The 144,179-nt window shown below is 42.4% G+C and overlaps 1 protein-coding gene across 5 annotated transcripts; it reads right to left on the bottom strand.

The window, feature by feature from the left end:
* Positions 1–60,873: 60,873 nt before the first annotated feature.
* On the bottom strand, positions 60,874–124,618 carry LOC132406344 (zinc finger protein 653-like). Of its 5 annotated transcripts, XM_059991891.1 has the most exons (9): positions 124,302–124,410; positions 119,753–119,865; positions 119,091–119,140; positions 111,590–112,498; positions 107,221–107,305; positions 94,432–94,543; positions 87,454–87,568; positions 77,081–77,180; positions 60,874–63,845 (listed from the first exon to the last, which is right to left on the bottom strand). In XM_059991891.1, the coding sequence occupies exons 2-9, from the start codon at positions 119,836–119,838 to the stop codon at positions 63,668–63,670; spliced, it is 1,635 nt and encodes a 544-aa protein (XP_059847874.1). In that variant the 5' UTR covers positions 119,839–119,865; positions 124,302–124,410; the 3' UTR covers positions 60,874–63,667. The 5 variants fall into 5 exon arrangements, with proteins under 5 accessions (XP_059847874.1, XP_059847871.1, XP_059847872.1 ...); XM_059991888.1 differs by lacking the exon at positions 119,753–119,865 and having other exon boundaries at positions 124,302–124,618; XM_059991889.1 differs by lacking the exon at positions 119,753–119,865 and having other exon boundaries at positions 124,341–124,618.
* Positions 124,619–144,179: the final 19,561 nt, after the last annotated feature.

Raw genomic sequence — 144,179 nt, 5'->3', positions numbered from 1 at the left:
TTTTACGCAGAGAGCATTAAGTGTGTGGAATAGGCTGCTGGTGATGGTGGTGGAGGCGGATACGATAGGGTCATCTACGAGACTCCTGGACAGGTACATAGAGCTCAGAAAAATAGAGGGCTATGGGTAACCCTAGGTAATTTCTAAGATAGGGACATGTTCGGCACAGCTTTGTGGGATGAAGGGTCTGTATTGTGCTGTAGGTTTTCCATGTTTCTAACTTAGACAGACTAGGAGACTGGGCAAAGAAATGACAGATAGGTGACGGTGTCAGGAAATGTCTGGGCATGCACTTTGGTGGAAGAAATGGAACAGTGGACTATTTTCTAAATGAAGAGAAAATACAAAAAAAAACTGAGCTGCGAAGTGACTTGGTAATCTTTGTGCAGGATTGCTTGAAGATTAATTTGCAGGTTGAGTCTGTGGTGAGGAAGGCAAATGCAATGTTAGCTTTCATTTCAAGAGAACTAGAATATAAACCAGGATGTGCTGAAACAGAAGAGGGTTCAAAGGAGGTTCACAAAATGATTCCAGGATTGAATGGTTTCATATGAAGAGCGTTTGATGGCTCTGGGCCTGTATTGACTAGAATTCATAAGAATAAGGATGACCATAGAACATAGAACATGGAAAACCGACAACACAATACAGGCCCTTCGGCCCACAATGCTGGCCCACAAAAACATGTACTTACTTTAGAAATTACCTGGGGTTACCCATAGCCCTCTATTTTTCTAAGCTCCCTGTACCTATCCAGAAGCTTCTTAAAAGACCCTATTTTATCCGCTTCCACAACAGTTGCTGGCAGCCCATTCCATGCACTCACCACCTCTGTGTAAAAAAAAAACTTACCCCTGACATTCCCTCTATACTTCCAAGCACCTTAAAGCTGTGCTCTCTTCTGTTAGCTACTTCAGTCCTGGAGAAAAAGCCTCTGACTATCCACACGATCAATACTTCTCATCATCTTATATACCTCTATCAGGTCACCTCTCATCCTCCATTGCTCCAAGAAGAAAAGGCCAAGTTTGCTCAACCTATTCTCATAAGGTATGCTCCCCAATCCAGACAACATTTTTGTAAATCTCCTCTGCACTTCTTCTATAGTTTCCACATCCTTCCTAGAGTGAGGTGACCAGAACTGAGCACAGTCCTCCAAGTGGAGTCTGTCCAGGGTTCTATACAGCTGTAAGATTACCTTTTGGCTCTTGAACACAATCCCATGGTTGATGAAGGCCAATAGACCTTATGCCCTCTTAAATACACACTCAACCTATGCAGCGGCTTTGAGTTTCCTCTGGACACAGACTCCAAGATCCTTCTGATCCTCCACACTGCCAAGAGTCTTACATTAATACTATATTCTGCCATCTTATTTGACTTACCAAAATGATTCAACACACACTTACCTGGGTTGAACTCCATCTGCCACTTTTCATCCCAGTTTTGTATCCTAACGATGGCCCACTGTAACCTCTGACAGCCTTGCATGGGGCATCTTATCAAGCCTTGCTGAAATCCATATACACTATATCTACTGCTCTACCTTCATCAACGTGTTTAGTCACATCCTCAAAAAATTCAATCAGGCTCATAAGACTTTTGACAAAACCATGCTGACTATTCCTAATCATATTATGCCTCTCCAAATGATCATAAATCCTGCCTCTCATTGTCTTCTCCATGAACTTACCAACCACTGAATAAAAACTTGCTGGTCTATAATTCCCCGGGCTATCTCTACTCCCTTGCATGAATAAGGGAACATCATCTGCAACCGTCCAATTCTCCAGAATCTCCCCCATCCCCATTCATGATGCAAGGATCATTAACAGTGGCTCAGAAATCTCCTCTCTCACCTCCCACAGTAGCCTGGCGTACATCTCATCCAATCCTGGTGACATATCTAACTTGATGCGTTCCAAAAGCTGAAGCACATCTTCTTTCTTAATGTCTGTATGCTCAAGCTTTTCAGTATGCTGTAAGTCATCCCTACGGCCGCCAAGGTCCATTTCCGTACTGAATACTGAGGCAAGGTACTCATTAAATACCTCCGCTATCTCCTCCAGTTCCATACACACTTTTCCACTGTCACACTTTATTGGTCCTATTCTCTCAGGTCGTATCCTCTTGCTCTTCACATACTTGCAGAATGCCTTAGGGTTTTCCTTAATCCAGCTCACCAAGGCCTTCTCATGGCCCCTTCTGGCGCTCTTAATTTCATTCTTAAGCTTCTTCCTGCTAGCCTTATAATCTTCTAGATTTTTATCATTACCTAGTTTTTTGAACCTTAAGTAAGCTTTTCTTTTCTTCTTCACTAGACATTATACTCCTTGGTTCCTGTACCCTACCATCCTTTCCCTGTCTTATTGGAACATACTTATGCAAAATACCACACAAATATCCCCTGAACATTTGCCACATCTCTGCCATATATTTCCCTGACAGCATCTGTCCCCCAATTTATACTTCCAAGTTCCTACCTGATAGCTTCATATTTCCCCTTACGCCAATTAAATGCTTTTCTAACTTATCTGTTCCTATTCCCTCTCCAATTCTGTGGTAAAGGAGATAGAATTGTGATCAGTATCTCCAAAATGCTCTCCCACTGAGAGACTTGACATCGGACCAGGTTCATTTCCCAATACCAGATCAAGTACAGCCTCTCCTCTTGTAGGCTGATCTACATGTTGGGCAGGAAACCTTCCTGAACACACCTAACAAACTCCACCCCATCTAAACCCCTCACTCTAGGGAGATGCCAATCAATATTTGGTAAATTAAAATCTCCCAGCACAACAACCCTGTTATTATTGCATCTTTCCAGAATCTGTCTCCCTATCTGCTCCTCAATGTCCCTGTTACTGTTGGGTGGTCTATAAAAAAACATCCAGTAGAGTTATTGACTCCTTGCTGTTCCTAACTTCCACCCACTCAGACTCAGTATACAATCCCTCCATGACTTCCTCCTTTTCTGCAGCTATTTCTGATCAACAGTGCCATGCCCTCACCTCTTTTGCCTGCTTCCCTGTCCTTTCTGAAACATCTAAAGCCCGGCACTCTAATTAATTCCTTCCCCTGAGCCATCCAAGTCTCTGTAATGGCCACAACATCATAGCTCCAAATACTGATCCACGCTCTAAGCTCATCCGCTTTGTTCATGATACTCCTCGCATTAAAATAGACACATCTCAAACCATCAGACAGAGCATAACATGCCTATCCTCCCTCTCACAGTCTACAAGCTTTCTCAATTTGTAAGTTAATCACCCCTTCCTCTGTCTCTTCAGTTCACTTCCCAACCCTCGGCATTTCTAGTTTAACTTCCGTCCAATAGCCTTAGCCAACCTCCCTGCCAGGACATTGGTCCCCGTCGAATTTAAGTGTAATCCGCCCTTTTTATACAGCTCACTCCTGCCCCAAAAAAGGTACCAATGATCCAGAAAACTTAATTCCTGTCCCCTCCTCAAATCTCTCCACCACACATTTATCCTCCACCTCACTCTATTCCTATACTCGCTGTCACGTGACACAGACAGTAATCCTGAGATTACTACCTTTGAGGTCCTGCTTCTCAACTTCCTTCCTAACTCCCTGTAGTCTGTTTTCAAAATCTCCTCCCTTTTCCTACCTATGTCATTGGTACCAATATGTATCACGACCTAGGACTTTCCCACCTCAGGATTCCATGGACACAATCAGAAACATCCCGAACCCTGACACATGGGAAGCAAACTGGCTTCCGCATTTCTTTCCTGCTTCCACAGAATCGCCTGTCTGACCCGCTAACTATAGAGTTCCCTGTCACTGCTTCCATCTTCTTCCTTTCCCTACTCTTCTGAGCCACAGGGCCAGACTCTGTGTCAGAGGCTTTTGCTTCCCCCAGGTAGGCCGTCCCCCACCAACAGTACTGATGCACCGTCAATAACTCACACTGAGACGTAAGGCGAGATATCGGCTTTTATTGACTGGAAGAAGGAACCAGGAGTGAGTGTCTATCATACAATGTCTTGGAGACTGAGGCCGAGCGTCTGGCCTCAGATCTCCTTTATACAGGGGCCTGTGGGAGGAGCCACAGGAGCAGTCAGCAGGGGGCGTGTCCCGACAGGCACATAGTTCACCACAAGTACTCATACAGATTAAAACCTATACAGTGATGAGTGGGTGTGGCAAGGATGTCTCCTGTGGTGAGATGTCTAAAATCAGAGCACACAACTTCAGAATAAAGGGGTGTCCTTTTAGAATGGAAATGAGGAGGAATTTCTTTACCCAGAGTGTAGTGGATCTGTGGAATTCTTTGCCACGGGCAGCTGTGGAGGCCAAGTCTTTATGCATATTTAAGGTAGAGATTAATAGATTCTTGGTTGGCCTAGCATGAAGGGGTTGGGGGTGAAGGCAGAAGACTGGGGTTGAGAGGAAAAACAGATTGGTAATGATGAAATAGCAGGGCAGACTCTATAGGTCAAAAGGCCTAATTCTGCTTCTATACCTTATTGACTTAATATGAACATTAGATGCCCATGGGCAAGAGGCAGGGGCTGTGGTGGCAGAACTGGGGAGAGGTGAGCTGTTACAGCAAATATGTCCAGGGGCATAATTTATACATCACAGGTCAGAGAGTTTGATTATAATCTATGCTGAACAGGTTACACCACTGGATGCTTGCACTATCTCTGTCCACACTTCCCCCTTTCCTCTGCCCCCCCCCCCAACTACTTGTGGCCTTCTCCCCCCAGCATCAAGATGAAGGCCAAACAGTGAATCTCACTGTGTCAGAGTCCACCCGTCCAGGAGCACAAACCTTTGCTTTTGATCTGCCACCTTCAATGCATCGTTAAGGCAGTTTGGAACAAAAATGAAATATAAAAGATTTGCAAAGCTTCAAGACAACAAAAAGAGCTTTACAGCTCGTTTTGATATGTAGTCACTGTTATAATAAAAAATGCAGTAACCAATTTGTCACAGTTAGCTCCCTCGAACAACAGCAGTGATATTGACCAGATATTACTTGGCTTCTAGCCAAACTTGTTCTGGTGTTGTTACAACACTGACATCTACTCAACATAGCAAAAAATTCCAGTGCACTAAATGCAAGGCAAATCCAAGCCAGCTAGATACTAAATTATCAGCCAACTCATCAATGATGGAAAATGTCAATATTGCTATACACTAATGGTATGGAAACACCAATGCCCAACAATGGAAACACCTACAAAAAGTAGTGGATACAGCCCAGTCCATCACAGAGAAAGCCCTCCCCAACATTGAGCACATCTACAAGGCTCACTGCCATCATGAGTACCAGCCTCTGTAGTATTAAAGACGCCTTCAAGGAGTGGTGCCTTAGGAAGGCAGCATCCATCATTAAGGACCACCCAGAACATGCCCTCTTCTCATTGCTACCATCAGGAATGAGGTACAGGAGTCTGAAGGCACACAATCAGTGACTCAGGAACAGCTTCTTCCCCTCTGCCATCCAATATCTAAATGGACATTGAATTCATGAACACTGCCTCAATGCTTTTTAAATTTTTTGTTTATGCACTACTTATTTTAAATTAACTATGTTTTATATATATATATATATATATTTATATTACTGCAATTCAGTTTGTTGGCTATGTTTATCATGCATTGCACTGTCCTGCTGCCACAAAGTTAACAAGTTTCACAGCATATGCCAATGATATTAAACTGATACTAATTCTGATCTTTACCCTACCATAAGGTCACAAGTGGTGATCATCACTGATGATTACAGTGTTCTACTTTGCTCAGCTTCATTGGGGGTATCATGAGATTCAGCTATTGAGGGGTCTCCTGTGTTGTCCCGATCAGTGAGGAGCTCCTCTGTGGTCTCGATGAATAAGGTCCCAGCCAATGAGAGATCTCCTGTGTGATCCCAATTGCTGAAAAAGCGCCTGTACGGTTCCAGTCAACAAGGGAGCTTCTGTATGGACTCAATGACTGAGAGAGTTGCTGTGTGGTTCCGATCAGTAAGTTTGAGTTTCTCAATGTTATCCTGAATGTGCTTTTTCTATATTGTGCAGTCATGGGCTAGGGATTGCCAGGGGTCGATGGGAATGTTGCATACTATCACTGAGACTTTCAACCCTTCCTTGAACCTGTTTTGAGTGTATGTTTTAAGAAGTCTGGGTTTGGATGTGCAAGCAACAACTCCGGAGGCAGTTGTTGTTCACAATACTGAGGACATTGATGAAGGACACAACACGTATGTCATTTTGTTTCTTCTGCTCTGGTTTTCAAACCTGCTCCCCTCTCCACTCAAGATCAACCAGCAGCTAAAGGGTTAACAAATTATTTTTTAAAAAATTCAAGATGAGGAGGAAAATAATGTTCAGAAATGAATGTAAACAGTTTGTCAGTCTTAAAGAATTTTAATATTGTGAAAATATTGTGGAAAAGACAGGCACTTTGTATCATTGCATAATTAATGGCACAAGCAAAACAGAGTTCCATTACATTAGGGCATTTCAGAGAAAAGCAATTTACAGATAGTATCACAGCACTGACAGTTAATCCTGGTTTGCTCAGCCGGCACTGGCCTGTGGAGCCTGAGATAAGAAGCTCTGGAACAGAAACAAACAGCTGGCTAACGGAACACAGCTAAAATACAAGCCACTCCAGAGAGTTAGGGTCGATCCTTGAGAAGATGATGGGTCAGGTACACATCTTGGTTCATGCAGAATGCAAGAGGTTTGAGCTTCCTGCCAATATATTGTGACAAATAGTTGTTTCTCTCCTTCACCAGCCCATCCTGGTACATACACGAAGCTGCTTCTCAGTGTTGCCTCCCCCTATACCTTGACACCTCGTGTTTCCACTGGCTGAATCAGACAACTCCTTTGGAGAACATCATACTCAACCTGAGTGATCACAATGCTACACTATCAAATTCAGACAAGATAGACGTCAGCTTTATTCGTTACAGGTACATCCAAACGTAACAGTCATTTGGGTGAGCGACCACAATCGAGAATGGGCTAGAGGCAGCCTGCAAGTGTCGTCATGCTTCCAGCACCAGCATAGCATGCACACAACTTAGTAACTTTAACCCTAACTTAGGAATGTGGGAGGAAACCAGAGCATGTGGAGGAGGTCCCATATGGTCAAAAACAGAATGTACAATCTCCTTACAGTCAGCAGAAGGAATTGAACCCAGGTTGCTGGCACTGTAACCTATAACGCATTAACTACATTACTGTGTCAATAACTTAGATGATGTGAAATGAATTGAAGTAAAATGCAAAGGGATTAAATTGCTATAAATTACAAAAATAAATGGTCAAGAAAAGGTTCATGTTCATGGGTTCATGGACTGTTCAGAGATCTGATGGCAGAGTGGAAGCATCTGTTCCTGAGTTGCTGAGTGTGGGTCTTTAAGATCCTGTACCTCCTCCCCAGTGGTAGAAATGAGGATTGGGCATGTCCCAGATGATGAGGGTCTTTGGTAAATGGTAGGATACAGAGGGGTGAAGGTCAGTAGAGTGACCTTGGAGAGCTTCTCCAGGGAACCCTGATGGCAACAGAACAGATAGATAAAAGTTTCATTTCATTTCTATTTAGAGGTTGTAACAGGCCCTTCCAGCCCAATGAGCACACGCTGCCCAATTACACCCATGTGGTTAATTAACCTATTAACCGGTACATTTGCGAATTGCTTAACCTGCTAATAAAGTAAAGCTGGAACGTTACCCTTGCGCTTGCATCGACATGCCGGACCCAGGGCAGGTCACCCGATCTGTTAGCATCCAGCAATTTAAAGCTGTTGACTCTTATCTCTACTAATTTCAAAGTTTCATAGATGTAAAAGATTCGTTCATTTGTCATGTGTACATCAAAACATACAGTGAAATGCATTGTTTACGTTAACAACCAACAACCCGTGGGTGTGCTGAAAGCAGTCTGCAAATGTCACCCCGCATTTAGGTGCCAACATAGCGTGCCCACAATCACAATCCTCAACAGACACAAAACACAACAAGCAGCAAAACAGCAACCACAAAATAGAAGTCCCGTTCCTCCATTCTCTTTGGATTGCATTAACAAAGGAATTTCCATAAATTCAAGTTTATTGTCATACAGCTAGGCACATGTATACAGAGAAATGAAACAACATTCCTCTGGGAAGGTGTACAGCACATTTCATACATCATATACAGCATATAAAATAATATTAGCATGATAATAATAATAAATAATAAAAATAATAAGTATTCTATAGATGCACAAGTTGATGTAATAAACATTTACGACATAACTAAATATACGTACAACAGTATACTGCTACTGACAGTCATAGTTAATGTGTACTGGGTGGTAATAGGATGTTACAGAAGTCCACAGCCTGGGGAAAGAAGCTGTTACCCAGCCAAACAGTCCTTGTTCAGTACCTTCTGTCTGGTGGTAGGAGTTCAAAGAGACTGTGGAAGGATAGGAGGGTTCCTTGACAATGCTGGGGGCTCTGTGAATGCAGGGCTTCTGGTGTATGTCCTGGATGGTGAGGGGGGTGGGGAGGTGATTCAGTCCATGAAGAGCAATCACTTTTTTGTAGGAAGCAAGGCAGACAGTTCTCAGGCTCCCACCATCTACAGCCAGGTAAAAGACAGGAACAATATGGTTTAGTTAATGATGGGAGTGTGGGGGAAGCTCAGTTTCAATGCAATTGGATATTTGACTGCTAATCTTCACAGTAATTGTTGCTGGTAGCTACATTAGAACCTCATGTGAAACACTGGTAAAATGCAACAGAAAAGGCCTTGACATGTCCCCTCAGTACCTACAGAATTCTCCAATCTGTTTGTAGCACTGTGTGAGACGGAGAAAACTCTCCATGTTAAAAAAAATCATTGCTTTCCCTGAGCAGTTAGGTAAAACTCATTTACTATGCTGGTCTCACTCCTGCAAAGGTTACACTACCTGTTTAATTCTGTAAGTGTCTTCATGCAGGGTCCAACGTGGATTGCATAGCAAAGGCGCAGAAGCTCAAATTACATTGCACCAAGGAATGCCGAACAAGGAGACAGCAGAGAGCTGTTTCCACAGAACCCAGTCACTGCAGCGTTACTACAGATTGTCACAGGCTTTGTGGTGGTATGCTTTAGGAGGAACACTCCAAAAAGGAAGAAAGGAATGGTTACATCAGGACCATAAGATCATATCATAATACATAGGAGCAGAATTAGGCCATTCAGCCCATCGAGTCTGTTCTGCCATTCCATCATGGCTGATTTATTATCCCTCCCAACCCCATTCCCCTGCCTTCTCCTCATAACATTGACACCCTTACAAATCAAGCACCAATCAATCTCCACTCTAAATATACTCAATTAATTATGTTTGTATATTTTGGGAGCAGTGCACATCATCAACATTTATTTCCCTACCCCTTTATACAGGCAGCAACTGAGGGGGAGGGGGTGGGGGAAGCTGGGAGGTGATAGGTGGAAGAGGTAAAGGGCTGAAGAAGAAGGAATCTGATAGGAGAGGAGAATGGACCATGGGAGAAAGGGAAGAACTGCCCTGGACACAGCTCAGCACATCATGAAAACCAGATCACCTCCATGGATTCTGTCTACCCCTGTCACAGCCTCAGAAAAGTAAAGAAGCATCATGGGTCAGACAGACAATTCTGTGGACGCAGGAAAGAAACACAGATGGTAGTTTGCCTCCCAGGTGCCAGGGTCTGGGATGTTTCTGATCACATCCACGATACCTTGAAGTGGGAGTGTGAACAGCCAGAGGTCATGGTACATATTGGTAGGAAAAGGGAGGAGGTCTTGAAAACAGACTACAGGGAGTTAGGAAAGAAGCTGAGAAGCAGCACCTCAAAGGTAGTATTCTTGGGATTACTGACTATGCCACTTGACAGTGAATATAGGAATAGAGTGAAGTGGAGGATAAATGCATGGCTGAGGGATTGGAGCAGGGGGCAGGGATTCAGATTTCCAGATCAGTTGGACCTCTTTTGGGGCAGGCATGACCTGTACAAAAAGGATGGATTGCACTTGAATCCGTCGAGGACCAATATCCTGGCAGGGAGGTTTACTAAGGCTATTGGGCGGAATTTAAACTAGAATTGTTGGGGGGTGGGAACCAAACTGACGGAGGAAGGGGCTGTTGGCTCACAGATAGAGAAAGCTTGTAGACAGTCTGAGAGGGAGGATAGGTAGGTGATAGAGAAGGAATACTCTCAGACCAATGGTTTGAGATCTGTCTATTTTAATGCAAGGAGTATTATGAACAAGCTCAGAGCATGGATCAGTACTTAGAACTATAATATTCTGGCTATTATAGAGACTTGGATTACTCAGGTGCAGGAATGGTAACTTAGAGTGCCAGACTTCAGATGTTTCAGAAAGGATAGGGAAGGAGGCAAAAGAGGTGGGGGTGGCACTGCTGATCAGAGATAGTGTCACGGCTGCAGAAAAGGAGGAAGTCATGGAGGGATTGTCTACTGAGTCTCTGTGGGTGGAAGTTAGAAACAGGAAGGGGTTAATAACTCTACTGGTGTTTTTTATACACCACCCAAGAGTAACAGGAACATCGAGGAGCAGATAAGGAAAGATTCTGGAAAGGTGTAATAATAAAAGGGTTGTCATGGTGGGAGATTTTAATTTCCCAAATACTGATTGGCATCTCCCTAGAGCAAAGGGTTTAGACGGGGTGGAGTTGGTTAGGTGTGTTCAGGAAGGTTTCCTGATACAATACATCGATAAGCCTACAAAAGGAGAGGTTATACTTGATCTAGTATTGGAAAATGAACTTGGTCAGGTGTCAGGTCTCTCGGTGGGAGAGCATTTTGTAGATACTGATCACAATTCTATCTCCTTTACCTCAGTATTGGAGAGGGAATAGGAACAGACAAGTTAGAAAAGCATTTAATTGGCGTAAGGGGAAATATGAAGCTATCAGGCAGGAACTTTTGAAGCATAAATTGGAAACATGTTCTCAGGGAAATGTACAGAAGAATTGTGGCAAATGTTCAGGGGATATTTGCATGGCATTCTGCATAAGTACGTTCCATGAGACAGGGAAAGTATGGTGTACAAAGGCTGTTGATAATCTAGTCAAGAAGAAAAGAAAAGCATAATTGAAAGATTCAAAAATTAGGTAATGATAGAGATCTAGATTATAAGGCAAACTGGAAGGAGTTTAAGAATGAAATTAGGAGAGCCTGAAGGGGCCATGAGAAGACCTTGCCGAGCAGGATTAAGGAAAACCTCAAAGCATTCTACAAGTATGTGAAGAGCAAGAGGATAAGACGTGAGAGAATAGGACCAATGACAGTGGAAAAGTGTGTATGGAACTGGAGGGGATTGTAGAGATACTTAATGAATATTTTGTTTCAGTATTCACTACAGAAAAGGATCTTGGTGATTGTAGGGATGACTTGCAGTGGACTGAAAAGCTTGAGCATATTGTTACATACTCGTGACATGACAGTGGTACCCTTGTCACGTGACTGGGGTTGAAGCTATACTGGACTTGGTAATGGTCTTGTGATGGTGGAGTGATGTCATTTTCCCACCAGTAGAGATCATGTGACAGGTTTTTTTTACGGGTTATAAAAGGAAGACCCCACCCTGTGAGGAGGGGCAGTTTGTGGCTGGATTTGCCGTGTTGACTTCATGCCGCTGCATGATTTAATGTGATGACGCAGTTTAGTTGAAAGATGAAGTTTTAGCTAATGCCTAAAGTTTAAAAGGTCATTGCCAGCAGTTTCTTTACAATACTGCTAGTTGAGAACCAGTGGAGAATGAAGATCGGAGTTCGGGAGTTAAAGATCAAAGAGAATCGATTTTCGACAGTGAAACGGGTTCGACCTTGTTCAAACCATATTCGGAAGGAATTTGTTGACTGTTCTCGTGTTAATCTCTGTGGGATAGCAGAAGATTGAGGACAGTGTGATAAAGGTCAGTGCCTTTAAGCCGTTTCACTTCGTTTCGTAAATTCTTCGTGGGAAAAGTTTGACGTCGGGGATCGAAGCAAAACGACGTGAAAGAGAATTTAAATCATCTTATAAAGTCTCTCCTTTTAAATGGACCGTGAGCATTTTGAACTAGTGGCAATCCTACTTACAGCGATGTTGCAAAACAGTTCTTTTAAGAACTGTTTGAGCTGCATCGCTTTAAAAACTGTTTAAACTGCCGCACAGCAGCTGATTTCCAGTTATGTTAGTGTTTGTTTACTTTTGGGGGGTTTGTTTTCAGTGTTTAATAAATGTGTTGTTTGTTATAAAAACCCTTGCCTAACTCATATTTATTGTTGCCTGAATACGTAACAATATAGATATTAAGAAAGAGGATATTCTGGAGTTTTTGGAAAGCATCAAACTGGATAAGTCACTGGGACTGGACAAGATATACCCCAGGCTACTGTAGGAGGCAAGGGAGGGATTGCTGAGCATCAGGCAATGATCTTTGCATCATCGATGGGAACAGGAGAGGTTCCGGAGGATTGGTGGGCTGTAGATGTTGTATCCTTATTCAAGAAAGGGAGTAGAGATAGCCCAAGAAATTATAGACCAGTGAATCTTACTTTAGTGGTGGTTAAGTTGATGGAAAAGATACTGAGAGGTAGGATTTTATAAACATTTGGAGAGACATAATATGATTCGGAACAGTCAGCATGGATTTGTCAAAGGCAGGCTGTGCCTTACAAGACAGATTGAATTTTTTGAGGATGTGGCTAAACACATTGATGAAGGAAGAGCAGTAGATGTAGTGTATAAGGATTTCATCAAGGCATTTGATAAGGTAACCCATGCAAGGCTTACTGAGAAAGTAAGGAGGCATGGGATCCAAGAGGACCTTGCTTTGTGGATCTAGAACTGGCTTGTCCACAGAAGGCAAAGAGTAGTTATACACAGGTCATATTCTGCATGGAGGTTGATGATCTGTGGTGTGCCTCAGGGATCTGATCTGGGACCCCTTCTCTTTGTGATGTTTATAAATGACCTGGATGAGGAAGTGGAGGGATAGGTTAGTAAATTTGCTGATGACACAAAGGTTGGGGGTGGTATGGATAGTGTGGAGGGCTGTCAGAGGTTGCAGTGGGACATCAATAGGATGCAAAACTGGACTGAGAAGTGGCAGATGGAGTTCAACCCAGATAAATGTGATTCATTCTGGTAAGTCAAGTATGATGATAGAATATAGTATTAATGGTAGGGCTCTTGGCAATGTGGAGGATCAGAAGGATCTTGGGGTCCAAGTCCATAGAACACTCAAAGCTGCTGCACAGGTTGACTGTCTGGTTAAGAAGGCTTACAGTGCATTAGCCTTTATCAACTGTATGGTAGAGTTTAAGAACTGAGAGGAAATGTTACAGCTATATAGAACTCTGGTCAGACCCCACTTGGAGTACTGTGCTTAGTTCTGGTCACCTCACTACAGGAAGGATGTGGAAGCTATGGAAAGGGTGCAGAGGACATTTACAAGGATGTTGCCTGGATTGAGGAGCATGCCTTATGAGAATAGGTTGAGTGAACTCGGCCTTTTCTCCTCAGAGTGGCGGAGGATGAGAGATGACCTGATAGAGGTGTACAAGATAATGAGAGACATTGCTGTGTGGATAGGCAGAGGCTTTTTCCCAGGGCTGAAATGGCTAACCTAAGGGGGCACACTTTTAAGGTGCTTGGAAGTAGATACAAAGGGGATGTCAAGGGTAAGTTCTTTATACTCAGAGTGGTGAGTGTGTGGAATGAGCTGCCACCGGCAGTTGTGGAGGCGAATACGATAGGGTCTTTTGCGAGATTGCTGGATAGGTACATGGAGCTCAGAAAAACAGAGGGCTATGGGTAACACAAGGTAATTTCTAAGGTAAGGACATGTTTGGCACACCATTGTGGGCCAATGGGCCTATATTGTACTCTAGGTTTTCCTATGTTTCTAATAATTCATTCCCCTCTACAGATGCTTCTTGACCTTTCTGAGGTCCTGCAGCAGTTTGACTTTTTTTTGACACTTATTCTGCCGTTGTCTTTGAAGATTCTTTCTGTTTCAACAAGATCTCACCTCAGTCTCTCCCATCAGGCAGAAGCTACAAAAGCCTAAAAGCATGTACTCCAGGCTCAAGAGCAGTTTCTACCAGCTGCTATAGAACTACTGAACGGTTCCAAGTACGGTAAGGTGGATTCTCAACCTCATAATCTACCTTGTTATGACTTTGCATCTTATTGTTTACCTGTACTTTCTCTGTAACTGTAACATGTTTTCTGCATTGTTATTGATTTACCTTGTACCACCTCAATGCACTGGGTAATGAAAGGATCTGTATGAAAGGTCATAACAAGGTAGATTGATCTATATGAACAATATCCAAGTCAAGTTGCAAGCATCCATCATCAAGGACCCCCACCATCCAGGACATGTTCTCTTCTTGCAACTATCAGTCAGAAGCCTTGGGCCCCACACCACCAGTTCAGATACAGTTATTATACATAAACCATTAGATTCCTGAACTGTGTGGATAAATTAACTCACCTCAACCCTAAACCAATTCTGCGACCTACAGACTCACTCTCAAGGACTTTTTACAATTCATGTTCTCAGTATTAACTTTATTTGCATAAATTGTCTACTTTTACATGCTGGTTGTTCCTCAGTCCTCGTTTATGTTTACACAAAATTTTATTGTATTTCTTGTTTCCCACAAATGTCTGCATTAAAATGACTGTGAAGGTAGTATGTAGTAATGTACATGTACTTTAGTAATAATTTTGACCTTGACTTTGAACTTTGAAGTGTTTCATTGCACCTAGTTACATTTGACAATAATAAACCAATTTACAAATTTAGCAAGCCTGGCGCACCATTCAATATGATCATGGCTGATCTATGTCATAGTCATATAGTCATAGAACATAAAAGGACAGAAACAGGCCCTTTGGCCTATTTAGTCCATGTTATTCTTATTCTGCCTAGTCCCACTGACCTGCAATTCAACCATAGCCCTCCATACCTCTCCGATATATGTACTTATCCAACTCTGGCCTCATGCTGACCTCACCTCCAGTATAAGCTCCCCAAAACCCTCAATCATGCAAACTTTTAAATATATATCACTCTCCTCTCTGAGAATCACCAGACGTCGAACCTCCACAACCCTCTGGGCTAGCGAATGCCAGAGATTTACCATCCTCTGCAAGAAGAAATCCCTACACAGCTCACACATGCGGACCTCGGTAGTCCCTACACAAGGTTTTTCACAAAGCAGGAATGGGGCATAATTTTAAGGTGATTGGAGGAATGTATAGGGGGGATGTCAGAGGTAAGTCTTTTTTCACGGAATTCAAGCTGGTGGGTTCAAGGAATTTGCTGCCAAGGAGGCAGATACATTAGGGACATTCAAGAAACTCTTAGATAGGCACATGGATTATAGAAAAATGGAGGGCTATGTGAGAGGGAATTGTTAGATTGATATTAGAGTAGGTTATAAGGTTGATGTCTTGGCCAAAGGGCCTGTATTGTGCTGTGATATTTTATTTTCTATTGAGGGATTAAAGACAATCAAGAAGCAGAACAGAACAGGAGATAAAACCTGGGGAAAGTTAGCCAGGATTATATTGAATAGTGAGGTAGGCCTAAGGAGGGAGTTGGCCGACTCCTGCTCCCTTGGTGTATTCTAAAGTCTTGGTCAGTCCAACACATCAATGCACACAGCAGCTTGAACCTGTGCAGTGACATCCAACAAGGTGCAAGCCATGACCATCAATGTACACTGCTAATGACAGGACCCTTACCGACGAGCATGAGGGTCTTGGCATCCATAGTGACTACACACATTAGTACGCTGGTAAAGAAAGCTGGGAGCTACTTGCCTTTATTAGTCAAAACATTGAGTTTATTTTTCAGCTTCATAAAACTCTAGTTAGACTGCATCTGCAGGACTGCATTCAGTTCTGATCGCACCAGTGGTGGAAGGATGTGGAGGCTTTGAAGAGGGTGCAGAAGAGGTTCTTCAGGATGCTGCCTCGATTAGAGAGCATGGGTTATAAGTAGGTTCGAGAAAGTTGGGTTTGCTTCCTTGAGTGCTGGAGGCTTAGGCTGAGGGGAGATCTGATACAGGTTGATGAAAGTATAAGAAATATACATAGAGTAGAGAACTGGTTTCTTTCTCCCCATGTGTGAAGCGAGTTGCCAGTATAAGTGGTAGATATGGGTTCAATTGTAACATTGAACTGAAGTTTTGATAATAACAGGGATGAGAGATTTGGAGAGCTGTGGTGTGGGTGCTAGACAGATAATCAGGCCAGCATGGACTAGAAGGGCTGAAGGATCTGTTTCTGTGCTTTGGTGATCTTATAACACTATGACACAACTGGGCTTTGGAAAATATACCTTGCACAATTGTTTGTGCTGAGGTAACAAAAGGCAGAGTGTGGAGACTGAACAGTGGGAGGAAAGAGCTGATTAGATGAATGCGTCATGGATATGTCCAGTTGGAGTGCACAGATCTGCAGCCAAGTGGCCCAATTTCCTGAGTGCCACATCCAAACTTTTCCCAAGTTCCCTCTTGCTCAGCTTCAGCAGTACAAACAGAAAGCCCCAAGGTCCCTGAAGCCCGTGACTCCTACGTCCCTATGGGTTCAGGGTCTCTGTTACAAAATGAAAAGGCACATCACCACTTTCCCAGAATACCGATGTGAGTGCACATTAGCTAATTTATGTTCTGCCACTGTTCTCCCCGAGATGGATTTTTTCACAGGGAAAGGTGTAATATGTGATGCTTCAAGAGCATTAGGGAGGCAAAGGCTCATGATTCCAAGTGGAAGTGATGAAAGAAGCTTGAGTATAACAGCCCCAAGAGATTACCTGGCTACCAGAGACTTCACCTGTACTCTTGCCGTGAGGCTAGAATGAGAAAAGCCTTATCCCTAGAGATTATTTATTTTCTAGACTGTCCTCTCTCAAAGAGTCAGAATTGTACTGGAGGATGTTTCTGTAGTTGTCAGTATTCCTAAATGGCCACATTGTGGTCTGATACAGCCGGTTAAATGTGCAGGAACTTAGGAAACTGCGGAGAGTAATAAACTCAGCCTGACCTATCACGGGCACATCCCTCTCCACCATCAGTAGTACCTACAGGAGGCACTGCATGAATTCAGCCCACCATGTCTTCTCTACCATTCTATCATAGATGATTTATTATCTCATTCAAACATATTCACTTACTTTCTCCCCAAAACCTTTTACTAATCAAGAAACTATCAACCTCCACTTTAAGTATATCCAATAACTTGGACTCCACAGCAATCTGTGGCAATGAATTCCACAGATTAACCACACTCTGACTAAAGAAATTCCTCTTCATCTCTATTTTAAGGGGACATTCTTGTATTCTGAGGTTATGCCTTCTGGTCCTAGACTCTCCCACTATTGTAAACATCCTCTCCATGTCCACTCTATCTGGGCCTTTCAAAATTTGGTAGGTTTCAATGAGATCCCCTCTCATTCATCTAAACTCCAGTGAGTACAGGCCCAGAGCCATCAAACTCTCCTCATATGTTAACCCTTTCATTCCTGGGCTCCTCTGAACCCTCTCCAATGCGAGCACATCCTTACTTCAATAAGAGGTCCAAAATGGCTCACAATATTCCAAGTGCAGCCTGACCAATCCCTTATAAAGATACATCCTTGCCTTTTATATTCCAGTCCTCCAGAATGAGTGCCAACATTGCATTTGCCTTTCATACTATCGACTTAATAAAACTTCCAGTTTGTTTACATCAGTGACCTAATCTGCTAGTTAGCCTTTAGGGAATCTTGCACAAGGACTCCCAAGTCCCTTTGCACTTGAATTTCCTGTCTGTTTAGAAAATAGTTTATGCCTTTATTCTCAAAATGAATCTCAAGATATTATATAGTTCCAGGTATGTACTTTGATAATAAATTTACTTTGACCACCCTGGAGTTCCAATTACCCTTTTGCCCTTATTGGGAGCAACAACAGCACAAAATCTCTCATTCCTACTCTCCATTCATTGGAGGACAGTAGGCTATGCTAGCAACATTCCCTAGAGTGCAGGAGAATGAGAGGAGATTTGATAGAGGTATATAAAATTATGAAGGCTACATATCAGGTAAACGCAAGTAGGCTTTTCCATTGCTATTGGGTAAAGCGAGAACTAAAGATCATGGGTAAAGATGGGTTCAAGTTGAGAGGTGTACTGCTTAAGGAGAACATGAGGGGGATCTTCACTTGAGGGTAGTGCAAGTGTGGAACGAGTGGATGGCTGAAGTGATGGATGTGGGTTTGATTTCAACATTTTTGAGAAATTTGGATAGATACATCAATGAGAGGGGTATGGAGGGCTATGGTCTGGATGCAGGTCATTGGGATGAGGCAGATTAACAGTTTGGCACAGACTAAATGGGTTGAAGGGCCTTTTTCTATGCTGTACTGTTCTATGTGACTCCATAACTCTAAGTGGCCCTGTGCTATTAATTTATCAAGCAGATTACACACCGAAAGTAAAGCTCATCAGAGTAAAATGACTGCAACTTCATCTTCAGTTTGCCCACCTCTCCCTTGCCACAGCTGTCTTTAGACACCCATAATGCAAGGTAATCACAAAATCTACAGGGACTCCTTAAATCTGCTTCATAACCGTCCAGCAAAGAAATTTGACTGGCACCAAAGCTTTGGTTAAATTTTGCTCAGTGAAATCTAAGGCAGCATAACACATTCTGATTTATCTGTCTGAGAGAAGGAGAGGGCTATGCTCCCTTCTCGCTACTACCATTGGGCAGAAAGTACACAGACCTTAGGTCCCACACCACCAGGTGCAGGAATATTTACTACCCTGACCGGTGTGGGTATCTTCATTCACCTCAATGCTGAACTGATTCCATAACCTACACACTCACTTTCAGGGACTCTGCAACACATGTTATTGTTTTTTTTAACTATTTGCACAATTTTCCGTCATTTGTACATTAGCTGTTTGATAAAGCTAATAAGAGAAAGTTGGGTATGAAATAATTTCACCGGAAACTTTGAACCAGTGAGAACTCGTGCCTACATGTGTGACATCCTTGTTGACGTCAACTCATAATAAAGAAAGTTTGCTGTGTAGATAAGCCCTGGACTGTGTATGAAATTTTCCATCTACACTGTATAACACCCTCCACCCCAGAATCATCTCTCGGTTTAATTCATCTGCCAGTATAATTAATCAACTCTGTCACTGCCTGACAAATGGAAAAGGGAGAAGAATTCTGAGTCACACATTTCACTCTGGCTCCACTCCCACAGTCGTCACGAATGTGTTTTCGTTGTGCTCTGCCAATCATTTTCTGCATGGAATTAACAACTTGCCTTAGTCACTTGGTTTTATTCAACCCCCACACAGCCCAGGGACTGCTCCCTCATAATGTACACTCTTCTTCAGTTTCTTTCTGTCAATCTCAAGCATCAAAAAAAGAACCATTATCCATATATTAGCAATCGACAGTCACCATTCAGTAATCAAAAGATTCTCTTACGCAGAAGTTGAAAATATAATTACTGGGGTAAAATAAACCCTGCACCATAAGTTCCCAGTATGACACCTTTTTATCTTTCACCTGAGCAGTGAGCATTAATCAGCTTTTGATCTATTTATTAAAAAGTTTTGAACTTATTGAGTTGTACAGCATGGAAACAGGCCCTTTGGCCCATCAACACATGACTGAGCTGCAGGAAATCAGCCGGTCAGGCAGCATCTATGAAGGAAAATGGGCAATTGATGCTTCAGGTTGAGACCCTTCATCAGTTCTCAACTCAAAGTGTTCCTCCAGCTCCTCTGTGTGCTGACCCAAATTTCCAGCAACTATAGTCTCTTCTGTCTCTCAGGTCCATCCAAACAATCTGCACTGACCATCAAACACCCACTTATACTAACAGAACTTAGAATGTACAACAGTATAACCCAGTATAGGCTCTTTGATCCACAATATTGTGCCAAGCTTATAACCTACTCTAAAATCAATCTAACTCTTCCCTTCCAAATAGTCCTCCATTTTTCTGCAACCATGCACCTATCTAAGATTTTTGTCATTGTCCCTGATGTATCTGCTTCTGTGGCTGGGCATTCCTTGTGCCCATCACTCAAATTATACCCCCTTGTATTAGCCATTTCCACCTTGGGAAAATGTCTCTGGCTATCCACTCGATCTACACCTCTTATCATCTTGTACACCTCCATCAAGTCACCTCTCATCCTCCTTCACTCCAAAGAGGAAAAGCCCAAGCTTGCTTAACCTATCTTCACTCAGTCAGCATCATGGTGATTATCCATTCATTTGGTTCTTTTCTTGTCTACCAGATCTTGTTGGTCATCTGTTACTCAATGACATTGTTGAAGAGTCGTGGACAATGAGCTCCATCTTTTTCATCTCCACAACACATGCAAAATCAAAGTTCAAAGTAAAATTTATTATCAGAGTGCATACATCACCACATACAACCCTGAGATACTTTTTCCTGCGGGCATACTCAACAAATTTATAGTATAGTAACAGTAAACAGGATTAATGAAAGAAAACAAACATAGAAAACAACAAACTGCAAATGGAAATATAAATAAATAGCAATAAATAATGAGAGGATGAAATCACAAGATAGAGTCCTTAAAGTGAGATCATTGGCTGTGGGTACATCTCAGTAGATGTGTAGTTATCCTCTTTTGACCTTGATGGTTGAGGGGTAGTAACTGATCTCGACCCTGTTGGTGTGAGTCCTGAGGCACCAGTACCTTCTATCTGATGGCAACTGTGAGAAAAGAGTATCACCTGGGTGGTGAGGATCCTTAACAATGGATATTGCTTTCCTAAGACAGCATTTCAGGTAAATGTGCTCAATGGTTGGGAAGGCTTTACCCGTGATGTAGAATTCATTGCCTTTTGTAGGATTTTTCAATCAAAGGCATTGGTGTTTCCATACCAGGCCATGATGCAGCCAGTCAATACACTTTCCACCACACATTTACAGAAGTTTGACAAGGTTTGAAATGACATGTTGAATATCTGCACACCTCAAAGGAAGAAGAGGCACTGTCATACTTTCTTTGCAATGACATTTATATGATGGGTCCAGGACAGGTCCTCTAAGATAGTGACACGCTGGAATTTAAAGTTATTAACCCTATCCACCTCTGATTCTCCAATAAGTACTGGCTCATGGACCTCAGGTTTCCCTCTCCTAAAGTCTGCAATCAGTTCCTTGGTCTTGCTGGCATTGAGTGAGATGTTGTTGTTATGACACCACTCAGCCACATTTTCAAACTCTCTCCAGTATGTTTTGGTACGACCCATAACAGTGTTATCATTAGAAAGTTTGTATATGGCATTGGAGCAGTACTTAACCACGAGTCATCGGTGTAGAGCAGGGGGCTAAGCACACAGCCCTGTGGTACACTTGTGCTGATGGAGATTCCGGAAGTGTTTTTGCCAATCTGAACAGACTGAGGTCTGCGAGTCAGGAAATGCAGGATCCATTTGCACTAGGGTGTATTGAGGCCCATGTCAAGGTGATGGTATTACCCTGAGCTGTAGTCCATAAAGAGCACCCTGATGAATGCACCTTTGCTGTGCAGATATTCCAGTGAGTAACTCCAGCATCTGCAGGAAATCTTGTGTTTAGTCTCTACGCCTCCACTATCTCTCAGCTGCCTGTGGTTCCTGCCACAAATTCCACATATCTTCCTGGTACAGTGCACCCCTACATAAAGCACATCAAACAATGGAAATTCATTACAATGGAAATCACTACCAAAATTATGAAATAAGATATTGGCCCAAAGGTCTTCTACTGTGCTGTACTGTTCTTTGTTGTGCTCTGTGTTCAAAAATTCCATCCTCTCACCTTAACCCTATGCCCTTTTGTTTTTGATACCTTTAACATAGGAAAAGGACTCTAGTCTAACTAGAGTCAAAGCAATTTTATTATCAAAGTACACAGACAACACCATATGCTACCTTTAGGTTCATTTTCTCGCAGGCAATTTCTGTCACAGGGGGACAGGAGGCTGGACCCAAGTGCAGGACACAGGAACTGAAGTACTAGGGGCAGGATAGGAACAACTAAATGATAGACAAGATGTGGTGACCATGGGGTGCGTGAGGGACATGACGTTCAAGGTGATTCTGGAGTTCCAGGAGATTCTTAGTGTTCAGGCAAGGAGGAGGATCCCAGCGTTCACTGTGCAGGCCACATAACTCCTAGGCAGGGCCTGGACTGCCCAGGCAGGAACACAGGGGCCTGAGCAGGTCACGGGGCACCTGGGTAGGTTGCAGGGCACAACCCATCAGCAGCAAGGGATGGAAAGGGACAGAGTTCCCCACCAGGCAACAGCAGTCCAGCCAGGCTTGCCCAACAGAGGCAAGGGATAGGAAGGGAACTAGGTCCAGGGTGACTGCCAGACTTACTCAAAGAATTCATCTTTAACAAGGAGAACTTGTCAAACCAGAGGAACAGAATAGGCAGGACAACACCCCAACTCCACTCAATCCCAGAGCCCCCTATATACACCGCCAGCCGATGGGCATCAGGTGTGTCTCCTTGAGCCCCAACAAGCCACGATGATCCACAGGTGTGACTAATTGGGCTCAATGGCAAAAAGAGGGACGGCTACAAGACCAGGAGTCCTGAGTCCGCGGACCGGATCAAGACCTGGAATGCAGGCTCCAGATCGGACCATAATAATTACAGGAAATTAAAGAAATACAATAGAATTTTGAAAAACTATACATAAGCAAAGACTGACGAACAACCAATGTGCAAAAGAAGGAAACTATGCAAGTAAATAAATAAACAAACAAACAAATAAATAAATAGCATGGAGAATATCCATTGTAGTGTCCTTGAAAGTGAGTCCATAGGTTGTGGAATCAATTCAGTGTTCAGGTGAGTGAGGTTATCCACGTTGGTCCTGATGGTTGTAGAGTCCTGTCGAAGGGTCTCGGCCCAAAACATCGACTATTTTTTTTCCATAGATATTGCCTGGTCTGCTGAGTTCCTCCAGCATTTTGTGTGTGTTGCTTGGATTTCCACCATCTGTAGATTTTCTCTTGGTTGTAGGGTAATAACTAATCTTGAACCTGGTGGTGTGGGAGCTAAGGCTACCTCTTATAATCATACAATTGTATAATTCATTGTGTCTTCATGGTCTGCTGCTATAGCCCATCTACTTCAAGGTTCAATGTGTTGTGCATTCAGAGATGCTCTTCTACACATCACTGTTGTAACATGTGGTTATTTGAGTTAATGTCACCTTGAACTCATCTAGTCATTCTCTTCTGACCGCTGTCTTTAACAAGGTGTTTTCATCTACACAACTGCTGTTCACTAGATGTTTTTTGATTTTTGCACCATTCTCTAAATTCTAGAGATTGCTACGCATGAAAATCCAAGGAAATCGGCAGTTTCTGAGATACTCAAACCACCCTGCCTGAGACAAACAATCATTCTATGGTCAAAGTCACTTGGGCACACACATTTCTTCCCTACTCTGATGTTGGGTCTGCACAACAAATGACCATGTCTGCATGCTTTTATGCACTGTGGCTTCCACATGATTTGCATTGACAAGCGGATGTACAGGTGTAACTAATAATGTGGCACGTCTGTTAACCTGGTTTGAGTTGCCATTTCAAAACAGGTTGAATCACAGCCAAATCTCTGGATTATCAACATGCGATAATCGGCTGGATCTAGAAAAAAATAATCCACTAGAATAGAATAATCAGATATTAATATAATACATTATAAAAAAAAAGCTTTACAATAAAGGGAATGATTTAAGAAGATTAATTTGCCCTGGCAGCAGGAAGCTGGATGGGTCTTGTTGTGTTGTTGCAGAGCAAGTATGATTAAACATTTTTACTGGGCTATGTTAACCATGCTAAATGCAGGGCAACTTACAGTGCATGAGTAACTAACTGGGCCCGCTGAGACAAAAATGTGTGCACTTGAAAACCCGCGCAAAAAGAGAGGGGCTGCGGGAGGCCCAATTGATTCACCATGCAATCAATCAGCCGCGTGTGCACTTGCCACAATGCTTACCTCAGGCGCTGTGCCAGTCAGTCTTTAAATCTGTCAGAGATCTCGCTGTAATGCGTTTGTTTCAAGGGGAAGACACTGATGTACACAAATTGCAAGATTGCTGAACCTCTGGCTAGGATCTTTATGTCCTCGTTGTCCATGGGAATGGTACCGGAGGATTGGAGGGAGGCGAATGTTGTCCCCTTGTTCAAAAAAGGTAGTAGGGATGGTCCAGGTAATTGTAGACCAGTGAGCCTCACGTCTGTGGTGGGAAAGCTGTTGGAAAAGATTCTTAGAGATAGGATCTATGGGCATTTAGAGAATCATGGTCTGATCAGGGACAATCAGCATGGCTTTGTGAAGGGCAGATCATGCCTAACAAGCCCGATAGAGTTCTTTGAGGAGATGACCAGGCATATAGATGAGGGTAGTGCAGTGGATGTGATCTACATGGATTTTAGTAAGGCATTTGACAAGGTTCCACACGGTAGGCTTATTCAGAAAGTCAGAAGGCATGGGATCCAGGGAAGTTTGGCCAGGTGGATTCAGAATTGGCTTGCCTGCAGAAGGCAGAGGGTCGTGGTGGAGGGAGTACATTCAGATTGGAGGGTTGTGACTAGTGGTGTCCCACAAGGATCTGTTCCGGGACCTCTATTTTTTGCGATTTTTATTAACGACCTGGATGAGGTAGAAGGGTGGCTTGGCAAGTTTGCAGATGACACAAAGGTTGGTGGTGTTGTAGATAGTGTAGAGGTTTGTCGAAGATTGCAGAGAGACATTGATAGGATGCAGAAGTGGGCTGAGAAGTGGCAGATGGAGCTCAACCCAGAGAGTGTGAGGTTCTACACCTTGGAAGGACAAACTACAAGGCAGAGTACAAAGTAAATGGCAGGATACTTGGTAGTGTGGAGGAGCAGAGGGATCTGGGGGTACATGTCCACAGATCCCTGAAAGTTGCCTCACAGGTAGATAGGGTAGTTAAGAGAGCTTATGGGGTGTTAGCTTTCATAAGTTGAAGGATAGAGTTTAAGAGATGCAATGTAATGATGCAGCTCTATAAAACTCTAGTTAGGCCACACTTGGAGTACTGTGTCCAGTTCTGGTTGCCTCACTATAGAAAGGATGTGGAAGCATTGGAAAGGGTACAGAAGAGATTTATCAGGATGCTGCCTGATTTAGAGAGGATGGATTATGATCAGAGATTAAGGGAGCTAGGGCTTTACTCTTTGGAGAGAAGGAGGATGAGAGGAGACATGATAGAAGTGTACAAGATATTAAGAGGAGTGGACAGGGTGGACAGCCAGCACCTCTTCCCCAGGGCACCACTGCTCAGTACAAGAGGACATGGCTTTAAGGTAAGGGGAGGGAAGTTCAAGGGGGATATTAGAGGAAGGTTTTTCACTCAGAGAGTGGTTGGTGCCTGAGTCAGTGATGGAGGCAGATACACTAGTGAAGTTTAAGAGACTACTAGACAGGTATATGGAGGAATTTAAGGTGGGGGGTTATATGGGAGGCAGGGTTTGAGGGTTGGCACAACATTGTGGGCCGAAGGGCCTGTAATGTGCTGTACTATTCTATGTTCTATGTTCTATGAAAGTATTAGTGAGCCGGTAGCAAGGAAGGCAAATGCAATGTTAGCATTAATTTCCAGAGGATCAGATTACAAAAGCAAGTATGTAATGCTGAGGCTTTATAAGACATTGGTCAGACCATTTTTAGAGCATTGTGAGCAGTTTTGAGTCCCTTATCTAAGAAAGGATGTCCTGGCATTGGAGAATGATCCCAGGAATGAAAGGGTTAATGTATAAGGAGTCTTTGATTTACTCTGGGCCTGTGCTCACTGGAATTTAGAAGAATGGTGGGGGAAGGGATCTCATTGAAACCTACTGAATATTGAAAGGCTGAGACAGAGTAAATGTGGAGAGGATGTTAACAATAGTTGGGAATCTAGGGTCCCAACTATACAAGGATATCTCAAGAGAAATTCCTATATCCAGAGTGTGGTGGATCTGTCAAATTCATTGCCACAGAGGCTGTGGAGGCCAAGTCAATGGATATGTTTAGATGTGATTTCTCCCAGACCTCACCTGCATTTCAGTTCTACCTTTAACTCAGTCTATTGCTTGCTTCAACACACAAGACACTACAATAAGTCACCGGCAACTTTCAAAGGAAAATGGACAGTTGACGTGTTGGGTTAAGATCCTTCATCAGGCTCATTGTTTTTGCCTCCTCCTCCCCTACTGAACTCAGAATCAGGTTGATTATCATTGACATATGTCATGAAATTTATTGTTTTGTGACAGCGGTACAGTGCAAGACATAAAAATTACAGTAAGTTGCAATAAACAAATAAATAAATCATATGAAAAAGGAATATGAGGTTGTGTTCATGGGTTCATGAACAATTCAGAAATCTGATGATGGAGGGGAAGAAGCTGTTTCTAAAACATTGGGTGTGTGTTTTCAGGCTCCTCTATTTCCTCCCTGACAGTAGTAATAAGAGGGCATGTCCCGATAGCGGGGATCCTTAATAATGGATGCCATCTTCTTGAGGCACCACCTTTTGGAGATGTTCTCGATGGTGGGGAGGATTGTGCCCATGAATGGGTTAGGCTGAGTCCACAACCCTCTGCAGTCTCTTGCACTCCTGTGCGTTGGAGCCTCCATACCAGGCTGTGATAAGACCAGCCAGAATGCTCTCCGTGGGTAGTTGCCAGTCTTTGTTGACAGACCAAGTCTCCCAAACTCCTAATGAAGTAGAGCCACTGGTGTACCTTCTTCAAGATTGTATCAATGCTTTGGTCCAGGATAGATCATTCAAGACGTTGATGACAACATCTCGTATCCTCATATCTCAACTCCATCTTGTCCCTCCTGTTTCAGTCCATTTCCACTTACATCCATTACACTTTGCATGCAATTTTCCTCCATGTCTGCCTGAGTCTTGAGAAATACAGCACAATAACGGGCCCTTCTGGCTCAAAAAGGCCATGCCACCCAATTCCACCTATGTGATCAAATAACATACTAACTCATACATCTTTGGAATGTGGGAGAAAACCAGAGCTCCTGGAGGAAACCCACATAGCCTCTAGTATTCTCTGTGCCACTCCAGATTTAGACTGACTGCAGCCTCTCTTCTTTCTCTCTTTATTGGTTTGATTGGTTATTACAGCCTTCCCTCCTGCTGGAGTGAGTGGGCTGCAACCAGACTAAACTGTGTGACTCAGTGGTCTTTTGTTATCTCACTTGCCAAGTAATGACAGCACTGATCATTAATATCCTCGTCAGACTCCTACACTTCTGCAGTGAGCAGGGTTTTTAACTTAGCCTATGCAGACTCTCCTTTTAGGGATGTGTGATAGGCATGCAACTTCCAGGGCCCAAATAGATTATTGCTAACCTCAGCTTTCTATTACTGTAGCATGACACTTTCAAGGGTCAAAGAATTGTTTTTGACTAACATAAACTTCAAACCAATTTTACTTGCTCAGCCTCTTCTCACAAACAAGAGAACAATGAGGTTTTCATTAGCCCATGATTTAAATCAGGAGAAACAAAGGGGTCCATGTTGTCCTAATTAAACATTGCATTCACCTGCTCAGATGAACAACCTATAGACAAACTTTCAGGTACTCTACAATTCATGGTCACAGTATTAAAAATTTATTTTTAAATTTTCTCAATGTGTCTTTTGCACATTGGTTGTTTGTTGGTCTTTATTTATGTACAGTTTTTCACAAATTCTATTGTATTTCTTTATTTTCCTGTAAATGTCTGTAAGTAAATGAATCTCAGGGTAGTATATGGTGACAATAGATGTATTTTGATAGTAAACTAACTTTGACTTTGAATGCAATTGAAAAGCATCATGCACAGATGATTTCAACTAGTAACAATAAATGTTAGAAAGCAGCTTAGATTGTTAAGAGTGACTAAGTGGAATGGCAGAAAGATGGTGGGGACAGAAAGAAGAGCTGAATTCATTCCTCATGCTTTGGTTTCTGCAATGAACAACCCGTTCATCTGAAATGTGTTGGTATGTCATTCTGCTTTGTAACAATGTTGGAAGTCCTTTGTAGAATCAGATTTATTATCACTGCCATGGGTAGTGAAATTTGTTAACTTAGCAGCAACAGTACAATGCAATACATGATAATATAGGAAAAAAAACAAATAAATAAATCAATTACAGTAAATTTATATGGCAAAAACAGAAATAATATATATTAAAAAAGAATTCATGGGTTCAATGTCCATTTAGGAATAGGATGACAGAGGGGAAGAAGCTGTTCCTGAAACAATGAGTGTGTGCCTTCAGGCTTCTATGCCTCCATCCTGAGGGTAGCAATGAGAAGAGGGCATGTCCTGGGTGATGGGGACCCTTCATAATGGATGTCCCCTCTCTGAGTCACAATTCCTTGAAGATGTCTTGGATACTATAGCACCCCTCCCCCAGACAGTGATGCAGCCTAGCAGAATGCTCTCCATTGTACATATATAGAAGTTTTCAAGTGTTTAGGTGCCAAACCAAATCTTCTCTACCTCCTAATAAAATATAGCCACTATATTGCCTTCATTATAGTTGCATCGATATGCTGGGACCAGGTTAGATCCTCAGAGATCTTGAAACCCAGGAACTTGAAATTGCTCACTCTCACCACTCCTGCTCCCTCAGTATTGGTTTGTGTTCCCTTGTCTTACTCTTCCTGAAGTCCACAATCTGCTCTTTTGGCTTACTGAAATTGAATGCAAGGCTGTTGCAGTGACACCACTCGGCTAGCTGGTATATCTCACTCCTGTATGCCCTCTTGTCTACATCTGAGATTCTACCAACAATGCTTGTATCATCAGCAATTTTGTAGATGGTATTTGAGCTATACCTAGCTACATAGCCATGGGTATAGAGAGAGTAGAGCAGTGGGCTAAGCACACACACCCCTGAAGTGCACCAGTGTTGATCATCAAGGAGGAGGATATGTGATCACCAATCCGCTCAGATTGTGGTCTTCTGGTTAGGAAGTCAAGGATCCAGTTGCAGAGGGTGGTACAGAGGCCCAGGTTCTATAGCTTATCAATCAGGATTGTGGGAATGGTGCTGTTAAACGCTGCGCTATGGTCAATGAACAGCATAGGTGTTCGTATTGTCCAGGTGATCTAAGGCAGTGCTGAGCCACTGAGATTGCATCTGCCATTGACCTATTGTGGTGATAGATAAACTGCAGTGGGTCCAGGTCCTTGCTGAGTCAGGAGTTGATTCTAGCAATGACCAACCTCTCAAAGCATTTCATCACCATAGACGTGAGTGTTACTGAGTGATAGTCATTAAGACAGCTCACCCTACTCTTCTTAGACACTGTTATAATTATTGCCTTTTTGAAGCAGATGGGAATTTCTGACCGTAACTATGAGAGGTTGAAAATGTCCTTGAGTACTCCCGTCAGTTGGTTGGGGCAAGTTTTCAGAGCCTTACCAGGTACTCCATGGGGACCTGCCACTTGGTGAGGGTTCATCCTCCTTAAAGGCAGCCTGACGTCAGCTTCCAAGGCAGAGATCACAGGGTCACTGGGTGCAGCAGGAACCTTCATAGCTGTAGTTATCTTCTCCCTTTCAAAGCGGGCATAGAAAGCATTGAGCTTATCTGGTAGTGAAGCATCGCTACCATTCATACTATTGGGTTTCACTTTACAGGAAGTAACGTCCTGCAAACCCTGCCAGAGTTAACATGCATCTGATGTTGCCTCCAACCTCGCTTGGAATTGTTCATCACTCTTGAAATATCCCTCCGCATATCATACCTGGGTTTCGTGTACAGAGCTGGGTCACCAGACTTGGATGCCACTGATCTAGCCCTCACAGGCAACAAACCTCCTGGTTCATCCACAGCTTTTGGTTTTGTGGTGAACTACATATACCTGTCTGGACACGCCCCCTGCTGACTGCTCCTGTGGCTCCTCCCACAGACCCCTGTATAAAGACGATTGAGGCCTGAGCCCGGCCTCTCAGTCTCCAGGTTGTAGTATGGTGGTCACTCACTGCTTGTTCCTTCTTCTAGTCAATAAAAGCCGATATCCCCAAGGATAGCAAGTCGGGTCGTTCCGAACACACACTTGTCCCTGTTATAAAAGCCCTGCGCCAGCTCTTCACTCTGTTCAGATATCCCTGCTATATCCACAGTGATAGAGGGTCCTCCTTTATGAGTGACGAGCTGCGCCGGTACCTGCTATTTAGGGGCATTGCTACTAGTCGGACCACGAGTTATATTCCCCGGGGAAATGGACAGGTGGAGAGGGAGAATTCCACAATGTGGAAGGCCACAGTTTTAGCCCTTGTCAAAAGGGTTGCTGGTCTCTCGATGGCAGGAGGTCCTCCCTGAGGCACTCCACTCTATCCGCTCCCTGTTATGCACGTCCACCAATGCCACCCCTCACGAACGCCTATTCTCTTTTCCCAGGAAGTCTGTCACTGGGACCACCCTACCAGTTTGGCTGACGTCCCCAGGGCCAGTGCTGCTCCAGAAACATGCTGGTCGAGAGGGTTCACCTTCTACATGCAAACCCCCAGTATGCTTACGTGGTCTTACCTGATGGGCTGGAGGACACGGTCTCCGTCCGCGACCTGGCGCCCACAGGAGCAGCAGACCACTACCCTGAACACTCCACGGTAACTATGAACCCTGTACCCGAGGTGACACCACGCACACCAGGCCCTACACAGACTCCTCACGACACTCATATACCGGGCGTTTCGTACACTTATATACCAGGCGCCTCGCACATGCGTGAGGGATCACTGACACCTAGTGGGCTGTTAGGCACCTGGCCTAACTCCAGTTAGGCCAGAACCAGCACAACCTCCGTCTCTGGTGCAAGCACCACCGGCACCTGTGCAATCACCACCACCGGCATCTGTGCAATCACAGCCGGTGCTACGTAGATCGCAGCGACAGATTCGACCACCTGATAGACTTAACCTGGAAGAAACTTTGCCACATGGGGACTCTTTTTAAAACAAAGGAGGGGTGAATGTGGTGAACTACATATACCTGTCTGGACACACCCCCGCTGACTGCTCCTGTGGCTCCTCCCACAGACCCCTGTATAAAGGCGATTAAGGCCTGAGCCCAGCCCCTCAGTCTCCAGGATGTAGTATGGTGGTCACTCACTGCTTGTTCCTTCTTCCAGTCAATAAAAGCCGATATCTCGCCTTTATGTCTCAGAGTGAGTTATTGATGGTGCATCAGGTTTGGGAATGTACAAGAAGTTCTGTAGGCATGCACTCATCCACACAGGTTTTAATAAAGTCAGTAACGACTCCGGCATTCTCATCCAGATTTGAAGATGAATCCCTAAGTACAGTCCAGTCCACTGATTCAAAGCAGCCCTTGTGCTTCCCTTGTCCATACCTGCTTGGTTCTCACTACAGGTGCTGCAGTTTTTAGTCTCTGCCTAATCTTAGAGAGTAAAAGAACAGCCAGGTGATCAGAAGTGTGGGTATGGAATAGTATTCTTGATGGTCCAGGTGTTGCTTCCTTTGATACTGAAGTGATTTATTGATGGTAATTATTTAGTGACTTTTTTCAAGCTGACCTGGTTAAAATCTCCAAAAATGATGGCAAAGGTTCTAGGGTGTGCTGTTTTGTGTGTGTTAATCCCATTACTCAGAGTAGCTAATTTATTGTAGATTATAAATCTTTCTATTAATTTGGAAATATTTTATAAATTAAAATTCCTCTGTTAAGTTTCAAGCCTGTGTCAAGAATTATTTGTCTAAATTAAATGTGCATCACTAAAAATAAACTCTGTTTAAGACTATTCTGTTAGCTGGAACCATCTCCTTCTTGGTAGGGAGGGGTGACTCACCACTCAAATAGTGATTATTGGCAGCTAGACCTTGCAGTGGAGATGAAACAGTGAAATAAATTAGTCCTTGAAGTGTAGGTTAATATGGTATAATCCCTTCAACATGAGGGAACTTAGATAGGGCTTAAAGTTCTATGTTTAGAATTTGACTCAGTATCATTACAGATGGGGCTGCTTGTTATTAGTAATTTGCTCTAGTTTTCAGTTTTCAGTGATCTGCAACAATTTGCTTTTCTCACAGATTTAGAATGGCTGGGAGTGAACAAGGAGAAATGACAATCATTGGTTCATATTCAGAAAGGTACAACATTTATTTAGAAACATAGAAACATAGAAAACCAACAGCACAATACAGGCCCTTCAGCCCACAAAGTTGTGCCGAACATGTCCCTACCTTGGAAATTACTAGGCTTAGCCCTATATTTTTCTAAGTTCCATGTACCTATCCAAAAGCCTCTTAAAAGACCCTATCATATCCGCCTCCACCACCATTGCTGGCAGCCCATTCCACGCAATCACCACTCTCTGACTAAAGATCTTACCCCTGACATTACCTCTGTACCTACTCCCCAGCACCTTAAACCTGTGTCCTCTTTTGGCAACCATTTCAGCCCTGGGAAAAAGCCTCTCACTATCCACACGATCAATACCTCTCATCATCTTGTACACCTCTATCAGGTCACCTCTCATTCTCCGTCACTCCAAAGAGAAAAGGCCAAGTTCACTCAACCTATTCTCATAATGCATGCTCCTCAATCCAGGCAACATCCTTGTAAATCTCCTCTGCACCCTTTCCATAGCTTCCACATCCTTCCTGTAGTGAGGCGACCAGAACTGAGCACAGTACTCCAAGTGGAGTCTGACCTGGGTCCTAATTAGCTGTAACAATACCTTTCAGCTCCTAAATTCAATTTCACGATTGATGAAGGCCAATACATCATACGCGTTCTTAACCACAGAGTCAACCTGTGCAGCTGCTTTGAGCGTCCTTTGGACTCGGACCCCAAGATCCCTCTGATCCTCCACACTGCCAAGAGTCTTACCGTTAATGCTATAATCTGCCATCATACCAAAATGAACCACTTCACACTTATCTGGGTTGAACTCCATCTGCCATTTCTCAGTCCAGTATTACATCCTATCAATGTCCTGCTCTAACCTCTGACAGCCCTCCACACTATCCACAATACCTCCAACTTTTGTCTCATCAGCAAACTTACTAACTCATCCCTCCACTTCCTCATCCAAGTCATTTATAAAAATCACAAAGAGTAAGGGTCTCAGAACAGATCCCTGAGGCACTCCACTGGTGACAGACCTCCATGCAGAATATGACCCATCTACAACCACTCTTTGCCTTCTGTGGGCAAGCCAGTTCTGGATCCACAAAGCAATGTTCCCTTGGATCCCATGCCTCCTTACTTTCTCAATAAGCCTTGCATGGAGTACCTTATCAAATGCCGTGCTGAAATCCATATACACTACATCTACTGCTCTTCCTTCATCAATGTGTTTAGTCATATTCTCAAAAAAAATTCAAACAGGCTCGTAAGGCACGACCTGCCCTTTTCAAAGCCATGCTGACTACTCCTAATCATCTTATACCTCTCCAAATGTTCATAAATTCTGCCTCTCAGGATCTTCTCCATCAACTTACTGGTCTATAATTTCCTGGGCTATCTCTACTCACTTTCTTGTATAAGGGAACAAATTCTGCAACCCTCCAATCCTCCAGAACCTCTCCCGTCCCCATTGATGATGCAAAGATCATCTCCAGAGGCTCAGCAATCTCCTCCCTCGTCTCCCACAGAAGCCTGGGATACATCTCATCTGGTTCTGGGGACTTATCCAATTATGCTTTCCAAAAGCTCTAGCACATCCTCTTTCTTAACATCTACATGCTCAAGCTTATCAGTCCACTGGAAGTCATCACTACAATCACTAAGATCCTTTTCCATTGTGAATACTGAAGTGAAGCATTCATTAAGTACCACTGCTATTTCCTCTGGTTCTAAACACACTTTCCCACTGTCACACTTGATAGGTCCTATTCTTTCATGTCTTATCCTCTTGCTCTTCACGTACTCGTAGAATGCCTTGGGGTTTTCCTTAATTCTGCCTGCCAAGGCCTTCTCTTGGCCCCATTTGGCTCTCCTAATTTCCTTCTTATGCTCCTTCCTGTTAGCCTTATAATCTTCTAGATCTCTAGCATCACCTAGCTCTCTGAACCTTTTGTAAGCTTTTCTTTTCTTCTTGACTAGATTTATTACAGCCTTTGCACACCATGGTTCCTGTACCCTACCATAACTTCCCTGTCTCATTGGAACGTACCTATGCAGAACTCCACACAAATATCCCCTGAGTATTTGCCACATTTCTTCTGTACTTTTCCCTGAGAAAGTCTGTTTCCAATTTAAGCCTCCAATTTTCTGCCTGATAGCCTCATTGTTCCCCTTACTCCAATTAAATGCTTTTCTAACTTGTCTGTTCCTATCTCTCTCCAATGCTATTGTAAAGGAGATAGAATTATGATCACTATCTCCAAAATGCTCCCCCACTGAGAGATCTGACACCTGACCAGGTTCATTTCCCAATATCAAATCAGGTACAGCCTCTCCTCTTGTAGGCTTATCCACATATTGTGTCAAGAAACCTTCCTGAACACATCTAATAAACTCCTTGAGGACAAAAGGAGAAGGAAGAAGAACCGTGACACGGCAACATCAAACCCAGAACAGATTTTCCCTTGCAGCCACTGTACCTGGGTCTGCCTGTCCCCTATTGGCCTGCGAGCCTGCAGCAGACATGGGCAGCCCCCTTCCTAAATCTTCACTTGTGAAGCCAAGCCATGATGATGATTCCCTGGAGCATAAGGGACTAAGGGGAGATTTGATGGAGGTATACAAAATTATGAGGGGTATAGATAGGTAAATGCAAGCAGGCTTCTTCCACTGAGGCTGGGTGAGACAAGAACTAGAATTCATGTGTTAAGGGTGAAAGGTAATGTATTTAAGAGGAACCTAAGAGGGAACATCTTCACTTAGAGGGTGGTATGCATGAGGAACGAGCTGTTAGTTGAAATGGTGGATGTGAGTTCAATTTAAATTTTTAATGAGAAATTTGGAAGTCAGGGGAATGAAGGCTTCGGTCCAAGTGAGTGTTGATGGGACTAGGCAGAGTATCAGTTCAGCACAGGCCACAGGATCTGTTTCTGCTCTGTAACTCTAAAGAAACTCTAATTAAAAGTACAATGAGATGACTACATCAGTGAATTTCAGCATCAGGCAACTGACCAGACAGGTAGACCATGGATGTCACCAAGAGGCAGCTCACCAATGTTGCTTGTGTAAGCCATCTTCAGAAATTATGGAGGTCACTCAGTAGGACTGTGTCAGGCTTTGGCATGAAGAGAAAGATTTTGAAAGCGATATTTCATTACAATTCTCATTTGGCAGCTTTTAAACTGGGGAATAGTTGACAAGGTATAAACAAGCAGAATAGCAAAAGGGTAAGTGGTGTTTGAATGCAAGTTATGAAAAAAGAGCAAAACATCCAACAGTATTAATTCAGACAATATTAAGGATTTACAGAGGATGTGAAACAACAAAAAAGTCTGGATTTCCAGCACCTACAAAATCTCTTGTGTTGATGTAAACTATCTTAATGTTGAATTATAAGACATAGGAGTAGAATTAGGCCATTCATCATACTGAGTCTGCTCCATCATTCCATCATGGCTGAATTACTACCCTTCTCAAGCACACTCTCTTACCCTCTTTCAGTCACCTTTGACATCCTTACTAATCAAAAAACTATCAACCTCCGCTTTAATATACACAAGGACTTGGCCTCCACAGCCATCAGTGGCAATGAATTCCACAGATTCACCACCCTCTGGCTAGAGAAATTCCTCCTAAAGGGACATCCTTCTATTCTGAGGCTGTACCCTCTGGACCTGGAATCCTCCACTATTGGAAACATCCTCTCCACATCTGTCTGATCTAGATCTTTCAGTATTAGATAGGTTTTAATGAGATCCCTCCTTATTCTTCTAAAGTCCAGCAAGTACAAGCTCAGCACTTTTGGATAAGGAAATTATAATGCTGAGTTAGGATTATGTGTCACCACACAAAGCTCAGTAAAGATTGGCTTCAATCTTTACATCGAAATACAGAGGGAAATGCATTTCTTACATCAACGACCAACACAGTCTGAGGATGAGCGGGGGGCAGCCCATACGCGTCACCTATTTCCAGCGCCAGCATGCCAAGACCACAACTCACTAACTCTAACCTACATCTTTGGAATGTGGGAGGAAACACACGTGGCCATGAGGAGAATGAACAAACTCGTTACAGACAACGGTTGGAACTGAACCTCGAATGGTGCTGAAAAACAATGCATTAGCCACTATGCTACCATGCTGACCCAATGTTCTGCATACATAAGGTTGTGGAGAGGTAGGTGAGAATGATGTAAAGTGGTGAGGGAATGGTGATGGATGAACAAGGTGGTGGAGGCTGTAATATTAGTACAAAGGATTCTACAGATGCTGGAAATCTGGAGCAACACAACACTATTTTGCTGGAGGAACTCAGCAGTCAGGCAGCATCTCTGGAAGGGAACAAGCAGTTGACATTTCTGATGAAGAGTTTTGGTCCAGAATGCCAACTTTTTATTCCCCTCCGTAGATGATGCTTGACCTGCTGAGTTCCTCCAGCATACTGTTGTGTTGATGGCGATCAAATGCTCGGATGGGACTGGGGGAAAGGTGCAACAAGGCTGAAGAGGGTTTCTTGAGAGTGAGATGGAGGATTTTTGCAAACGAGGATATCTGGATACTTTGTCTGTAATTGCTGATGTCTGTCTCAAAAACAGCTGAGAAATGAGTGGTCTTGTTTAGAAGAATGGAACCACCTCTCCTTAGATTATGAAGTAGACATGAAGGAGGCAGTACAAAGAGATTAAATTATCAAACATGAAAGCTGCATTCAAGAGCCTATAGATGAAACACTCAAAGAAAACAGGACAACCAACTCAACCCAGAGGCTGTAAGAATGAGGAGTAGTTGACACACTGTTAGGGGATGAGGGGGAGTGAGAGTATATTTCTGCTTTTGTTAACTACCTCTCAATGTCCTGAAGTGGTCTGTAGCAAATGAAGTTAATTGTGAAGTGTAGAAACTGTTGTAATGCAGGAAACTTGCTAGAATATAAAACATAGAACAATACAGCTCAGTACGCGATCTTCAGCCCACCTTTGAACCTATTCCAAGATCAGTCTAACCCTTCCCCCTATATGTCCCTCCATTTTTCTTTCATGAAGGTGCCTATCTCTTATGTATCTGCCTGCATCCTTACCGCTGAAAGTGCGTTCTATTTGCTTACCAGTCTCTGAGTTACTGTTATGGATCCCACAATCCGCCTGGGCATAGAGGCTGTGTATAGATGAGGGCCTGCATCAGTTGCGTCCATCTCTCACGGTTGTGGGCAGGTGCCTGTGTTGCAGCAAAGCTCTCTCCGGTCCACCCTGCAATGTTGTCTGCTCATTTCTTCCTCTGCCCCTTTTTCTTTTCCCCTACACCGTTCCCTGAAAGTGGTCTTTGAGAGTCCACTTGATCTTGTTATGTGGCCATACCATCTCACTTTCCTCTTTACTGTGGACTGTAGATCTTCGTAGTGTCTCATGTGCTGGATGATGGTTCTTCGTACTTCATCGTTTGAGACATGTTCAGTATAGGAGATGCCTAGGAGCCTTCTGAAGCATCTCATTTCCATTGCCTGGATCTTCTTTTGCGGCTCTGTTGTCAAAGTCCATGATTTGCATGCATATGAATGGAAATGGAGAGCACAAGACCACGCAGGAGTTTCAATCTTGGATTTGAGAGCAATGTTATTGTCTTTCCAGATTGGTTTTAGTTTAGCCAGTGTCGCTGTTGTTTGGGCCATCCTTGCAAGGACTTCAGGCTTTGATCCTTCTTGGTTGATGATGGGGCCAAGATACTTGACTCTCTGTGACAAACGTGAGGATGTGCTGATTGGATGAGACAAGATGTTGTTGTTGGTTCTTGTGTTGTTCTGCTGAACATGGTGGACATATTATGTTGGCACTGGAATGTGTGGTGAGATTTTGAGAGCTGCCCTTAGGTTGTGTTGGTTGTTAATGTAAATGATGCATTTCACTAATGCTTCAATGTACATGTGATAAATAAATCTGAATCTGAACCTGATGTGGGGAAGTGGTTTATGCAGTGATGATCTGCTGGGAGGCATTGTCTGTTTAGAATCAGAATCAGGTTTATTATCACCGGCATGTGACGTGAAATTTGTTAACTTAGCAGCAGCAGTTCAATACAACACATAATCTAGCAGAGAAAATAATAATTATTATTAAAATTAAAATAATAATAAATAAAATAAAACATAATTAATAAACAGGTAAATCAATTATGTATATTGGATACATTTTTTAAAATGTGCAAAAACAGGAATACTGTATATTTTTTAAAAAGTGAGGTAGTGTTCAAAGAATTAATGTCCATTTAGGAAATGGATGACAGAGAGGAAGAAGCTGTTCCTGAATTGCTGAGTGTGTACCTTCAGGCTTCTGTATCTCCTACCTGATGGTAACAGTGAGGAAAGGACATGCCCTGGGTGCTGGAGGTCCTTAATAATGGACACTGCCTTTCTGAGACACCGCTCCCTGAAGATGTCCTGGGTACTTTGTAGGCTAGTACCTAAGATGGAGCTGACCAGATTTACAACATTCTGCAGCTTTTTTTTTGGTCCTGTGCAGTAGCCCCTCTAAACCAGACAGTGATGCAGCCTGTCAGAATGCTCTCCATGGTACAACTATAGAGGTTTTTGAGTGTATGTGACATGCCAAATCGCTTCAAACTCCTAAAAAAGTATGGTTGCTGTCTTGCCTTCTTTATTACTACATCAATATGTTGGGACCAGGTTAGATCCTCAGAAATCTTGACATCCAGGAACTTGAAGCTGCTCACTCTCTCCGCTTCCGATCCCTCTATGAAGATTAGTATGTGTTCCTTCGTCTTACCCTTCCTGAAGTCCAGAATCAGCTCTTTTGTTTTACTGACGTTGAGAGCCAGGTTGTTGCTGTGGCACCATTCCACTAGTTGGCATATCTCACTCCTGTACGCACTCTCGTCACCACCTGTTTGAGTTTTGAGTAGTATCTCATACATGAAAGTAGGTAAATAATCAGCAAGGCATTCAATACAATAGTGATATATGTTTGAAGATTTTTTTAAATACATGACCCCATGTATTTTGAGAGAAATTATCACTTTCCACCTTCTCTGCACTGCATTGGTCACCTAACAAACCCATTCTTAGAATCACCATTCTTTAATACAGATGGAAACATGGCAGAATCTTCCTTGGTCAAATTGCTGGAGGAACTCTGCCAGACGGTCAGTATTTGTGGTGGGAAATGGATGGTTGAGACCCTTCATCTGGACTGGAATGTGGAGGAGAAAGAGCCTATATAAAAAGGCTCAACATAAAAATAACAATATAAAAAGTGAGGTTAAAGGGGTGAAGCAAAGCCGAAGACAACAAGTTCATCTCCTATATCCCCCATCATATTTCAATGTACAGGTGATAAATAAATGAAGTTGAATCTGAAATTCATTGTACCTACCTCAGCACCAATTTATATTTGCGACATTTATTGAATTTACTGTCTAAATACAGATCATAATATAAATGATAAAGAGTATCTAAGCTAAAATATATCTCCAATACATTAGTGATTCAAAATATTTACATGTACAATCTCTCTCCTGTCACGGAGAAATAAAGACTTGCAGTTATATAATGCCTTTTGCAACATTGGAATGTTTGAAAGCACTCTACAACCAGGGAAGCATTTCTGAATACAAGAGATTCTGCAGATGCTGAAAATCTTGAGCAACACACAAAAAGTGCTGGAGGTCAGAGGATCTATGGAGAGGAATAAACAGTTAACAATTTGGGCCAAGACCTTTCATCAGGACTGGAAAGGAAGGAGGAAGAAGCCAGAATAAGAAGGTTGGGGGGGGGGGGGGGTGCAGGAGAAGAAGTACAAAATGGAAGGTGATAGGAGGGGGGAAGGTGGGTGGGTGGGGGAGGGGATGAGGTAGAGGCTGGGAGGTAACAGATAGAAAAGGTAAAGGGCTGAAAAAGACCATGGGAGCAGACCATGGGAGAAAGGGTTTCCCAGAGGGTGGTGATGCACAGGTGAGGAAAAGAGAATGGGGACCCAGAACTCACCTAGATACTCGTGCAAAACGATGTATAAAAATATGTTTTGTTTTGTCTTTATTACTTCACTTAGATATAGATGTACAACGTCAATTGGGGTTGTTAGAGGCAACCAAAGGATTACATTTGTAATGTAACATCTCATTAACCTCTCTTTCCAACTTTCTGCTGTTGTATGCTTGTACCATGTTCTCCACAAAGATGATGAATCAGTTGTAATAGTCTGACTGTATTCATACAAAAAAAAAGATTGTTTATCCAGCTTACTACAATGTCATTTTGACCCAGGTCAGTATAATTAACTGATCGTTTGTATATTTTCTTTAGCCACAATAGGCTAATGGGGAAACGGCCTGTCAACAGCTCACTCTCCCACTCGACTGCCTGCCTTTTCAATGATAAGTTTTCACATTTATTCACTCCAAATAGAACCTTTTATTAATGGCATCCCGCAGTCTGAATCGAACCTTAATATTCATCAGTTATCACATGCAGCTGTGCTTTTTAAAATCACTTTAATTGACATGGTAATTTTCCTACTTGAGTTCAAAATAAACTGCATCTTCCGGAGTACATTTGCATAATGTTTTGAAGTAGTCCTTTTTTTGTTATTCAGATGGAAAGCCGAGCAGAAGAGAGGTGGAGGGGAGGTCGGGGGAGGGGGTGGCATTGAATAAAGAGTTAAATATTTGACATTTACCCTATTCCATTCCACTAATCCTGATGAAGGGTCTTGATCCAAATTGCCGAATGTTTATTCCTCTCCATAGATGCTGCCTGACCTGCTGAGATTCTCTAACATTTTGTGTGTAAGAGCATAAGAAATATGAGCAGGATTAGGCCATTCAGCCCAACAGACAGTACAGTGGTATAATGGTTAGTACAACACCTTACAGTACTGGCAACCCGGGTTCAATGCCCACTGCTGCCTATAAAGAGTTTGTACGTTCTCCCTTTGACCACATGGGTTTCCTCCTGGTGCTTCGGTTTACTCCCACAATCCAAAGTCATACCGGTTGATAGGTTAATTGGTCATTGTAAATTCTCCTGTGATTAGACTAGGAATAAATCAGGGAATTGCTGGGTGGGACAGATTGAAGGGACTGAAGGACCTATTTGGTGCTGTATCTCAATAAATTTTTTTTAAAAAGTCTGTTCCACCATTCCATCATTGCTGATTTATTATCCCTCTGGACCTCTTTTTCCTGCTTCTCCCCAAAACCTTTGATATCTTTACTAATCAAGAACCTATCAACCTCCACTTCAAATATACCCAGTGATTTGGCCTCTATAGAATGTAAGAACATAGGAAGCTAGGAAATAGGAGCAGGAGTCAGCCATCTGGCCCATCCAGCCTGCTCCACCATTCAATAAGATACGGCTGATCTGACCACGGACTCATCGCCACCTACCTTCCCCCATAACCCTTAATTCCCCTACTATGCAGAAATCTATTGAACCTTGTCTTAAATATATTTACTGAGGTAGCCTCCACTGCTTCTATTTCATTGGGCAGAGAATTCCATAGATTCACCACCCTTTGGGAAAAGCAGTTCCTCTTCATCTCCATTCTAAATCTTCTCCCCTGAATCTTGAGGCTATGTCTTCTAGTTCTAGTCTCACCTATCAGTTGAAACAATTTTCCTGCCTCTATCTTATCTACCCTTTTTATAATTTTATATGTTTCTGTAAGTTCTCCTCTCATTCTTCTGAATTGCAGCCAGTACAGTCCCAGGCAACTCAATCTCTCCTCATAGCCTAACCCCCTCATCTCTGGAATCAACCTCGTGAACCTCCTCTGCACCGCCTCCAAAGCCAATATATCCTTCCTCAAGTAAGGAGACCAGATCTGCATGCAAAGCTCCAGTACAGCCTCATCAGTACCTTGTACAGCTGCAGCATAATCTCCCTGTTCGTATATACAATCCTTCTAGCATTGAAGACCAACATCCCATTTGCTTTCTTGATAACCTGCTGCACCTGCAAACCGACCTTTCGTGATTCATGCACAGGCACTCCCAAGGCTCTCTGTACAGCAGCATGCTGCAGTATTTTACCATTTAAATAATAGAAACATAGAAAACCAACAGCATAATACAGGCCCTTCGGACCACAAAGCTGTGCTGAACATGACCTTACCTTATGGGTAACCTAGGCTTACCCATTGCCCTCTATTTTTCTAAGCTCCATGTCGCCATCCAGGAGACTCTTAAAAGACCCTATCGTTTCCGTCTCCGCCACTGCCGCCGGCAGGTCATTCCAGGCACTTACCATTCACTGAGTAAAAAACTTACCCCTGACATCTCCTCTGTACCTTCTTCCAAGCACCTTAAAACTGTGCCCTCTCGTGCTAGCCATTTCAGCCCTGGGAAAAAGCTTCAGACTATCCACAGGATCAATGCCTCTGATTATCTTGTACAACTTTATCAGGCACCTCCCATCTGTTGCTCCAAAGAGAAAAGGCCAAGTTCACTCAACCTATTCTCGTAAGGCATGTTCTTCAATCCAGGCAACATCCTTGTAAATCTTCTTTGCACTCTTTCTATGGTTTCCACGTCCTTTCTGTAGTGAGGCAACCAGAATTGAGCACAATACTCCAGGTGGGGTATAGCTGCAACATTACCTCTTGGCTCTTAAACTCAGTCCCACGATTGATGAAGGCCAGTGCACCGTATGCCTTCTTAACCATAGAGTCAACCTGTATAGCAGCTTTGGGTGTCCTACGGACTCGGACCCCAAGATCCCTCTGATCTTCCACACTGCCAAGAGTCTTACCATTAATGCTATATTCTGCCATCATATTTGACCTACCAAAATAAACCAGCTCACACTTAACTGGGTTGAACTCCATCTGCTGCTTCTCAGCCCAGTTTTGTATTCTATCAATGTCCCGTTGTAACCTCTGACAGGCCTCCACACCCCCAACCTTTGTGTCATCAGCAAATTTACTAACCCATCCCTCCACTTCCTCATCCGGGTGATTTATAAAAATCACAAAGAGTAAGGGTCCCAGAACAGATCCCTGAGGCAAACCAGTGGTCACCGGCCTCCATGCAGAATACGACCCATCTACAACCACTGTGGGCAAGCCAGTTCTGGATCCACAAAGCAATGTCCCCCTGGATCCCATGCCTCCGTACTTTCTCACTTTCCTCACTACCTCCGCAACACATCCCTGCTTTTATATTCTAGCCCTCTTGAAATGAATGCTGACATTGCACGTGCCTCCCTACCACTGACTCAACCTGAAAGTTAACTTTTAGGAAATTCCGCATGAGTGCTGCTCATGGAAACACAAGAGATGGCAGAGGCTGGAACCTAGAGCAAATCGAGTGGAAATGGCTAATACAAAGGAATGTCAGACACGTGAGATGACATGATAGAGGTGTTTAAGATGATAAGAGGCATAGAGAGAGTGAATAGCAAGTGACTGTTTTCCCATGGTGAGAATAGCTATTGAGAGGGAACTTGATTTTACACTGATTGGCAGAAAATATAGGGGGATGTCAGAGGTAAATTTTTTACACAGAGAGCGGTGGATGTGTGGAACGTGTAGCTGGGTATGATGGATGAGAGAAAAATGGGAGGCTATGTGGGAGGAAAGGGTAAGATTGACCTTAGAATAGGTTAAAATCTTGGCACTACATTGTTAGCAAAAAGGCCTGTACTATGCTGTAGTGTTCTGTGTTCTAAGGGTTAGTCAGACTGCATTTGAAGCATTGTGAGCAGATTTGGGCTCCATATCTAAGAAAGGATCTGCTGGCATCGGAGAAGGTCCAGAGGATTTTTACAAATATGATCCTGGGAATGAAAGGGTTAACAGTTGCGGACCATCTGATGGCTCTGGGACTGTACTTGCTGGCGGTTAGCAGAATGGGGGGGATGAGGATCTCATTGAAACTTATCAAATATAATGAAAGCCATTGACTCAGGCGATGTGGAGAGGAGATTTCCAACAGTGACACAGCCTCAGAATACAAGGACATCCCTTTAGAACAGAGATGAAGGGTAACTTCTTTCATCAGAGGGTGGTGAATCTATGGAACCCATTGACACAGATGGTTGTGAGGATCAAGTAATTGGGTATATTTAAAACAAAGGTTGTTAAGTTCTTGATTAGTAAGGGCATCAAAGGTTACGGAGAGATGGCAGAAGAATGGAGTTGAGAAGGAAAATTAATCAGCCATGATCTAATGCCATTTGGTCAGAGTGACCTACCGAACTTTTACATAGCTGCAGCATGACTTCCTGAATTATAAAACTCAACAGAACAACCAATGAAGGCAAGCGTGTTGTATGACTTCTTTACCCCCACATCTAATTGTGTTGCCACATTCAGAGAGCTATTGACATTTCAAGTTCAAGTCTGAATGGTAACTACTATGTCTTAACAGTGGGAGAGAAAATCTCCTCAGCTCTTTAAATAGTGATACTTGATTCTTCAAGTCCATCTGCAATATTAGTTGGACCCATTATTTTCAACTCCAGGGATTGTCAGCTTGTCACGTGAAGAGGCTTGTGAGTTCCTGAGATCCTGAGAGCATTGCCAACTGAATCTTAGCTCTGGGTAAGGTCACACCTGGTGATAGGGGGAAGGTTCTAGACAAAAAGTGATCCAAACACAATCTCACCAGTGGAGCAGGCAAAAGATGATGACGTACCACAATGGCAAAGCAGATGGAGGAAGGCTGCAGCAGTGAAGGATCTTCATTCACTGTGCATTCCATGCCACTGGACCCTGACCCAAATCTGTCAAGGACTGCGTTGTTGTGGCTGCCTGTGTATCAGCCTCCCCATGTTAAACAAAGTCATGCGCAGGTGTCCTCCATTAATACATTTATTTGTTGAGACCCTTCCAGTTGTGCCACCATCTTAACCCTAGCCTCATCACAGGATGGTTTATAATGGCCAATTAACCTAGCAGCTAGTACGTCTTTGGACTGTGGGAGGAAACTGGAGTACCTGAAGAAAACGCACGTGGTCACCGGGAGAGTGTACAAACTCTTTACTGGCAGCTTCGGGAACTCAACCCAGGTCGCTGGTACTGTAAAGCATTGTGCTAACCACTACGCTACCATGCCACCCAAGGGAATTAAGGGAATTATCCCTTAGAAGAACATCATACTTGACTCCAGTGATTACATTATATTATTAGTTGAACTGCTGTTTAGTGCCTCTTTCTGTCTAATTGGATTGTCCACTAATACGTCAGCTATTTATTCACCATGTTTTTCATTGTTGGCTGCTAATTCAAATGACACATTGCTTTTTATGGTTTCATGTATGTGATAAATAAATCTGGAATAGTATGGTAGAAAGTACCAAAATTTACATGACTTTTTGAGGCACCACTTCTTGAAGATGTCATCTCTGGTGGGGAGGCTATGCCCATGATGAAGACCTATAGCCTCTTGTGACCTTGTGCCTCGGGGCTTCCACACCAGGCTGTGGTGCAACCAGTCACAATGCTCTCCACTATACATCTATGCAACTACCCATCTAGATACTATAGGCATTTTACAAATGTGGTGAGTTGATGGAAGTGCGGGGAGAACAAAAGGGGTTAGGATGTGATTGTTGTATGGTTAGCATGAACTCAGTGAGCTGACATTCTGAATCTTCTATGTGCAAGCCAATTCTGAATCCACACAGCCAAAATTCCCCGGATCCCATATCTCCTGACTTTCTGGAAAAGCCTACCATGGGAATCCTATCAAACTCCTTATTAAAATCCACATGCACTGCATCATGGCTCTATTTTGATTAATTTGTTTTGTTGTCTTGCTAGGTGTAAGCTAGCCTTTCCTTAGAGTGGCCTTTGTAACTCTGGTGCTTTCAACCAGGTCCACAGAGCATTAATCCACTTCACAACAAACAATCTACCGGAAGGGGGAAAAGGAATCATCAATGTCTCAGGTCAAAACCCTGCATCAGCTCCTGATCCAAACCATCAAGGACCTGCCCCAAACCCTACAGGACCTGATGCAGTGTTTCAACCCGAACATCTATAGTTCCTTTCCTACCCACCCAACCTCACCACAGATGCTGCTTGACCTACTGAGTTCCACCAGTAGATTGCTTATAACATGGACCTCTACAACAGAGTACAGGTCCTTTGGCCCACAACAGTTCAGGATTTACACAGAGAGTGGTGAGTAGCTGAAAAGTAGTGGCAGGGTTGGTGATTGAAGCAGTCATGAGAGTGGCAAGTAGAACATAGAAGATACAGCCCCAGAAAAGGCCCTTCAGCTGAACCATTGTTGTGCCAAACCAATTAAGTTAATAATAAAATTGCTAACTAATCTAATCTCTTCTGCACACACAGTGTCCATTTCCTTTCATTTTCCTCACATTCATGTGCCTATCTACACACTCCGGAGACCCAATCAACAGCGGGAACAGAGCACTTTGAGGAGGATACTCGCAGGCCAGTGAAGCTTGTATAAAAGGAGAACGTCATGGGCATTTGGACACTCTGGAGGCCCGGTCTGCGATGGGAAAATAGCACTGCAGAATTTGGGGAGTACCCAGAGAGGTAAATGGTGAGAAAAGTCAGTGCAGAAGTCCCCCTCTGGCCACTCCCAACAGGTCTACCCCTTTGGATACTGCTGAAGCGAATGACCTGTATGAGCAAAGCAGTAGCAGCCAGCTCAGTAACACTATGGTCGGCTCTGAGGCTCAGAAGGGTAGAGTGAAGTCAGGTGGAGCAAAAGACATAGGGGACTCAATAGTTAGGAAGACAGGTAGGAGATACTGTGACAACAAAAGAGACGCCAGGATAGTGTGTTGTCTCCCGGGTGCTAGGGTCCAGGATGTCTCTGAACAATTACAGAATTTTCTTGAAGGGGAGGGTGAGCAGCCAGAGGTTGGTACCATGTTGGTACCAATGACATAGGCAAGAGAGGGGTAGAGGTCCTGCGCATAAGTTTAGGGAGTTAGGAAGGAGGTTGAAGAAGGACCTCCAAGGTGGCAATTTCCGCATTACTCCCGGTGCCATGAGCTAGGGAGGGTCAGGATGGGAAGATAGCACAGATGAATGAGTGGCTGAGGAGATGGTGCAGGGGGCAGGGTTTCAAGTTCTTGGGTCATTGGAACCTTTCCTGGCGAAGGGGTGACCTGTACAAGTGGGCCAGGTTGCACCTGAACCGGAGGGGAACTAATATCCTGGGAACAAGGTTTGCTAATGTTATTGGGAAGAGTTTAAACTAGATTTCCAGGGGTGTGGGAACCAAAGAGAAGAATCAGATGTTGGCGCATAAATAGAGACAGCTTGTAGCGAATTTGTGAGGAAGGATAAGCAGATGACAGAGCAAAGATGCACTCAACCTTGATGGTCTGAGATGTGTCTAGTTTAATGCAAGGAGTATCATAAATAAGGCAGATGAACTTAGAGCGTGGATGAATACGTGGAACTATAACGTTGTAGCCATTACAGAGACATACCCAGAGTCTCAGGGGTAGGAATGGTTGCTGAGAGTGCCAGGCTTTAGATGTTTCAAAAAGGACAGGGAAGAAGACAAAAGAGGTGGGGGTGTGGCACTGCTAATCAGGGATAATATCAAGGCTGCAGAAGAGGAGGAAGTCATGGTGGGATTGTCTACTGAGTCAGTGTAGGTGGAAGTCAGAAACAGGAACGGTCCCCCAATAGTAACAGAGACATCGAGGAGCAGATAGGAAGGCAGATTCTGGAATGGTGCAATAATAACAGGGTTGTTGTGATGAGAACTTTCCTAATATTCATTGGTATCTCCTTAGAGCAAGGGGTTTCGATGGGGTGGAGTTTGTTAGCTGTGCTCAGGAAGGTTTCCTGATGCACTATGTAAATAAGCCAACTAGAGGAAAGGCTATACTTGATCAGGTGTTGAGAAATGAACCTGTTCAGGTGTCAGGTCTCAGTGGGAGAGCATTTTGGAGGTAGTGATCACAACTCTTATCTCCTTTGCCACAGCATTGGAGAGGGAAAGGAACAGACAATCTGGGAAAACAGTTAATTAGGGTAAGGGGAAATATGACACTATTAAGCAGGAACTTGGAAACATAAACTGGGAGCAGATATTCTCAGGGAAATGCATGGCAAAAATGTGGCAAATGTTTAGGGAATATGCATTCTGCATAGGTATGCTCCAGTGAGGCAGGGAAAGGACGGAAGGGTAAAAGAACCATGGTATAAAAATGATGTGGAAAATCTAGTTAAGAAGAAAATATAAGTTTCTGAAGGTTCAAGAAACTAGGTACTGTTAGAGCTCTAGAAAATTACAAGGGTGCCAGGAAGGAGCTCAAGAATTAAATTAGGAGAGCTAGAAGGGGCCATGAGAAGGCCTTGGTGAGCAGGATTAAGGAAACCCCCAAGACATTCTCTAAGTATGTGAAGAGCAAGAGGATGAGTCCTGTGAGAATAGTGTTAATCAGATATGATAGTGGAAAAGTGCATAGAGGACTTTTAGTGTAGTGGAGATACTTTGGTATTCACCAGTGAAAAGGACCTTGGAAATTATGGGGATGAATTACAATGAACTGAAAAGCTTGTATATAGACATTAAGAAAGTGGATGTGCTGGAGCTTTTGAAAGATATTAAGTTAGATAAGTCACCAGGACCTGATGAGGTGTACCCCAGGCTACTATGGGAAGCAAGGAGGGAGGTTGGTGAGCCTCTGGTGATGATGTTTGCATCATCAGTAGGGATGGGAGAAGTACCAGAGGACTGGAAGGTTGTAAATGTTGTTCCCTTGTTCAAGAAAGGGAGTATTGATAACACAGAAATTTACAGACTAGTAGATCTTACTTCAGTGCTGGGCGGTGGAGAGCATGCCTCATGAGAACAGGATGAGTGAACTTGGCCTTCTCTCCTTGGAGCGACGTAGGATGAGAGGTGACCTGTTAGAGGTGTACAAAATGATGAGAGGTATTCATTGTGTGGACAGCCAGAGGCATTTTCCCAGGGCTGAAATGGCTAACACAGGAGGGCATAGTTTTAAGGTGCTTGGAAGTAGATACAAAGGGGATGTCAGAGGTAAGTTTTTCCACAGAGAGTGGTGGGTGTGTGGAAAGCACTGCCAGCGACAGTGGTAGAGGCGGACACAGTTGGGTCTTTTGTTAGATAGGTACATTTAGCTTACAAAAATAGAGGGCTATGTGATAGGGAAATTCTAGGCAGTTTCTAGAGCAGGTTATATGGTCAGCACAACATTGTGGTTGATGTGCTGTAGATTTTTATATTCTATATTCTTAAAAGTCTCTAATGGATCTGCCTCTACCACAACCCCAGGCAGCACATTCCAGGCATCCTCCATTCTCTGTGTAAAAACAAAACTTACCCCTCACATCTCTTTTGACATTGCCCCTCTCACCTTAAATGCATGCCCTCTCTTATTAGACATTTCAACTCTTGAAAAAAGATATGGCCTGTCTACTCTACAATATCTATGGCTCTCATAATCTTATAAATATCTGTCAGATCTCCCCTCAGTCTTCTCTGCTCCAAAACAATTCGAGTTTGTCAAACCTCTCATTATTGCACTTGCCCTCTAATCCAGGCCACATCCTGGTAAACCTCTTCTACACCCTCTCTAAAGCTTCTACATTCTAATGGGGTGATCAAAAATGTATGCAATACTCCAGATACAGCCTAAAGTTATAAAGTTACAACATAACTTCCTGACTTTTGAACTCAATGCCTCGACTAATAAAGGCAAGCATTCCATATGCCTTCTTAACCAACCTATCAACCTGTGTAGCCATTTTCAGGGAGCTATGAGCTTAGCTCCCAAGATCCCTCTGCTCATCAGCACTGTTAAAGATCTTGCCTCTTTGCATTTGACCTGACAAGGTGCACTGTACATTTGGCTGAGTTAAACTCGAAAAGAGTAAGAAGTAAATAAGGCCTGAAGTAAGAGGCATTTAGATAGGCAAATGAACATGCAGGAATTGAAGGGATTATGTGCAAGGAGATAGTATTAGTTTATGTACTATCATGTTACAGACATGGTGGGCTGAAGGGTATGTTCTTGTGCTATACTATTCTGTGATTCCATGAAACTGGTTATCCATCTAGTCTTCTCACTTCTTGAACTTTTCACAAAATAGCTGTCACATTTCCTTGCATCTTAGTGTAGGTACTGGTCTGGATTTTGTCAAAGTCAAAATAAATTTGTTGTTAATGCACATACATCACCATATGCTACCTTGAGATTTATGTTCTTGCAGGCATTTACAGGAAACAAAAGAAATATAATAGTATTGATGAAAAATCATGTATATATACAAAATGACAAACCACCAAATGAGCAAAAGAATTTTGCAAAAATAAATAAATAATATTGAGAACATTAATTGTAAAGTCATTGATAGTGATTCTATAAGTTAAGTGAGTCTATAGGTTCAGTTCAGTATTGAGGTGATTGAAGTTATTCACACCGGCTCAGGAGCCTGATGGTTGTGGGTTAATAACTGTTCCTGAACCTGGTGGTGTGGGACCTAAGCTTCTGTACTTTCTGCCTTGCAGTAGTAGTGAGAAGAGAGCATGGCCTGGATGAAGGGATCCTTGATGCTGGCTGCAGTATTACTTGGAAATGTGCTGAACTGTGGGGAGAGCTTTGCTAGTGATGGACTGGGCTGTAGCCACCACTTTTTGTAGTCTTTTTCTGTTCCTGGGCACTGGTTTCCAACCAGGCTGTGATGCAACTAGTCAGGATATTCTCCATTCTGCATCTATAGAAGTTATGCCATATGTTCTGAATTGCAGGGTGAAGATACCTTTCTACCAAAGGAGGTATAAGGTGCTTCTTCTATCTGCTAGCCTGCAGCTCTCCCTTAGCAAAGTGTAGCACCTGCTTAGCCTCATGATCAGTGTTATGTGAAACTATGGGTACAGCTGGAGCATATAACAAGTCCTGGTCATGCGACCACTGATGCCAGGCAGACAATCTCTGAAGAATATTGATAATGGCTGGGGTCACCCATCTTATAAAGACACTGCCCAGAAAGCAGCAATGGCAAACCACATCTATCAAAACACAAAGTATACTGCTGATGCTGGGGTCAAAGCAACACGTACAACAAGCTGGAGGAACTCAGCAGGTCGGGCAGCATCCATGGAAACGAGCAGTCAGCTATCAAAAAATTTGCCAAGAGCAATCAAGGTCATGGGACCATGATCACCTATGTCATATGACACAGCACATAACGAATGAACCACCTGTACATTTGAATCTTATGACAGACCCTGAACCCATAGCCTTTAGTCTCAGAGACATGGGTGTTACTAACTGAGGCAAACAAACATCAATGCAAATACATTTACAGGAAAAGGACCCTCTCTCGGGGTTTCACAACTGGCCATTATTCAGCAACCCAAAGGTACGGACTAAGAGACGGGGATTGGAGGTCAGTGTCCAGGTGTGTCATGGGAGTTGGAAGATCTAAGGCTGTGTGCCCAGAAACCTGAGATCTTTGGGCACAGTGCTTGGAAAAGGCGATGCAATGGACTTTTAACATTGTAAACCAGTGAGTTGTTTGTTATATCTCCCCTCTCGCTGTGAAACAGAGACATCTCTTTCTCCCTTATTAGCGAGAGAGAAAGCCTACAGTTTGTCAAATACCAGGTGAACGAGTAGGCTTTGGGGTATTGCAAGTCTGTGTCTTTGCTGTTGCTTTGCTTACTCTTGAGTGCTCGGTGGCGGGTGCCGATGCTTTTTTTTGCTGGTTTGGAGAGGGGGGATCACTGCCTGTTGCCGCTTATGCATGGGAGTGAGAAGAGCTGGGGGGACTTTGGGGTTCTAACATTTAACTGTCATTCATTCTTTGGGGGCACTCCTCTGTTTTCTGTGGATGGTTGTGAAGAAAAGGAATTTCAGAATGTATATATTCTCTGACATTAAATGAAACCTTTGAAACCGCAAAGGTTCCAGGATGATACTTATCAGTGGAAGAATACTTCAAAGAAAATCTGTAGGAATATAATTAGCCTACTCAGACCCCGTGAGGCATGGAAACTTCACCAACAACTTCTTGCACAGTTGTCCTGGTTGAAATTCTTTGCGATAATCGAGGATCAAGAGTCAAGGATCAACTTTATTCTCCATATACATTTATATGTTTCAAGAATTTTCTGTGGTGTGTTGGTCAGAGTGCAACATGCAACAAAGAGCAACATTCAATGACGACAAAGATTATATAAAAATTAAGTAAGGTTAATAGACAGATATGGAATAAAATGTGTATTTACATAAATTCCAGCATGTATTTATAATGTAAACAGCATTAGAAAAAATGGTTTAAAGTATATATAGTGCAGTGTAATAACAGGCTAACTAGATTAGTTGATCAGATTAACTGCATGGGGGAAGACACGTTTAAGATGGCATGAAATTTGTGTTTTGATGAGAGATTATATGATTATTTCAGACAAGATTTTTAGTTGATGAGATTACAAAGCTCAAACATAAACAGGGCTTCTTCATTTTGATGGCGTCTCAACCCAAAATGTTGACCATTGCTCTGCCTCCACAGATGCTGCCTGACCTGCTTTTTGCTCCAGATTCCAGCATCTGCAGAATCTTTTGTGCTTCCTCAAGTCATGCTGAACCCTTTTAAGACAGTCATTTCAGTTGGAGTTTTGTATTCAGTTCCGCCCTCACAGTACAGGAAGGAGATTTACAGGAATTTTTTGGGAGATGAGGGAACTTGCACAAGATTGGATTGGAGAGGTTGGGAGTGTTTGAACATGGAATGAAGGGTGATAGTATACAGGATGACAAAGTCTGGACTGGAGGGGTATGGGACACTGTTCCTGTAGATGGAGTAGTTAAAGTCTGCAGGTTACAGCTATAAAATAGAATTAGAACCAGGTTTATAATGAAGAGATTCTGCTAATGCTGCAAATCTTAAGTAACACAAGTGCTGAAAGAACTCAGCAGGTCAGGCAACATGATGCCTGACTTGTTGAGTTCCTCCAGCATTTTGTTTGTGTTATTATTGCTGTCTTATATGACATGAAATTTGCTGTTCTGTAGCAGCAGTACAGTGCAAAGAAATAACAATTACTATAAATGTCAAAAATAAATTGTGCATAAAAAAGGAAAAATGAGATAATGTTTATGGGTTCATCGACAGTTCAAACATGTTCTTAAATCGCTGCATATGATTCTTCAGGCAGCTCCTACCCGAATGGTGAGATTCCTTAATGACAAATGCCCCTGCCTTGAGGCATTGGCTCTTGAATATGGTCTTAATGGCAGGGAGGGTATTGGTCATGATGGAACTGGCTGTAGCTGCAATCCTCTGCAGATTCTACCAATCCTGTGCATTGGAGTCTCTATGCCAGGCAGTGATGCAACCAGTGAGAATGTTCTCCACCATACATCTTTTAATATTTTTAAGAGATTTGGCAACATATTAAAACTCATCAAACTCTTATTGAAGAACAGCCACTGGTGTGCCTTATTAATGATTACATGAATATGTTCAGAACATGCACAAAATGCTGGAGGAACTCAGCAGACCAGGCAGCATCTATGGAAAAGTGTAGTTGATATTTCGGGCCATGACCCTTTATCACGACTGGAGAAAGAAAAAAATGCTTGGCCTATGATAGGTTCTCTGAAATGTTGACACCCAGGAAGCATTTGGTCCGTATCTTTCTAAACCTTTCTAGTCCACATACAGGTACTTAACCCATGATCTCCAGTTCAAGGAGATAGGGCTGTAAAGAGATCTTTTGGCATATTGGCCTTTATAAATCAAATTATTGAGCACAGGGGTTGGGATGTTTCATTGGTGTGACCCAATTTGGAATATTTTGTGCAATTCTGGTCACCTACCTGTGGGAAAGATATCAATAAGATTGAAAGAGTACAGCGAAAATATACAAGGTGGTTGCTGGGATTTGAGGACCCGAGTAATATGGAAAGGTTGAACAACACTCTCTTGCTAAAGAAATTCCTTCTTAACTCCATTCTAAAAGGATGCCCCTCTATTCTGATGCTACATCCTCTAGTCTTAGACTCCCTTACCACAGGAAACATCCTCTCCACATCCACTCTGTCGAGGCTTTTTACCATTCGACAGGTTCCAATGAGATCCCACCTTATTCTTCTGAATTCCAGAGCCATCAGATGCTCCTCATATGATAAGCTTTTCAATCCCGGAATCATTTTTGTGAACCTCATTTGAACACTCTCCAATGTCAGCACATTCTTTCTTGTTACTGCTCACAATACTCCAAATGAGGCCTCACCAGGGATTTAAAAAACCATAACATTATATCCTTGCTTTTATATTCTAATCCTCTTGAAATGAACGATGATATCTCATTTGCCTACCTCACTGACACAACCTGCAAGTTAACCTTCAGAGAACCCTGCAAGAGGACCCCCTTTGCACCTTGGATTTTTGAATTTTCTCCCCATTTAGAAAATAGTCTATGCTTTTATTTCTTCTGCCAAAGTACATAACCATACACTTCCCAAAACAGTAGTCCATCTGCCACTTCTTTGCCCCTTCTCCTAATCTGTCTTTCTGTAGCCTCACTATTTTTTTCAAAATTACTTGCCTCTATCTTCATTTGAGTGCAATGAATACTAGCAGTATTTGGAATAAGGTAGATGATCTTGTAGTGCAGTTGGAGATTAGTAAGTATGATGCTGTGGGCATAACTGAAAGAGTATTATGGTTGGGAGCTTAACATCCAAGGTTACACATTGCATCAAAAGGACAGGCAGGTAAGCAAAGAAGGTGTTGGGGCTCTGTTGGTTAAAAAGTAAAATCAAATCCTTAGAAAGAGGTGACATAGGATCCAAAGACAGAATCCTGGGTAGATTTAAGAAACCGCAAGGGTAAAACGTTCCTGATGGGAGTTACATATAAGCCTCCAAACAATAGCCAGGATGTGGGCTACAAATTACAATGGAAGATAGAAAATGCAAAAGGGCAATGTTTCGATTGACATGGGGGAGTTCAATATGCAGTTAGATTGGAAAAGCAGATTGGTGCTGATTTTGAATCCCAAGAAAGAGAATTTGTAGAATGCTTCTGAGATGGATTTTAAAACAGCTGTGGTTGAGCTCGCTAGGGGATCAGCTATTCTGGATTGGATGTTGTGTGATGAATCAGATTTGATTAGTGAGTTTCAGGAAAAGGAACCCTTAGGAAGCAGTGATCATAATATGATAGAATTCAACCTGCAACTTGAGAAGGAGAAGCTAAAGTAAAATGCATCATTATTACACTGGAGTAAAGGGAATGACAAAGGAGCTTCTGGGAGCATTTCAGAAGGTGCAGATTAGATATATCCCAAAGTGGTATTCTAAAGGCTGGATGATACAACATAAAAGAAAAAGGGAGGGAATATAATAGAGAAAAAAATGAGTAGGAAATTAGAGGACAGGAAACTTCAAAAAACCAACAGAAGGCAACTTAGAAGGCCTTGGGTGGGGGTGGTGGGAGAGAGATGAAATAAGCTAGCTAATAATATCAAAGTTTTTTTCTGATATGTAAATAACAGAGGTGAGAGTAACTATTGGACTGCTGGGAAATGTTACTGAAATGGTAGTAATGGGGGACTAGGAAATGGCGGATGAACTGAGTATATATTCTGAGTCAGTCTTCACTGTGGAAGACACTAACAGTATGCTGGAAGTTTGATAGTGTTAGGGGGCAGAAGTGAGTGTACTTGTTATTACTAGGAAGAAGGTGCTTTGGAAGTTGAAAGGTCAGAAGGTAGGTAGGTCACATAAACAAGACTGTCTACACCTCAGGGTTCTGAAAGAGGTAGCTGAAGAGATTGTGGAGGGGGCCATTAGTAACATTTTTTCATCAATCACTAGGTTCCGCCGGCATGGTTCCAGAGGACTGGAAATTGGCAAATGCCATTCCACTCTTCAAGGGAGGGAAGCAGATGAAAGGGAATTACCAGCTAGTTAGACTGATCTCAGTGGCTGGGATGATTGTCAGGGATGAGGTTTTGGGGTACTTGGGGCACATGGAAAGATAAGCCAAAGTCAGCACAGTTTCCTTAAAGGAAAATCTTGCACAACAAATCTATTGGAATTCTTTGAAGAAATAACAAGTAGGATAGACAAAGGAGAATCAGTGGATGTTGTGTACTTGGATTTTCAGAAGGTCTTTGACAACGTGCCACACATGAGGCTGCCGACCAACATAGGAGCCCATGGGATTATAGAAAAGATATAGAGTATTTGGTTAAGAGTGGGAATAAAGAGAACCTTTTCTGATTGGCTGCCAGTGACTAGTGGTGTTCTGCAGGGTCGGTGTTGGAACTGCTTCTTTTTACGTTATATGCCAATGATTTGGATGATGCAATTGATGGCTTTTTTGTAAAGTTTGCAGACAATATGAAGATAGGCCAAGAGGCAGGTAGTGTTGAGAAAGCAGGGAGGCTGCAGAAAGACTTAGACAGATTAGGAGAATTGCTGAAGAAATTGCAGATGAAATACAGTGTCAGGAAGTGTATGGTCATGCACTTTGGTAGAAGGAATAAAAGCAGAACTATTTTCTAAATGGAGAAAATTCAAAAATCTGAAGTGTAAAGGGGGATGGGAGTCCTTGTGCTGGATTCCCTGAAGATGAACTTGCAGGATGAGTTGGTGGTGAGGAAGGCAAATGCAATGTTAGCATTCATTTCAAGAGGACTAGAATATAAAAACAAGGATGTAATGCTGAGGCTGTAGAAGGCAGTGGTGAGGCCTTACTTCGAGCATTGTGAGCAGTTTTGGCCCCTTTATCTAAGAAAGGATGCACTGTCATTGGAGAGTATTCAAAGGTGATTCATAGAAATGAGTCTGGGAATGAAAGGCTTATCATACGAAGAGTGTTTGATGACTCTGGGCCTGTACTTCCTTAAGTATAGAAGAATTGGGGGTGGGGATCTCATCAAAACCTGTCAAATTGAAAGGGCTAGATAAAGTGGATGTGAAGAGAATGTTTCCTATAGAGGAGGTCTAGGACCAGAGGGCACTAACTCAGGATGGAGAAGTGTCCATTTAGAGCACAGATTCGGAGAAAATTCTTTAGCCTGAGGGCAGTGAATCTGTGGAATTCATTTCCATAGGTAGCTGAAGAGGCCAGGTCATTGGGTGTATGTAAGGCAGATGAATTCATGGTGTGAAAGGTTACAGGGACAAGGCAGGAGAATGAAGTTGAGAGGTAAATGTATCAGCCACGATGAAATGGCAGAGCTGACTTGATGGGCCAAATGGTATATTTCTGCTCCGCTGTCTTATGGCTTTATGGCTTGCTTAACTCGAGAGTAAGGGGGTTAGTCTGAAGTCCCACACCACCAGCTTCAAGAACATCTATTTCTCCTCAACCATTCAGTTCTTGAACATACTGGCACAACCCTAATCACTGCAGTTCAGCAACACTATGGCAATTTTGACCACATAGCACAAAAGTGGTTCTACTTTTTTGTCCTGTGTTCAAGTTGGAGGTACCCGGATGGAATATGAAATGTTGCCCCTCCAGCTTGAGGAGGCCCTATCAAAATAGGAATGGAAAGTCAAATTGAAATGGGTATCCATCCAGATAGCCTGCCTTTTGCAATGGACAGAGCAAAGTTGCTGCCAATCCTGCGAGGTCCTCCAGCATTTTGTGTGTTGCTCAAGATTTCCAGCATCTGCAGAATCTCTTGCATTTGGAAATACATCACAGTACTTCAGGATGGGTGGGTCTAAATCCTGGAAGTCCCTTCCCATTGGCACCGTGAAGGCACCTTCACCTAAAAGACAGAACATAGAATAGTACAGCACATTACGGGCCCTTCAGCCCAGAATGTTGTGCCGACCCTCAAACCCTACCTCCCATATAACCCCCCACCTTAAATTCCTCCAAATACCTGTCTAACAGTCTCTTAAACTTCACTAGTGTATCAGCCTTCACTACTGACTCCACACCAACCACTCTCTGAATGAAAAACCTTCCTCTAATATCCCCCTTGAACTTCCCTCCCCTTACCTTAAAGCCATGTCCTCTTGTACTGAGCAGTGGTGCCCTGGGGAAGAGGTGCTGGCTGTCCACTCTGTCTATTCCTTTTAATATCTTGTACACCTCTATCATGTCTCCTCTCATCCTCCTTCTCTCCAAAGAGTAAAGCCCTAGCTCCCTTAATCTCTGATCATAATCCATACGCTCTAAACCAGGAAGCAGTTTAAGGTGGCAGCACACCCCACCTTGTCAATGATAATTAAGGATGGTGATTGTTGTAGACATTGAGGTCCTCTGAGGATCATCACCTTGTCATGATGGGGAGGCTTGTGAGTTCCTGAGATCCTGAAAATGATGCCACCTGGAGTTTAGCCATTAGGCAGTTGGCTCTTGTAGGGTCACCCATGATAAAGAGCCACCAAGACCACAATGGAGAAGCTGGCAGAAGATGATTACGCATCACACCAGCAACGAAAACAGATGAAGGCTGCAGCAGTGAAGAGTTCCCACTGGACCCTGACTGAGTCATCTGTCAAAGACCATGTGGTGGCTGCCAGTCCATCAGCCTCCCCATGTTAAACAGTCACACACATGTTCTCCGTTAAGGGAATCCAATCTATCATCCCAATTTATGGATCTCAGATTGGCCTCTACAGCCATCTGAGGATTCACCAGTGGACATCATTGGAGAACATCATACACCACGTGAGTGACTGCACCACCAATAACACTAAAGTGAAACCTACTACAAGCATTCACGTTGATGTTAAAATTTGACAACTGTTTTCTTTTCCCTCCTGCAGTGATTACAATTTAGAAACGGCAGTTAAATGTTAAAATGAACTTCCCTCCTTTTTTAAAAACCATTGTGTGTGACTCTACCAGGAAATCTCAAACAGTAGCATAGTGGTTAGTGCAATGATCAGGACGTTGGAGCTCGTAGTTCAATTCTGACGCCATCTATAAGGAGTCTGTATGTCCTTCCCGTGAAATATGTTGGTTTCCCAGTGTCCTCAGATTTCCTCACAGTCCAAAGACCTACTAGGTATGTTAATTGTCCCATGATTAGTTTACGATTAAATCAGGGTTGTCAGGGGTTGCACAGCTCAAAGCGCCTACTCAGAGTTGTATCATTAAATAAGTAAAAACTTCCACAGCATTTTCTATTTACCAGAGTCTCTGGGAATTGGTAGCTGAAAATGCCTCTCAGCTTTAAATCAGCCTCTGGTTTTCAACTCTAAGCTCCCATCCCCATCTGCTGGTGAACAACGTTATTACACGTCCAACACCGGAGCAACTACGGAGAATAACCAGTTGATGTTTTGAGCCAAAACTCTTCACTTCCATTTCTGATTAAGGCTCTCAATCTGAAATGTCAACTGTTAATTCCCCTCCATAGATGCTGTTTGATCTACTGAGTCTCTCCAGCAGTGTTTTGTGTGTTGCTCTGGATTTCAGCACCTGCAGAATCTTGTGTTACCTGTCCAATTGCCCAATTCTCTGACCTACCACTTATGTTCCCATCACCCTGCCAAACTAGCTTAAACTCAGTAAAAGCCTCTTAAATGCATGTGTGGTATTTGCCTCCACCACCACTCCTGGCAGTGCATCTCAGGTATTGTGCAAAAAAGATCCCTGTGTAAAAAAAACCCTACTGTCCTCCAGCATTGTGTGTGCATTGCTCATGATTTCCAGCATTAGCAGACTCTTGTGTTTTCATGACATGGCCCAAAACAACCTCAGACATCAAAAGCTTCACATCTGATGTTCTGTAAGGACTCCACAAGTCTACGTTGGGTATTTTTGTAAGGGGAGAATAAAAAAAAGGTCAACTTGTAAACAAACGCTTCAGCTGATAAAATTAAAGTTGACAGGTTTCAATGTTTATATTTCAAAATACTACCTGACTGGAGTTAAATTTGAACAGATGAAAGAGTCCTTGAGGCAACTAAATTGTACATTATAAACAACACAAAGAGCTTCAGAAACTGAACTGATTTTCTTCACTGTGACTTAAAAAGAAATTATGAGAAAAGATAATGCAGTTCAAATCAGGAAAGCATTTTCCTATATTGACTTGGGACAGAGGGGAGAGGGAAGGGATGCATGGGAGTGTGTGGGAAAGGCAGGGGTCAGGGCAGTGGGGTAGTTGAGCAGGAGTAGAGAAGGGAGATGGTGAGGTGGGAAGTTGGCAGCTAGGAGAACGGGCAGCAGGGTGGACTGGGGGAGGAGGGAGCAGGGGGCAGGTGTGATGGGTTGGAGATGAGAAGAGGTGGGGCAGAAGAGGATGGTGAGAAATGAGATGGTTCAGAGGTAAGTGAGGATAGGTCAAGGAAAGCCATAGGTGAACCTCCCTCTACAATTTCCTTCTCTCTTTCCTTACAGATGAGACTCTAAAAACTGGAAGTTATCGGAAGAAACCCTGGATGTGAAAAGTTGCCACTGTCCCTGAGCTGAGCAACCCTTGTTGAAAAATATTTCAAGGTACATCACAATTGCAAGATAATCCATGGTCATCCCATCCAGCATCACAGCTTGCAGATTCACCACTCAATAACTTCAAGACACAGGAAAATTGGAAAGTAATCACAAGGTCGGGGGAAGAGGCCAGGAAATAGCACAGCTCCTGCCTGTTTCTATTTTAAATGGCCATACATCACCCATGGGAGATGGGAGCTGACTGAGATCCAAATTCAAGTTGGAAAACCACAAAATAAAAATGCCCTTGGCATCAGATTCAAAACCACCACCAAAATTTACAATAAAATAGTTTGACATTTACTAACATAAACCACCACAAAATTAAAACTTTCAATGTACATTCAAATATTTGTCGAACTTGTAAACATTTCGTTGATGACTTGCTTAACATTAAGACCAAAAAGGTATAGGTATAAACACTCACACGTTAGCACTGTTTGTGAGCAGGATAGGAAAAAGCATCGTGCTTTAGATGCATGGGTTAAAGAAAAGTGGGATAGGGCCCCTTTGAGAGATGTCATTAGTCCTGCTCCTATCCCCAAGTCATGCTCTGCTCTGGAGGGCTGGCTTCAGAGATCTTGCTTATTCTCCTATCTTTTGTGGTTATTCTTTTGCAAGGACCAAAGCATCTCAATGCCTACTCCTCTGGATGGTTTCTCAATGAACCTCTAAACGCCATATGCACAGCTTGGCTAATAAAGGATTATGCTGAAAATCAGTTAAGTACTTCCTACCTGTCACCTCTTCCTTATTATCAAACAGCACTGCTTTGAAAACCAGGCGATGGTGCAGTCATGACAAGGCTAGGGCCAAGATAATGTCCAGGCATGGATAGTTTACAGTGCAAATGTGCACTATCTTGATAGTGTGCAAGCAACCCAGGCAAGAAAGGTCCTTGAGAGGGTGCATCCTTTTGCACAGAAGGGGACCGGAGCCATTTGGTAAACCAAGACAAGGATGTCAACCAAGGATTCTAAGATGACATTTGTCCTTGATCTAAGAAAGGATGTGCTGACATTGAAGGTAGTCCAGAGGTGCATGAGAATGACACTGGAAATGACATTGTGTTAGGATGGCTCTGGGCCTGTACTCGCTGGAATTTAGAAGAATAAGGGGTAAGATCTCATTGAATATCGAAAGGCATAGATAGAGTGGACATGGATGGAATGTTCAGGGGTACTCTAGGACCAGAGGGCACAACTCACAATAGGATAATCTTTTAGAACAGAGAGGAGGAGAATTCTTCTTCTTTTTAGTCAGAATATAGCGAATCTGTGGAACTCATTGACATAGATGGCTGCAGAGGCCAAGTCATAAAGTGTTGATTGATAGGTTCTTGATTGTTCTCAAAGGTTACCAGAAAAGGCAGAAAATGAGGTTGAGAGGGATAATAAATCAGCCATGATATAATGTAAGAGCAGACCCAATGGGCCAAAAATGGCCTAATTCAGCTCTTAGATTTTCATGGTCCTCTAATGGAACAACACCATGTGCTGGAGGAACTCAACAGATCAGGAAGTGTATACAGACAAGAATAGTCAGTGTTTCAAACCAAGATCTTTCATTGTGAGTTTATTTCACTCCATAGATACTGCCTGGCCTGCTCAGTTCCTCTAGCATTTTGTGTACATTCTTCACAATTTCCAGCACCTGTAAAATCTCTGTGCTTATCAGTCGTTCTAATGATTGCTCAGTCCTGTTGACAAGTTTATGGGAGATCTATGAAACAATACTCTCTCTATCCCACTGCCCACACCAGTGCAACTTCAACCTTACTAACATGGTGTGCCACCTGGAAGATCCAGTAGCAGGCTGGAGTTCTAAAAGTACACCATTTAATTCACCATTTACAAGTTCAGTACCAACCCTGTCTTTGGCTTCAGCAGCAGTCATTTCAGAGTCACAACTTGGCTACCTGACCTAAGCTCGATGGAATCAAATCTTCTGTCAGACTAGGGTACGAGTTCTGAGAGATCTTTTGGGTTAGATTTGAATCACACCAATAGGGAAAGAGAAGCCAAAGACCAGAACCAGACTGTAATGTTACTGAATGGAATTTCAAGGACTAGGGGCTACTTTTGTTTTACACCCAAATTTGGAGGAACTAAACAGATCAGTTCCCTATGAAGGGAAGTAAACAGTCAACTTTGTAGGATACATGCAAGAACATTAACTGTATTTGACAAGTTCTTGAATATGGACACTATTACAACATCCCTAAGCTGAGGGTAGATGTTCCTTTTCTCAGACCTTCATGAACAGGCCACACATGCAGTGCCAGAATGCTGGTCCATCTTACTTCAAGATCTACTTGAAGTACTTGATCCTGTCAGCACCAGTGGCTTTGTTGCTTTTTGCCTTCATCAGGGCTCTCCCTAGTCCACTGCTCTGATGAAGAGTCTCAGCTCAAACATAGACTGTTTATTTCCTTCCACTGATGCTGCCCAACTTATGAGTTCCTCCAGCATTTTGTGTACAACAGGATGATGTGTTTGATATCATTGTTTGCCCCTAATACTTGATCAATAGTGACGTGCATGCAGAACCGTTCTAGTCACCTACCTACAGAAAATATATCAATAATATTGGAACTTCAACATTTGAGAGAAATTTGGATTATTTGGGGTATGGAAGGCTAAGGTCCAGGTACGGGTCTATGGAACCAGGTAGAATAACTGTTCAGTATGGACTAGGTGGGCCAAAGGGCCTGTTTTTGTGCTGTAGTGCCCTATGACTTCAAGTCTTTAATTCCCTACACTTTTTATTTTCTAATAACGGTCTTTGCGCTCATATCTGTCACAGTTTGGCTGTGGTTGGGTCAGGCTTTACCCTGAGCAGGATGCCACTCTCAGTGACTGCATTGCCCCAGGATTCAAGTAAGCTTACTGCATGTCCCCCATGTCAGCAACACCCACCCTACCCCCTAACAGCTTGAAAATTTTTAATAGAGAGAAGCTGAAAATATAAAATATCATTTTTGAATTAACAGTGCTTTGCACAGACTTTATGGGAAGGCAAGGAGGATCTGTGCATGCTCCTCTTGTCACAGCAGTCCAAGTCCAGCAAGGTCACAGGGTCTGACACTCAGGGTGACTCTTTAGCTTATGAAATTTGACGCTGTCCATCTTCTCAAACTTCTTGCCACAGTATTCACAGGTGAAGTTATACTGTATCTCGGTGTCGTGTTTCTTCATGTGCCAGTTCAGAGAAGCCCTCTGTCGACACTGATAGCCACATATTTCACACCTTTGAACACAAAAGAAAAAGCCCGGTTAATATAAACCTCATTAGCACCTGGTGTTGTCCAAGGTTCCGGTACACTATTCTCCTGTACTTGGACCATTAGTTTGCCACTGTATATATAATACCATAGGACATAGGAGCAGAATTAGGCCATTTAGCCCATTGAGTGTGTTCCACAATTCCATTATGGTGGTTTTATTGTTCTTCTCAACCCTATTCTCCTGTCTTCTTCCTGTAACTTTCAATGTTCTTACTAAAAAAAAACTATCAACCACCACTTTAAGTATACCCAATGACTTGGCCTCCACAGCCATCTGTGGCAATGAATTTCACAGACTCACTACCCTATGACTACAGAGATTCCTTCTTAGCTCTGTTCTAAAGCCTTCTATTCTGAGGCTGTGCCTTCTGGTCCTAGACACCCCTACTATAGGAAATAAGTCCACACAATCTAAGCCTTTCAATATTTGTTAGATTTTAATGAGATTTCCCCTCATTCTTCTAAACTCTAACAAGTACAGGCACAGTGCCATCACATGCTTCTCATATGTTAACACTTTCATTCCCAGGATCATTCTTGCAAACATCATCTGGACCCTGTCCAATGCCAATATGTTCGTTCTTAAATAAGGGCTCACAAATTATTCATTATACTCCAAGTGTGGCCTGACCAATGACTTACAAAACCTCGGCATTACATCCTTGCTTTTATATTCCAGTCCTCTTGAAATGAATGCTCGCACTGTATTTGCCTTCCTTACCTTGACTCAACCTCCAAGTTAACCTTTTGGGAATTCTGCATAAGGACTCCTAAGTTCCTTTGCACCTCTGATTTCTAAATTTGTTCCCCTATTAGAAAATAGTATATACCTTTATTCCTGCAACCAAAGTGGTCCCTAAACTCTATCCCATCTGCTCCTTCTTTGCCCATTCTCCTAATCTGTCTAAATCTTTCTGCAGACTCCATTTCCTCAATACTATTTGCCCTATCTTTGTACAAAATACCACTATTTACAAAGTACACTATTTACACAGTATGTTATTTAACTTTGCAAGCTTCATACAATTAATTTCACGGTACCCTGGTGAATATAGCAATAAACTGACCTGAATTTGAATTCTTAATTTGGTACAGGCTCATTGGTAATTGTTGGCAGTAAAAACTATTTAGCTAATTCATCCAAAGAAACCTAGTCTCCTTTCCACTCCAGCAGCAATCTATTGTCTGTAAATAATTTACTGGAACTGTCATTTAACCTCAGGTCACAACTTCTCCGCTCTCCCATTAAGCAGAAGATACAAAAGCCTGAAAGTACATAACAGGAAATTCAAGAGCAGCTCCTACCCTATTGTTATCAGACTCTTGAATGGACCTTTTGTATATGATGGACTTTTGGCTTAAATCTAACTTACGATCTTGCATAGATATCCTCAAAAGATCAAATTTATTGTTATCTAGAATCATAGACACAGGCAGTATAGAAATTGATCAATGTGGCCAACCTCGCCCATGCCGACAATAATGCCTGGCCAAACTATCCCCCTTTGTTACCTTGTTATGATTTTGCACTTTATCATTCATCAACACTGCACTTTAGGTAGCTTTTACATTTTATTCTGCATTGTTCCCTTACTCTAGCTCAATGCACTATGCGATGATTTGTGCTGTATAAACAGTATGCAAGACACCATATTTTGGTGCATGTGATAATAATAAACCCAATACAAATACTAATACTTCAATTTGAAGTATAAAATCAGTTGCATGGGTGGTAAATCTGGAACTCATTACCACTGAGGGCCGTGGAGACTGGGTGTATTTAAGGCAGAGATTGATAGGTTCTTGACTGGTGAGGGGGTTAAGGGTCATCAGGAGAAGGCAGAAGAAAAATGGAGCTGAATGAATGAATAGCAAATGACCAAATTTTGTGGCTATATCAAACATCAGAATGGGGAAGAAATGTGATCTAAGTGACTTTGACCATGAAATGATTGTCGGTGCTAGACAGGGTGGTTCAAATATCTCAGAAATTGCTAATCTAGAATTTTAATGCACAACATTGTCTCAAGTTTACAGAGAATAGTGCAAAAAATGATAACATCAGTGAGAAGTCGTTCTGTGGGTGAAAACTCCTTATTAATGAGACAGGTCAAAGAATGGGCATTTGGTTCAAGCTGACAGTAAGGCCACTGTAACTCAAATAATCACATGTTACAACAGTGGTGTGCAGAACAGAATTTCTGAATGCACAACCTCTCAAATCTTGAAGTGGATGGGCTACAGCACCAGAAGACCACACTGGGTTCTACTCCTGTACCTAATAAAGTGGCCCATGTGCGTGCAAGCTTTTTATTTATCCACATTTTATTCCATATCCATATTTAAAACTCTAGTTTTTTTAAACTTTTTTTAACCATATAACAACCATATAACAATCACAGCACGGAAACAGGCCATCTCGGCCCTCCTAGTACGTGCCGAACTCTTAATCACACCTAGTCCCACCTACCTGCACTCAGCCCATAATCCTCCACTCATTTCCTGTCCATATACCTATCCAATTTTACCTTAAATGACACAACTGAACTGGCCTCTACTACTTCTACACGAAGCTCATTCCACACAGCTTTCTGAGTAAAGCTATTTCTGAGTAAAGAAATACCCCCTCGTGTTTCCCTTAAACTTCTGCCCCCAACTCTCAAATCATGTCCTCTCGTTTGAATCTCCCCTACTCTCAATGGAAACAGCCTATTCACGTCAACTCTATCTATCCCTCTCAAAATTTTAAATACCTCGATCAAACCCCCCCCCCCCTCAACCTTCTACGCTCCAATGAATAGAGACCCAACTTGTTCAACCTTTCTCTGTAATGTAAGTGCTGAAACCCAGGTAACATCCTAGTAAATCGTCTCTGCACTCTCTCTAATTTATTGATATCTTTCCTATAATTCGGTGACCAGAACTGCACACAATATTCCAAATTTGGCCTTACCAATGCCTTGTACAATTTTAACATTACATTCCAACTTCTGTACTCAATGCTTTGATTTATAAAGGCCAGCGTTCCAAAAGCCTTCTTCACCACCCTATCTACATGAGACTCCACCTTCAGGGAACTATGCACTGTTATTCCTAGATCTCTCTGTTCCTCTGCATTCCTCAATGCCCTACCATTTACCCTGTATGTTCTATTTGGATTATTCCTGCCAAAATGTAGAACCTCACACTTCTCAGCATTAAACCCCATCTGCCAACGTTCAGCCCATTCTTCTAACCAGCATAAATCTCCCTGCAAGCTTTGAAAACCCACCTCATTATCCACAACACCTCCTACCTCCTACTATCATCAGCTTACTTACTAATCCAATTTACCACCCCATCATCCAGATCATTTATGTATATTAACAAACAACATTGGGCCCAAAACAGACCCTTGAGGCACCCCGCTAGTCACCGGCCTCCATCCCGATAAACAATTATCCACCACTACTCTCTGGCATCTCCCATCTAGTCACTGTTTAATCCATTTTATTACTCCAGCATTAATACCTAACGACTGAACCTTCTTAACTAACCTTCTATGTGGAACTTTGTCAAAGGCTTTGCTGAAGTTCATATAGACTACATCCACTGCCTTACCCTCGTCAACATTCCTCGTAACTTCTTCAAAAAATTCAATAAGGTTTGCCAAACATGACCTTCCACGCACAAATCCATGCTGGCTACTCCTAATCAGATCCTGTCTATCCAGATAATTATTAATACTATCTCTAAGAATACTTCCATTAATTTACCTAACACTGATGTCAAACTGACAGGTCTATAATTGCTAGGCTTACTTCCAGAACCCTTTTTAAACAATGGAACCACCATGAGCAATACGCCAATCCTCCGGCACAATCCCCGTTTCTAATGACATCTTAAAGATCTCCGTCAGAGCTCCTGCTATTTCTACACAAACTTCCCTCAAGGTCCTGGGGAATATCCTGTCAGGTCCCGGAGATTTATCCACTTTTAAATTTCTTAAAAGCGCCAGTACTTCCACCTCTTTAATTGTCATAGGTTCCATAACTTCCTTACTTGTTTCCCACACCTTACACAATTCAATATCCTTCTCCTTAGTGAATACTGAAGAGAAGAAATCGTTCAAAATCTCTCCCATCTCCCTCAGCTCCACACATAGCTGACCACTCTGATTCTCTAAGGGGCCAATTTTATCCCTCACTATCCTCTTGCTTTTAATATAACTGTAGAAACCTTTCGGATTTACTTTCACCTTATTTGCCAAACCAACCTCGTATCTTCTTTTAGCTTTTCTAATCTCTTTCTTAAGATTCCTTTTACATTCTTTATATTCCTCGAGCAATTCCTTTACTCCATGCTGCCTATATCTATTGTAGACATCTCTCTTTTTCCGAACCAAATTTCTAATATCCCTTGAAAACCATGGTGCTTTCAAACCTTTAACCTTTCCTTTCAACCTAACAGGAACATAAAGATTCTGTACCTTCATAATTTCACCCTTAAATGACCTCCATTTCTCTATTACATCCTTCCCATAAAACAACTTGACCCAATCCACTCTCTCTAAATCCCTTCACATCTCCTCAAAGTTAGCCTTTCTCCAATCAAAAATCTCAACTCTAGGTCCTGTCCTGTCCTTCTCCATAATTATATTGAAGCTAATGCTATTGTGATCACTGGACCCAAAGTGCTCCCCAACACATACATCTGTCAGCTGACCTATTGCATTCCCTAACAGGAGATCCAACACTGCCCCATCTCTAGTCGGTACTTCTATGTATTGTTGCAAAAAACTATCCTGCACACATTTCACAAACTCTAAACCATCCAGCCCTTTTACAGAATGAGCTTCCCAGTCTACGTTTAAATAATTGTTTTAATGTTGTTGCACTTAACCAATACACCAGAGCAAATTCCTAATACATGTAACTGTACATGGCGAATAAAGTTGATCCTTCAACATTAATTACAAGCAACATACAACCAATGATATGAACTCCTTTCTTTTTCAGCTTACACAAAGTCTATGCTGATTATATTTGATTCAGAAATTTACCCCTAAGATTGAAATATATACTTTTGCTAAGCCATTCTTCCTCAGATAGTTGTGAAGCCTAGCTGTAAAATACTTTTGGCATCAAGGTAAATAACTGGGTCACAGTATGTTACTATCTTCTCACAGATGGAATCTATCAGACGGAAGTTGTTTGTGTCAGGTAATGACTTTGCAAGTCTTTATAAAACTTTGGGTAGGAAGAACAAAGGGCACATTGCAGGGGCACAGTAGTCATAACTGCAGGTGTTTTCACCAGCATTAAAATCAGTAACTTTAAATTCCTTGGCATTAACATATCAGAGCACCTGTCTTGGGACCAAAATGTAAGTACCATTTCAAAGAAAGCATGACAATGCCTCTACATTCTTAGAAGTTTGCACAGATTTTGCACGTCATCTAAAACTCTGATAAACATCTATTGATGCACAATATGCTGACTGGCTGCACAATTGCCTGGTATGGGAACACCAAAGCCCATGAAAGGAAAAACCTAGTAAAATAGCCTCGCCCATCACAGGAGAAGCCTTCCCACCACTGAACACATCTATGTGGAGCACTGCCACAAGAAAGCAGCATCCATCATCAAGGACCTCCACAGTGCAGGCCATGCCTTGGCACCAGGTTAAGGAACAGTTGTTACCCTACAATCATCAAGCTCCTGAACCAATGTGGAGAATTTCACTCACCTCAACAGTGATCTGATTCTACGACTTACAGACTCATTTTCAAGGCTACAGCTCATGTTCTCAGTATTATTTATTTATCATTATTATTTTATTTGCATAGCTTGTCTTTTTTTGCACATTGGTTGCTTGTCAGTCTTTGTTTATGTATATTTTCGCATCAACTCTATTGCATTTTTTGTTCTACTGTGAACGTCTGGAAGAAAATGAATCTCAAGGAAGTATATGGTGGTATATACATCGATAATAAATTTACTTCGAACTTCAAAATAAACAAGTTTGAACATTATAATGAATAATAGTTACAAATTCTTTTTCTATTCATTATTCATTCCACTTTTCATTATAATGGAACATGGGGGGTACAACTTCATTTACAGGATGGTGAGAGTGTGGAATGAGCTGCCCACAGAAGTGGTGGATGTGGGTTTGATTTTAATATTTAAGAGAAGTCTGGATAATTACATGGATGGGAGGTGTATGGAGGACCATAGCCCAGATGTGAGTCAATGGAACTAGACAGAATAAAAATTCGGCACAGGTTAGATGGACCAAAAGACTTGATTCTGTGCTGTAGTACTATACGACTTCTACAATTTCGCCCCAGTTATTCCATGTTGGCTGTCAGTAGAACAAGCCTATTAATTAATTTCTCCTCCCCTACCACCCTTTAAAGACTAAAGATCTTATAAATTTAGCTTTATTTATCACATATACATTGAAACATACAGTGAAAGGCACTGTCTGCACCAATGACCCAGACAGCCCAAGGACATGCTGGGGGCCAACAAAGCATGCCCACAACTTACTAACCCTAACTCGTATGCCTTTAGAATGTGGGAGGAAACCAGAGCACACAAAGAAAACCCATGTGGTCACAGGGAGAAAACACGAACTCCTTACAGAGAGCTTGCTGAGCTATCAACAACTTTCTGCAATTTCTTGCATCACACAGAGCTATTGCCATACCAAGCCATTGTGCATCCCAACAGAATGTTCTGTCTATCATCGATAAAACAAATTGAACCACAATTGTAAGCGCTGTAAAGTACTATGCTAACCACTACACTACCATGCCACTGCTCATCATTATTCTCTTTCAATTCTTTTTCACTTACACCAACTGCTAATATGCAGTACAGCAGCCAAGTAACTATAGACAATACTCCTGGTGCAGGAGTAGGCCATTCGGCCCTTCTAGCCAGCACCACCATTCACTGTAATCATGGCTGATCATACACAATCAGTACCCCGTTCTTGCCCTCTCCCCATATCCCTTGACCCCGTTATCTATAAGAGCTCTATCTAACTCTCTCTTGAAAGCATCCAGAGACTTGGCCTCCACTGCCTTGTGAGGCACAGCATTCCACATATCCACCACTCTCTGGGTAAAAAAGTTTTTCTGCATCTCTGTTCTAAATGGCCTACCCCTTATTCTTAAACTGTGGCCTCTAGTTCTGGACTCACCCATCAGCGGGAACATGCTTCCTGCCTCCAGCATGTCCAATCCCTTAATAATCTTATATGTTTCAATCAGATCCCTCTCATCCTTCTAAATTCCAGTGTATACAAGCTCAGTCGCTCCAATCTTTCAACATATGACTGTCCTGCCATTCCGGGAATTAACCTTGTGAACCTACGCTGCACTCCCTGAATAGCAAGAATGTCCTTCCTCAAATTTGGAGACCAAAACTGCACACAATACTCCAGGTGAGGTCTCACCAGGGCCCCGTACAGCTGCAGAAGGACCTCTTTACTCCTATACTCAATTCCTCGTGTTATAAAGGCCAGCATGTCATTAGCTTTCTTCACTGCCTGCTGTACCTGCATGCTTGCTTTCATTGACTGATGTACAAGAACACCTAGATCTCGTTGTACTTCCCCTTTTCCTAACTTGACTCCATTTAGATAGTAATCTGCCTTCCTGTTCTTGCCACCAAAGTGGATAACCTCACATTTATCCACATTAATCTGCATCTGCCATACATTTGCCCACTCACCTAGCCTGTCCAAGTCACCCTGAATTCTCATAACATCCTCCTGACATTTCACACTGCCACCCAGCTTTGTGTCATCGGCAAATTTGCTAATATTACTTTTAATCCCTTCATCTAAATCATTAATGTATATTGTAAACAACCATGGTCCCAGCACTGAACCTTCCGGTACCCACTGGTCACAGCCTGCCATTCCGAAAGGGACCCGTTAATCGCTACTCTGTTTCCTGTCAGCCAGCCAATTTTCAATCCATGTCAGTACTCTGCCCCCAGTACCACTTGCCCTAATTTTGCCCACTGATCTCCTATATGGGACTTTATCAAAAGCCTTCTGGAAGTCCAGGTACACTACATCCACTGGCTCTCCCTTGTACATTTTCATAGTTACATCCTCAAAAAACTCCAGAAGATTAGTCAAGCATGATTTTTCCTTCGTAAATCCATGCTGACTCGGACTGGTCCTTCTACCGCTATTCAAATGTGTCATAATTTCCTCTTTTATAATTGACTCCAGCATCTTTCCCACCACTGACGTCAGGCTAACCGGTCTATAATTCCCTGTTTTCTCTCTCCCTCCTTTCTTGAAAAGCGTGACAACATTAGCCACCCTCCAATCAGCAGGAACTGATCCTGAATCTATAGAACATTGGAAAATGATTACCAATGCGTCCACGATTTCTAGAGCCAGCTCCTTAAGTACCCTGGGATGCAGACCATCAGGTCCCGGGGAATTATCAACCTTCAGAGCCAACAGTCTATCCAACACCGTTTCTTGCCTAATATAAATTTCCTTCAGTTCATCCATTACCCTAGTTCCTTTGGCCACTATTACATCTGGGAGATTGTTTGTGTCTTCCCTAGCGAAGACAGATCCAAAGTACCTGTTCAACTCATCTGCCATTTCCTTGTTCCCCATAATAAATTCACCTGTTTCTGTCTTCAATGGCCCAAATTTGGTCTTAACTATTTTTTTTCTTTTCACATACCTAAAGAAGCTTTTACTATCTTCCTTTATATTCTTGGCTAGTTTACCTTCATACCTCATTTTTTCTCCACGTATTGCCTTTTTTGTTATCTTCTGTTGCTCTTTAAAAGCTTCTCAGCCCTCCGGCTTCCCACTCATCTTTGCTATGTTATACTTTTTCTCTTTTATTTTTATACTGTCCTTTACTTCCCTCGTCAACCACGGCTGCCCCTTACTCCCCTTAGGATCTTTCTTCCTCTTTGGAATGAACTGATCCTGCACCTTCTGCATTACTCCCAGAAATACCTGCCATTCTTGTTCCACTGTCTTCCCTGCTAGGGTATTGTTCCATTGAACTTTGGCCAGCTACTCTCTCATAGCTCCATAGTTCCCTTTGTTCAACTGTAATACTGACACATCTGATTTTCCCTTCTCAAATTGTAGGTTAAAACATATCATATTATGGTCACTACCTCCTAATGGCTCCTTTACCTTGAGGTCCCTGATCAAATCCGGTTCATTGTACAACATTAAATCTAGAATTGCCTTCTCCGTGGTAGGCACCAGTACAAGTTGTTCTAAGAATCCATCTCAGAGGCACTCCACAGACTCCCTTTCTTGGGGTCCAGTACCATCCTGATTCTCCCAGTCTACCTACATGTTGAAATCCTCCATGACAACTGTATCATTACCTTTGCGACATGCCACTTTTAACTCTTCATTCAACTTACACCCTACATCCAGACTACTGTTTGAGGGCCTGTAGATAACTCCCATTAGGGTCTTTCTACCCTTAGAATTTCTCAGTTCTATCCATACTGACTCTACATTCCCAGATTCTATGTCTCCCCTCGCAAGGGACTGAATATCATTCCTCACCAACAGAGCCACCCCACCCTCTCTGCCCATCAGTCTGTCCTTTCAATAAGACGTATATCCTTGAATATTCATTTCCCAGGCCCTGTCTGCTTGAAGCCATGTCTCTGTTATTCCCACAACATCATACTTGCCAATTTCCAACTGAGCCTCAAGCTCATCTACTTTAATCCTTAAACTTTGGCATTCATATATAATACTTTTACTTCGTTACTCCCCTCAGCTTTCATATCAATTCCTATTTCACTTGGCCATACTGTATGATCTCTTCTTGAGCTTTCTGCTCCATTGATTCTGTTGTCCATTTTAACTTTTCTTATTTTCACTTTCCCTTTAACTCCATCTTTATATTTCCAGTTCATCCCCTCCCCCCCATTACTTAGTTTAAACACGTCTGTGTTGCAGTGGTAAACCTGTCTGCCAGAATGCTGGTCCCCCACCTGTTAAGGTGCAACCCGTCCCTTTTGTACAATTTATCCTTACCCCAAAACATACCCCAGAGGTCCAAGAATGTAAATCCTGGCTTCCTGCACCAGTTCCTCAGCCACACATTCAGATCCATTATCTCCCTGTTCTTGCACGAGGAACTGGAAGCAAACCAGAGATAACCATCCTGGAAGTCCTGTTTTTCAGCCTTCTTCTGAGTTCTGTGAAGTCCCGCTGCAGAATGTCCTTCCTCTTCTTCCCGATGTCATTTGTGCCGACATGCACTACCACTTCCGGCTGTTCACCTTCACCCTTGAGGATTCCCTGCAATCAGTCAGTGATGTCCTGGATCCAAGCACCAGGGAGGCAACACACCATCCTTAAATCTCGCCTGTTGCCGCAGAAACCCCTTTCCGTACCTCTTACTATGGAGTCCCCTACTACCATGGTTCTTCCTGATCTCTGACTCCTTGGCTCTGCTTCTGCACCAATTTTTTGACTCGCAGATCTGTCCGCCTCTCAGACTGGCAGTATCTTCTGTCCTGACAGCTTCAAAGAGGGTGAACCTGTTTATGAGAGGTATATCCCCCGGGGTCTCCTGTACTTCAAGTATCCTTTCCTTCCTCATCATCGCCCCCCTTCTCTCTTCCGGTATCCTCGGTGTAGTGACCTCACTGTAGGTCCTGTCCAGAAAACTCTAATTTTCATGGATGAGCCCGAGGTCATCTAGTTCTTTCTTCAGTGCTGCAACATGCTCCTTCAGAAGCTGAATCTGGACACACTTGCCACGGCTGTAGCAGCCGGGGGCACAATCAGTGTCCCTGACCTCCCACATCATGCACGTAGCACATTGAATCAACTTAGCAGTCATGTCTTCACCCTCTCCAATTGTGGCATAGTCTCCTCCCTCAGCCTCCTCGCCAAAGACTAGCACTTTTCACACCAAGCACTTCCCTCGACCAGGCCGCTCTGCTAGAGCTCTCCCTCTTTTTATTTGCTTGAGCTTTGCAAGCTGCTTGGGTCACCTGACCTCAATTGCCCAATCAACTGTTTTCAGCTGAGTCTGAGCTATTCAAATCTTTATTGCCAATCAATTCTTGATTGCACAATCCAACTGCCAAAACTGCCAGAAACTCTCGAGCCAAAGACTAGCACTTTTCACACCAGGCACTTCCCTTGACCTCAACTAATCTTAACCTAGGGAAACACCAATGCCCAAGAGCAGAAAAGCCTACCAAAAATGATGGAAAAACCCTCCCCACCATTGAGCACATTTACAAGGAGCAGCGTCCATCATCAAAGACAATCACGATCTAAGGCCACACTCTCTTCTCACTACAGGAGGTATAGGAGCCTTAGCTCCCACAACACCAGTTTCAGGAATAATAATTACCCTACAACATCGAGCTCCTGAACCTGTAGCTTCACTCACTACAACGCTGAACTGATTCTATAAATTTATACACTCACTTTCAAGGTCTCTACAACTAATGTTCTCAGAATTATTTATTTTTAATTTGCAGAGATTGTTTTCTTTTGCTATTGGTTGCTTGTCAATCTTTGTGTGTAGCTTTGCAAGAAAATGAATCTCAATGTAGCATTATGATGATGTACACATACTTTGATGATAAATTTACTTTTTGCTTTGACACTTGTAGGTTGTCTTGAGCACATCTTCAGACAGTGTTGGTCATTGATGCAAACAACACCAAGACTTTGATAATAAATTTACTTTGACCTTTAATCTTTTTTTGGGATGCAGGAGTAATCAAAGAATATCTCAGAAATCTATGTTCAGGGGAAAAATATGCAGCCTCCACACAGACAGTCCCCATGGTCAGGGTTGGCTCCACAGCACTGAACTCTTAAGCATGTTGGAGTTTTTCGAGGATGTAAGCAGGAAGTTAGACGGGGAGATCCAGTGGATGTAGTGTACCTCGATTTTCAGAAGGCATTTGATAAGGTCCCACATAGGAGATTGGTGGGTAAAATCAAAGCTCAGGGCATCAGGGGGAAGACATTGACATGGATAGAAAACTGGTTGGCAGATAGAAAGCAAAGGGTAGCGGTGAATGGGTGTTTCTCGGAATGGCAGGTGGTGACTAGTGGGGTGCCACAGGGCTCAGTATTGGGACCACAGCTGTTTACAATTTACATCAACGATTTAGATAAAGGCATTGAGAATAACATCAGCAAATTTGCTGATGATACTAAGCTGGGTGGCAGTGTGACATATGATGAGGATGTTAGGAGAATTCAGGTTGACTTGGATAGGCTGGGTGAGTGGGCAGATACTTGGCAGATGACGTTTAATGTGAATAAATGTGAGGTTATCCACTTTGGGAGTAAGAACAGGAAGGCAGATTATTATCTGAACGATGTAGAGTTAGGTAAGGGAGAAATACAAAGAGATCTAGGAGTCCTTGTTCATCAGTCACTGAAGGTGAATGAGCAAGTGCAGCAGGCAGTGAAGAAGGCTAATAGAATGTTGGCCTTTATTACAAAGGGAATTGAGTACAAGAGCAAGGAAATCCTCTTGTATTTGTACAGGGCCCTGGTGAGACCACACCTGGAATATTGTGTAGAGTTTTGGTCTCCAGAGTTAAGGAAGGACATCCTGGCTGTAGAGGAAGTGCAGCGTAGATTCACGAGGTTAATTCCTGGGATGTCTGGACTGTCTTACGCAGAGAGGTTAGGGAGACTGGGCTTGTACACGCTGGAATTAAGGAGATTGAGAGGGGATCTAATTGCAACATATATTATTAAGGGATTGGACAAGATAGAGGCAGAAAATATGTTCCAGAAGCTGTGAGAGTCCAGTACCAGAGGGCATGGTTTGAGAATAAGGGGTAGGTCATTTAGGACAGAGTTAAGGAAAAACTCCTTCTCCCAGAGAGTTGTGGGGGTCTGGAATGCACTGCCTCAGAAGGTAGCGGAGGCCAATTCTCTGGATGCTTTCAAGGAGGAGCTAGATAGGTATCTTATGGGTAGTGGGATCAAGGGATATGGGGCCAAGGCAGGAAAAGGGTATTGGTAGTAGATGATCAGCCATGATCTCAGAATGGCGGTGCAGGCTCGAAGGGCCGAATGGTGTACTTCTGCAACTATTGTCTATTATCTCTAACTGATGTGCTACGGACAAATAAGGGATCTACAAGCATTTGCCTCATCTGCATTCCCAAAATAAAATTTACTTAACCAGTAAACCTACTGGAGCGGCGTCTCGCCCGTGTGTGTCCTTCGATGAACTTCAAGGTGATTCTTCCTTTTAAATGACTTCCCACATGTTTCACAAATAAAATCTCGCACTCCTAGGTGGAAGGAAACTATGAAATTAGGTTCAGAGATGTTTCATTCATTTTGGATAAAAATTTATTTAGTGGAAATTTCAGAACATTAAACTCAAATGAATGAGATCTTCTCTTTTTTTGGTCAAGTAGCTAATAACTACAGCCTTACCACATCCAAAATAAAGTGAGACCATAAGGTATAGGAGCAGAATTAGGTCACTAATTGAGTCTACTCCATCTTTTGATCATGGCTTTTATTTTCTAACTCAACCATACTCTCCTGTTTTCTCCCCATAATCTTTGACACTCTTACATATCAACCTCCACTTTAAACATACCCAGTGACTTGGCCTCCACAGCTGTCTGTGACAATGTACTCCACAGATTCACCTCTAGTTAAAGACATTCCTCCTCACATCTGTTCTAACGGAATGTCTTTGAGGTTGTGCACTTGGTCCAAGACTCTTCCACTATCGCAAATCATCCTCTCCATGGTCACTCTTATCTAAACTCCAGCATGTACAGGCCCAGAGCCATCAAATGCTCCTACATTAACCCTGTCATTCCCTGGATCATTCTATTAACCTCCTCTCAACTCGAACATCAGTACATCTTTTCTTGGATAAAGGGTCTAAAACTGCTCACAATACTCCAAGTGTGGTCTGACCAATGCCTTGTAAAGTCTCAGCATTATATCCTTGTTTTTCTATTCTCGTCCTCTGGAAATGAGCGCTAACATTGTATTTGCCTTTCTTACTACCAAATCAATGTGAACGCTAACTTTTATGGATTTGCACACTTTTCCACAAGTCTGTTTTCTCACCTGAGAGAATGGCAATTAATTGAATTCTTAAATTTTAGCACACACCTAATTTTATTGCTGCCAAGATTTAGCATTTTACTGCAGATTGGCAGAGTCACACAGACATGACAGAGAGGTCTTGAGTCAGAACAGAATGTTATATTATGGCAAACTATTTGCCCAAAACTCCACCTCTCACAGCCATTATGCTGAATATGGGATCAATGATCTTATCTTAACTGAAAGATCAGGCATGGAGCGTGGTAGTTCCCTCAGACCTAAATGATTTCTGAAAGTATTAGAAACAGGACTTTTCTAAACATTCTGTTAAAAGTATAGTCTTGAAACTGGAGGCCTTCTGTCTATTTTCATAAATCATTAGGGTCCACCAGTAATGTTCATCATGCCCTGCAGTCCATTCTGAATGCATCTGCTCAGCTGAAGCGAAGGAAAGAAGTGAATTTTAATCTTATTTACACATGAGAAAAATGTCGTGTTATATAATATTACTTTAGGGAGTAAGTTACAAAAGTGTCACCCCAATTTTGTCATAGGACTGTGTGGATTATAAATTCTTGGTGTGCCACTGACTGAATTCCCAGACCAGCTTTCAACTACCACCCCCTGTCATGTCTTGGACTTTCTTAATTCTCAGGGCAGATTATTTTTGGAAAGCATGAGGGGTTTAATTACCATCAGATATGTCACTGGATATCACTTTAATGGAAAGAGCTGTCTGCTAACTTCCAAAGCAAGCTATACAATTGCAGACTGAAGAAATTTATACTCTCTTGCTTCGGGAACCAATACGAATCGCTCAGACACTTGGTCCTACGTTTATTCATTAAGGTAATAGCTCTAAAATCCATCCTTCTCTACTCTTGATGTTTGTGGAACTTAAAACAGAACAAGCAGTCCAGTGAGAAACACGGGGGCAGAAAGCTGTCTGAGCTTATCACAGTAAAATCTTTAGGCTAAATTCCTGACACATACAAGAAAACTCAGCTGGCCAGTAATATAAAAGAGAATACCAAATGTTTTTTTTCAGATAGATAAAGAGTAAAAAAGAAGTAACATTGGACCATCAGATGGCTACAAAATAATGCTGGAGTGGTAGCAATGGAGGCCTAAGAAATGGCAGATGAATTTAATATATATAGTATTGGTCTTCACTTTGGAAGACATTAGCAGTATGCCAGAAATTTAAGCGTGTTGGGGGCTATTAGTGTGTGTGATTGCTAATAGTGAGGAGAGGGTGCTGGGAAGCTGTAAAGTCTAAAAGTAGATAGGAACACCTAGATCAGATGGACTTTACCCCAGGGTCCTGAAAGAGGTAGCTGAAGAGATTGTGGAGGCATTAATAGAGATCTTTCAAGAATCATTAGATTCTGAAATGGTTCTGGAGGACTGAAAAATTACAAATGTCACTCCACTCCTGAAGAAGGGTGGCAGACAAAAGACAGGAACTTACAAGCTACTTAGCCTGACTTCAGTGGTTAGTAAGATGCTGAAGTCCATTATTCAAGATACACAGAGGCACAAGCTAAGAGTCAGCATGGTTTCCTTAAGTGGAAATCTTACCTTTTGGAACTCATTATGGAAAGAACAGACATGATTGACAAAGGAGAGTTTGTATATGTTGTTCACTTGGATTTTCGGAAGTGTATTGTCATGCATTTTGGTAGAAAGAAAAAAGGCATAGACGAAGAGAAAATTCATAAATGAGGGGTGTAAATGAACTTGGGAGCCCTTATGAAGGATTCCTTTAAGGTTAACTTGCAGGTTGAATCAATGGTAAGGAAGGCAAATCCAAAGTTAGCATTCATTTCAAGAGGACTGGAAATATGTACGCCAGGATATAAAGCTGAGGCTTTATAAAGTATTGAACAGACCAAACTTGGAGAACCATGAGCAGCTTCGGCCTCTTTATCTAAGAAAGGAGGTTCACGAGAATCATCAGAGGAATGAGAAGGTTAATATATGAGGAGCATTTGATGGCTCTGGGCCTGTACACACTGGAATTTAGAAAAATGAGGGGTGCATCTCTTTAAAACCTATAGAAAAAAATGCGACATGGAGCAGATGTTTCTTATAGCAGGGGGAGTCTATGCCCACAGGGCACAGCCTCAGAATAGAAGGGACAACCCTTTAGATTAGATGAGGAAATTTCTTTAGCCAGGGAATAGAGAATCTATAGAATTCATTGCTACATACGGCCGTGGAGGCCAAGTCATTGGGTATATTTTAAGCAAGGGTTGATAGGTTCTTGGATTAACAAGGGCATTGAAGGTTACACTATAAGAACATAAAATATAAGAGCAGAATTAGACTATTTGGCCCATCAAATCTGCCCTGTCTTTTCATCATGGCTGATCCTATTTTCCTCTCAGTCCCAATTCCCTGCCTTCTCCCTGTATCTCTTCATGCCCTGGCCAGTCAAGAACCTATCAACCTCTGCCTTAACTATACATAAAGACCTGGCCTCCACAGCTGCCTGTGGCAAAGACTTCCCACAGACTCACCACTCACATACATGAGGAGTAAAAATCTTTATGTTACATTTTCACCTAAATGTGCAATGTGTAATCACAGTAATTATAATAATTTATAATAAATAGAATAGTCAATGCAATATAGAGTACACTCAAGTCAACATGAGTTTATCAGTCTGATGGCCTGATGGAAGAAGCTATCCTGGAGCCTGTTGGTCCTGGCTTTTATGTTGCGATACCACTTCCCGGATGGTTGCAGCTGGAATAGATTGTGGTTTTGATGGCTTGGGTCCCCAATGATTCTACAGGCCCTTTTTACAAACCTGTCCTTGTAAGTGTCCTGAATCATGGGAAGTTCACAACTACAGACGCACTGGGCTGTCCACAACACTCTCTACAGAGTCATGCGATTAAGGGAGGTACAGTTCCCATACCAGGCAGTGATGCGCCAGTCAGGATGTTCTCAATTGTGCCCCTGTCGAAAGTTCTTAGGATCTGGGGGCCCATACCAAACTTCCTCAACTGTCTGAGGTGAAAGAGGCACTGTTGTACATTTTTCACCACACAGCTGGTATGTCCTTGGTGATGCGGATGCTGAGGAAATTGAAGCTGCTTACCCTCTCAACCCCAGATCCATTGATGTCAATAGGGGTTAGCCTGTCTCCATTCCTCCTGTAATCCACAACTAACTCCTGTGTTTTTGTGACTTTGAGGGAGAGGTTGTTTTCTTGACACCACTGGGTCAGAGAGATGACTTCTTCCCTGTAGGCCACCTTGTTATTTTTTGAGATGAGGCCAATCAATGTAGTGTCATCCGAAAAGTTAATTAGCAGATTGGAGCTATGGGTGGCAAATTGGCAATACAGTCATGGGTATACAGAAAATAAAGGAGGGGACTCAGTACACAGCCCTGAGGGGCTCCTATATTGAGAGAAAGAGGGTTGGAGGTGAGGAAGCCCACTTTTTTTCCAACCTTCTGTGACTATTCCAGGATCTTGTGATTCTTGAAAGATCATTACTAATGCCTCCATAATGTCTTCAGCCACTTCTGTCAAAATTCTGGGGTGTACACCATCTGGACCAGAGGAACAGTAGCCAAGGGTTCTGAAAGAGGTAGTGTTAGAGATTGTGGTGGCATTAGAAATGATCTTTCATAAATCATTGGACTGGAAAATTGCAAAGGTTACTCCACTCAAGAAAGGAGGAAGGCAGCCAAAATGAAATTATAGACCAGATAGCCTGACCTCAATGGTTGGGAAGATGTCAGAGTCAATTGTTAAGGATGAAATGATGGAGTAGTTGGTGACACAGGACAAGATAGTACGAAGTCAGCATGGTATCCTTCAGGGAAAATTCTCCCTGACGAACCACTTGGAATTCTTTGAGGAGATTCCAAGTAGGATAGATAAAGGGGATGCAATGGATGTTGTATATTTGGACTTTCAGAAGGCCTCTGACAAGGTGCCACACATGAGGCTGTTTACCAAGTTTAGAGCACATGGTATTACAGGAAAGTTACTAACATGGTTAGAGCATTGACTGATTGGTAGGAGGACGCTTTTCTGGTTGGCTGGCAGTGAGTAGTGGTGTTCTGCATATGTTGGTGTTGGGACCACATATTTATGCTGCATGTCAATGACTTAGATGATGGAATAGATGGCTTTGTTGCCAAGTTTGCAGATGATACGAAGACTGGTGGAGGGGCAGGTAGTGTTGAGGAAACAGAATGCAGAAGGACTTGGACAGATTAGGAGAATGGGCAAGAAAGTGGCAAATGAAATACAATGTTGGAAAATGCATGGTCATGCACTTTGGTAGTAGAAATAAATTTTCTAAACGGGAAGAAAATCTAGGAATCTGAGATGCAGAGGGACTTGGGAGTCCTCGTGCAGAACAACAGAGGAAGGCAAATGCCATGTTGGCATTCATTTCAAGAGGTCTAGAATACAAGAGCAAGGATGTGTTGCTGGCGCTTTATAAGGCACTGGTGAGGCCTCACCTTGAGTATTTGGAACAGTTTTGAGCTGCTCATCTTAGAAAAGATGTGCTGGCATTGGAGAGGGTCCAGAGGAGGTTCACAAGGATGATTCCAGGAATGAAAAGGTTATCATACAAGGAACGTTTGATGGCTTAGCCTCTGTACTCGCTGGAATTCAGAAGGATGGGGGGGTGGGGGGGGGGGGGGGAGGGAAATCTCATTGAAACCTTTTGAATGTTGAAAGGCCTAGACAGAGTAGATGTGGAAAGGAGAGTGTGGTGGGAGAGTCTAGGACAAGAGGGCACAGTCTCAGGACAGAGAGGTGTCTATTTAAAACAGAGCTACAGAGAAATTTATTTAGACAGAGCGTGCTGAATTTGTGGAATTCATTGCCACAGGCAGCTATGGAGGCCAGGTCATTGAGTATATTTAAGGCAGAGATTGATAGGTCCTTGATTAGATATGGAATCAAGGGTTACGGGGAGAAGGATGGGACTGAGGTTGAGGAGGAGAAAAAAAAGGATCAGCCATGACTGAATGGCGGCGCAGACTCGATGGGCCAGATGGCCTAATTCTGCTCCTATGTCTTATGAACTTATGGATTAGGTGACTTATCTACCTTCAGACCTTTCAGTTTCCCAAGAACCTTCTCTCTAGCAATGGTAACTTCACACACTTCATGACCCCGACACCTAGAACTTCCACCATACTACTAGTGTATTCCACAATGAAGACTGATGCAAAATACTTACTCAGCTCATCTGCTACTTTGTTGTCTCCCATTACAATTCCTCCAGCATAGTTTTCCAGCAGTCCAATATCCACTCTCATCTCTCTATTACATTTTATGTATCTGAAGAAATTTTTAGTATCCACTTTAATATTATTGGCTAGCTTACTTTTGTATTTCATCTTTACCTCCTTAATGACTTTTTTTAAATTCTATTCTGTTGGTTTTTAAAAGATTCCCAATCCTCTAACTTCCCACTAATTTTTGTTCCATTATATGCCCTCTCTTTGGCTCTCATGTTAGCTTTGACTTCTCTTGGTAGCCATGGTTGTGTCATCTTTCCTTTAGAATACTTCTTCTTCTTTGGGATGCATGTGTGCCTTCCAAGTTATTTCTAGAAATTCCAGCCAACCTGCTCTGCCATCATCCCTACCAGTTTTCTTTTGCAAACAGTTTTGGCCAACTCCTATGCCGTCTCTATAATTCCCTTTATTCTACTCTGATATTAATACATCTAACTTTAGCTTCTCCTTCTCAAATTTCAGGGTAATTTGATCATATTATAATCACTGTCCCCAAAAGGTTATTTTACCTTAAGCTCTCTAATCAATTCTGGGGTTCTTTGCACAACACCCAGTCCAGAATACCTGATCCTCTAGTGGGCTCAACCACAAGCTGCTCTAAAAAGCCATCTCATCGGCACTCTAGAAATTTCCCCTCTTGGAATCCAGCCTGAATTTCCCAATCTACCTGCAGATTGAAGTCCTCCATGGCTATTGTAACATTAACTTGTCGGCATGTATCTCCTGCTGTAATTTGTAGGCCACATCCTTATTACTGTTTGGAGGGTCTGTATACAACTCCCATCAGGTCTTCTTACCCTTGCAGTTCCTTAGCTCTACTCACGATTCAATACATTTCACCATGTCACCTCTTTCTAATAATTTGATTTCATATTTTACCAACAGAGCAATACCGCCCCCTCTGCCTTCCTGCCTGTCCTTTCAATACAATGTGTATCCTTGGACATTAAGCTCGCAGCTATAATCTTTCAGCTACGATTCCACACCTTCCAATCTGCAACTCTGCTGCAAGGCAATCTGCCTTATTCCGTGTACTGCACGCATTCAGCTACAATACCATTCACCTTTTTCGATTTTGTCCACCTTTCACGTTGCAACTCATCCTGTTGACCAGAATTTTGCCCTCCTCACTACACATTGACTCTGTTTGTAAACTAGCTACCTCACCTTCAGCACTATCATCCACCTTTTCTATGACACTTCTTTCATCTAAATACAGGTAGATCAGGATACTAGTCACACCATGTTCAACCATTTGACTCCCAACTTTGTTTGATGTCTTACCAACATCTGCCTCCATAACCTCTCCATTAGCTGTTCTGGAATCTGGTTCACATCCCCTGCATCTCTAATTTAAACCCCACCATGAAGCATGAACAGATCTTCCCGCTAGGATATTATTAGTCCCCCTCCAGTTCATCTGCAAACTATCCTTTCTGTACAGGCCCCACCTCCCTTGAAGAGAGCCCAATGATCTAAAAACCTCATGCCTTCCCTCTCACTTAAGAATTCTAAGGACTGAATCCAAGAAGCTGGGAGACAACATATCGTCCAGAATGTTGTTCTCACCCACAGAACCTTCTGTCAATTCCCATAATTAATGAATCCCTATCACCACTGAATGCCTCTTCTCCCCCTTCCCTTCTGAGTCACAGAGGAAGACTCAGTGCCAGATACCCGACCACTGTGATTTTCCTGTTAGTTATCATCCCACCTCCCACCAGTATCCAAAGGTGTTATCTCTGCTGTTGAGGGGGACAGACACAGGGGTACTCTGCACTGGTTCCTTAACTCCTTTTCCCTTCCTATCACCCAGTTCCTGTGTCCTGCACCTTGAGTATAACTACCTCTCTATCTGTCTTATCTATCACCCCACCAGCCTCCCAACTGATCTTGGGTTCATCCAGTTCCAGCTCCAACTCCTTAACATGGTTTGTTAGAAGTGTATCCAGCTGCAGCTTCTTGCGGTTGTAGTCGTCAGGGACACCGGTGGTCTCCCTGCCTTCCCACATCCACATGAGGAGCATTTCACTATCCTACCTGTCATCCCTACTGTTCAAGTTCAGCAGATATAAAGTGAAGGGAAAAATCAGCTCTTCTTCCTTTGCTTTCTTTGAGTGAAGCCTCTCTTTGCTGAAGCCTCAAAGAGCTAAAGCCTTAACATCAACGTTCTGACTACGATGTGGAGATTGAGAGGGATAATAAATCAAGCATGATCAAATGCCACGAAGATTTGATGGGCCAAATGGCCTAATTCTGCTCTTAGGTCTTAAAGCCTTATTTAAAAGCTTTTCACATGATACCACAGTATTTCAGAATATTCAGAGCCAACATTTAAACAATCAGAATTTCACGTTGGAGATTGATTACCATGTGAGGAACATCTGGCAGCTGTTGGGCCGTATTCACTAGAGTTCAGGAGAATGAGGGCAGATCTCATATAAACATTCTGAATGTTAAAAGGCCCAAACAGATTAGATATGGCAAAGTTATTTCCCATAGTAGGAGAGTCTAAGACAAGAGGGCATGATTTCATGATTGAAGGACGCCCATTTAGTACAGAGATGTGGAGAAATTACGTTAGCCACAGAGTGGTAAAGCTGTGGAATTTGCTGCCATGAGCGGCTGTGGAGGCCAAATCATTGGGTGTACTAAGGCAGAGATAGATAGGTTCTTGTTAGGCCAGGACATCAAAGGGTATGGGGAGAAGGCAGGGGAGTGGGGTTGACTAGAAGAATTGGATCAGCCCATGATTGAATGGTGGGGTAGACTTAATGGGCTGAATGGGCTACATCTGCTCCTATATCTTATGGTCTTATTTGCCATAAACACATTTCCACACACACTAACAGTATTATAGCCTGTGCAAGTTAATCTTTGTATTCCACAGTTTATAAAGTACAGCTCCGCTTTTTTATTTATGTTCTCCAATCTCGCAAGTGTTCAAAAACTTCACGGCATGGTAACTTGGTACTTAGCACATCACTTAAGGGTGCCAGCTAAAAGATCAGGGCTTGATTCTTGTTACTACCTGTAAGGATTTTGTATGTTTTCCCCATGACTGTGTGGTTGTCCTACGGGCAGTCCGGTTTCATCCCACATTTCAAAGACATACAGATTAAGGTTAGTGAGTTGTGGCCATACTACATTGGGGCCAGAAGCATGGCAGCACTTGCGGGTTGCCCCCAGCACATCCTTACTGATTTGTTCGGACACAAAAGACACATTTCACTGTATTCTTTGATACACATGTGACAAAGCAAATCACAGCTAATGAAAGAGCAATCACTCACATTAAATTGGGACTAGCTTGGGTGGGCATCTTAGCCTGCTTCCATGCTGAATGACTTTATAAATTGTAGGACTAGATCACGTTATCTCCTGAACTTCTCCTAGAAGCTTGAGTCTTCCCTCTAATGGAAAGGGTAAAATTTTATTGTCACAATCCTTTCCTAAGGCAGCTAGTTAAACAAATGGAACTGAGAAATTCATCTTGATATGTCCTTGTGCTGAACTAACCTGATCTGCAATTTCATCAATACTTCAATGTCATTTAATGATAAGAACATACAGTAGCCGCACACTGAGTTACAGGGACCTAATAAATCTATTTGGATAAAATGATGCAGCCCGATCCAAAATGGCTTGATGTGCAATAAGATGGCATTATATACAAAACATCTCCTTAACAATCCATAGAGCCTGCAGCTGGTGACTAGCTCACAAAAGCTTTCCAAATTATGGTACTTGCATTATTCAAAATAAATGTAAAGAAGATTAAGGGATTAGCTTTGATTGTTATATTTACATCAAAACATAGTGTATAGGGAAATATGTCAGTTTGCGTCATCATTTGCTATGTGCTGAGAACAGTCTGCAAGTATCATCATTTTTCTGGTGCCAACATAGCGTACCCACAACTAATTAACCCTAACCAATACATCTTTCTTTTTGAAATATGGGACAAAACCAGAGCACCAGGAGGAAACACACAAACTCTTTACAGACAATGGTGGGAATTGAGCCCTGACGTGTGTTTGCTGGCACCATCTAGTGTTATGTTAACCATTATACAAACATGACATGCAAAAACAACATTTTCATAGTTCCCATTCCTTATGAACACACTGCAAATTCAAAACAAAATGAATTCTTCATTTAAAAGAAACGATGCCTTTCACGAAGTGTAGTAGTTTGCCTGAAACCCACCTGAATGAATGATCATATGTCTCCGTAGGTGATTTGATAAATAAAACCTCTTCCCACAACCAGGGTGTGAGCAGACTTTCGTTTTTCCCTTCCTATGCACAAGGTTGACATGATTCTGGACAGGAATGAATATTGTTGTCAATGAAATGAAGAAGCACTTTTATCTTACACAAACATTTGCATTCTTTACATTCCTTTCTTTACATTATCATACTGGTGGTGAACATAGACCTGTTATCTATTGTTTAATCAAGTCCTTTTCTGTGGGAAAGATAATTTTCGTGTGCAGATCCAGTTGCCAAGTCATAAACACAAGGGATTCTACAGATGCTGGAAATCTTGAGCGATAAACACAAAATGCTGGAGTAACTTAGCAGGTCAGGCAACACCTAAAGAGGGGAATAAACAGTTGACACTTCAGGTCGATGCGCTTCATCACAATTGGAAAGGAAGAGAGAAGGCAGAATAAGGTCAGGGGAGGAGGCTGAGGGAGAGTGAGAGGTGTATAAGATCATGAGAGGAATAGCCAGCACCTTTTTCCAAGGGTGGAAATGGCTAATACCAGAGGACATCCATTAAAGTTGAATGACTGAAAGTTTAGGAAGATATCAGAGGTAGTTTTTAAAAAAAATATAGTGTGTCTGGAACAAACTGCCAGAGGAGGTGATAGAGGCTGATGCACTAGGGATATTTTAAATACTCTTTGATAAGGCACGCGAATGTAAGAAAACTGTACTGAGCTGTGTAGGAGGGAAGAGTTAGACTGATAGGGACTGCATTGTGCTGTGCCATTTTACATTCTAAACTGTAATGTATCCACTTCTGTGGATACCTTCACTAACCTCAACTCTGAACTGATTCCACAACTTATAGACACATTATAAGGACTCTACCGCTCAGGTTCTCGTTCTTTATTATTTATTTATTTTCAAATTTGTGCAATTTGTCTTCTTTTGCACATTGGTTGTTTGTTAGTCTTTATGTATAGTTTTTCATTAATTCCACTGTACTTTATTTTCATGTAAATGCCTGCAAGAAAATGGATCTCAAGGTAGTATAAGGTGACATGTATGTACTTCGATAATAAATTTATTTTGAACTTTGAATTAACACAAACAGCACAATTATTGACTGCTTTTTTCCAACTGTGGCCCATATCTGGTTTATAAATTTTGAATGCCATAAGGAGGGGAGGTGCACTGGTGGTTTCAGGTCTATCGGATTCATCACCGTGATGATAGTAGCATGAGAAAGTAGAGATGAGAAATTAAGTTACTGTAGAAACAACATAATGGCACATGAAAATCAGCAACAAAATTTTGGAGGAACTCTGCACGTCAGGCAACATTTATATGAAATATAAAGAAGAATAAAGAATGAGCAATTTGAGCTGAAACCCTTCACCAGGGCACATTAAAATAGATCAAGCGTAATTTTTCTAGTTGCATATTGGCAGGAGTGACATCATCATTAATATCAGAACTATTACATTGAAATTGCCTATTTACTCAACAATCATGCCTCACATAACCATTTACATTCAAAGAGTTTTATGATGGCTTTGTTATAAACAAATTAACAGGCTAGTCATCTATTTTTGGTAACAATCTCTTCTATGGATTATTGCCCTTGTCCTTGTCTATAACAAGATATGGCACTTCAGTACAAGGTTCTGTATTTAATATGCTTTGGCATGTGCACTACCAAACTTTTCCTTTTTAAATCATAAAAGATAAATGGCAAGCGTAAACACAAGAGATTCTGCAGATGCCGGAAATCCAGAGTAATGCACGCAAAATGCTGCAGCAACTCAGCAGGTAAGGCAGCATCAATGGAAAGGAATGAACAGTCGACATTTCTGGCTGAGATCGTTCATTTGGGCTCTAAGTCCTGATGAAGTGTTTCGGCCTGAAACATAGAAAACCTACAGCAGAATACAGGCCCATCAGCCCACAATGCTGTGCCGAACATGTACTTATTTTAGAAATTACCTAGGGTTGCCAATAGCCCTCTATTTTTTGAAGCTCCATGTACCTATCCAGGAGTCTCTTAAAAGACCCTATTGTATCTGCCTCCACCACTGTTGCCAGCAGCCCATTCATTCCATGCACTCACCACTCTCTGCATAAAAAACTTATCCCTGACATCTCCTCTGTACCTACTTCCAAGCCCCTTAAAACTCTGCCCTTTCATGCTAGCCACTTCAGCCCTGAGAAAAGGCCTCTGACTATCCACATGATCAATGCCTCTCTATCAGGTCACCTCTCAACCTCCGCTGCTCCAAGGAGACAAGGCCAAGTTCACTCAACCTCTTCTATTAAGGCATGCTCCCCAATCCAGGCAACATCCTTCTAAATCTCCTCTGTACCCTTACTACAGTTTCCACACCCTTGTTGTAGAGAAGTGACCAGAAATGAACAGAGTACTCCAAGTGGGGTCTGACCAGGGTCCTATATAACTGTAACATTACCTCTCGGCTCTTAAATTCAATCCTACGGTTGATGAAGGCCAATGCACCATATGCCTTCTTAACCACAGAGTCAATCTGTGCAGCAGCTTTGAGTGTCCTATGGACTCAGACACCAAGATTCCTCTCATCCTCCACACTGCCAGGAGTCTTACCATTAATACTATATTCTGCCATCATATTTGACCTACCAAAATGAACCATCTCACACTTATCTGGGTTGAACTCCATCTTCCACCTCTCAGCCCAGTTTTGCATCCTATCTATGTCCCACTGTAACCTCTGTCAGCCCTCCACACTATCCACAACACCCCCAACCTTTGTGTCATCAGCACATTTGCTAACCCATCCCTCCACTTCCTCATCCAGATCATTCATAAAAATCCCAGAACAGATCTGAGGCACACCACTGGTCACCGACCACCATGCAGAATATGACCCGTCTACAACCACTCTTTGCCTTCTGTGAGCAAGCCAATTCTGGATCCACAAAGCAAGGTCCCCTTGGATCCCACACCTCCTTACTTTCTCAATATGCCTTGCGTGGGGTACCCTATCAAATGCCTTGCTGAAATCCATATACACTACCTCTACTGTTCTATCTTCATCAATGTGTTTAATCACACCCTCAAAAAATTCAATCAGGCTCATAAGGTACTACCTGCCTTTGACATAGCCATGCTGACTATTCCTAATCATATTATGCCTCTCCAAATATTCATAAATACTGCCTCTCAGGATCTTTTCCATCAACTTACCAACCACTGAACAAAGACTCACTGGTCTATAATTTCTCAGGCTATCTCTACTCTCTTTCGTGAATAAGAGAACAACATATGCAACCCCCCTGAATCCTCCGGAACCTCTCCCATCCCCACTGACGATGCAAAGATCAGTGCCAGAGGCTCAGCAATCTCCTCCCTCGCCTCCCACAGTAGCCTGTGGTACATCTCATCCAGTCTCAGAGACTTGATGCTTTCCAAAAGCTCCAGCACATCCTCTTTCTCAACATCTATATGCTCAAGCTTTTCAATCTGCTGTAAGTCATCCCTACAATTGCCAAGATCCTTTTCTGTAGTGAATACTGAAGCAAAGTATTCATTAAGTATCTCTGCTATCTTCTCCGGTTGCATACACATTTGATTGGTCCTATTCTCTCACGTCTTATCCCTTGCTCTTCACATAGAATGTCTTGGGGTTATCCTTAATCCTGCTCACCAAGGCCTTCTCATGGCCCCTTCTGGCTCTCCTAATTTCATTCTTAAGCTTCTTCCTGCTAGCCTTATAATCTTCTAGATCTCTATCATTACCTAGTTTTTTAAACCTTTTGTAAGCTTTTCTTTTCTTCTTGACTAGGTTTTCAACAGCTTTTGTACACCACTGGTTCTATCATCCTTTCCCTGAATCACTGGAACGCGCCGATGCAGAATGCCAGGCAAACATCCCCTGAACATTTGCCACATTTCTGCCATACATTTCCCTGAGAACATCTGTTCCTAATTTATGCTTCCAAGTTCCTGCCTGAGAGCTTCATATTTCCCCTTACTCCAATTAAATGCTTTCCAAACTTGCCTGTTCCTATCCCTCTCCAATGCAATGACAAAGAAGATAGAATTGTGATCAGTATCTCCAAAATGCTCTCCCACTGAGAGACCTGACCAGGTTCATTTCTCAACACCTGATCAAGTACAGCCTCTCCTCTTGTAGACTTATCTACACATAGTGTCAGGAAACCTTCCTGAACACTACTAACAAACTCCACCCCATCTAAACCTTTTGTTTTAAGGAAATACCAATCAATATTTGGGGATTTTAAAATCTCCCACCATGACAACCCTATTATTATTACACCTTTCCAGAATCTGTTTCCCTATCTGCTTTTTGATGTCCCTGTTACTATTAGGTGGTCTATAAAAAAGTACTCAGTATCAGTTGCCTATCTTCCCTCTTGCACTGACTCCAAGCTTTCTCATTCTGTGAGCCAACACCCCCTTCCTCCGTCCCTTCAGTACGGTTCCCACGCCCTAGCAATTCTAGTTTAAGCTCTCCCCAGTAGCCTTAACCAACTTCCTTGCCAGGATATTGGTCCCCCTCAGATTCAAGTGCAACCCGTCCTTTTTGTACAGGTCATGCCTGCCCCAAAAAAGGTCCCAATGATCCAGAAATCTGAATCCCTGCCCCCTGCTCCAATCCCTCAGCCATGCATTTATCTTCCACCTCACTCTATTCCATACTCACTGTCCCGTGGCACAGGCAGTAATCCCGAGATTACTACCTTTGTGGTCCCGCTTCTCAACTTCCTTCCTAACTCCCTGTGGTCTGTTTTCAGGACCTCCTCTTTTTTCCTACCGATGTCGTTGGTACTAATATGTGCCACAACCTCTGGCTGTTCACCTTCCACCTTCAGGGTATCGTAGACATGATCAGAAACATCCTGGACCCCGGCACCTGGGAGGCAAACTACCAACCGTGTTTCTTTCCTGCGTCCACAGAATCACCTGACTGACCCCCTAACTATAAAATCTCCTATTACTGCCGCCTTCTTCCTTTCCCTACCCTCCTGAGTCACAGGGCTTGACTGTTTATTCCTTTCTACAGATGCTGGCTGACCTTGTAATGGTTAGCATGCAGCTCTGGTTTACTTATACACAAAGTTACATTTTCCACTTTGGAAGATAGAAAATAGATCAGAACAGACAGGCCCTTTGGCCCACAATGTGCTGATCCTTTAACCTATTATAAGATCAATCTAAGTAGATCATAGAACATTGTGATTGTCAATCCAGCTGTTCCAGTCCTCTGTGAATGACCAGTAGATCCCACTGCCGGCAGAAATGGTGATCTCACAGAAGGGCAGAGAAGTTATGAGGAGGAGAATAGAAAAGATTTGCTTTATTTGTCACATGTACATTGAAACATACAGTGAAATGAGTTGTTTGCATCAAATCAAGTTAACAAGGATATGCTGGGAGCAGCCTGCAACTGGCACCATGCTTCCAGCGCCAACATAGCATGCCCACAACTTACTAACCCTAACATGTATGTCTGTAGAATGTGGGAGGAAACTGGAGCACCTGAAAGAAACCCATGCAGTCACGGGGGGAATGTACAAACTGCTTACAGACAGCAGTGGAAACTGACCCCGACAAGTGACTGCAGGTGCTGTAGCAGCATTATGCTAAAGGCTATGTTACCTTGCCGACCTAAAAAAGATTAGTGTTATTTGTCATAAGTCCATCAAAACATATAGTGAAATGTATTATTTACAGAACATCAAATCAAATCAGCAAGGATGTCCTAAGGACAGCCCATAAGTGTCGCCACCATAGATGCCCACAAGTCACTAACCCTAACCCATACATCTTTGGAATGTGGGAGAAAACTGGAGCACCCAGAGGAAACCCATGTCGTCACAGGGCGAACGCAGAAACTCCTTACAGACAACACTGTGAATTGAAACTTAATTTTACAGCTGGCTCTGCAGAGCGATACATTAACCACCATGCTCCTATGCCACTCAAGCATTGAAAGGCTGGTATAAAATTAATCTTACAAACAGTGACAGCAAGGAAAATTCTGCTTTAACAATCAACAAGAGGCAAAGAAAGACATGGATTTATTTATTAATAACATTGTAAATTAAAAATACTTAGCTTGAGTAAGTTATTTGGAACATTTGTGGACACAAAAATGCTGTTCTTGCAGGAATGCAGTCTATTCTAATTCAATGGCTTTGTTCAAATTAAGATAACTTGATTTGTTTTGATCATCATGTTTCCATTTTGTTGCATATTTAAAATGCTGAATTTCAATTCTAGTTTTTTTTAAAGTAAACACATACAAAATGCAAAAGGAACTCAGCAGTCCCGAAGGTTCGACTGTTTATTCCTATCCACAGATGCTGCCTGACCTGCTGAGTTCCTCCAGCATTTTGTATATGTTGTTTTGAATTTCTAGCATCTGCAGAATCTCTTGTGCTTTTAAATAAAAGTTGGTTAATCAGTTGACCACATTGTAAAGTCATCTGATCTTATACATGGACATTAGCTTCTAAGTATTGTCATACTGCACACAAATCAAATGGAACTATACGAATTTATCAATACTGAAAGAATTGTTACCATATTGCATCTTGCCAGGTTATCTCTAACAACAAGGTTGCCTTGCCTGCCTCTTGCAAAAAGGATAGTGGGAATTCATTCAAAATGCTAGAGAAACTCAACATCTAAGGAAAATAATAAACAATCAACATTTTGGGCCAAGAATCTTCAGCAGGACCTGATGAAGGGTCTCAGTCCGAAATGTCAACAGTTCAGTCTTTTCCATAGATGTTGCCTGGCCTGCTGAGGTCTTCCATTATTTTGTGTATATTGCTTGGATTTCCAGCATCTTCAGATTTTCTCTTGTTAGTAGGAATTCATGGTGTTTTTCTTTCCCTCCTCAAGTTACTAACAAACTTATGATTCTGCAATCTTTCAAACAAGTTTGAACTATAGCAGGTGGGTACTTGCCTGGAAGCTATTTAATGTGATGTAGACCTGGTTGCATCCTTCATGCGGACAATGAAACAGCTGAAACATCCCATCAGCATCAATAACGTGACCCCGTTTTTTCCTCTTTGGTCTGAAAGAGGATGCACAGATTAGATTGTGTCTATTTACACCACAAGATATAGGAGGAGAATTAGACCATTTGGCCCATCGAGACTGCTCTGCCATTTCATCATGGCCGATCTGTTTTTCCTCTCAGCTCCATTCTCCTGCTTTCTTCCCTATCCCTTCATGCTCTGATCAATCAAGAATTTACCAACCTTTGCCTTAAATATACATAAAGTCTTGGTCTCCACAGCTACCTATGGCAAAGAATTCCACATATTCTCCATTCTCCGGATAAAGAAATTTCTCCTCATCTCTATTCTATAAGGATGCCCTTCTATTCTGAGGCTGTGTTCTCTGGTCTTAAGACTCCCCCATTATCAAAACTATCAAGGCCTTTCACCATTCAATACTTTTCAGTGAAGGCACCCCTCATTCTTCTGAATGCAGGCACACAGCTATCAAACACTCTTCATATGACAAGCCATTCAATACTGGAATCATTTTTGTGAACTTCCTTTGAACCTTCTCCAGGTTCAGCACTTCTTTTCTAAGATAAGGGACCCAAAACTGCTCATAATACTCAAAGTGAGACCTCACCAGTGCTTTATAAAGTTTCAACATTACATTCTTGCTTTTACCTTCGAGTCCTCTTGAAATGAATGCTAACATCACATGTTCCTTCCTCACTAAAGACTCAACCTGCAAATTAACCATTAGGAATCTTGCACAAGAACTCCCATGTTCCTCCGTGCCTCAGTTTTTTGTATTTTCTCTCCAGTTAGAAAATAGTTATCCCTTTCATTTAGTCTACTAAAATGCATGACCATATATTTACTAACATAGTATTCCATCTGTCATTTCTTTGCTCATTCTCCTCATCTAAGTCCTTCTACAGCCTACTTCCTCAAAACTACCTGCCCCTCCACCTGTCTTCAAGCCTTGCAACAAACCATCATTTCTATCATCGAACTCATTAACATATAGCATAAAAAGAATTGGTCCCAACACAGACCCCTGCGGAACACAACCAGTCACTGGCAGGAAATCAGAAGAGGCTCCCTTTATTCCCACTCTTTACCTCCTGCCAATTGGCCACTGCTTTATCCATGCTAGAATCTTTCCTGTAGTACCATGGGCTCATAGCTTATTAAGCAACTTCATGTTCAGCACTTTGTCAAAGTCTTTCTGAAAATCCAAGTACACAACATCAACTGATTCTCCTTCATCTATACTGCTTGCTATCTCTTCAAAGAATTCCAATAGATTTGTCAGGCAAGATTTTCCCTTGAGGAAACCATGCTGACTATGGCCCATTTTACCATGTGCCTCTAAATACTCTGAGACCCCATCCTTAATAATCGACTCCAACATCTTCCCAACCACTGAAGTCTGACTAACTGGTTAATAGTTTCCTTTCTTCTGCCTCTCTCCCTTCTAGTAGAGTGGAATGGCATTTGAAATTTTCATGTCTTCTGGAACCATTCTAGAATCTAGTGATCCTTGAAAGATTATTACTGATGTCTCCACAATATCTTCAGCCATGTCCTTCAGAACTCTGGGGTGCACACCATCTGGTCCAGGTAACTTACCTACCTTCAGACCTTTCAGTTTTCCAAGAACCTTCTCTTTACTTATGATAACTTCACACACTTCATGCACCGTTATCTGGAACTTCCACCAAATTGCTAGTGTCTTGCACAGTGAAGACTGATGCAAAATACTTATTTAGTTCATCTGTCATTTCGTTGTCCCCCATTACTACCGCTCCAGCAGTTTTCCAGCAGTCCGACATCTACTCTCGTTTCTCTTTTATATTTTATGTATCTGAAGTAACTTTTGATATCCCCTTTAATATTATTGGCTAGCTTACTTTCGTATTTCATCTTTAGCTATTTAATGGCTTTTTTTAGTTGCCTTCTGTGGGTTTTAAAAGCTTCCCACTAATTTTTGCTTTATTATATGCTTTCTCTTTGGTTCTTATGTTGGCTTTGAATTCCCATTAGCCACAGCTGTGTCATCTTTGCTTTAGAATACTTCTCCTGCTTTGGGATGTACATAGCTTGTGCCTTCTGAATTGCTTCTAGAGATTTCAGCCATTGCTTCTTTGCCATCATCCCTGTCAGTCAATTCTGGCAAACTCCCTCCTTCATGTCTTTTACTCCTCTGGAATACTGATACATCTGACCTTAGCTTCTCATTCTGAAACTTCAGGGTGAATTCAAACATCACTTTTCTCACAAACGTTCTGTTACCTTAAACTCTCTAAATAATTCTGTTTCACTGCATAACACCCAATCCGGAATAGCTAATCCCCTACCAGGCTGAACCACGAGCTGCTCTAAAAAGCCATCATGTAGGCATTCCACAATTCCTCCTCCTGGAATTCAGCATCCAACCCGATTTTCCCAATCTGCCGGCATACTGAAATCTCCCATGACTATTGTAACATCGTTCTTTTGGCATGCATTTTTTTTTAATCTCCTGTTGTAATTTGTAAGACATGTCCTTATACTGTTTGGGGCTCTGTATCCAACTCCCATCAAGATCTCTTTACCCTTGCAGTTCCTCAGCTCTATCCACAATGATTCAACACTATCCGACCCCTATGTCACCTCTTTCTAATAACTTGAAATCATTTTTTTAACCGATAAAGCAATTCCTCAATAGGAGAATCTATAGAATAAGTTACCTCCTAGAATTGAAGATGGTGATGAAGAGGGAGATTAAAACTCTGGCTGAGTGGTGCCACAACAACAAACTCTCACTCAATGTGAGCAAGCTCAAGAAGCTAATTATAGACTTCAGAAACCAGGGATCTATGAGCCAGTCCTCATCAGAGGATCAGAGGTGGAGAGGGTCAGCAACTTTAAATTCCTTATGTGTTATTATTTCAGAGGATCAGCACGTAAGTGCAGTTATGAAGACATCATGGTAGCGTCACTACTTTCTTAGGAGCTTGTGAAGATTTGGCATGACATCAAAGACTTTGACATACTTCTATAGTTATGTAGTGGAGGGTATATTGACTGGTTGCATCACAGCCTGCTACAGAAACAACATTGCTGTTGAAGGGAAAATCCATCAAAAAGTAGTGGATATGGCCTAGTCCATCACAGGTAAAGCCCTCCCCACCACTGAACACATCCATGTGAAACAATGTCGCAGGAAAGCAGCATCCATCAGCAGGAAGCCCTATCACCAGGACAAGCTCTCTTCTCACTGCTGCCATCAGGAAGAAGGTACAGGAGCCTCGGAACTCACATCACCAGCTTCAGGAACAGTTATTACCCTTCAACCATCAGGCTCGTGAACCAAAGGGAATAACTTCACTCAACTTCACTTGCACCATCATTGAAATATTCCCACAACCTATCTCATCTTCTCTATATTTATTGCATATTTACTTATTATTTATTTCTTTTTGTATTTGCAGTTCGTTGTCTTTTGCACACTGATTGAGTGCCCAAGTTGGTGCAGTTTTTCATTGATTCTGTTATGGTTATTATTCTATGGATTTATTGAGTATGTCTACAAGACAATGAATCTCAGGGTTTTACATGGTGACAAATATGTACTTTGATAATAAATTTACTTTGAACTTTGGTTACTGGGACATGTACAAAGGTTACAGTGACCATCTTAACTGGAAAGATCAAAAATTCACAGGAGCCATGCTGATCTTAGAATCATAATCATTGAGTCACATAGTATGGAACCAGGTCCTTCAGCCCAACTTGTCCATGTCAACCAAGATGCTAAACGATGCTAGTCCCACTTGTTTATGTTTGACTCATATCCCTCTAAATGTTTCATAAGACATGGGTGCAGAATTAGGTCATTTGGCTCCACCAATCAATCATGGCTGATTTATTTTCTCTCTCAACCCCATTCTTCTGCCTTCTCCCTAAAACCTTTGCTGCCCTTTCTAATCACAAACCTATCAACCTCCGTTAGCTATTCATGTACCTGACCAGGTTAAGTTGGACATTAGCATGGTGCTTCAGTTAACTTTAATAAAGACACTCATTTTTACCTGTCATTGGTAACTGCAGTTGAGACATGCATGCAAATCAAGGAAGAGTATTTCGAAACAATACACCTTGCAGACAAAATATTTATAAATGTCTGGCCACAAGACCCAGAGATCAACCAACCTTATGTGCAAACCAAGTGTAAAATATGGATATTATACCAAAGGGAAACAGGTCCAGAAATGCAAGATAGCCATAAGTAAGTCAAAGAGGGAAATATTTTTAAGAGTTAGAATCTGTTATCACAGAGAATAGCAACAAAGAAAATATTTAACCAGGCGTTAATGAAATACAAAGGAGAAAGTAAAAGAAGGATAAGGTCCTGAAGTAACAGGGAGGAGGAGGTTCATGTGAAGATTAATCATTTGTTTCTCTGCTGTAAATGCTTTATCACCCCATTCAAAAATATGGTTCCTCCTGCAACTGCAGATTTTTACCACTGGATGGAGCAAGAGTTACAGCTGCCCATCCCCCTAGCAAAAGCAAATATCCTTAACAGCCAAAGTTTAAAGTTCAAAGTAAACATATTATCAAAATATGCATGTCACCATATACTACCCTGAAATTCATTTTCTTGCAGGCATTCATGGTAGAACAATCACAATAGAATCAATGAGAAACTACACACTAAGACTGACAAGCAACCAATGTGCAAAAGACAAACAAAAACAGGTAATAATAATGTTAAAAAATTAGTAATAAATAGTACTGAGAACATGAGTTGTAGAGTCCATGAATGTGAGTGAATTTTATTTATAAAGGCTAAACATCAGCACTTTGTAAGGGCACAGTCAAGCAATGGCCAGACTCTACCAAGGACACTTGCTCAGTTTACCTTGTATTAACTCATGTGAACCAACAAGATATTCCTTCCAGCACTGGTTATGTGAGGCTTCAAGTAAGTAGTGCTCAATGCATCATTCTTTATTATTTTCAACTTACCCAGCTATTCTGAACACTTGTCCTGTTCTCTACTGTCCATAGGGGTTATGCAACTAAGTGTTAAATTGTACTTGTGGTACCTGCATTGTTCTGACCAATAATAAAAAGCCTATAAAAAGTGGTGGATACGTCCCAGTGCATTACAGGGAAAGCCATCCCCACCGAGTTCACCTACAAGGAACACTGTCTCAAGAAAGCAGCACCCATCAAGGAACCCCTGCCATCTAGACCGTGCTCTCTTCTTGCCGTTGCCATCAGGAAGGAGGTACAGGAGCCTTAGGTCCCACACCACCAGGTTGTTTGTCAGTCTTTGTGTGTAATTTTTCATTGTACTGTATTGTATTAGAAAAGGTTCGTTAAAAGGGCAATGTTACGATAGTCAAGGGGGATTTCAATATGCAGATTTGAAAAATCAAGTTGGTGCTAGACTCCAAGAATTTATAGAATGCCTACGAAATGGTTTATTCGAATAGCTTGTGGTTGACACCACTAGGAGAAAGGCTATTCTGAATTTGATTAGGGAGCTTAAGGCAAAGAAACGTTTGGGATGCAGTGATCATAATATGATAGAATTCATCCTGCAATTTGAGAGGGAGAAGCTAAAGTCAGATGTATAAGTATTACAGTGAAGTAAAGGGAATTATGAGAGGAGCTGGCTAAAGTTTATTGGAAGGGGACACTAGCAGGGATGACAGCAGAAAAGCAATGGTGAGAGCTTCTGGGAGCAATTTGGAAGATGCAGGATAGATACATCCCAAAGAAAAAGTATTATCCTGAAGGCAAGATGACACAACTGTGGCTGATAAGGGAAGTCAAAGACAACATAAAAGCTAATATGAGGGTATATAATTAAGCAAAAATTAGTGGGAGGTTAGATGACTGCAGAACATTTAAAAACCAAAAGGCAACAAAATAAGTAATAAGGAGGGAAAAGATGAAATATAAAGGTAACCTAGCCAAAAACTATAAAACAGAATACTAGAAGGTTCTTTTCCCCCAGATATACAAAGAGTAAAAGTGAGACGAGAGTAGATATTGGACCTCTGCAAAATTACGCTGGAGATATAGTAATGGGAGACATGGAAATGACAGATTAACTGAGTAAGTATTTCGCATCAGATCTTCACTGTGGAAGACACTAAATGTCACAAGTTTGAGAATGTCAGGGGGACAGAAATGAATACAGTTGATATTACATGGGATAAGGTGCTTAGGAAGCTAAAAGGTCTGAAGGTAGATAAGTCACATGAACCATAAAAACACAGAAAACCTACAGCACAATACAGGCTCTTCGGCCCACAAAGCTGTGCCAAACACGCCTTTACATAGGAAATTAACTAGGGTTACCCATAGCTCTCTATTTTTCTAAGCTCCATGTACAAACAGTCTTAAAAGACCCTATCATAGCCAACTCCACCATTGTTGCCGGCAGCCCATTCCATGCACTCACCACTCTTTGTAAAAAAAAACTTACCCTTGACATCTCCTCTGGACCTACTTCCAAGCACCTTAAAACTGTGCCCTCTCATGCTAGCCATTTCAGCCCTGGGAAAAAACCTCTATTCACAGAATCAATGCTTCTCTTCTTCTTATACAGCTCTATCAGGTCACCTCTCATCCTCTGTCGCTCCAAGGAGAAAAGGCCAAGTTCACTCTTCCTGGACTATATCCCAGGGTTCTAAAAGAGGTGGCTGAAGAGACTGTGGTGGGAGGGCATTAGAATGATCTCTTAACAGATCCTGGTATGGTTCTGGGAGACTGGAAGATTGCAAATGTCACTCCAATCTTCAAGAAGAAGAAAATAAAGTATAGGTCATTAAGGCTGACTTCAGTGGTTGGGAAGATGGTGGAGTTGCTTGTTAAGGATGAGGTCCTGGGGTACTTGGCAAAATAGGCATGCTAACATGCTTTTCTTAAGGAGAAATCTTTGAGGAAATAACAAGCAGAACAGACAAAGGAGAATCAATGGATGTTGTATACTTCTGATTTCAGAAGGCCTTTGGCAAGGTGTAGAACATGAGGCTGCTTAACAAGAACAGGAAACTTCCTAGCATGGATAGAGGGTTGGCCAATTGGCAGGAGGCAAAGAGTGAAAATAGAGTCTTTTCTGGTTGGTTGGCAGTGACTAGTGGTGTTCCACAAGGGTCAGTGTTGGGACCACTTCTTTTTACTTCATATATCAACAACTTGGATGACAGTATTGATTGGTTTGTGGTCAAATTTGCAAGAGGATTCAAATATAAGTGTAAGACCAGGTAGTGTTGAAGAAGCAGGGAGGCTGCAGGACTAAGACAGATTAGGAAAATGGGCAAAGAAGTAGCAGAGGAAATACAGTGTCAGGAAGTGTACGGTCATGCAGTTTGGTAGAAAGAATATAAGTGTAGACTATTTTCCAAATGGGGAGAAGATTTAAAAATCTGAGGTGCAAAAGGATTTGGGAGTCCCTGTGCAGAATTTCCTGAAGGTTAACTTACATGTTGAGTCAGTGCTGAGGAAGGCAAAGGAATGTTAACATTCATTTCAAGAGGACTAGAATATACAAACCCCATTTCCAGAAAAGTTGGGATATTTTCCAAAATGCAATAAAAACAAAAATCTGTGATATGTTAATTCACTTGAACCTTCATTTAACTGACAAAAGTACAAAGAAAAGATTTTCAATAGTTCTACTGACCAACTTAATTGTATTATGTAAATATACACAAATTTAGAATTTGATGGCTGCAACACCCTCAACAAAAGTTGGGACAGAGGCATGTTTACCATTGTGTTACATCACCTTTCCTTTTATTAACATTTTTTAATCATTTTGGAACTGAGGATACTAATTGTAGTAGATTTGCAATTGGAAATTTTGTCCATTCTTGCTTGATATAAGACTTCAGCTGCTCAAGTCCGTGGTCTCTGTTGTCTGATTCTCCTCTTCATGATGTGCCATACACTTTCAGTAGGAGATAGATCTGGACTGGCAGCAGGCCAGTCAAGCACACGCTCTGTGTCTACAAAGCCACGCTGTTGTAGCCCGTGCAGAATGTGGTCTGGCATTGTCCTGCTGAAATAAGCATGGACATCCTGGGAAGAGATGTCGCCTTGATGGCAACGTATGTCTCTCTAAAATCCTAATATACGCCTCAGAGTCAATGGTACCTTCACATACATGCAACTCACCCATGCTGTGGGCACTGATGCACCCCCATACCATCACAGATGCTGGCTTTTGCACCTTTCGCTGATAACAATCAGGATGGTCGTTTTAATCTTTGGCACGGAGAACTCAACACCCGTTTTTCCGAAAACTAGCTGAAATGTGGACATCTGACCACAGCTCACGGTTCCAGTCTTTCGATCCATCTGAGATGAGCTCGGGCCCAGAGAACTCGCCAGCGTTTCTGCATAGAGTTGATGTATGGCTTCCTCCTTGCCTAATACAGTTTCAAGTTGCATTTCTGGATGCAGCGATGGACTGTGTTAAGTGACAATGGTCTTCTGAAGTACTCCCGAACCCAGCTAGCTATAATTGTCACAGTAGCATGACGGTTTCTTAGGCAGTGCCGCCTGAGGGCTCGAAGATCACGCGCATTCAACAGTGGTTTCCAGCCTTGCCCTTTACGCACCAAGATGTCTCTGAATTCTCTGAATCTTTTCACAATATTATGTACTGTAGATATTGAAAGACCTAAATTCTCTGCAATCTTGCGTTGGGGAATGTTCCTTTGAACTGACTAATAATTCTGTCACGAATTTTGGAACAAAGGGGTGAGCCACGATCCATCCTTGCTTGCAAAGACTGAGCCTTTGATGGATGCTACTTTTATACCCAGTCATGATACCTCACCTGCTACCAATTAGCCTGCTTAATGTGGAGTCTTCCAAACCGGTGTTACTTGAATATTCTGTGCACTTTTCAATCTTATTTTAACTCTGTCCCAACTTTTGTTGAGTGTGGTGCAGCCATCAAATTTTAAATTTGTGTATATTTACAAAATACAATTAAGTTGGTCAGTAAAACTATTGAAAATTTTTTCTTTGTACTTTTGTCAGTTAAATAAAGGTTCACGTGAATTAACATATCACAGATTTTTGTTTTTATTGCATTTTGGAAAATAACCCAACTTCTCTGGAAATGGGATTTGTAAAAGCAAGGGTGTAATGCTGAGGCTTCACAAGGCACTAGTGAGGCCTGCCGTGAAGTATTGTGAACAGTTTTGGGCCCCTTATCTACAATTGGATGTGTTGGCATTGGAGTGGGTTCAGAGGAAGTTCACAAGATCAACTGTGGCAATGAAAGGGTTATCATATGAGGAATTTAGCAGAATGAGGGGGGACTTATTGAAACTTATCAAACACTGAAAGCCCTAGAGAGAGTGGAAGTGAAGAGGATATTTCTCGTAGTGTGGGAGCCTTGGACCAGAGGGCACAGCCTCAGAATAGAGAGACATCCATTTAGTACAAAGATGAGGAAGAATTTCTTTAGCCAGAGGGTGGTGAATCTGTGGAATTCGTTGCCACAGGTGGCTGTGGAGGTTGGTCATTGGGTGTATTTAAGGCAGAAGTTGAGAGGTTCTCAATTAGTCTGGGTGTGAAAGTTATGGAAAGCAGGAAAATGAGGTTGAGAGGAAAAATGGATCAGCCTTGATGAAACAACTCGATGGGCTAAATGGCCTAATTCGGTTCCAATGTTACAGTCTATCTCTTTGTTCTATAGTGAATGCCTTCAAGGAAATAATTCTCAGGGTAGTATATGGTACCATATATGCACTTTGATAATAAATTTGCTTTGAACTTTGACTTCTAATCCACCATCACAATCTCAATTGCGCTTTAAACTTGCTTGGGAGTTTAATCTACTTTTCAACATGACCTCACATTTCCCAAGGCTGTAAAGTAACACTACTGAAACATCTTCACCCAAAACAGCAACTGTCCATTTGGCTCCACAAACATTCCCTGACCTGCTTAATCTCTCCAGTGCTTTTTAACTGGCTTAAAATAGGCAACTTTAGAATGTGTGTGGTGCATAATTATAAAACTAAAACAAAAGAAGAGCTCCCTACATATCACAGATGAGCACTGGTAAACAACAGAGGAAATCAAAAGTCAGCAATTCATTCTTTCTTACCTGTGTAAACTACTGGGAGCTTTCCTACTTTGGAAATGAACAATATGAGGGGGCAAACTTCAAGGTGTTTGGAAGGAAGTACGGGGGTGGGGGGTGGAATTTCAGAGCCAGTTGATTTTTTTTTTTACACAGTGAGCAGATGGACACTGAATGCTGCAGTGGTGGTGGTGGTGAAGGCAGATACATTAGGGGCATTTAAGAGTCTCCTAGATAAGTGCATGGATGAAAGAAAGATGGAAGGCTATGCAGTGCGGAAGGGTTAGTGTAGGTTAAAATAACGGCACAACATTGTTGACTAAATGATCTGTACTGTTCCAACAAGACAACATTTCCTGCAGTTAATTGGTCTCCTACTATGAGCAAATGGAAAAATCACAGTGCACCAGGTTTTACTGAAAAAATCCTAAAACAATTTTGCTATGAAAATATATGATGTTAAAACTAAATATGTTACTACTGAAGGTGATGGGTTTGAGTCTGATATCCATCAGATTGTTAAAAGTCTTTCAGCTTTTGACCACCAGTTCCAAGGTGAAACCTGAAATCTATAGACAGATTTTGTTTATCAAAATCTGTGTTTTCTTTATCAAAAGCAAGACTTTAAGTCTGCCTTGGACAATGATCGCTGAGTGAAACATAGCCTGACTAAACTAAGCTGAACGTCACCCACACAGTAATCATTTTCATACACATCCCAAGAGCAATCCTATGACCATAAGACAGGAGAGAATTAGGCTATTCAGCCCAATGAGTCTGTTCCATCACGGCTGATTTATTATCCCTCTCAACTCCATTCTTCAGTTTTCTCCCAGCAAACTTTGACACCCTATCATCCTCTGCTTTAAATATATTCAATGTCACAACTGCCCGTGGCAATGAATTCCACAGATTCACCAACCTCTGGCTAAAGAAATTCCTCATCTGTTCTAATAGGACATCCTTCTATTCTGAGACTGTGCCCTGATGTTTCAATGAAAAGAAATCTGTCCATTAATAATCTGCTAGAGAAACTTATGAGTTGAACAGCATTTGTTTTTTTGTGGGGGGGGGGGGGAAATTGATAATGTTTCAGGTTAAAACTCTGCATCAGGTTTGACACCAGAGAGGGGAGATGGCCAGTATAAAGGAGAAGGGGAGTTGCGAAGTGACTGGTGGACTGAGGAGGGGTGTATGATGACAGGCAAGTGATGACAAAGAGGGTAGTGAACAGGGGTGGAATTGGAAGACTCCTCCTCGGTCCACGATTTGCCTAGGAAATCTGTCTCTGTCTGCCTCCATTAATCATTCACAGTATCATCTATATTTGGGACCTCCCTTGGCATAGTACACTGCAGTCAACCACACAGCTATTGTGAAAGATTAATGGAGGCATCATTCAGTCCCATTATCTTGACACCCTGGTTAAGGAAGTTCACCAGTACCTCTACTTCCTCAGGAGACCAAAGAAATTCAGCAAGTCCCTTTGATCCTCACTAATTTGTATCACCACAGAAGGCATCCTATCCAGAGGTATTACAGCTTAGTATGGTACCTGCTCTGCTCGAGTCCAAAGGGAGCACAAAACTAAAATCAGCTTTCCCCAAGGGTTCTCCCCATCATCAAAGATTATGGAGAGAAGGCAAGACAGTGGGGTGGAGAGGGATAATAAATCAACCATGATAGAATGACAAAGCAGACTCGATGGGCCAAATAGCCTAATTCTACTCCTGCATCCTATGTACTCAGCCTACACAGCCTACACTTGATTAGAATCAAGTTAATATCACTGTTTTATATGACATGAAATTTTTTTTTGGTAGTAATACAGAGCAAAAAATAACATTACTGTAAATAATGTAATTCAAGTAAATAATTAAAGAGAAATGTCTTAGCATTAAAATAAAACAAAAGTGCAAAGAAAAATTAATAATGAGGTAGTTTTCATGGGTTCATGGACTGTTCAGAGCGGAAGAAGATGCTCCTGAACCGTTAAGTGTGGGTCTTCACAAGAAAAGGGCGTGCCCTGTGTAGTGATGATGCTTCATGATGAATGCTGTCTTCTTGAGGCATCTTTTCTTGAAGATGGGGAGGATTGCACCCATGATGGAGCAGCCTGAGTCCACAACCCTCTGCAAGCTCTTACAATGCAATGCCCTGTTACCATTAAGAAAAACTCTTGGCCTCACAATCTACGTCCTTGTGGTCTGGTATTCTGTTGTCTGCCTGCACTGCACTTTCTCTGTGACCATAACACTTTATTCTGTACTCTATTATTGTTTTTTCTTTCTTGTACCTCAATGCAGTGATGCGATGAAATGATCTGTATGGATGGAATGCTTTTCACTGTACTTTAGTACATGTGAAAATAATCAACCAATTTACTTCAGTTTAAGATCTATGTTTGGAATTTTTCTCAACATAGTGTAGTCACTGCACAGCTATTGTGAAAGATTGCCTATATTGTTCTGTATTCTTTTTGTCTTCTATACGAATAATTATCATTTCTATTTGTTTTGCCTAATTAGTCAAGGTACATATAACATGGGAGATTCAAAAAAACACAAAGTATGAGTGGAAACACAAGGTGGAGAAATGAAACCAAAAGCCTGATCACAGAAGCTTAGCACTCACTTATGTGGCACATCCTGTGCATTTTCACTTGGTTGATCTGGAGGCAATCCAGAGCCATCAACGACAGTTCTCTCTCCTATCACATCTGCAGGAGTAAAGAACAAAATCACAGTAATTGTGTGCTAGACAGATTTCAATCTTAAGTTCATTATCATTCAACCACATACATGTACACCAACAATAGTCCAACCGAGGTGCACAACATAGTACATATAACTTACACAAATCAAAGTAATATAATGTACAAATTAACAATTAACTTATTCCAAAAGATTGACATTCAGCGTAACGTGCATTGCAACACAAGTAAAAAGCTAAACAGTATAATACTCCTGGTGCTTCACATGTAATGAGACCTGAGTGGTCTCAGGGCCTGGGGGAAGAAGCTGTTTCCCATCCTAACAGTCCTAGTCCGAAGCTTCGGACCCTCCCGCCTGAGGGTAGGGGTCAAAGGGATTATGAGATAGATGGGAGATCCATGACAACGCTGAGTACAAGCTTGTTGCAGAACTGCTCAAAACTAGATATTGCAATACATAGCACTAATACCTGATCAGATTTGTAAAGATGCACTTCCTGCTGGTCCAACCCCATGAATCAAGCTGTTAAATTGAAATTTAATTAACTAATTTAGAATATTGCTATTACACCTTTAACAAAGCTTCTTTTAATTAATTGTAATCTCATAAGCGCAAACACTCCACCTGCTATTGTTGTCCTTGAAGGATTATATCCATAGTTTTGCTTTTACTTTAATCAACGAACTGCCAACATAGTCGCTTGCACAGCAAGCATTACTATTGAAAGATAATAGACACCCTAGAGTCTAATTAATTTGTGACAATAAATCAATCCTTCATTTAAAAATCATTAAAAGATTAGCACTATTGGTCACATGTACAATGAAATATCAAAACATACAGTTAAATGTGCCTTTTCTGCATCAACAATCAACAAACCAAAGATCGTGCTGGGGCAAACCAAAAGTGTTGCCACACTTCTAGTGCCAATATAGCATGTCCACAACTTACTAATCCTGACTCACATGACTTTGGGATGTAGAAGGAAACCGCAGCACTGCAGGAAATACATGTGCTAACTGAATGTACATAATCCTTACAGACAGCAGGAGGAATCAAACCTGATCAGTGATTGCTACTACTGTAAAACAAATTCATTATCCACTATGCTATTGAATTGCCCCTGCATTTGTATCTACATGGAAGAGAACGGTGATAATAATGCAATGGTGGGTCCTGTCATAAAATTCAGGTTGCAGAAACATTATGTTTCAGTTGGGATGTGCTCAATTTCAAGCACTGCAGAACTCAATCCTTTTAAGATAAGCTAACTAAAGGTCACAGAATTTCACTCTTTCATTTGGGGAAACATTCAAAAACCACATCATTGCATTAGCTGAAGTGTATGCTGAGAATGTGTACAAACATCTATAGTAGTAGTTCCAATTATTCACCTTAGAACAGCCACTGCAATTTGTCTTGGTAGCCTCCAACTTGACGATAACAATTTCTCCAATTTGTAGTAATTTCTACCCCTCATCCTTCATTTTTACTCTATTACCCATTCTAGCTCTCCTTCTTACATCTTCCATTCTCCTCCTTCACCCATCTCCTCCCTATGGATCCCTACCCTCCTTCCTTTTCTCCCATGTTCTGCTCCACTCTCCTCTCCCATCAAATTCCTCCTCCTTTAGCTCTTTACCTCTTCTAGTCCTCCTCTCCCAGCACCCCTCACCCTTCCCCACCCACCTTTCTCAAAACCTGGTCTCGCCTATCACTTACCAACTTGTACTCTACCCCCGCTCCCCACCTTCTTATTCAGGCAGGAGGTACAGAAGCTTGAAGTCCCAGACCACAAGGTTCAGGAACAACTGCTTCCCTTCAACCACTGGTTCCTGAACGTGCTGGCAAAACTCTAATCACTACGATTTAGCAACACTATGAGCATTTTGCACAAAAGTTGACTTCTTTTGTTCTAACTGTATTTTCTTGTAAACATTGAATATAATTTTTAATTTATGTTTTTCTTGTGAATGCTGGCTATATAATGTTATGTGCCTGTGATGCTACTGCACCTGTGGAAAGATGTACTTTTATATATGACAAAAAATTCAGTGTTGCTTCACTCCCAGATGAACTCAACACCTTTTATGTTTGCTTTGAAAGGGAAAATAATATACAGCTATGAAGATCCATGCAGCATCTGGTGACCCTGTGATCTCTGCCCTAGAGGCTGACATCAAAACATCTTTCCAGAGGGTGAACCCTCACAAGGCGACAGGCCCCAATGGCATACCTGATTGGGTTCGGAAAACTTGTGCAAACCAACAAGCAGGTGTGTTCAAAGACATTTTCAAACTCTCCCTGCTACAGTCTGAAGTTCCCACTGGCTTTTAAAGGTCAACAATCATACCAGTGCTCAAGAGAGCAGGGTGAGCTGCCTTAGCACTGAGTCCAGTAGCACTCACATCTATGAAGTGCTTTGAGAGGTTGATTATGGATTGAATCAACTCCTGCCTAAGCAAGGATCTGGACCCACTGCAATTTGCCTATCGCCATAATAGGTCTACAGCAAGCATGATCTCAATTGCTCTCCATGCGGCATTGGATCACCTGGAGAATACAAATACCCATGTCAGGATGCTGTTTATAGACAACAGCTCAGCATTCTACACCATCATACCCACAGTCCTGATCAAAAAGCAAGAGAACTGGGCCTCTGTACATCCTTCTGCAACTGGATCCTCAGCTTCCTAACCAGAAGACCACAATCTATGAGGATTGAAAATAATGTCTCCACCTGGCTGAAAATCAACACTGAGGCACCACAGGGATGTGTGCTTAGCCGACTGCTCTATTCTCTCTATACCCATGACTGGCAGGCTATGCATAGTTCAAATGCCATTTGTAAACCTGCTGATGATACAACCATTGTTGGCAGAATCTCAGATGGTGACAAGAGAGCAGTCAGAAGCAAGATACACCAGCTAGTTGAATGGTGTCATAGTAACAACCTTGCAAAGTCAGTAGGACTAAAGAGCTGATTGTGGACTTCAGAAAGGGATTAGAAATGAAGAGTGTAAGCAATTTCAGGTTCCTGGGTGTAATATCTCTGAAGACCTAACCTGTTTGTAACATACTGAGGCAGCTTTAAAGAAGGCAAGACAATAGCTATATTTCATTAGGAGTCTGAGGAGACTTGGCTTGTCATCTTAAACATTCGAAACCTTCCACAGAAGTACTATGAAGAACATTCTTACTGGTTACATCACTGTCTGGTATGGGGTGGGGGGGCTACTGCGCAGGATCGAAGCAAGTTACAGAATGTAAAATTAGTCTGCTGCAACATGGGTACTAGCCTCTGTAATATCCAAGACATCTTCATGGAACAGTGCCTCAGATAGGCTGCGTCCGTCATTAAGGACCACCAGCACTCAGGCCATGCCTTCTCATTACCATCAGGAAGGATGTACAGAAGGCTGAAGGCACACACTCAGCAATTCAGGAACAGCTTCTTCCCCTCTGCCATCAGATTTCTAAATGGACATTGAACTACATTTTTTTTTCTGTTTTTGCACTATTTATTTAACTATACACATTTTTAAGCTGTAATGTACAGTTTTTATTGTGAATTGCAATGTACTGCTGTCACATTATAAGTTTCACAAACATATGCTGGTGATATTAAACCTGATTCTGAAAATCAACTAAATTCATTTCACTATTCAAATATCAGCTAAAAAGTCTTTCCAGGTGCAAGCCGAACTCTAACATTATTCAATGTTTTGAGACACATTGATCTGAAACATGTTTATGAAGACTGCTTACTAAAAATAAATAGCATTAGGAAGACAATGAGAAATTGACATGAAACCCACTTAGTTCAAATACAGGCTTGTCAATAAAGAGGATTGCATTAGCAATTCATGTAACATGCAGAAAAGGAAGCAAAAATATGAAAAACAATGGAATAAAAGAAACAGAACTTGTAAAGTACAAACACAAGAGATTCTGCAGATGCTGGAAATTCAGAGTAATGCACACAAAATGCTATAGTAACTCAGCAGGTCAGGCAGCATCTATGGTTGGGAATAAACAATTGATGTTTTGGGCCAGGACCTTTCATCAGGACTGGAAAGGAAGGGGAAAAAATCCGGAATCGGGAGGGAGGGGAAGGAGTACAAGCTAGAAGGTGAAACCAGGTGGGGAAGGTGGGGGCTGATGAAGTAAGAAGCAGGAAGGGAATAGGTGGAAAAGGTAAAGGGCTGAATAAGAAGAAACCTGATAGGAGAGTGGACCACCAGAGAAAGGGAAGGAGGAGGGGCACCAGAGGTAAAATGCAGTGATACCTGGATGCTCATTCCACTCAGTGGTCTCATTCTGTTCCTCAATGGTGTAGCATTCCCCCACGGGATTTACGTATGTCAACTGTTCCGAGAAAGTGCAAGTCATTTCCTCATACTCAGTGGGATTTACTCGGGCAGTGTCCAAGGGCACTTGCCCTAGTTCTTCTGTAATACTGGTGATTTCTGAACCCTGTACTGTAGAAATCTGCACAGTTACAGGGCAGTTAGCAGCTAAGGTGTACAATGGATCCTTCTCAACTGTCTGTACAATGGTGTTGAGGGTAGGCAGCTCTACTGGTAATGCGTGGTGGTTGCCTTCAGTCTTGGAGTTCTTACAAGGTGACTGAGCTTGACATGGAGATGCTGGCTCATGAACTATGGTCCTGTCTTGATCCTTATTCTTCTCTTCCTCTTTGGAAAGTTTAACTGAAGTCAACTGAAGTGCCTTGCCATTGACTTTGTTTCCACCCTCATAATTAGTGTTACTAGCATCAACGTCAATGAGTTTCACATTGAAATATTCCTTAAACTTGTGATCCGAATCTAACTCATCACAGGTTGATGTGTCTGATTCGCACTTCATGTACAATTCATTCGACTGCCCGGGTTTCCTTCGGATAGCATCCCTTTTGGCCTTGTTCTCTTGATTCTCTGCAGGACACTGCTGTCCATTTAGGTTTTCCTTGGCGCCAGTGGTAGTCGTGTTGCCCTTTTCAACGGAATGACAGATGTTCTGGATGGGCTCCATATGCTGCAGATATTGGTGTCCTGCTTCGCATTGCCACACCACGGCGACTGAGCAGTCACAGACCTGTTGTAGTTCATAGAGCAGAGGTTCCTGCTTGCATGTCTGCTTATGGTGTTCATACCACACAACTAGAGTCTTCAAAGAGGAAATGGCTTGTTTCCTTACTGTGGGCAAAACAGAAGAGTCAAGTTAACATAGTTAAACTTCCCACAAGTTGGCCAATATGTTGACTGTTTATTCCTCTCCATAGATGCTGCCTGACCTGTTGAGTTCCTCCAACATTTCATGTGTGTTGCTGTGAGCAGGTCTGTCAGGTGTGACTTGTAGATTTTGGCAGTGGCTTAGGGTTATGGTGACTAAGGAGTTTCCTGAAAGGGAGATGGTGGGGCAGTGTGGAAATTGACCATCTGGAAGGTAATATTTGATAGGTTTCAATGAGATCCCCCCCCCCCCCCATTCTTCTAAATTCCAGTGAGTACAGGGCCAAAGTTGCCAAATGCTCCTATGTTAACCCCTTCAGCCCTGTAATCTTCCTCTGGACTCTCTCCAATAACAACACATCCTTTCTGAGATATGGAGCCCAAAACTGTTGGCAAAACTCCAACAGCAGCCTGACTAGCGTCTCATAAAGCCTCAGTATTAATTCCTTGCTATCATATTCTATTCCCCATGAATTTAATGCCAACATTGCAATTGCCTTCTTTAACACAGATTCAAACTGTAAATTAACCTTCTAGGAGTCTTGCATGAGGATTCCTAAGTCACTCTGCCCCTCTGATGGAAGAATTCTCTTCCCATTTAGCTAATAGTCTGCACTATTGTTCCTTTTACCAAAATGCATCATCATACATTTCCCATCAATGTATTCCACATGCCACTTATATGCCCACTCTTCCAAATTGTGTAAATCCTGCTGTGATCTCATTGCTTTCTCAGTACTACCTACCCCTCCACCTATCTTTATATCATCTGCAAACCAGGCCACAAAGCCATCAATTCCATTATCTAAATCACTGACAAACAATGTGAGAAGTAGAGGTCCCAATACTGACCTCTCAGGAACACCACTAATCACTGACAGCCAACCAGAAAAGGTCCCTTTATTCCCATTCGTTGCCTCCTGCCTGTCAGCCATTCCTCTATCCATGCCAGCATCTTTCCTATATCATCATAGGATTTTACCTTGTTATCTCATGTGTGGCACCATAACAAATGCCATTTAAAAATCCATGTATATAACATCCACTCCCTCTCCTTTGTCCACTCTGCTGGATACTTCCTCGAAGAACTCTAGATTTGTCAAACAAGATTTCCCTTTACAGAAACCATGCTGACTTTGACTTATTTTACCATTAGCCTCCAAGTACCTATCATCCTTAAGAATAAACCACTTAATAATAAACACTTTCCAACCACTGAGGTTAGGCTAACTGGCCTATAATTTCCTTTCTTTTGCCTTCCTCCCTTCTTAAACAGTGGAGTGACATTTGCAATTTACCAGTCCTCCCAGACCATGCCAGAATCGAGTGCTTAGAAACAGAGAAACCCTACAGCACAATACGGGGCCTTCAGCCCACAATGCTGTGCCGAACATGTACTTACTTTACACATTACCTAGGGTTACCCATGGCCCTCTATTCTCCTAAGTACCTATCCAGGAGTCTTGTAAAAAACCCTATTGTATCCGCCTCCACCACCGTCGCCAGCAGCCCACTCACCACTCTGCACAGAAAATGTAGCCCTGACATCCCCTCTGTACCTATTTCCAAGTACCTTAAAAGTGTGCCATCTTATGTTAGCCATTTCAGCACTGGGAAAAAGCCTTTGACCTTCCACACAATCAATGTATCTCATCATCTTATACACCTCTATCAGGTCACCTCTCATCCTTTGTCGCTTCAAGGAGAAAAGGCCAAGTTCACTCAACCTATTCTTGTACAGCATGCTCCCCAATCCAGGCAACGTCCTTGTAAATCTCCTCTGCACCTTTCTATGGTTTCCACATCCTTCCTGTAGTGAGGTAAACAGAACTGAGCACAGTACTCCAAGTGGGGTCTGACCAAGGTCCTATGCAGCTGTAACATTACCTCTTGGCTCTTGACTCAAACCCACAGCTGATGAAGGCCAATGCACTGTATGCCTTCTTAACCACACAGATAACCTGCGCAGCAGCTTTGAGTGTCCTATGGACTTGGACCCCAAGATCCCTCTAATCCTCCACACTGCCAAGAGTCTTACCATTAATACTATATTCTGCCATCGTATTTGACCTACCAAAATGAATCACCAAAATGATTCTTGAAAGATCATGACCAATGCCTCTATTGTCTCTTTAGCAACCTTTTTCAGGACTCTGGGATGTAGTCCATCTGGTCCAGGTGATTTATCCACCTTAAGACCTTTCAATTTGCCTAGCTCTTTTTCCTTTGTAATAGCAAAGTCACTCACTCCTGCTCCCTGACACTCATTGACCCCTGGCACACAGATAGTGTCTTCTACAGTGAAGACTAATGCAAAGTACTCATTAATTTCAATTGCCATTTTTTGTCCCCATTACTACCTTACTGGCATCATTTTCCAGTGGTCCAGTATCAACTCTCATCTTCCTTCTACTCTTTACATAACTGAAAAATTTTAGTATCCTACTTTACAATATTGGCTAGCTTGCCCTCATATTTCATCTATTCTCTTCTTATGGCTTTTTAGTTGCCTTTTGGAGGATTTTAAAAGCTTCCCAATCATCCAACTTCTGACTTACTTTTGCTACCTTATATGCCCTTTCTTTGGCTTTTATGCAGTCCTTAATTTCCTTTGACAGCCACGGTTGCCCACACCTGCCATTTAAGAACTACTTCTTCTGTGGGTCCTTTTAAATCGAAGCAAGAGGCAGAGAGTGAAGAAGGCATTTCGGAGAGAAACCTTTTTTTTAACTGATCGAGGAAAAGAGACTAGACTGCACAGGCGCGTGACATAACGTGGCAAAGGTTTAAAAAGGAGAGGAATTTTTCAACGGTCTTTTAAATCGAAGCAAAAGGTGGAGAGTGAAGAAGTAAAGGCATCTGAGAGAGAAGCCCTTTTTTTTAAACTAATTGGGGAAAAGAGGCTAGACTGCTCAGGCACGTGACGTAGCATGCCAAAGGTTTAAAAAAAAAAGACCGCCATATACAGTGGCCATCGCCACAGTGGACTGAGTCAGAGTGGGACAGCTTTGGCTCAACAGGCTTCAGCGTGAATAGGCAGAGACAAGGGCAGGTTCCGGTTAAGTTTTGTTTTGTTTGTTTAGAGTAGAGACAATGCCAGGCAGGATGTTGGAATGCTCTTCTTCTCTTGCATGGAGCAATGGCAGGTGAATCCACCTCAAAACAAGGGTGGAGTTGATGGTTGAATATTGTACATGTCAGGTTCAGCCAGCAAGCTGAGGGTCAGCATTTCCCCGGGCATGTGTGGGTGGGAAGTCAGGGAGACCACAACGACACCTGCAAGAAGTACATCCAGCTGCAGCTCCGTGTTAGGGAACTGGAGCAGGAGCTGGATGACCTCTGGATCATTTGGGAGAATGAGGAGTTTATAGACAGTAGCTACAGGGAGGCAGTTATGCCAAAGGAGCAGCGTACAGGTCACTGGGTTACCATCAGGCAAGGGAAGGGGAAAGGGCAGGCAGAGCAGGGCTCCCCTGTGGCCATTCCCCTCAACAACAAGTATACCGATTTGGATACTGTTGGGGGGGGTGGGGGGAATGACTTACCTGGGACAAGCTATGGAAGCAGGATCTCTGGCACTGAGTCTGGTTCTGCAGTGCAGAAGGGAGGGGTGAAGAAGAGGAGAGCGGTAGTGATAGGGGACTCGATAGTTAGAGGTACAGACAGGAGGTTCTGTGGTCGTGACAGAGACTCCCGGATGGTTTGTTGCCTCCCAGGTGCCAGGGTCAGGGATGTCTCTGATTGCGTGCACAGCATTCTGAAATGGGAGGGTGAGCAGCCAGATGTCATGGTACACATCTGTACCAATGACATAGGAAGAAAGAGTGAGGAGGTCCTAAAGAGTGAGTATAGAGAGCTTGGTAGGAAGTTAAAAAGCAGGACCTCGAGGGCAGTAATCTCAGGATTGCTACCTGTGCCACGTGCCAGTGAGGGTAAGAATAGGATACTCTGGAGGATGAACACGTGGCTGAGGAACTGGTGTAGGGGGCAGGGTTTCAGATTTCTGGATCATTGGGACCTCTTCTGGGGTAGGTGGGACCTGTACAAGAGAGACGGGTTACACCTGAATGACAGGGGGGCCAATATCCGTGCAGGGAAGTTTGTTAGTGCTATAGGTGGGTGGGGGGGGGGGGGGGGTTTAAGCTAGATTTGCAGGGGGATGAGAACCAGAGTGCCAGAGTAGATAGTGGAGCAGAGTGAAAATAAATGATGTTAAAATTTCATGCAAAGTCACAAATAGAAGGGTTGGGTGTGGTGGTAATAATCTTTTGAAGTGTGTCTATTGTGCAGAAAACTGATGAGCTCGGGGCGGAGGAGGCCGGCATTGCTAATCAGGGAAAATGTTACAGCAGTGCTCAGGCAGGACAGATTAGGGGGCTTGTCTACCGAGGCCATATGGGTGGAGCTGAGAAACAGGAAAGGTATGACCACATTAATGGGGTTGTATTATAGACCACCCAATAGTCAGCGAGAATTGGAGGAGCAAATCTGCAGAGAGATAGCAGGAAACATAAAGTCATGATAGTAGAGGATTTTAATTTTCCACGTATTGATTGGGACTCCCATACTGTTAAAGGTCTAGACAGGTTAGAGTTTGTAAAATGTGTTCAGGAATGTTTTCTAAATCAATATACAGAGGTACCGACTAGAGATCTCCTATTCGGAAACGAGTTAGGACAGGTGACGGAAGTGTGTGTAGGGAAACACTTTGTTTCCAGTGATTATAACACCATTAGTTCCAACTTGATCATGGATAAAGATAGATCTGGTCCTCGGGTTGAGGTTCTAAACTGGAAAAAGGACAAATTTGAAGAAATGAGAAAGGATTCAAAGAAGTGTGGATTGGGACAGGTTGTTCTCTGGTAAGGATGTCGTTGGTAAGTGGGAGGCCTTTAAAGGAGAAATTTTGAGAGTGCAGAGTTTTTATGTTCCTGTCAAGATTAAAAGCAAAGTAAGGAACCTTGGTTCTCTAGGCATATTGGAACTCTGATAAAGAAGAAGAGAGAGATGTATGACATGTATAGGAAACTGAGCAAATAAGGCACTCGAGGAGTATTAAAAAATGCAAAAAATTACTTAAGAAAGAAATCAGGAGGGCTCAAAGACATGAGGTAGCTTTGGCAGTCAAGGTGAAGGATAATCCTTAGAGCTTCTACAGGTATATTAGGAGCAAAAGGATAGTAAGGGATAAAATTGGTCCTCTTGATGATCAGAGTGGTTGGCTATGTATGGAACCAAAAGAAATGGGGGAGATCTTAAATGGGTTTTTTGTGTCTGTATTTACAATCTCAGCCCCACATCTTTGACGCTGAACATTATTAAACTATAAGTGACTGATTAGATTAACCACCTGGTGCAGATTTTGTTTTAATTGTCCTATTGTACTTTCCAGAATGGACATATGCAGGGTGGATAGTGTCCACAATGATTTTCCTGCCCTCTTCCTTGTCCTGGACACATACAATTCATGCAATGATGCAAGACAGGAGCTAATGACCCTTTCTGTTGACCTGCCCATTCACCGTAGTTTTTGTATATTCAGAGAAGGTGCTGTATCAAACCAGACAGCTTTGGCTGATGTGAGGATGCTTTCTATGATGGCAGGGTCAAATTGCACCACTATTTTCATGGGAAGATAGAATTTTACCAACTACCACAAGAGCCTTTCTGTTAATGAACCATGAGGTCCTGCACAGTAATAATCCCCAGGAACATGAATATTGAATTTTGGCCACACTACAAGTGGCAAGACAAACAGGGAGACAGCAGAACAGCATTAGTATCAAAGGGTCATAAGGAAGCAGGAAAATCCTATGCCTGAAGCATATAAATGATATTGCAGAACTTCATGTTTAATGCCATTCTACCATATATCTGTATACATTGTTCCTCTGGGGCCAAGGTGAAAAGCATAGCACATATAATCACACACAGAGCATAAAGTATATGTAGTTATGATCCAACACATACAGTCACAAAACAATACTAGCACAAGTCCCTGAGTGACATGGCCTTAAGATAGACTAGTTGACAAAAAGTGCGAGGTGCACATTGTGGTAAGACAGTGTAATGTTACTGGCACTGTTATAATAAAACAAGCAGTCGTATAAATATATGAAATAGCAGCAGTAAAAGATGAAAATTGACCAGTGTAGGTTGAGTGTGTCTCTGTGAGTTGGGTAGTGAGGGGTGAGGGTAGCAGGGCAGTCAGAGAGTCCAAAAACATGCCTACAAACCTATATGTGATGTAATGTATTAGTATTGTTTAATATGCATTTAGCAAAGCATAGAACCTATATAAATTTATTAGAAAATGTAACAAATTATTTTAATGAAGGCAAAAAGTTAGTTGCATACATTACTGCATTTACTACCAATAAGTCAAAAGGAGTATCAAACTAATTTCTCTCTTTAACATCAGTCCAGCATCTTCACTAAGTTAACTAAAAGAGAGAAGAACTGCCTCCTGATTAATGCATTTCAAGTAGCTTTTGAGCTCCAGATTTGCACAGATATTACTAAGGTATATCCTCAGCTAACTGAGCAACAGACCTACCTTTTTGTAAGGAATTAATTTTCGAGTTCTGTTCCTCTGCTCCAGATTTGCTGAAATACAATAAAATCAAAGTGAAGGCAGAGCATTTTTTGCTATTCTTGCATATGATTCTTTTCTTCTCCAGTTACAATAAAAATCAGTACAACAGACAAACCACAATGTTTTACACAACAGAGCAGTATTATTTCATGATAAGGTCTTACTGAAGATGCATGATACAGGATTGAGACAACAAATCATATAATCTAGGCATAAAATCTAAATAGATTATCTACCTCTTCACTGGGGTGTATGGGGTGTCTAGAGAGGGGTAGCACCTCTAGTGGAGGGCTTGCTGTGCCCTTTTTCAGGGCAGATCATCCACCTTTGCTCCCCACCTGGTGCTCAGCTGTAGCACGCGCAGCGGCCACACACCAGTAAACCATCTCGGCAGACAGGCCAAACCAGGTGAGGGTAGCTGACGGGTCTTCGACCCTCGGTGAGGTAGGGGGTCTGTCCCAGCGTGTGAAGTCTGGCTCTGGGAGATTGAGCGAAGGAGACCGATTAATGGTCCAACGATCAAGAAGGCGGCCAGCAGGCATTGGTGGAGCGCTAAGAGCACGACAAGACACGTAGACGTCCTGGTCATCCACTGCAGGATGTGATAATCTTTTTAAACTCACCCGGCAGAAGGCAATGGCAAACCACTGCTGTAACCTGCCAAGTACACGATTTCCCAATATGTCAGAGTGGCGTGGAGGGAAATCATCCGCCAACTGGAAACTCCAGATGCGACCTAACAAGAGAGACTTCTTCACTAATTTCTATAAATAGAGCATTATAAAGCAGTCTGCAGGATTTTAGAGGCTTAAATTAATTGTTTACAATTTTAAAAAAAGTGAATCGAGTCTAACAACAACTCTTGAAACTCCAGAGCATCACTGTAACAGAGACCCCACCCTCAACAACCTTTGTTGTGGGCAGTACTGATCATAAGACATAGGAGCAGAATTAGGCCACTTGGCCCATAGAGTTTACTCCATCATATCTGGTTTATTATTCCTCTCAACCCCATTCTCCAGCCTTCTCCCTGTAGCCTTTGGTGCTCTGATTAATCAAGAACCTATCAACTTCTGTTTTAAATATACCCAATGACTCAGCCTCCACATCTGAGACAATGAATTCCAGATTCACCACCCTCTGGCATCATACCTCAACGGACTATTTCAATTACTGGCTGAGAACAGTCAGAAGCTAGTCCTCCTGTGGTGACTTTATAACACTTTTGAGCCTTGGCACAGGGCAGTAGTATGAGGGCACACAATCCATGCAATACAAGAAACTTGACACAATCAGGACAAAGTAGCCAGCTTGATTGGCAAGCACGCCAACTTAAATTTTCATCTCTCTTACACTGAGCACCATAGCTGCACTGTAACTGTCCACAAAAATGCACTACAAAAGCTCACCACACTCTCTTCACCAATCCCCAAAACCTATGGACCTCCACCTCACTAGGAGGAACAAGGGATATGGTCTCACATTTGCCTTATCAGTCACCTTAGAACCGGATAGAAAATATGTAACCTTGATTTCAAAGGACTGCCTAAAATTATGTATGTGCATGTAGAAGAAACAAAATATCCAAGGAGCTAAATATTTACCTTTCATTTTCATAATAAAGTCAATATTAAATAATGTGAGTTGGATCAATAAAAGCTGAACATTCCAAAACAGAACCAAACAAATTAAATCAACTCAATTGTTAAAAATATTTGTTAACTGTTCTAAACAACTAATGGAATTTCAACTCACAATTTGTCAATGCCAACCAACAGCACACATCAAGTAGTGATGGCAAGAATCAGCCTTGGCCACCCATGCACCATGTTATCCAATGTTTTACACTGGACTTTAATGGGTCACAATGATGTTGATGATTTTAACTAACTACTACACTGGCGAAGGAGAAAGCTGCAAGTACTTGAACAATTATGATGCTCTTCAAGTGGTAGAACATTAACTGAATAAACCTCTAATGTTACAGCTCTCTGCCTCTGATGTTACAAAGCTCAATAATACTCCAAACACAACAGAGATCTGAAGGAGGTAATCTAGACATAGAAAGGCACAGCGCCAGATCAGAGCACTTCCCCATGATGTTGTGCTGACCTTTTAATCCACTCAAAGATACCCTTCCCTTCCACATACCACTCCCTCCACCTCTTAAATGTCTCTACTCTATTTGGTTGCACCACCAGATCACACACCCACCACTCTCTGTAAAACAACCTAACTTTGGCACTATACTTTCTTCCAATCACCTTAAAATTATGCCCGCTCATATTTACCATTTCCACCCTGGACAAAAGGTGCTGGTTGTCTACTCTACCAATGCCTCTAGACTCATAATGCAGCATACTTTTCATAGAAATGGCTTCCATACAATATCTTGCAGACAAACTGAATCTTCACTGAAAACCTCAAATTTACAGGCAGTCCCCGGGTTCCATAGATGCTGCCTGACTTGCTGAGTTCCTCCAGCATTTTGTGTGTGTTGCTCAAAATGAATAACAACCATAGAAGGCCAGATCTGAGAGGGCCATTCACCAATTATAACATCTTGTGGACTTTGTGTAGCTGATGTGAATAAATGTTAAAAGGTTACACTGAAAGCATAGTGGTTTGCATTCAAAAACTACTTACATTGCACAGGACACACACAAAATGGAAGTCCTTAAGTCCTGCTGAAGGGTCTCAGACCAAAGCATCAACTGTACTCTTTTTATAGATGCTGCCTGGCCTGGTGAGTTCCTCCAGTATATTGTGTGGGTTGCTTGGATTTCCAGCATCTGCATCATCAGCCAGACGGTGTGGAAACCATGTCATTGGATACATTTAAAATGGAGGATGATAGGTTCTTGATTAGTAATGGCATGAAAAGTTATGAGAAAGCAAGAGAATGGGGGTTGAGAGGGACAATAAATCAGCCATGATCAAATGATAGAGAAGATTTGATAGGTCAACGGCCTTACTCTGCTCCTACGTCTTATGGTCTTACTAAAACAATATGCATGCCATCTAGTGGGGATACAATAATTACAAGAACCAAATATTTCCGGGTGTTATCAAGTTGAAGAAACCATATTATAAATGTAAATAATTCTAAAACTCAGAAAGAATCTCATATGTGACAAAGGGCGCATTATTAAGGTGAGAACAATTTCTGAACACAGCATAATTTGTTAGTGCAAACCAAGATTCTGTGGGCTGACCTCAATTGATAAGTGTATGGCAATACAATACTCTATGAGGCAAGGTATTAAATTGAAATAATACACACAAACAGCTGGAGTAGATCAGGCAGCATCGATGGAGAGTAATAAATACTAAGAGAGGAAAACCTGCTTCTTCAGTTGGGCAAAAGGAAAAGAAATGGGCTGGGGAAAGTAGGCATGGGGGGGGGTGACAGGCTGGAGTATAGTTAAAATATTAGAAGAGAAGAATGCTCTTAACTCTGGTGGAGTCATTGGGGCACCATCATGACAAGCTTTTTGCACCGATCCTCTTTTGGTGATTGCTCATCATGTAGCGTTTCTGTAGCATCCTCCAGCTTATTTTTTTACGAGGTCAAGTTGCTAGCTCAATGCTCAACCCAGCACGGATGGAAAGCGTGCAAGGGAGCCTGCTGGATTCAAACTCGGACCATTCGCTCAAGTCCAGCGCTGATGCCACTACACCACCAGCCAGCCAAGTTAAAATATTAGGGAGTAGTCATTTGAAAAAGAAGTGCATGGAAGCTATTGCTGGTGGAGGGTGCAATCCCTGGAATCCTTTACCCCATGGATTGTGGAAGTGTGATCACAGCATTTAGAGAGGCATTACAGTAAAACTCTAATAAAACGGCACGGAATTGTAGCAGTTAGCACACCCCATCACAGCTCAGGGTGTTGGGGTTCTAAGTTCAATTCTGGCACCTTCTGAAAGGAGTTTGTACGTTCTCCCCGTGACCACGTGGGTTTTCTCTGAGTGCTGCAGTTTCCTCCCACAGTTCAAAGTCATAATGGTTAGTCAGTTAATTGGTCATTGTAAATTGTCCTGTGATTAGGCTAGAGTTAAATAGGTGAGTTGCTTGGCAGCACGGCTCACTGAACTGGAAGGACCTTTTCTGCACTGTATCTCCAAAATGAAATAAAAATAAATTCCCCTTCCCATTATTTGGAAATTCCATTGACTTGTCATCTCACTGATGGGATACCAATGTCTGCATTCCCTGTCAATTCAATCTCACTGGTTCATCACTCACTGGGGCCCATTTCATTTCACTGTGGCCCCATGTTCCACATTCTCTTTAAAATTATCAGGGCCCATTTTTGACATTCCCTTTAAACACATCCTAGCTCTATTACTCACATTTCCTTCAAACTTATGGGGACACATTTCCATCATGCACTTTAATCTCACTGTGACCCATCCCCACTTTCTCTTCAAATACATCCCATTCCTGACCCCCTCCTTTAAACTCACTGGAGCCCCAGTTCCCAGTCTTAAATTAAATTTGTTTGTTGGCAAAATGGTGAAATTAATAATCAAAGAGAAAATAACTAATCAGTTTAGAAAGTTGAGTATAATAAAAACTACTGAACACAGTTTTATTTGACCACTTAGCTCAAATTCTTTAAGATTTGACAGGGAGAGCTGATGGGGTGGGATGGGGTGGGGTGGGGGCTGTAGATTTCCAAAAGACTTTTGACAAGGTGCAGCTCAAGGCTGGTGTATAGCACGGTATGGCGTTAGAGGTATTGAGTTCAAATGGACTGAAAATTGACTGTCACATATAAAATAGAGTTGGAAAAAGTTGGTTCCTTTCAGGCTGGGGAAGTATAACCTTTGAAATTCCCATGGATTGATTTTTGGCCTTCTACTGTTAACATTAATAACCCTGGAGGAAGATCATAGTGAAAGGCTTCCAAGTTTGCCAACAATACTAAGAGAGATGGAAAGACACGTTGTAATCAAGACATGGGGGTGGGGGGGAGACAAGTGGAGGGAAAGGGGTGAGGGAGATAGGACGGATAGAGTCCCAGAGGGGCCAAGATGGGATAGAGGGGGAAGAGGGTGGAGGAAATAGTGTTGTACAGTGTGGACGGGATCGGTACTAAGGGATGTAGGGCAGGGGTCAATGCCAGAGGGGGAGGTTCGGGTGACAGGGGCGGGGCCTGTCTGGCTCACCTGCGCTCTTGGTCTAGCTGTACCAGGTGCTCAGCTAACCTCTTGTCGGACCAGCCGTAGCGCTCCCGCAGCGCCGCCCACACCGCAAACGACTCGCCGATATAGATCCGCCGATTGTCGTACTTCTTGCGGCTGTTAACCCGCTGCCGCAACCGGTCGCTGTCACTCAGCCTCGGCCTGCCGCGACCCCTCTTGGCTCCCTTAGTGGCGATGTCGCCAGACTCGCCGGTCCCTGCACCGGTGGCCGCAGCCTCCGGCCCAGCGCCCTCCGCCATCTTCCCTCGTTGTGTATACAAACCGTCTGCACTTCCGGGCCATAGGTCAAGACCTCATCAACATGGCGGCGCGGTGAAACCGGAAGTTCGTTTGCGGTGCCCAGGTGAATTCCACGACGCAGAATCTGCTATGCGCTGTGCTGGGCCGATCCCTTCAGGTCTGTGTACATTTTAGGCTATCAGGATATAGAACTGCAGGGTTTCTTGGCCTCACCATCTACCTGGTACCTTTTGTTTACCCGCACTACACTTTACCTGTATTCTGTTGTTTTCTCGTGTACTACTGCAATGTATGGGTGATGAATTAATCTCCATGAACAGTATGCAAGACAAACTTTTGGCTGTGACTAGGTACATTTGACATTAATAAAGTCATAAACAGAAGAATAATAAATTCAGGTTGAAGGAGCAAACCTGTGTAGTCTCCAACCTGATAGCATAAACGCTGATTTCTCTAACTTCTTGTAAATTATTCCCTCCACTTTCCCTCTTCCTCCATTCCACACTCTGGCTCTCCTCTTCCCTGCTCCTCACCTGCCCATCTTCTATCGGTTGCCCTCCTTCCCCTTCTCCCATGGTCTACTCTCATCTCTGATCAGATTTTTCCTTTTTTCAGCCCTTCTATATATCCCCTTCCAGCTCTTCATCTCTTTCTCCCTCACCTGATTTCAACTATCACCTGCCAGTTTGTATTCCTATCCCACCTTATTCTTACTTCTGCCCCTTTCCAGAGCTCATGAAGGGTCTTTGACTGAAACATTGACCGTTTATTCGCCTCTGTAGACACTGCCTGACCTGCTGAGTTCCTCCAGCATTTGTGTATTATTTCCAGCATCTGCAGAACCTATTGTATTAATAATAAGCCAATTCTAATAGTCTAAAATCCAACCCTCAGCTCAAGTGTGGTTACTCTTGGAGGCATTGAGCAATGTAGCATGGATAAAGGCTCTTTGGCCTAGTAATCGCCTACCAAGCCCTGATTTCCTATGTTTGACCCCTATCCCTTTAAGCCTTGTCCCTCTATGTACCTACCAAAGTTCTTCTTAAACTCTACCTGCCTCAACCATTTCCTCTGACAGCTTGTTCCATGCACTCACTTTCCTCTGTGGAAAAAGCTGTCCCTTTTATGTCTTTCCCTTCTCCCCCGAATCTATGGTCCTGGTTTTGCACTCCCCTACCTGGGGAACAGACCATCCATTTTATGTCTGCCTCTCATAATTTGGAACATCTGTAAGGTTGCCACTCATTCTCCTACGTTCTGGGCCAACCTCTGTCTCTAACTCAGGCCCAATATTGCTGGCAGCAATCTCATAAATATTTGCAAGCTTTCCAATCGTAACCACACCTTTCCTATAAGAGGATGATCAGAACTGTACACACTGCCCAAAGTGATTCCTTGCCAATAACTTATACAACTGAAACAAAATTCCCAATTCCTATACTCAGTGGCCTGACTAATGAAAGCCAGCATGCTTAGCATTGTTCTTCACCACGCTGTGATGCTGCTTTCAGTGATCCGTGCACTCATAGGTGTCTCCGATCTTTTACACTCCCTAATGCCCTACAATATAATTCCTGTGCTGTTTTCACTTTCCAAAATGCATCTCATCACATTTATTTATACTGTATAAAATATAGCACCTAAAATTTATTGTAAAGCAGGCCCTGGTCTATTTTGAAGGCTGATCTGTACCTAACCCAAGACAGCACAGTATGGAGGAGGCTCAGTTCTGAAGTGCCACGAGTTGCTTGGTTCTTAATATTAAGAAGAACTGGTGTTAATCTGCCTCAACCTCACAGGATCACTTATAGGATGATGTTGTTACATTAACGATTAGCTTTAATTCACAGGTGTTGCAATGTTTCCAGTGCCAACGTGGCATGCCCACAGCTTACTAACTCTAACCTGTACATCTTTGGAATGTGGGAGGAAAGTGAAGCACCTGGAAGAAACCTATGTGGTCACAGGTGGAATGTGCAAACTCCATTTCGACAGCGCTATAATGCAAGGTTCTAATTGCGAGCTACCAATAGATAGCTGGAGATTTACAAAAATTATCCTGGGAGTGAAAGGGTTAACATAGGAGTATATGATGTCTCTGGCGTGTATTTGCTGGAGTTTAGAAGGGGGTGAATTTCATTCAAACCTATCAAATGTTTAAAGGCAGAGATAGAGTGGATGTGGAGAGGATATTTTCTATAGTGGAGGAGTGGACATTGACAGGATGTTTCCTATGTATGAAAGCACAGCCTCAGAATACAAGGATATCCATTTAGAACAGAGATGAAGAAGAATTTCTTTAGCCAGAGGGTAGTGAATTTGTGGAATTCATTGCCATAGATGACTGTGGAAACCAAGACATTGGGTATATTTAAATCAGAATCAGGTTTATTATCACCAGCAAGTGATGTAAAAATTTGTTAACTTAGCAGCAGCAATTCAATGCAATACATAATGTAGAAGAGAAAAAATAAGTAAATCAATTACAGTATACGTATATAGAATAGATTTTAAAACTTGCAAAAAACAGAAATATGAGGTGGTGTCCAAAGATTCAATGTACATTTAGGAATCAGATGACAGAGGGGAAGAAGCAGTTCCTGAATTGCTAAGTGTGTGCCTTCAGACTTCTGTACCTCCTACCTGATGGTAACAGTGAGAAAAGGACATGCCCTGGGTGCTGGAGGTCCTTAATAGTGGATGCTGCCTTTCTGAGACTCCACTCCCTGGAGATGTGCTGGGTACTTTGTAGGCAAGTAGCCAAGATGGAGCTGACTAGATTTACAACCCCCTGCAGCTTCTTTTGGTCACCCCCTCCCCACACACGAGACAGTGATGCAGCCTGTCAGAATGCTCTCCATAGTAGATGTATGGAAGTTCTTAAGTGAATTTGTTGACATGCCAAGTGTCTTCAAGCTCCTAATGAAGTATAGCCGCTGTCTTGTCTTTATAACTACATTGATATGTTGGGACCAGGTTAGACTCTCAGAGATCTTGACACCCAGGAACTTGAACTGCTCACTCTCTCTACTTCTGATCCCTTTATGAGGATTGGTATGTGTTCCTTCGTCTTACCCTTCCTGAAGTCCACAGTCAGCTCTTTCATTTTACTGACGTTGAGTGCCAGGTTGTTGCTGCGGCATCACTCCACTAGTTGGCATATTTCACTCCTGTACGCCCTGTTGACACCATCTGAGGTTTTATCAACAATGGTTGTATCATCAGCAAATTTATAGATGGTATTTGAGCTATGCCTAGCCACACAGTCGTGTGTATGTAGAGAGTAGAGCAGTGGGCTAAGTACACATTCCTGAGGTGTACCAGTGTTGATCATTATCACCAATCCACACAGATTGTGGTCTCCCAGTTAGGAAATCAAGGATCCAATTGCAGAGGGAGGTACAGAGGCCCAGGTTCAGCAACTTCTCAATCAGGATTGTGGGAATGATGGGCATCGAATGCTGAGCTATAGTCGATGAACAGCATCCTGACATAAGTACTTGTGTTGTCCAAGTGGTCTAAAGCTGTGCAAAGAGCCATTGACACTGCATCTGCCATTGACCTATTGTGGCAAATTACAATGGGTCCAGATCCTTGCTGAGGCAGGAGTTCAGTCTAGTCATGATCAACCTCTCAAAGCATTTGATCACTGTTAATGTCAGTGTGCGGGGAAAAGATGGGAGAATAATAAATCAGCCATGATGGAAAGACGGAGCAGACTCAATGGGCCAAATGGTCTAATTCTGCTCTGATGTCTTAGAATGGTTTGACATAATCTGCATTTCTAATGGAGTGCCCTAGATGGCAGTACTGTACTTCACATGTGGATGCATGGGAGGTCTGGAGAATGCACTTCAAGCCAGAAGGAATAGTCAATATGCTTTGGTTTTCTCAGTGGGCAGTAGGGTAATTGTTGAAGGAACAAACTCTGAAGTGATCAGGTATGTAATTATTTCCCTTCAGGTGAACTGCTATTTGACCTTGAAATGTAGTAACTTATTAATGTTGCAGTCAGCTCTTAATTTGTTCAGATTACTGACATCCCTAGGTGTGCATTTGCTATTGGCCTTCTTTAGTCAGGAGATTGAGTTCAAGAGCTGCAACACAGCTCCATAAAACCCTGGTTAGACCACACTTGGAATATTGTGTTTAGTTGTGGTCACCTCATTATTATAGGTGGATGTGGAAGCTTTAGGGAGGGGGCAGAAGTGATTTACCAGGATGCTTCCTGGATTAGAGAGCCATGTCTTCTGACAGACAGACATACTTTATTGATCCCGAGGGAAATTAGGTTTTGTTACAGTCACACCAACCAAGAATAGTGTAGAAATATAGCAATATAAAACCATAAATAATTAAATAATAATAAATTATGCCAGGTGGAAATGTCCAGGACCAGCCTATTGGCTCAGGGTGTCTGACACTCCGAGGGAGGAGTTGTAAAGTTTGATAGCCACAGGCGGGAATGACTTCCTATGACGCTCAGTGTTGCAGCCCGGTGGAATGAGTCTCTGGCTGAATGTACTCCTGTGCCTAACCAGTACGTTACGGAGTGGATGGGAGACATTGTCCAAGAATGCATGCAACTTGGACAGCGTCCTCTTTTCAGACACCACCGTCAGAGAGTCTAGTTCCACCCCCACAACATCACTGGCCTTACGAGTGAGTTTGTTGATTCTGTTGGTGTCTGCTACCCTCAGCCTGCTGCCCCAGCACACAACAGCAAACATAATAGCACTGGCCACCACAGCTCATAGAACAACCTCAGCATCGTCCGGCATTTGTTAAAGGACCTCAGTCTCCTCAGGAAATAGAGTCAGCTCTGACCCTTCTTGTAGACATCCTCAGTGTTCTTTGACCACAGGTTGAGCGACCTATAGCTTTTCTCTTTTGAGCAAAGAAGGATGAGAGGTGACTTGATAGAGATGTACAAGATGATAAGAGGCATACATCAAGTGGACAGTCAGAGACTATTTCCCAGAGCAGAAATAGCTAATAGAATTTCAGGATGTATAGTGTATACTTTTCTCTGACATTAAATGTACCTATTGAAACCTAATATCAGTGGGCATAATGTTAAAGCGATTGGATGAGAGAATGGGGGGGATGTTAGAGGTAAGTTCTTTACCCAGAGAGTGCTGGGTGCATGGAATGCACTGCCAGGGGTGGTGGTAGATGCAACTACATTATGGGCATTTAGGAAACTCTAAGATAGGCACTCCAAGATAGGAGGGTTATGTACAATTTTAGATTATGTTAAAAAGTCAGCACAACATAAACCTGTACTATGCTGTAATGCTAAAAAAACTAACAGGTGATTTATGGGAAGCACAGTAGCCCATAGTGGCACACTACAGTGCCAGCTGTAACAAGGGGTTTCAATTCCCACTGCTGTCTGTAAGGAATTTGAACATTCTCCCCTTGACTGTGTGCATTTCCTCCGGGTGCTCCGGTTTCCCCTCACATTCTAAACAATTCTAAGTACAGGTTAGGTTTAGTGAGCTATGGGCATGCAATGTTGGCACTGGAAGTGTGGTGACACTTGCCAGCTGCCCCCAGTACAATCCACGCTGACTTGATTTGCCGCAAACAGTGAATTTTCATGTACATGTGACAAAATAATCTTTAAATGAATTTCAAATTAAGGAGCTTTAAATTTAAGAGAAATAGATCATGAATATCTGTGTGAAAATCAAACTGAAATGCATATGCTGAAATCGAAAATCAAAGCAGAAAATGCTGATCATACTCATTTCTATTCTGACAAAGATTATTTGGATCTGAAATGCTAGTTCGGTTACTCTTTCCACAGATGCTGCCTGACCTGCATGTTTCCAGTATTTTCCATTTATAGTCTATTTTAAAATCTATGAAGGGTAATCTTGATAATTCTTATTATCATGAAGTTAGTGATTTTAGGAAAAATGGGCGTGTTTGTTGTTTCATGATTGGATTTCCTTGGAATTCCGGTCAAAGTACATTTATTATCTTAAGGTTCACTTTCTTGCAAATATACACTAGAAAATAAAGAAATACATTGTAGTTTATTAAAAACTATACATAAGTAAAGACTGACAAATAACCATTGTGCAAAAGAAGGCAAATTGTGCAAATAAAATGTTGTCCTAGAAGTCAGCTCATCACCATCTTCTATAAGACATTCACGGATCTTCAGTAACCACAAGCCTTGCAGTGAACAGGAATTAAAAAGAACTCTGTCAATCTTGGAACTAGATTGCTATAAATGTATTGAACAATTGCTCCCGAGGTAAATACTTGTGCAGAGATTGAGAACAAGCTAGTTGAGTTGAACAGCCGAATTATGCTCTAAATGAAATGCTTTTTTAAATATCTTTATTCTAAAGCATTATGACAAACTAAGATCTGTATCACTCTCTCTGTTTTTCAACCACTGAAATATTTTCTCCTCCTTTTATGCAAAGAGATAAGTTTATTTTTAGTTTATTGAATAGGAAAAATGTGAGTTCAAAGTGGGCCCTTAGAGGGCAAACAGGCGAGCGAGAGATAGGGTAAACGTTCTGTGAGTAACATTCTCCTGGTAATAATTGCTCATAATGTACAGACTGAAGAAAGGGGGCAAAAAAACATCTTTTTTAATTGTCCACCCCCATAGTGATCAATTGTGTTGTATTTCTATCAGTTGTTTACAATATGCCCTGGACATACAGTCACACACATATTCCCTCTCCCCCACTCCTGGTGTCAGTGATCTAATCAGCGCTCCTTTATCACAATGATTTATCATTTAGGTATCTTAGGGACTTGGGATAACAATACTGATCTTTAACTGAATTGTTCATGAAATTAATTAAAGTCTAGCCACTCTCTTCTGAGGACACCAAAACAGTCCAGAAATTGTTCAGAATCAGAATCAGGGGAATTCAAACTGCTAATCTTGTTATATGCTAAAAGTGTATTGAGCAATCACTAACCTGTGGCATGAAATTTGATGTTTTGCGGCAGCAGCAGAGTGCAATGCATAAAATATACTATAAATTACAATAGATATATATTTTAAAAAATAAATAACTAGTGTAAACAGAGAGCAAAAAATAGTGAGGTGGTGTTCGTGGATTCATTATCCATTCCGAAATCTGATAGCAGAGAGGAAGAAGCTGTCCCGAAAGCATTGAGTGGGGTGTTCTCCAGGTTAAGGAGAGCACAAATAGTGAGGTAGAGTTTGTGAGTTAGTGGACCATACAGAATCTGATGATTATCTATTTACTCTGTGAACTTCACACAAGCAATGAATCTCTTTGCACCTCGGTGTACATGACATGAAACCGACCTGAATCTGAAGGTAATGTAGAAGCTGAAAATCTAGAATGAAGACAGAAAATGCATGCTGGACTTACTCTGCAGATCAGGCAGTGTCTACTGTAGGTTTATCCATCTTGAATATAAGACATTTCCAGCATTCTCTTTTTGGCCTCTGTTCTCTGATCTGCATTTATGTAGCTCTCCTTGTATCTTCTATTGATTAAAATATTTATTTATTTAGCACTACAATGTAGAGAAGACCCTTCTAACCCTTCGAGCCATGCTGCCCCAACAAACCACAACAATTCTGATTAACTCTAACCTAATCACGGGTTAATTTTTCGGTGTTCAATTGACCTACCTGGTTCGTCTTTGGACTGTGGGAGAAACTGAAGCACCAGGGAAACCCCATGCATTCCACGGTGAGGACTGACAATCTACCATGTGTTTACCTGCATTGCACTTTAACTGTAACACCTTATTTCACATTCTGTTACTGGTGTGTTGACAGTACCTGTATGGATGGCATGCAGACATTTTTCACAGTACAACATGACAATAATCAATTGATTTGCCAGTTTAGTTTATCAATTTAAGCTCAGGCCCAAACCATATGTTTGTTCATTACAATGGATAAGACTAGGATTATCAATCATTGGGTCCCAGGTTCAGATTCTAGTTCAGGTTCAGATTCTCATTCACCCATGAGAATCACATCCACAAGGAAATAATAAATGTTCTGAAGTCTAGAGAATATAGGCCTTTTTTTTCTTGTCTCCAAGTATTTCCTTAATCACTTGAGTATAAAGAAGTAGGATACTCATATTTCTTTGATCCCAACACAATGCTTCCAACTTACCTTTCATAACATGAAATATCTTCTCACATGTTTCTGAAGGTCTTCAGGACAACATGTTGCTAGAATATGGGCACCCACAGCAGGAACAATGTTTATTGTTCATTTCTAATGGCCTTTAGAAGATGGTGGCAAGCAGCTTTCTGAGTCCTGAAGTCCATACAGAACAAATTCTTCTACAGCATGTTAGATCAGACAGGTTCCAGTGGCTGGACCCAGCAAGAAGGAAACCTTGGCAGGGCACTTCTACATGAGGATCACAAACTGAAAATCTGCAGATGCTGGAAATCCAAGCAACACACACAAAATGCTGGAGGAACTCAGCAGACCAGGCAGCATCTATAGAAAAGAGTAAACAGTCAATGTTTCGGGCCAAGACTCTTCATCATGACTGGAGAAAAACATACAAGGTCAGTGTTAAAAGGTGAGGGTAGGCGAGGAAGAAGCTCAAGGTGGTAGGTGATAGGTGAAGCCAGTGTGCAGGGGTGAAGTAAAGAGCTGGGAAGTTGATTGGTGCTAGAGATAAAGGGCTGGCGAAGTGGTAATCGGATAGGAGAGGGTAGAAGACCATGACAGAAAGGGAAGGGGAGGAGCACCAGAGGATAACCTGGTAAAGAGATGAAGTGAGAGAGGGAAACAGGATTGGGGAAAGGCTAGTGGAGTGGTAAGTGAAGACAAGAGAAAACGTGTCTCTGGTAGGGTGAAGGATGGGGTGAGGGCAGACATGCATGAAATGGAATAGATGCAGGTGAGGGCAGTGTTGATAGTAGAGGAAGGGAAGCCCCTTTCTTTGAAGAAGGGGGACATCTCATTAGTTGTGGAATGAAAAGCCTCATCCTGAGAGCAGATGCGGCAGAGGCAGAGGATGTCATTCTTGTAAGTGACAGGGTAGGAAGAGGTATAGTCCAGGTAGTTGTGAGAATTAGTGGGGTTTTTAAAAAGTATCAATAGATAAACTGCCTCTAGAGATAGATAGAGAGAGATCAAGAAAGGGGAAGGAGGCGTCGGAAATGGACCAGGTAAATTTGATTTGGAGCAAGAAGGCTGCGAGTGAACGGCTGATTTTTCAGAGCAAAGGGAGTTTTTCGCTACTTGGGGTAGAAGAGAGGTGAGACTGCGCAGGTGCTTGACGTCAGCCACTAGAGGGCGAAAGATTTAAAAAGGCAAGGAATCTTCAACAGTTTTTGATTCGGAGCAAAAAGGCTGCGAGTGAACGGCTGATTTTTTAGAGCGAAGGGAGTTTTTTACTACTCAGGGTAAAAGAAAGGTGAGACTGTGCAGGCGCGTGACATCAGCCAGCAGCGCGCAAAAGATTTAAAAAGAAGACCGCTATGTACAGCAGGCAGTGGAGTGAGAGGCAGCAGAGTGACAGGGCTTTGGCTCAACGGGCTTAGGCGGTAACGGGATGAGGCGAGGTAGGTTTAACTGTGTTAATTGCGGAACAGAAATAGTATGTGTGTGAGGCCAGTTTTCTGTGTTTGGTGTCAGATGTGGGAGGTCCTGGAGTCTCCCAGCCTCCTGGACAGCCATATCTGCACCTGGTGTGTCGAGCTGCAGCTCCTGAGGGACCGACTTAGGGAACTAGAGATGCAGCTCGATAACCTTCGCCTGGTCTGGGAGAGCGAGAAGGTGATAGAAAGGAGTAGGTGGTCACACCAGGGCAACGGGAGACAGATAGGTGGGTCACAGTCAGGAGGGGAATAGAAGAGTCAGGTACTAGAGAGTACTCCTGTGGCTGTACCCCTTACAAATAAGTACTGTTTAAGTAATGTTGGGTGGGGGGAGACAGCCTACCTGGGGGAAGTGGCAGTGGCTGTGCCTCTGGCACTGAGTTTGGCCCTGTGGCTCAGAAGGGAAGAGGAAGGCAATAGTGATAGGGGACTCTATAGTAAGGGGGTCAGACAGGCGATTCTGTGGACACAGAAAAGAAACTCGGATGGTAGTTTGCCTCCCAGGTGCCAGGGTCCGGGAAGTTTTGGATTGCGTCCAAGATATCCTGCGGTGGGAACAGCCTGAGGTTGTGGTACGTATTGGTACCAATGACATAGGTAGGCAAAGGGAAGAGGTCCTGAAAAAACACTACAGGGAGTTAGGAAGGAAGTTGAGAAGCAGGACCGCAAAGGTAATAATCTTGGAATGTGCCACATGACAGTGAGAATATGAATAGGATAAGGTGGAGGATAAATGTGTGGCTGAGGGAATGGAGCAGGGGGCAGGGATTCAGATTTATAACCATATAACAATTACAGCACGGAAACAGGCCATCTTGGCCCTTCTAGTCTGTGCCAAGTGCTTACTCTCACCTAGTCCCACTGGCCCGCACTCAGCCCATAACCCTCCATTCCTTTCCTGTCCATATACCTATCCAATTTTACTTTAAATGACAATACCAAACCTGCCTCTAACACTTCTACTGGAAGCTCGTTCCACACAGCTACCACTCTCTGAGTAAAGAAATTCCCCCTCGTGTTACCCTTAAAATTTTGCCCCCTAACTCTCAACTCATGACCTCTTGTTTGAATCTCCCCTACTCTCAATGGAAAAAGCCTATCCATGTCAACTCTATCTATCCCCCTCATAATTTTAAATACCTCTATCAAGTCCCCCCTCAACTTCCTACGCTCCAAAGAATAAAGACCTAACTTGTTCAACCTTTCCCTGTAACTTAGGTGCTGAAACCCAGGTAACATTCTAGTAAATCTTCTCTGTACTCTCTCTATTTTCTTGATATCTTTCCTATAATTCGGTGACCAGAACTGTATATAATACTCCAAATTCAGCCTTACCAATGCCTTGTACAATTTTAACATTATATCCCAACTCCTATACTCAGTGCTCTGATTTATAAAGGTCAGCATACCAAAAGCTTTCTTCACCACCCTATCCACATGAGATTCCACCTTCAGGGAATTATTCCTAGATCACTCTGTTCTACTGTATTCTTCTGTTATGCCTGCAGCCCCCACCTTTGTGAGAATTGCAAGATCACTGTTGGGTTGGGTCAGGGGACCCAGGAAATGAGAGAGAGACGTGCGGAATATCTTGTTCCCCCGGCGATATAAAGCTACGGGACATGGCCATTGTCTCCGGAAGGTGAATTTGTGGATTGAACACTGTACTACGTGGAAGCCCTCAGGCAAAGTGGGCTGGTTGAGGGAAGGATTGCATCACCCCTAACCTGATTGACATCTGCGACCCGGCAAGTCAGGATAAAAGAGGGTCTGTGGGAACAGCCCCTCAGACGCACCAGAAGAAACGCTAGCGCTCCCGTAATCGGGGGAGCAATTTAAAGGAGGCCACGTGCGTTCAGTTCCGTTGCCTGGGACTGGTGGCTTGTAACATGGAAAACGGCTTTTAGCCAACAACGGGGAAACCAACTACCCCGACTGAAAGGATTGGCATCATAAAAGACCTGGGCAAGTTTAAACCGTCTCTCTCTTAAACCCAAAACGCTGCAGCTTGAACGAACTAACAGTGACTTTTATATTTCCATCGGACAATACATTATCCCCCTAGACAATTATAGAGCTATTTCTTATTGATTATTATTATACCTGCGCTTTTAGATTTAGTATTGGCGACGTATATTATCTGTATGTTTGCATTAATCTTATTTTTGTGCCCCTTTATCAATAAATACTTTAAAAAATAGTACCATCAGACTTCAACGGACCTCTCTATCTTTGCTGGTAAGTGACCTAGTTACGGGGTTCGTAACACTTCAAAGCACTACCATTTACCATGTATGTCCTATTTGGATTATTCCTACCAAAATGTAGCACCTCACACTTATCAGCATTAAACTCCATCTGCCATCGTTCAGCCCACTCTTCTTCAGCTACCCATTATCGAAGCTTTTTCTCTTCGTTTTTACCCTCCATCCACACTAAAACAGTGTTTTCGTCCCCTGAAACCAGACCTTTTCAGAAACGCCTTTCAGGGTGGGTATTTTTGAAAATGCTGCTCGGGCAGATCAGTGTGGATGGGGTAACCGGAGACTTCTGAAAATGCTATCTGAATGCAGCGCGCTATTTCATTGTTTTCTTGAGCACAACCTAACAATTTCAGAACAGACGGCAATGAGACTGAAGCCAGAAAAGTTAGAAATGTACTCACCGAATACTTTGACCCATAACTTACTGAATAAAGTATACTCACTTTACCCTGTTTTCTGTCCTTGCTTGTATGAAGGTGATTTACCTATTTACGCAAGTACTTCTCTAACAATAGATGTGTAACAGCCTAAAGTAACATTATATGGAAATACAAGATAACACTGATGCAGACATATTTTATACATTTAACAAGGTGCTTTATTAATGCAACAGAATTAGTCAGTTTTTCAATATTCGTCATCAGCCCGGTCAATCTGTCTGTGAACTCCCTTCGGTTGCCTCCGTACACTCCAGTATTTGTTTTTTTTTTACTTTTAAGTTCTCCTGTGTGGAAGCCAACAACTGTCCGTTGTTTTAAGTTTTTCTAGTCTAACTACACAAACGCACACTTTTACGGCGAGATTCGACACCAAACATGTCACTTGTTTTTGGTAGATGTGTCCTGCGCATGCGCAGTAGGAGGAGATTCGCCGAAATCTCCGTTTCAGTGTGGATAGAGATATTTTCAAAAATGCATAGTGTGGACACCTATCGTTTTAACGCAAAACCAGCGTTTTCAAAGTTATCCAGTCTAGTGTGGATGTAGCCTAACTGGTCTGAATCTCTCTGCAAGCTTTGAAAACCTACTTCATTATCCACAATGCCACCTACCTTAGTATCATCTGCATATTTACTAATCCAATTTACCACCCCATCATCCAGATCATTAATGTAAATGACAAACAATATTGGACCCAGTACAGATCCCTGAGGCACACCACTAGTCACCGGCCTTCAACCTGACAAACAGTTATCCATCCTCTACTCTCTGGCATCTCCCATCCAGCCACTGTTGAATCCATCTTACTATTTCAATATTAATACCTAACAATTGAACCTTCCTAACTAACCTTCCGTGTGGAACCTTGTCAAAGTCCATATAGACAACATCCACTGTTTTACCCTCATCAACTTTCCTAATAACCTCTTCAAAAAATTCAATAAGATTTGTCAAACATAACCTTTCACGCACAAATCCATGCTAACTGTTCCTAAGCAGACCCTGTCTATCCAGATACTTATATATATACCATCTCTAAGAATACTTTCTATTAATTTACCCACCACTGGTGTCAAACTGACAGGTCTATAATTGCTTGGTTTACTCTTAGAACCCTTTTTAAGCAATGGAACCACATGAGGAATACGCCAATCCTCTGGCACCATCCCCGTTTCTAATGACATTTGAAGTATTTCTGTCAGAGCCCCTGCTATTTCTACACTAACTTCCCTCAAGGTCCTAGGGAATATCCTGTCAGGATCCGGAGATTTATCCACTTTTATATTCCTTAAAAGTGCCAGAACTTCCTCCTCTTTAATCGTCATAGTTTCCATAACTTCCCTACTTGTTTCCTTTACCTTACACAATTCAATATCCTTCTCCTTAGTGAATCCCAAAGAAAAGAAATTGTTCAAAATCTCCCCCATCTCTTTCGGCTCCACACATAGCTGTCCACTCTGATTCTCTAAGGGACCAATTTTATCCCTCACTATCCTTTTGCTATTAATATAACTGTAGAAACCCTTCAGATTTATTTTCACCTTACTTGCCAAAACAACCTTGTATCTTCTTTTAGCGTTTCTAATTTCTTTCTTAAGATTCTTCTTACATTCTTTAAAATCCTCGAGCACCTCATTTACTCCATGCTGCCTATAGTTATCTTTCCTAACCAAGTTTCCAATATCCCTTGAAAACCATGGCTTTCTCAAACTTTTAACCTTTCCTTTCAACCTAACAGGAACATGAAGATTCTGTACCCTCAAAATTTCACCTTTAAATGACCTCCGTTTCTCTATTACAGCCTTCCCATAAAACAAATTGTCCCAATCCACTCCTTCCAAATCCTTTCGCATCTCCTCAAAGTTAGCCTTTCTCCAATCAAAAATCTCAACCCTGGGCCTAGTCCTATCCTTCTTCATAATTAGATTTAAAGTAATGGCATTGTGATCACTGGACCCGAAGTGCTCCCCAACACATATCTCCGTCACCTGATATATTTCATTCCCTAACAGAAGATCCAACACTGCCCCTTCTCTAGTTGGTACCTCTATGTATTGCTGCAAAAAACTATCCTGCACACATTTTACAAACTCCAAACCATCCATCTCTTTTATAGTATGGGCTTCCCAGTCTATGTGTAGAAAATTAAAATCTCCCACAATCACAACCCTGTGCTTACTACAAATATCTGCTATCTCCTCGCAAATTTGCTCCTTCAATTCTTGCTCCCCATTAGGTGGTCTATATATGTAGATAAGCCTACAAGAGGAGAGACTGTACCTGATTTGATATTGGGAAATGAACCTGGCCAGGTGTCAGATCTCTCAGTGGGAGAGCATTTTGGAGAAAGTGATCATAATTCTGTCTCCTCTATAGAACATAGAATAGTACAGCACAGTACAGGCTCTTCGGCCCACAATGTTGTGCGGACCCTTAAACCCTGCCTCCCATATATTCCCCCACCTTAAATTCCTCCATATACCTATCTAATAGTCTCTTAAATTTCACTAGTGTATCTGCCTCCACCACAGATTCAGGCAGTGCATTCCACATAGCAACCACTCTCTGAGTAAAAAAACTTTTCTCTAATATCCCCCTTGAACTTCCCACCCCTTACCTTAAAGCCATGTCCTCTTGTACTGAGCAGTGGTGCCCTAGGGAAGAGGCGCTGGCTGTCCACTCTGTCTATTCCTCTTAATATCTTGTAGACCTCTATCATGTCTCCTCTCACCCTCCTTCTCTTCAAAGAGTAAATCCCTAGCTCCCTTAATCTCTGATCATAATGCATATTCTCTAAACCAGGTAGCATCTTGGTAAATCTACCCTATACCCTTTCCTATGCTTCCACATCCTTCCTATAGTGAGGTGACCGGAACTGGACACAGTACTCTCCAAGTGTGCCCTAACCAGAGTTTTATAGAGCTGCATCATTACCTCACGACTCTTAAACTCTATCCCTCGACTTATGAAAGCTAATACCCAGTAAGCTTTGTTAACTACCCTATTTACCCTGTGAGGCAACTTTCAGGGATCTGTGGACATGTAACCCCAGATCCCTCTGCTCCTCCACACTACCAAGAATCCTGCCATTTCCTTTGTACTCTGCCTTGGAGTTTGTCCTTCCAAAGTGTACCACCTCACACTTCTCCAGGTTGAACTCCATCTGCCACTTCTCAGCCCACTTCTGCATCCTATCAATGTTTCTCTGCATTCTTTGACAATGCTCTACACTATCTACAGCACCACCAACCTTTGTGTCGTCTGCAAACTTGCCAACCCAGCCCCACATCCAGGTCGTTAATAAAAATCACGAAAAGGAGGGGTCCCAGTACCAATCCTTGAGGGACACCACTATTCACAACCCTCCAATCCGAATGTACTCCCTCCACCACGACCCTCTGCTTTCTGTAGGCAAGCCAATTCTGAATCCACCTGGCCAAACTTCCTTGGATCCCATGCCTTCTGACTTTCTGAATAAGCCTACCATGTGGAATCTTATTAAATGCCTTACTAAAATCCTTATAGATCACATAGATTTGCAATAGCACTGGAAAACAGACAAGTTAGAAAAGTGTTTAATTGGGGTAAAGGGAATTATGAGGCTATCAGGCAGGAAATTGGAAACTTAAATTGGGAACAGATTGTTCTCGGAAAAGTACGGAAGAAATGTGGCAAATGTTCAGGGGATATTTGTGTGGAGTTCTGCATAGGTATGTTCCAATGAGACAGGGAAGTTATGGTAAGGTACAGGAACCAAGGTGAACAAAGGCTGTAATAAATCTAGTCAAGAAGAAAAGAAAAACTTACAAAAGATTCAGAGATCTAGGTAATATTAGAGATCTGAAAGATTATAAGGTTAACAGGAAGGAGCTTAAGAAGGAAATTAGGAAAGCCAGAAGGAGCCATGAGAAAGCCTTGGGGGGGCAGGATTAAGGAAAACCCCAAGGCATTCTACAAGTACGTGAAGAGCAAGAGGATAAGACGAGAAAGAATAGAACCTATCAAGTGTGACAGTGGGAAAGTGTGTATGGAACTGGAGGAAATAGCAGAGGTACTTAATGAATACTTCAGTATTCACTATAGAAAAGGATCTTGGTGATTGTAGTATAGACTTGCAGTGGACTGAAAAGCTTGAGGATGTAGATATTAAGAAAAAGGATGTGCTCAAGCTTTAGGAAAACATCAAGTTGGATAAGGCACCGGGACCGGATGAGATGTACCCCAGTTTACTGTGGGAGGCAAGGCAGGAGATTGCTGAGCCTCTGACAATGATCTTTGAATGGGAGAGGTTCCGGAGGATTGGAGGATTGCGGATGTTGTTCCTTTATTCAGGAAGGAGAGTAGAGATAGCCCAGGAAATTATAGACCAGTGACTCTTACTTCAGTGGTTGGTAAGTTGATGGAGAAGATCCTGAGAGGCAGGATTTATGAACATTTGGAGAGGTATAATATGATTTGGAATAGTCAGCATGACTTTGTCAAGGGCAGGTTGTGCTTTACTAGCCTGACTGAAATTTTTGAGGGGATAAGTTACCCCATGCAAGGCTTATTGAGAAAGTAAAGAGGCATGGGATCCAAGATGACATTGCTTTGTGGATCCAGAACTGGCTTGCCCACAGAACGCAAAGGGTGGTTGTAGACAGATCATATTCTGTATGGAGGCTGGTGACCAGAAGTGTGCCTCAGGGATCTGTTCTGGGACCCTTACTCTTCGTGATTTTTATAAATGACCTGGATGAGGAAGGAGGAATGGGGTAGTAAGTTTGCTGATGACACAAAGGTTGGAGGTGTTGTGGATAGCGTGGCTGTCAGAGGTTACAGCAAGACATTGATAAGATGCACAACTGGACTGAGAAGTGGCAGATGGATTTCAACACAGATAAGTGTGAGGTGGTTCATCTTGGTGAATCAAATATGATGGCAGAATATAATATTAATAGTAAGACTCTTGGCAGTGTGGAGGATCAGAGAGATCTTGGGGTCTGAGTCCATAGGATGTTCAAAGCAGCTGTGCAGGTTGACTTTGTGGTTAAGAAGGCATACGGTGTATTGGCCTTCATTAATCATGGAATTGAATTTAGGAGCCAAGAGGTAATGTTGCAGCTATATAGGACCCTGGTCAGACCCCACTTGGAGTACTGTGCTCAGTTCTGATCGCCTCACTACAGGAGGGATGTGGAAGCCATAGAAAGGGTGCAGAGGAGATTTAGAAGGATGTTGCCTGGATTGGGGAACATGCCCTATGAAAACACGTTGAGTGAAATCGGCTTTTTCTCCTTGGAGCAACAGAGTGTGAGAGGTGTATACGATGATGAGAGGCATTGATTGTGTGGATAGTCAGAGGCTTTTTTCAAGGGCTGAAGTGGTTGCCACAAGAGGACACAGGTTTAAGGTGCTGGTGAGTAGTTACAGAGGAGATATCAGGGGTAATTTTTTTACACAGAGAGTGGTAAGTGCGTGGAATGGGCTGCAGGCATTGGTGGTGGAGGTGGATATGATAGGGTCTTTTAAGAGACTTTAGATAGGTACATGGAGCTTAGAAATATAGAGGGCTATGGGTAAGCCTAGTAATGTCTAATGTAGGGACATATTCAGCACAACTTTGTGGGCTGAAGGGCCTGTATTGTGCTGTAGGTTTTCTATGTTTCTATGTTTAAAAGCCAAATAGAGGGCATATATAATAGAGCAAAAATTAGTGGGAATTTAGAGGATTGGGAATAACTTAAAAACCAATGGAAGGCAACTGAAACAGTCATTAAGAAGGTAAAGATGGATAAGAGAGAAATCTAATAATATTATAGAGGATACCCAAAGTTTCTTCAGAAAGTGTAAAAGAGAGGTGAGAGTGGATTTTGGACCACTGGAAAATCATGTTGGAGAGGTAGTAATGGGGGACAATGAAATGGCAGATGAACTAAATAAGTATTTTGCATCAGTTTTCACTGATTAAAAGTATGGCGGAAGTTGCACTTGTCAGGGGTCATGAAGTGTGTGAAGTTGCCATTACCAGGGAGAAGGTTCTTTGGAAACTTCAAGGACTAAAGGTAGAGAAGTCCCCTGGACCAGATGGTGTACACGCAGGGATCTGAAAGAGGTGCTGAAGAGATTGTGGAAGCATTCGTACTGATTTTTCAATAATCGTTTCATTCTTCATTTTTCGTTACATTTTCAGAAATCGTTACATTTTTCAGAAGACTGAAAAATTACAAATGTCACCCCACTTTTCAAGAAGGGAGAGAGGCAGAAGAATGGAAATTATAGAACAGTTAGTCTGCCCTCAGTTGTTGGGAAGATGTTGGAATTGATTGTTAAGAATATGGCTTTGGGGTACTTGGAGGAGCATGATAAAATAGTTCATAGTCAGTCTGATTTCCTCAAGAGAAAATCTTGCCTGACAAATCTATTAGAATTCTTTGAAGAAATAAAAAAAACAAGATAGACAAAGGAGATTCAGCTGATGTTATATACTTGGATTTTCAGAAGGCCTTTGACAAGTTGCCACACATGAAGCTGCCTAACGAACTGTGTGCCCATGGTATTACAGGGAAGATTCAGCATGGATAAAACAGTGGCTAACTGGTGCAAGACAAAGAGCGGGAATAAAGGGAGCCTTTTTTGATAGGCTGCTGATGAATGATGGTGTTCCTCAAGGGTCTGTGTTGGGACCAATTTCTTTTTAGTTATTTGTCAATGATTTGGATGATGGAATTGATGGCTTTGTTGCAATGTTTACAGACAATATGAAGATAGGTGGAGTAGCAGTAGTTTTGAGGAAATAGTGATGCTACAGAATGACCTAGACAGATTAGGAAAATGGACAAAGGAGTGGCAGATGGAATATAGTGTCAGGACGTGTATGATCATGCACTTTGGTAGAAGAAATGAAAAGGTTGTTTGCTAAATGGAGGGAAAAAAAACAAAAAAAAACTGAGGCACATGGGGACTTGGGAGTCCTTGTGCAGGATTCCCTTAAGGTTAATTTGCAGGTTGAGTCAGTGATGAGGAAGAAAATGCAATGTTAGCATTAATTTCAGTAGAACTAAAATATAAAAACAAGGATGTAATGTTGAGGCTTTATAAGGCACTGCTGAGAACTGACTTGGATTATTATGAGCAGTTTTGGGCTCCTAAGAAAGGAGAGGATTCAGAGGAGATTCATAAAAATGATTCCAGGTTTGAACAGCTCATCATGTGAAGAAAGTATGAAGGTTCTGGTGCTGAATTCACTAGAGTTCAGAAGAATGAAGGGTGACATCATTAAAACCTATCAAATGGTGAAAGCCTTTGATAGAGTGAATGTGGAGAAGAAA

This window comes from Hypanus sabinus, chromosome 16 (assembly GCF_030144855.1).
Source record: "Hypanus sabinus isolate sHypSab1 chromosome 16, sHypSab1.hap1, whole genome shotgun sequence".
NCBI lineage: Eukaryota > Metazoa > Chordata > Chondrichthyes > Myliobatiformes > Dasyatidae > Hypanus > Hypanus sabinus.
This window is presented reverse-complemented; position numbering and strand designations above follow the sequence as displayed.

Bases quoted from the DNA above. Each gene is read 5' to 3' on its own strand.
- LOC132406344 (XM_059991888.1), bottom strand. From the start codon at position 124,576: ATGGCGGAGGGCGCTGGGCCGGAGGCTGCGGCCACCGGTGCAGGGACC. The intron at 87,569-94,431 runs GCAAGTACCCAC...ATTCCTGTCCAG, and splicing joins TCACATTAAATAGCTTCCAG to AATCATGTCAACCTTGTGCA. The intron at 63,846-77,080 runs GTAGGTTTACTG...TTGTGTTCAAAG, and splicing joins ACGGGCGAGACGCCGCTCCA to GTGTGAAATATGTGGCTATC.